The sequence below is a fragment of the Grus americana genome, chromosome 8 (genome assembly GCF_028858705.1).
Source record: "Grus americana isolate bGruAme1 chromosome 8, bGruAme1.mat, whole genome shotgun sequence".
Taxonomy (NCBI): Eukaryota; Metazoa; Chordata; class Aves; order Gruiformes; family Gruidae; genus Grus; species Grus americana.
Window position 1 is genome coordinate 17,416,509 of NC_072859.1, and position 131,576 is coordinate 17,548,084.

A 131,576-nucleotide genomic window follows, 5' to 3' on the forward strand; every position below is an offset into this window, starting at 1 on the left:
AAAAACATTTTTAAACAGAAACAGCAAATTTAGTATGAATTAATCACTGGTTAAATATGTAATTTTCTTCTGTTTAGAATCCACTTTGAATTGTACACGATGGCTGGGAAGAGGGATGGAAAAAAAAGAGATGGAAAAGTTGTGTAGCTTCCTCTTTGTTCTGATTTTAAATTAAAACAAATTGTAACCATCAATTTCTGACATGTGGGAAACAATAGTTGTGGTTAGAGTTTGACTTAAAGTAAAACTGGACATAAACGTATATCCTCAGTTGTGTAAATGAGCCCAGGTTCAAACAATACTGTGCAGAAAGATTTTTATGTGGACAGTTGGCAGGATGTGAACAGGAAGCCGGGGTAAAACATAGGTAAAAGGAGGTCAGCCTGAATGTCAGCACACAGTAAGTCTGTTTGTTTGTGTATATAGAGGCAGTCACAAAATGATTGAAAACTCTGCAAATCTCACATCAAAGTTGACCTAAACTATACCAAGTTATTTAGTACATATCTAGACAAAATAGAAAATAAATATTTGCAGTCATCTGAAATATTTTCAAAGACATGGCGCTACCTGTTAACCCTTATTAGAGGTGTAAAAGTCTAACAAAGACTATGTCTTCAGAGGACTATTCAGTCTACCTCACTCACTACTAATATTTTTGCAGGTATACTCCCAAATCCCAAACCCAAATTGGTTTTGTGGGATGGAAATGCAAGTCTGTGGATTGAATCTCCTATTGCGTGGCTACTTTGTAATACAAAAGATCTAGAAAGGGTCTGATTGCCTGCTCAGTCAAAAGAAAATGCTTTATATGCTCCAACTTCTGTCCGGGTGTGATGGTGTTGTCATTTGAATGCTCTGTTTGGAAAGATGCCTCTGAGCCTACATACAATGAGAACTCAGGGCCTGCACAACAGTCACACTGTTCACCATAATAGCACTGAATATATTCAGTTTATCACAAAAGATATATTTTCAATGTGTTTCTTCTGAGCTAATAAATGCTTTAATTAACTGCATTAGTTTATTTGTTATACATTTAGACAAATTATAGCTATTTTTAATAGACTTAATTGTATATAAAATGCAGCCTTGGTTTCTTTTAAATGAAAGACAAGGAATCAAATAGCATGATTTCTGATGTAGATTCATACAGAGCAATCTTAAAATACATCTTTGCGGCCTATGTTCTTACAGATACCATATCGTCAAATAACAAAATTACTTTAGTTGCAGTTCCACGGTACATTTTCTTTAGCAGTCGGGCTGGTTTAAGAAGTTCCCACCACAAGCTCCTTCTCAGGCGCTCACCACGTACCCTTAGTGCAGGCAAAAACTGTTTGTTCAGCTGTGCTGTGAATTTCATCACAGAAATGATCTAGGTTAAAAATAACATCTAATTAAAAATAATTGAATAGCATTGATGTTCTATGTTATAAAACTGTCTCAAAAGAGTTTTATCCAGATTGGAAGGTGGGAGCAGGGATGACAGTGACGCAGAAATAAAATGAGCTGGGAGGGGGCAGGGGAGAACTAACTTCTGTTGTGAACTTCAATGTTGCTGAAAAAGCACGTGGCAGAACCGGGCAGCGGGAGCTGCAGCGCTGCACAGAGCCAGGCTCGCAGAGCCTCACAGGAACTGGGCACAAACCTGATTTGACAAGATACTTTTACAGTATATTGATATGATGGAGTCAATCTATGACTGCAGTGATACTTATCTCCCCAAAGTTAAATGAAGCATATAGATAAATATGATACTGTATACTATACTAGCATAAGCTTGATTGTTTACTTAAAGAGTTTTAAACTGTTACTGCTCCAAATTGCCTTTTGTCATTCAGTTAGGGAAAAAAACCCCACCTTTAGAAATGCTGTAACCTAGTAGTTATTGTGTTGTCCTTCATTTGTTATTTTGTATAGATGGATCAAAAAAATCTGTTGTTCAGAAATGTGTACTGTTACATAGAGAAGAACTCAAAGAATATATTTGAGACTACTGAATTTATTCTGCTTGGGTATTTTTAATTATATAAGAAAATTTGTATGTGAATGCAGTTCCATACTTTGCTTAAACCAGCATTTTTACTTCTAAAAAAATATTTCTAAGTTGAAAATAGTTTTGCTTTGTTCTAGTAATTAAGTTTATAGTGGGAATTGCTGCTACGTACTGTAGAAATTTAGATGTTGACAAATTTAAAATAATTCCATTAATACCTTATGCCTACTGGGATACAATCCTACAGTACTTTCTATAAAGTAGGTTACAGAAATTAATTAATATACAATCAATAGACTGCCTACTCTAGGGATCGAAAAAGGCATCTGCTCTTTGCCAGGAATATACTTGACTGTCTGGTTGATTGTTTTGTTATTTATTTAAAGGGAAGTTAAAACTTTTATCTAGAAAAAGCAATGGTGAATACTTAAGTAGATCAACTGTACATATAGTTAGTTAACAGCTTGGAATTTAAGCAGTACATTGCTGCTTCCTTCATAAGGAGTGATAAGCTTTTTAATAAAGTTCATGTATTACAAATGACCTCAGAATTACCAACTTTAATACAATAATATAAAAAATTAATTAGACCTAACAAATTTAGAGGTTTCCTAAAAGGAAATATTTGTCCTAAAGATTTCTGCTAATTTTTACTGTTTTTCCAGGGTGCTGTCAGAATCATCTAACAATTCAGTAGAAAATTTCTGCATTTCACATAGAGCGATTTTGAATGTAGCAAAACAAGACAAAGTGTTATGTTTTGGAGTAATTTTTGCCAATATCATGAAGACTGATAAGGCATGCTGGTACATCATACTAATTCTTGCATACAAGGCCAGACTCTCAGCTTCATTGAAGTCTGCAAACTGAAGCAGATTTACTTACATATGATTTAAGGCCTGAAGGAATGACTAGTTGCATTCAAATTCCAACATAACACAATGATTCATTCACTCTGCCCAACAAATCACTGGGCTGGAGTATATATTTTAAGGAGACATCAGTTTTAGGGCAGATTTGAAGAGCTTTTCTTCTTAGCCCATTTTAAGCAGTTCCTTTCTGCTGCTTCTTCCAAATGCCAAGCTATTCCTGCATTTCTGAATATGACAGTCTTTTGAGTGGCATGCGGAATCAAACCTGAGAACTGATGTGGCTTTTTTCTTTATCTGGGTTGTTTTTAATTTGGGTTCAGCAAACGGTTCATTACTGAGTTACACAAACAGTTGCATAGCAGAAGAGAGAGAACAGCATGGGAGTAGGTGTAAGTAGTAGAGGATGAGAGGAAAGGGCTTCATATAGCAGTTCTGTTATCTGTAGTTGCTCTTCTACCCATTTTTCTCCTCCGTACCATAGCTGGCAGAAGACACGGTATATCTGTACCTCACTAGCTGAGGTTCACAGTCTAGCATTTTAGTGTGAACTGATGTTCACAGGCAATTAAAGCAAATATGCTAGACTGTGAACTGAAACAGTTCTGTTGTGGAAATGTCCTCCAGCAGAGGGGATGGCAGGACAGCTGGGGGTAGCAACGCATTAAACCATTGCAGCTGTTTTCCTCATTGCACTTAAGTCAGAGGTCTTAATTAAGTACACCACATGTTGAAAAATGTACTACCCTGCTAGGTAATTTGTTCCAATACTAAACTTCCTTAGGAGTTAAAAATTAACATCTTCTTTCTGAATTGAATTCTGCTGACATCCCCTTCTCATCATTGACCTTCTTATGTCAGCATCTACTAGCTTCAGTACTGGGATTCAGTATTTAGAACCTAAGTAGGATTTTTGAAAGAGAGTGGGCCAGAACTTGGATGTTTCCCAGCTCTCTGAGCTACCTTATAAAGTAAGGAGGAAGATGGAAGTGCGCATTCAGGGTAAGAAGTTTTGTGAAATGGCAGTAGGGCATTAAGAAAATGCCAGCTAGACTGTTTATCTTTATGGGAAAGTCCATAAATAGGAATTAAGACTCTGATTATAAAACATTCTGATTATAAAAATATTTGGGTTTTTTAACAGATGGCTACCATGAGCATAAGATAAACAGAACAAAAAGTATTTTACTTCAAGTAGTGTGGACAAAAGTTCACAGTAGATTATAACTTTATTTTGCCACTAATTCAAAGAAGGAAACAGCCTAGATAATTAAGGAAAATAACCATGTTGAAAGCTGGGTACATTTTAAAAATCATTAGGCAAAAATAAATTGCCCGAAAATGATAAAATTTTTTCCAAACCAGAAATAGATTAATGCTAGCAAGTGTACTCTGACCATGCATTTTAACACATAACCTCAATTAATCTGGAGTAAAATTCTTGAACCTCATAACTCCACCAATTAATAGAGGAAATAGACTTGAAAGGAAGAGTATGTACAAAGGAAACTTATTTTTATTGGTTGATTGAATCTGAACTGTGTTGTCATGGTAGACTTCGAAACAATGAGAACACAAATGAGAACTGTTGGTTAGCATTTGCTTACAATTGACCATTAATGAGGTAATGACTACTTTCAAGTATTTTCTTCTGAGCAGAGTATTTCTGGAGTTTCCTCAGTCCTCTAACATATAAAGGACTGTAATAGATAAAGCTTTCTATTCTGAATTTATTAAGATCTCTAAACATGTTATGTTATTAAGACTTATTATCTGTAATATTTTCTAGTACATTTTGAGTTTTAAACAATATACCAGAAAAAAACAGTAGACATTGTATCTCTCAAAGAAAAGACTTGTATCCCAAATTAATCATCATCTCTGAATGTTTAATAATAGTTGGATCTAATCTCAGTCAAGAGCTAGAAATGAGTCCCACACATTTATGTCATTTATCTGACTGTATCGAAACATTATTTTTGATATAGATATGTTTAAATAAGATAAAAGTTTCAGTGGTTACAAACAGCCACTTTACTCTGGCGTAAATCCCAGCTACTGATGAAAGGAATTGGACTGCTTGTAACCTAACTCAGAGGAAAAAACAATTAAGATTAGTTTTTAGTTCAAATCATTGATCTAGTTCTTTATACAACAACAGAAATAGTTGTGCCAGCCCAAGGGAGAAGGTAGGCACCAACCACAGGAGCAGGAGAAGAAGGTGGCACCATCTGCTTCTGCAGCAGGGTGGATTTATACAAGATTAAAGTGACCATATAAATACAGCCTTAGAAATGAAACCTGCTGGCTAGAAGAGTCTGTTTCCTCAAAAAGATTAATGATTTGTTTATAACAAGTTAAGCCACAAGGGAATCCTTAGCAGGCTTTGGCTGCTTTCTGGGTAAGAGATGGCTCCACCTATTTATGCTCTAGAAGCATTAGCATTTTTAAGAATTTGAATGTGACAGGAAATAATCTATTAGAATAAAATTAAAGCTAACACACTGATTAAATCAGAGTTCACAGAAATTTGCAGGAGGGGAAGGAAATAGAATCTCACTCTCAAGGGGACCCGAGGGAAGGTTTAGGTCTAAAGGTTGGATGTGTCCTCAGATCTTCATTCTCTTCCACAAAGACAAACCTAAGGAAGTAGGGTCTGTATAAAAACAGACTCCCAAACAGAACTCTCACCAAGCACCTGGATAGCTGGGTACTATGAAGAGAGAGAAAACTCTAAATTTTTGTAGACTTTCTTTTAGGAAATGCAGGTGGTTTTATTTTAAGTCATCGCCATGTTGTATATTGTGTAAATACATTTATTAAAAGTAATCGCAAACCAAGGTAACTGGCAAATACTAAGGCATTCCATTCCTACTGGTGCTGTAATACTTTAGAAGTGTAGTACTGCCCTGGATTACAGAATATTTCTTAGGCATATCCAAAGAATAAGAGCACTAATCCAGGAAGCCATGCTAGGCAGACTGAAAATCGGTAAAGCTGCTGTGAAAAAGAGAAGTCTTGTGATTATTAACATTAGAAGTCTTGTGATTATTAACATTAGCCAGAGGCTCCCTGCATATAATATGATGGTAGGGAAAGTGTGTGAACCCTGAGGATTTCCTATGGATTCTCTTATGATAGCATTCAAGTTAAATCGCTATGCGGGTGCAGCTGCTTCAAATAACTGTGTAAGAAGCAAGTCCAGCACCACTGCAATAAGTTAATGTTTAAGTTAATGTTTAGCTTTTGTTTAATGTTAAAACCTGTATTACTTGCTTAAGTAACACAGACTTTCCTTCAAAAGAAATCGGATCAAATTCTTTGTTATATTTATAAAGGTGCACATTATACTGAGTATCTTGAAGAATTCAGATTTTTCTCTGTAGTTTTCCATTCTCCTTATTAGTCTCCTATTTTCATTCATTGTATGTCCAGAATTCCTGGACGCTTCAGCCCACGTAACCACTTTTATGTTTTTCTGAGTTATTCTTAGTATGTAATAAGCTCCAAGTTGTCATAGAACTGAAGGTGAAGGTAAGAAGGTATTGTAAAACCACATTTACCTTTTGACACCACGAGTGACAAACACTGTATTTGTATAATCAGCAGTTGATTTCTATCTTACACACAAACCCTGCATCACTAGCACAACAGCACTCAGTGTTGATATGGCTGGATAGGAAACTTAAATATTTAACAGGTAGCAATAAATCAGCAAAACTTTTACTGCTTGGGCATTAAGATATACCCAAGTTTTGGCATTGACATACAAAAATGGATAATGTGTGAACCGCAGAGTGGAAAGGCATGTGTGAATGGAAAGGTTGTACTGTAAATAACACATCAGTATCATTTACATTCTCTCTCAGTTGCTTTTCTGCATCTACCCCCACCCCCAGTCTTTAGAATATTCCTTTGGTTTTGCCCATCCACTGAATGCCAAGTCAGTGCATGTTACACCTTTTCTGTTACTGTTCCAGCTTATGTGGCCTAACTTTTCATGGGAATTGCCTCTACTGAGGCTTCACTGGGAATTCTGTGTTTAACAGGTAGCTGAAACAGGCTGAAATGGCCATACTTTTTAGCATTTAGCAAAGCCTGGGCAGAAAGAGTACTTGAAGAACTAAACACTTCAGTGCTGGAATAAAGCACCTGCTCTCACAGATGACTAAGATCTCATGTACTGAGTGAAAAATATATCCCCTAATGAACATATGCCAGGAACTGTTTGGATCCAGATGTAACAGGAATGAAACATTTAGATCCTTGCCTGCCATATGGGAGACTGACATTTCATGATTACTCCCAGCCTGTCATTCCAAGAGTTGGCATAGAGCACTGGATGAAGTAATGGCTTGAGATTATTCAGCAAAACATTTAAATGTTTGCTCTGCAGTCTCCTCTTGTGTTGCCTTTCCGTTGCATGCCCATAATCTAGCTAAACTTGTGCAAACCACTGAACTGTAGAGGGAGGTGATGCAGAAAGCACGACCATCTGGGCCTGCCTGAATGGGAAGAGAAGAAAACACCCTTACTGTGAGAGTCGCTGGCTGTTATTGAAGCCAGGACTGCTTTTACAGGAGTGCCAAATCTTACTAATTAATTTTCAGATTTATACTTCAGACTGACTCTGGCAGTGATTATATTATTCAAAAAGCAGTTGCAGACAGTTCTTGAATCTTAAAGCACAAGTCTCTTTAAATTCTGCAGAGTTTTAATACATTGTGAGCTCCTAACATTTGGTTTCCAGATACACATCTCTGCGTAAGAGTAAGCCCTGCCAAAAAAATGTAACTTATTCCTACAGTAGTATTTTTGTGACCCATCTTTTCATCAAAGCAGCTTTCTTTGGTAAGTGTACTGAACACCAAAAGCCCTAACATATTACATTCATCTCCTCATTATTTTTATCCTTACACCATGGCATGATCTTTTTGCCCGAAGTCTCACAGCCAAAAAGCATCTGAACGGGAAACTCCCACCTTCTGACTGTCATTCTGCTAAACACATTGTGTTAAAAGAAGTCACAATCAAGTTATAAACGCAAGAAGGCAGAACAAAAATAACATTTTATGCAAGAAAGGCCAATCTTACTTGACGTTAACAGTGTTCCCACTAATTTCAACTGGGCTGGGCCTTCTCACAGTGCATGAAGTGCTCCGAGATCCTCTGGTGAAGGAGCCGCCGATAATTTTTTCCCTTCTTTATGAGACGGATGTCTCTGATCTGTGTTAATAAGGGCCAAGGCAAATGCTCCCTCCTCATTTTGGAGGAAATACTCTTTTTTTTTAGACTGTAACAGGCCCACAGCTGCTTTTAATACCATATCCAGTAAATGACAGGAGCCTGTTCGCAATCAATGGGACACGTTATTTATTAACTGACCTCTTCATAATTGTCCCCAGACAGGGCCTGAGCACTTTCTGCCAGACACGAGCGCTGAGGGGAACTCGGTGGGTGACTCTCAGCCCGACGAGCCCCGAACCTGCCCCTCACGGCCCGGGAGCGGGAAAAGGGACAGGGACACTCCCACCCGCGCGAAGCCGCTGAGGGGGGCGGGGAGAGGAGAGGGTCCGGCGGGGCGGGGCCTTTCCTCTCCCCGCCCCCCTCTCAGCCCCGCCTCGCTCCCTCACAGCCGCTGCGATCCCCTCCTTTAAACAGAGGGTGGCGGTACGGGCGGGTTTTTGCGTCGGCGGAGGCGGCAGCTGCCCGCCCTTTTTGCCCGCTGACAGCTGCTGTCGTTCGGCCGCCGCCGGTGCCTGAGGGAGGGCGGCCGCCGCGCTCGCTCCCTCTTCCCTCACCGCCGCCGTGCGTGTGCCGTGCCGAGCTGGTGGCGCGGCTGCAGCGGCAGGCGGGGAAGCGCTCCTCACCGCTCCGCCTCTGATCGCCGCCCGCTGCGGGGATGTGTGATTGCCATGGCGAGGCGGCTGTTCCCGGGGGCCTGGCTCAGGAAACCCCACTACGGGCAGGTAGGCCGGCAGCGGGCCGTCCCCCGCGGCGAGCGGGTCGGGCTGGGCAGGCCGGTGCCAGCACCCCTCCCTCGTCGCTCTCCCTCCCCCCGCAAAGTTACCTCAGGAGCGGGCGCCCCCCGCAGGGCTCACCGCTTCTCCTGGTTCGGGTGCGGCCGTCGTTCCCTCCCGTCGGCGCCTGGCGGCGAATGGGGCTCGGCTGCGCTGCGCTGCTGCTCGGTGGCTTGGCTGGTGGGAGGTCGTGGTGCCGGGGCTAAGGCGCTAGCCGCGGCCGACGGGCCCCTGGGCGGCGGGTCTTGGGGCACGGGAGCAGGTGCCGGGCGGCCTCGGGTGCCGTGGTGCCTGTTGCCGCCCCTCCCGCCAGTCGGATCGGGCCTCTCTTGCCGCCTCTAGGGTGCAGAGAGCCTCACGGAGCGCCCTCCCCGAGCGGCCCGCGCTGCCCGCCGGCAGGACCTGTTACGCGGCAGCCTGCCCGCTGGCTCCCTCGGGCTCACGAGAGACTTTGAGTTGACTCGGCTATACCCGCGGCATTGCCAGGGCCCTCATGCTTTTATCCACGTCCCTCCTTTAAATCTATAGCTGGTGCTGTGGACATCCATCCCGCCAGAGGATGGACAACAGCTTGCATGAGCAGATTTATTTTTTTCATGTGTCCTAAAAGAAATAATGTCGGGCACTTTTCTTTTGCTGTCCAATAGTTAGTTGCTCCATGGATTTATTTATGTGTTCATAGACACACTGTTGCACTTACATACAAAGGCACATGTATGTATTATTTAAGCTATCTGTGTGAGGTTGTTCTGGTTGGAAGTGCTGTGGCTGTCATGTAGCAGGGAGTTCTACTGTGAAATGTTAGTTATGACCTTGGGGTACGTTGAGAGTTATTCTCTGGGGTTCTTTTCTATCTGTTGTGTTATATTTTAATTAAATTGTAACTGAAATGAACATTTGTTGAGTTGGAGGGGTTAAATATATTTCCTTATATGTGCTACGTATACGTTCATCATCTGTTGATACCTTATTAAATGCTTTGTGCTCATTGGATTCAAAAATGTAAACTTCATCCTGATGCATTTTAAAGTCTCGGATGTTTTAATTCCTCCTTGTCTGGAACTTTTCTGACCTTACTCTCTTTTCAGAAGTACCTGAAATGGGATTTAATTTTTAAGGAGAAGCGTACAGATATGGGTATAATCTTACCCTCTTTAGTATTTGTTTTATGGTATGTATCTGCAAATCTGGGTCAGTTATCACTTGAGTCTTAGACCAGAAGAGACTGCTCTCAGTCTATTTACTGAAGTAGACACTTGTACAGCATTTGGATTCCCATAGAAGAAAGGCTCTGATACAAATAAAAATGAATTCATCATCTATATGCTACCTTTCAAATTAGCATTCTCCAAATTGTTTGCCTCCTTTGCCTTGATGGTAAGCCTCTCTCTGATCATTATACAGTGATGTCTGATAACATTTTTCTCCATTCTTCTTCTCAACATTTACTTTAAGGCCTTTCAAGCAAAATACGTTATTTTAAAATCTACTGAGAAGCAGGAAGGTGGCAAGATCATTTATTAGAAAAGCCAAAGAAATTAAATATCTGTTTCTAGAGCAGATTAAAAAAATATTTCTGACTGTGATTTCTTATACTAGAAGCTGCATTTGAATATTCTACAGATGTGTTTTAGGAGATCTAATAGTGGCATTGTTAACATTAACATATTTTTCTGTTAGACAGTGAATGTATGTGATGCATCCAGAGAATGGCAGAAAGCTATCAATATATTGGCTTTTCTTGTCATTGCATGTTACTGTTGGTACGTGACAAATGTAGTCATGGTTTAACTATACTAATTGCTGAGTGCTTTATTGAGATTTGTCTCTGAAGAAGCCAATGCTGTCTTAGTAAATGCTAGACTTTAACTCACTGAGATGTAGCTACGAGCAAGGTGGAAAGATTTGTGTAGTATTGCTATGCAATATTTCAGGTAGCACACCAGGGAAGATGGTTGTACAATGGAAGGTATTGCTGAGTGACTTTCAAATTCTGTTGGCTGGTGTTCCAGACTTTTTGAAAACTGTGTTGTGAAGAGTTGATAGAACATCAGGTTCTGCAAGACAGAACTTGTTACCTGCTCTAGCTTTCCTGCTGTAATAGGATGAGGGTGCTACGAGTTGGTTTGTAACTGATACTCTGTAGTGAATGTTCTATTATTATTATTATTTTATGTATTCTTTAGCTCTTATGCAGAATGCTAGATCCATAGGTAATCAGTTGATGATCTTTCTGGCTAAGAAGGATGTGTTGCTGAGTATCAGCTCATGCATAAGGAGCAGGGCGAACTCTTGGATGTCTTAACTTCAGCCCAAAACCTTGTGGCTAGGGACCCACAGAGACAATGTTAAAGTTTCATCACAACACAGTAACTCTGAAATACAAAATTTTCCCATTGCTTAGACTGCGAATCATGTAACAATCGTAAAACAAATAAAACAAAAAAAGCCCTCAAACCTGACAAACTTTTAAGCGCTACTAAATACCACTAAAAAAAATTCTACCTGTATTTATAGGATTTTACAGTTGGGTGATTAACACTGTTGGGATTTGATTTATGTTTTACAAGGAGATGTTAGTTTCCCAGATTTGGGAGGTACTGTCCTGAGGTTCTGTCCAATAGCTGTAGTTGGCAATTGTATCTCGAGGCTGAGGGTAAGTCAGCAGGATTACACATGACAATAATCACATAAAGAACACATACATGCTTGGAAGCTTTCTGGCCTCTACAGATTCTGGACCAAGTTTACAGACTCTTTAGAGATGTCCCATGGACTTCAGTAATGTATAAGAGACTGTCTTTGAAGGGTGAAAGAATAAACCAGTTTTAAAGCCCTACATAACAGAAATTTCCTGTATCATCTTTCCTCTAAGATTTTAATCTTTTTTGTTGTTTTTTTTTTGTTTTCTTAATCTTATAAGGGGAAACATCCTGTTTTCCATCTTGATCACTATCTTATTTTATTTCAAAAGATACCTCCAACTCTGTTTGCTCAGTTTGATTACTCAGGATACAATTAATTCAAGACACTAGCATCATCTTAAGCATGTACTGTCTGCTCTTAAAGATATGAATGTGTCCAGTACATGGCATCCAAGACAGCATGGTCTAATATTCTCAGGCATCATGTCAGCCTACTTGAAATTCATCCTATGATTCATAAACCAACCTGAACAGAGAATAAAACAGGATTTTTAACACTATCAGCATAAATTTTTTTATCTGGTCTTTCCTATTGTTAATATGTAAAACAAATGGAGTGAGCAACTCAGATTTGGAGAAGATTAGTCTGCTATGGTGATGTGGAATACTTTGCAGAATTAAGCGCTCTGTACTATTAAACAAAGAAACACTTTCATAATATTTAACCATAAAAATGTTTTAAATAAAAAGTACACTCTACCAAAAAACTGGCAAGTTGTGTTGCATTTTGATCTGCTACTCTCCATATACTTTGGAGTGCATCCAGGGCTTGAGTTTTGCCAGAAGTAGTTTTCCAGTTCTCTTCCAGGGGATGAATGTCTAATTATTATTCAATGCACATGACTTAATAGAATATACAAGTGATGGAAGAAGTCAACTCTGTAATATCCTTTTAAGCATTACGAGTGTTTTCCTTCATTCTTGTGTTCCCTAGCTCATATTTAAAAGTCTTGATGGAAGAGTGGAGCAGAAAAGAGAAATTGTGTTTCCTGGTTTTGAATACCTTCCTTTTTTTTTTATAATTTCTGAACTCTCAGTCCTTGTCACCTTGAATATGTTGTTATTAAAAATGTTTTCTAGCAGTTTGTCACAATTCCAAATGAAGTCTGTCTATATGTATTGCTCCCTAATCTCTGTCTGGGACTTCTTGCTCAGAAATGCATTGAAATGATCTGCATAGCATATGTGCAGTAAGTCCACTGTATTCAGGGTGCATTAATGCACATGACCTAACCATCAGTAAATCCGTGTCCCTGCTGCATTAGTACAGCATGTGCACATCAGTTCTGACACTTCTGAGATACGGACTAAGTGTGTCTACACTCACAGTCTGATTCTGGGGAGGAAATGGATATTTGATAGGGGGGGTGTATGGGAAGAAACCAAGTAACGATTGGACTTTTTGCTGAACGTGATAAAGAAGTCCTTATTAGAAAAGTAATTCCCTTTGAATCAAAGAAAGTGGAACCTTGTGGTCTTCTGTAAGCAAATGTATGCTGTTGTCCATGCTCTGAACTGGCAGGATCTAAGTCTCTTGCAAGTCAAAAGCTACGTGACTGCATTGGCACAGTGCTGAGCCCAAAATAAATCTAGCTTCTCTACAGCTTCCTGCCAAGTATATGATGTAGTCAGATGGCATTTGGGGAAGATTTTCTGTCCCAAACACATTCTCTTTCTGCCTGAGAAGGAGGACAAATTTGGATGAATCTGTATATACGGTATTCTCTCCTGTATTATGAATATGGTCAATACTCTGTAGTGGTCCTGAGGCCTGCAGACCACGGTATGCATTTAATACAAAATTGCATTAAATAGCACTTTGGTTTAAACTTTGGTATTATAAAGGTTCATGGAAGGAGTCAGTAAGAAGCTTTGAGGAACATAGTGGGTTTGTTGGCCCAGAAGCTTTGTTTCCCAAGCCATTTTTTATACATGAAACAGCTTTGCCTAAAACTGACATTTATTTCTATTGATCTTTCTCAGATTTTACCAGTATTTTTGTGTGCTATAGTATTTATGTTCTACAACATTAGGGTTATTAGAAATGGGGGGGGGGGGCCAGAGGGAGAACAAATAAAAACCCACATCTCTAAAGGAAATCACTGTATCTTATCCTTCAAATAGATGAAGAATAATCATTAGTGCTTATTTGCTGTAATTCCTGATTCATAGGAGCTTCCTCTTATGTATGCTTGGGGAAATACTGAAGAAAGTTAACTTTTTAGAATTTCCATTAATCCTATTAATAGAAGACAATTTTGTAGAGAAGAGTTTTGTGACAGGCTTTAGGAAGACCATTGTCACAATTGTCTGTAGGAATGAGAACGTGATAAAATAATTTTTGGTTTTCCCTGTAGGTGTTCTGCAATATTTTATTAAGGACTGGGTAATGAAATAGTTATGAAGGGTTTACTTCTAAAAACAAAAATCAAATTGAAAAAAAGCAAATACTTTTTCTATCTTTCCTATTCAAACTCTGCACCAAGCATCCTGTTCTCTGCAGTTTTCCAGGCTGACTGCAGCTGTGAAATAATAATCCTTCAAATATTTTCATTTAGTATCTGTAAATGACAGTTGTGTTTTTCTTGCAGTTGCTTATTCATAATAATCTGCAACCCATGTTGGGTTTTTTAAGTTTTATGAGCTTCTGGCTCACACAGATGTTGCTTGAATCACTGAAAACTGCCTGCCATTATGTTTGGTATCCTTTCGTGTTTGTGGGTAGAATTTCACATAATAAAAGAAGTTCTCATGTTACTTTGAATCTCTGAGAGTGTGTGTGATGGAGTTAGAGATACAGATTTGGCTTCTGTGAGCTAGAAAGCCCTGGAAGATGTGCTGGTATCTTGAAGTAAACATACCCAGAAACTCTGTACTGATGCAATTTTTATCATGGCTTGTTTTTATGTGTGGTATTGGGTATCAAAATGTGGAATGTATTGTGATTATTTCTCCAAAGAGAAGTATGATTTTCCAGAAACTAAACTAAAATTGCATTTAAGAGAAAGCACGTAAAGTTATCAGAAGAAAGGAGGTGTCTTGCTATAGCTTCTGCCTTGATTTGATTACATTGTTTTGGGGCAATATCCATTTTAGAGAAAAAAAATTTATTTCCTCTTATGTTCATTGACTCCCAACTTGGTTAACAGAACCTAAAGGAAATACTTAGAATGCTTTGTAGAATGCAATATGGGGTGAACTGGGACTTGGACCATATGAATAGATCCCCTATATCCTGCCCCAAAGAAGTTGACTAAATCTAATGTTGAACCTTTATGTAAGTATTGCTGTTCATGCATCTGTTTCTTTGGCACACAATTTTAGCATTGTTGAGATGTAAGTTAGGTTCTCTTCTATTGCAAGGCTAGATGTTCTGGATGCACTTTGTTTATAGATAGTCTTGAAAAGGAAAAAAGTAGGTAATGCTGTAATTGAATACACTTTGTGGTAACTTGATTCCCTCTCTCCCAAGATTTGTGTTGCAGCCTGCCCATTTGTGGCTAAAAGGAAAGACATAAACTTAAATGTTTTAAATTAATCAAATTATGCTGCTTGGATTGGAAACATTTTTAGCTTATTTTTAACTGGTGCTTTTATTTACTTTCTGAAATAAATAGTACCTAGACTTATCTGAAGATAAGACTTATAGGGAAAGTGTTTCCTTCAAGAATGTGCAGAGGGTATGTCAAGATATGAGATGACCTCTGCTAGAATTCAGAAAAGTTAATTTGAAGGCATATAATTAAACTTCATAAATGAAAGACACTTGACAATTAAACTACATGAGATGATAGAGAAAGCACCCAGCTTTGCTACTGAATTCTTAAATTATGATGACTGTACTATAGTGCGTTTAGTTAAAAAACAAAACACCAAAGAAACTAAAAAAACGCCCACATTTCTGGAGAAAGCTTTTATATGTAGGAATGTCATCTGTCAGCTTTTCCAGCTGCTGTAGGCCAAGTGCTGGATGGAGAATAGAAGAGTACCATTTTTTCTTGCTTTATACAGTGTAACTCAACAGCTCTAGGCTGAGTAAAGAGCATGGGAGGTTGGGTAGGAAGAGGACTTACCTGAAACACCAAACAAGGTCTTTTTTTTTTTTTTTTTTTTTTTTTTTTTCCCCCCTGGCAGCAAGTTTCTGTGGAAAATCAGATTGAATGCTCAAGAGTTTTGTTGCTGGAGTTTGCTCTGTGTGTGATGGTTGTGTTTGGGATTTATTTATGAAATACATGATGAAACTTTGTCTGAGTTTAGGTGCACAACACTACACTGGTGGTATATATTTAGATGGAAAATAAAATTTCTTATGTTAGCTCTGTGACAGTGAGCAATGCAAGAAGTTAAGGATGGTTTGTCAGCCTTTGCCAATGCAGCCATTCTCATTTCGGCCTGGCACGCTTTAATTGTACCTGGTCAGTAAGGGGGCTAACAGCTGAGCTCTGTAGAGTGTTGCTGGAGTAGTCCAAAATGCTCCTCTGACCCCATGCTCCATTAGGTAATATACAGATAAAGCGGCAGAGTGAGCATGCTCCCATACCGTAACTACTCCAGCTCATTATTTGACTACTGGAAACTTCCAGACAAAATGTTTTTTTCATGAAGAGGATGATTCTCAGAGTATGAGACCTAAGTGTATTAGCTTTTACAGGCTCTGCTATGTGGTGGTAACCTTTGACACAGGATTTGGGCAAGGGAGTGGAAGTGAGAATAATGGGCAGCTGTTTGCTCAGTTGACTAGAAGTCTATCCCAACAAAAAGATGAGTACAAAAAACTAATGAACATGCCTTTATTGCATAGTTATCAATTGAATATGATCTGATTTTATAAAAAATATCATGCTTTAATTACAAATAGGTTTTGTACCTCTCTTTAGATGCTGCTGTATCTCATTGTGTTTGCAAAGGCAAAGAAGGTCATTCTTTCTGTTTGATGCTGTATCTAGTTACAGAAATGTTAGGCCGAAGTAAAAATAGATGAATGACTCACCTAGTTAGATAATTTCAGGAACTGTACTACAGAGCACTCATTGGTGTTTTTACTATGTAGAAACCAGCAAAAAATTAAACTCTAAGATAGGAAACCATGAGGTTTTAGGTGGTATAAGAACAAATAAAACCAAGTAAATTATTACAGAAGACGTTGAACCTGCATGACTATACTATAGTAGTTTTTATTTGTAAGTGCTAAAACTATTATGTGTCATCTGTCCTTCAACCAGCAGAAGTATGAAAGTAGCAAAGCAAAAACACATTGTGTTCTCTAGATGGACTGAGAAAAATCAGTTTGCATGCTCACAACTGATTCAGATCAGGCGATCCCTCAATCCTGGACCTTAAATGTATTTGATCTACTGGTTTGGTTCACCTCTCAGTTCAAAACTGTGTTTCAAGAGACCTCTGCTGGAGGGCTGCCTCAAGGCTGGTAACCTGTGCTTCCTGGGACAGATCTGCTGGGGATTTTGTTTTGGTTTATTTTGTGTAGTGTGAGTGTAAGAACTAAACTATGCCAAGAATCCATCTGCCCTGCTTACAGCTTTCCTTTGGTTCTAGAAGTGAGAACATTCTTAGTGCTTTGCCATACCACTTCTGTTGGCTTCAGAGAGCTGTGAAAGAAGGATGCTTGTGGACAAGTGCATTTTGTACATGGACAAAGATTCTGAAGTAGGAAATTTGTGCTGGAGAAACTGAAGAAGTGGATGAGGCACTGAGTGGTGCTGGAAACTTAGTTGAGAATGGAAGACAGTGGAGGAAGATTGGAACTGAGGCCAGTGTTGTAGAATCAAATGGAAATAGACTGGAAATAACTGGAAGAAAAAAAATAGCAGATAACACGTGGTTCAAGAGGGGGATGCTAAGACTGGCTAAGAAACAGCTTGAGATGGGTACTAGAAAGAAAAAACTATTAAGTGAAAACTGTAAATGACTAAATACAGAAAATGGTCTGAAAGAAAGAACAGATGAAGCTGAGTCCATCTGAGCTTGAACTAAAATTGCAGTTCTCTTCTGCAGGGAGTAGTGGTGGGAGAAGCATTTGTGAACCCATTGGTAAAGTATCAGTTCTTACTTATTGCTGGTACACATGTAGGATGACTTCTACTGCATTTCATCAGTCTGTTCAAGTAGTACAGTTTGTAAGAAAGTTTGTGATTCTTCATGTTGTAAGCATGTAGGTGTGGTATTTTGTCGTCTTTTTTTTTTTAAACCTAGGAAATTGCACTAAAAGTCTTTTAATTCTGTCATTTCAGTAGTGTTCTTTCAATGGGAAAGGCTTATGTATGGTATTTCTTTTTTTGATACTCCTCAGCCCCTTGCTGTCAGTTCTGGTTTTTTGGCTGTTCCGTCCTCCCTACCCCCAGCTTCCTCATACATTTTCTAAGCTGTTTCTAAACGTGCTATAAACTACACAGCATTATTGTTGGTCTGCTTTTGTACTCCATCCAGTTTGTATTCATATTGTGGACACCGTGCTTTAGAGGAAATTACATGTTACTCCAACTAAGGTCTTTGTGGCTCTGAGGAAAATAGCAGAAATTATTCCTGTCTTACAACACTCCCCAAAAAAAAGTCATTAAGTGGTTGACGGAACTATCTGGTCAAGATTTATCACCAGAATAAAATCAGTTTGTTGTGTCTGTCTCTTCTTTTAACTAGGTAGTTTTAAGATTAAGTCAAGTGAGTGTGTGTGAAGGAGTAAAGGAAAAGGCATGTACAGCTGAGGCATATAGCAGGACAGCAGCTGCGTGGATTGGAATCACCTCTGGGTGTTTTGGAACTGACTTTTCTTGGATTATCTCCTTTAAGAAGAAAGGGTGTAACACATGCTGGTTGTTTGTCATATTTTTATAAGTACTTGTAAATATTGTAGTCTTTCTAGTTAAATGAGTCAGCTTTTTTTTTTTTACATCTGCTGCAGTTCTGTGTTTTCCCTCCATTTTAAAGCTAGGTAATAGTGTTCATTCTGTTGCCATCTTCTGGAACCAACTTCCTCCTGCCCCTCCCAGGTCTCCCTCCCTAAGTCTTCCAAGCTTTCAGCTTGTGGCTGAGAGTTCACTCTGAAGCAGTATTAGGTTTTCCATTTTATTTTTCTCAGCTTAACTCTATATTTTTCACAATAAAACATTGGTTAGTCTCATAGAAGTTGAAAAACAATTTAATTTTAAAAAAAAATTAAAATTACATTCTTGCAGATATTGTGGATACATATTTATTAGCATCTTGGAACTACAAAGACGATGTTAATAGTATGACGTGTTTTGAAGGGACATAAAGCATCATGAGAAATATTTATGCTAGAACTGTTTAAAGGCCACACTGACATGCTCCTGCTTTTCTGTGTAACTTGTTGGGTTAACTTCTTGCATTATCCAGTTTGGGCTTTTTGGTGGGTTTTTTTTTGGGGGGTGGGGGAATTAAGATTTCCTTGGACTGAGGCCTTTGACTTTGACAGCATTGTATCTTAGGGTCATTTGAGCATAAGGAGTGTCTACCCACTTCTCAAAACATAGCCAAAAGGCTCTCAGTCTTTCTCATAGAATGAGTCACATGGAATTTGGCACTGCTCTTCTACATTTAAAAGTGTTAAAACACCTTTTGTGCACCTTCCCCTTGATTCACAATTATCCATTTTTTTTAAATTGTTATGCTATAAAATGGAATGGTGATGGGATATAAAAATCAAGGGCTGAGCCATATAGCATCATCTTTCCTAGCAGTTTTTCTGTGTTATTTCTTGCATTCCTGCCTCTTTGAGACTTGTTGTTCCTTACAGAACTATATGGGTTCAAGATACACCTCCTCTTTAGTCTTCGGATGGAGTGAGTGCCTGTGTGAACGTATACCTGGAATCACAAGATAAGTTATGGTGGAAGAATTGGAACCATTCTAGGTTGAGAGTAGGACTCCTGTACCTAGGGATTATACTACTTTTGTTAAGGTTTGAAAAAGTCAGTTCTTGTGATAGGTGTTAAACCAAGCTATCATTCAACTGATTAGAACTGCTTCTTTGATCTTACTTGCCTTAAAAATAAATTAATAACATATTTAGAAAGGGAAATGGATCTTTGAAGATCTTCCTATATTTGTGAAAGATTATTTTCTTTTGTAACATTTTTTCCTAAAATATAAAATACTTAAAAGCTGAAGACATGTATTCAATTTACTGTGATTTAAGATAATTACTATCAAATTGTAGTAATTTGGAATTATTTCAGTGCATTCTTGTCCCATGCAGATGGAAACATCTGAAATTAGTATGTGTGAGACGGGTTAACTTGTTATGTATGTATGCGATGGCAAAACTGCTCATCATTACTACCTTTCTTGGTACCTTTTCCAAACATATGGAATCATTTCTCTATGAGGAATAGCGAAGTTAGGACCTGTCAATCTGGGAAAGAGATGATGTGGCAGGGAGGCATGTAATGGAGGCTCACAAAATGATGACAGATGTGGAGAGAGTGGACAGAAATTGATAACTCATCTCTTCCAATACATGAACCAGGACATCTCAAACAAAGCTAATATGAACCAGGTTTAAGCAAAATGAAGTCCAGTCCCTGACCCCAGTCCAGTGGATAGTAGACTGGTGGAATTAATTGCAAAGGGTGTTGTGGAAGCTAAAAGCTTATGTGGATTTTTAGGAGTCTGGGTAAGTTCATGAAAGATAAATGGTTTGAGATTTACTAAATATAGAAAATCACAACTGGCTTAGCAAGTTCTTTTAGAGGAAAATGGGAGCCCACTTGGGATATATATTATATGTTCTCACTCTTTGATGGCATGGCATCTATTTATAGCTATTGCTGAAGATCAAGATACTAGTAGAAATGGATCCAATACAGCTGCTGTCATGCACTCTCCTTATATCCTGTTGCTAAAGCTGATCCTCACTTTCTAATTCTTTTCTAATCCTGATGTATGAAAATCAAACTGTTAGCATACCAGACTTGGAGGAGGAAAAAACCCAAAAAAGATCAAAACATGCTTCCTCCCTTACAAGGCACATAGCTCTCCTTCACTTTCTAATTTATAAATATTTCCTCCTCTATCCCTAGTGAAAAATGTAAATGTGAGGCCACAGAAACAACAGGAAAGTCTTGCATACATTTATGGGAAAGACCACTGAAGGTAAAGCTAGTATAGAGGAATTTTACTGGCATAATTAAATGGTGTCATTTCAAGGAAGGAGTGGGATACTTCAGCACATGGAACCTGTCCCTGATACCCACCCTGTTCATTGTATGTCTATTGTGCATATTTATACATCAACATAGATTATTTTTTGACCAGATTCCTGGTCTGTTGGATGTAGTTTACCAGGAGTGGAACATAATTAACTGGTCTTAGAGAAAAATGCAAGTAGTTGAGCTCTGACAGTTTATGATTTTGACCAAATTGGTTCTTTCAGCCTGGCTTGCCCTGTGAGGGTCTGTCACATTTTATTTGTTTATATCTTAATTTTCCTTGCACCTAGGTAGGTCAAACTGACCGCCCCTGTCAGTTTTGCTCATTGAGGGAAGCAAACTTTCCATGTAATGCAGTCTGCTTATTTTGTCACTGTTGAAGTCAAATTCTTAAAGGTGAAATAGTAAATAGTGGGGTTTTTATCATTCTGACTACTGCTAAATGAATTACAAAGAATATTTTCTCTTTGTGTCCTCTAGGTACGTTTCTCATATATGCGGATGAAGTATCTCTTCATCTCTTGGTTAGTAGTATTTATTGGCAGCTGGGTTATGTACGTTCAGTACTCCACCTACACAGAACTATGCAGAGGACATGACTGTAGGAAAATAATAGTAAGTATATTTAGCATAGTTTTCTTAAGTGTTTGTCCTGACTAATTCCACAGCCAATTCAGTCAGTGCCACATGTAAATTAATCAAAATCTGATATTCCATCATGTTGAAGATTACATCTTCAATTACAGATAAAACCAGTGATGCTTCTTAAAATTGTTTTGGTCTAGGGTTATTAAAATTGTTTTCTTAGATTTTTTTTTTCCAAGAGTAAGATGAGAGATACAGTCATTGGGCAATTTGTTAAACATTTTTCCTCCCTGTTTGTTTCAGTGTGATAAATACAAGACTGGAGTTATTGATGGGTCAGCATGTAGCAGTCTTTGTGCTAAAGAAACACTGTATTTTGGAAAATGTTTGTCAACAAAGCCCAATAACCAGGTAAGGCTTTACTCATCCAACCTAGTTTTATTATTTCCCACTGAAGTGTCATTCTGTAGAACATCATCTACAACATTAGTGTCAGCAAGCTGTATCTGTTTGATACAGATTATTTCAAACTCTTATTTGCTGTGACATGCAGAGCATGTTTATATCTATGTATATACCTAGAGAGAATGTATAGGTATACTATGTATTATTAATAATATATACAATATGCACCTATATAGAACACAGCTGTACATATAGGAATAATATATATTATGTAAAGGGATATATTATTATTTTGTAACACATATTTATAAACATATATATAATATACTGGATCCTTCCATATTTTGACAGAATACCTATACTTTTGTACAGTAAACTACTACTCTGCTATCCTGCTTCCTAAACAGAAGCAGCAGCCTCTTAACAACCTATGCAAAGATGGTAGTAACGTAAATATACTGTTTATCAAGCTGTCTGTATTTTGACAGTGAAGTGTCTCCTAAGTAAGTGCAGTAGTGTATTGTATTTGAAGTTGCCATTGTTTGAATGTCCTCTGTGCATTGTCTGTACGCGGGACTCAGTTTTCTAATCTGTGTTGCTACTTGATTCTTGAAGCAGTGGCTGGAGTACAGGTGGTCTTTAGATGCCAGGCTTCTACAGCGTTTTCTACCTTTTTCCCTCTTTTCCTGCATAGATGTATTTAGGAATCTGGGGAAATCTGCAAGGTGTTATAAAATGCCAGATGGAAGAAGCTGCCCAACTTGATTTTGGTACTAACCCAGAACCAAGGAAGGAAATAGTCCTGTTTGATAAACCAACAAGAGGAACCACTGTTGAGAAATTCAAAGAAATGGTATATGGTCTTTTTAAAGTAAGTATATGCTTATTTAGTCTATTTTGACAGAAAGGCTTATTTTCCTGCAGCTGGAGAGAATGCCCTATTGTATGAGCCTTGTTCAAGTGCATGTTAGAAAGATGTTCAGCACAAAAATAGTTTTTCCCAGAGATGCTTATCTTGAAGTTTGAAGTAACTAATTATCAGGTTTTTACTTAACTTTTTAACAGATGGAAGCTGGTATGCATCTTGCGTGTCTACAGCTTTCACTTGTATTTGTGTGGAAAATATGGTGAAACTATAACTATTTTTTGCTGCTTTTGGGGTTATTGTAACCAGGCACAAGGACTGAAACACAATTTGAAAACTATTCATGCTTGGGAAGAGTTACTATGTTAATTGAGCAGTAGGAATCTCCCCAACCAGAATGACCAGCCATACTTCTCCAAGTTCTTTCTGTGTTCTGTTAATGTGATACTGATTTCTATTGCTTTAATGCTACCCCAGAATTTTCATAAGAGTCAACACTTCAATGCTGTGTCAAGACTGATTTTTTTGGGTTTTCTTTCTTTAAATTCTCTTGCTATTGTCATAGCTCCTATGTCTCCAGTGATGGAAATAATGCTGTTCTGAGTGAGCATATGTGTACACATGCACACACATGACATAATTATGTAAAGCTGATGACAGTTGTCATGCATTACACTAGCTTTGTCTCTAAGAATGGGTGAGCAGCAGGTGTGTTAAAGTGGTTTTTAGGAGAATTTAGGTGTAGTTGAAAATGCAACATTTCTGATTCCAACAATGGCTTCTTTCTCTGTATTGATACAATGGAAGTGGTTATAGCAAATAAAAAAAAATTTCAGTACACTTATCATATGGGATTTGTACCCAGTGTGTCTGGGTACTTTTTATAGTTCACCAAAATGTAGTTGATCCTGTAATTTCTCTACACCTGTAAGGTTTAATCAGCTGAAAACTAAACCTGACCTAAACATTTAAATTCTAATTTCTAAGACAATATTTAACAAGCTACTGGATATGATTTTTCTAAAGACTGATCCGACAAAGAACAATGTTTGAATTTTAATGTTTGCATTTTGAAATGCAAAGAACACTAGTACTTTCAGAAGATCAAATACCTGGTGCCTTTGAAAACAGAACAAAAAGGAAGCTCTTCAGGCATCTGGTAGCAAGTCCTGTAACATCTATAACCAATGAAAACTAGAATATAACATACTGCCTTATCATAGAAGCCATAGAAGGAGAATAACAGGAGGTAGAATGACAGGTAGATTGGTAGTTAATGAAATCATACTTAAATCTTTTTCGTTTGTTGCTTTTAGGCAAAATTGGGTGAACAAGGAAATCTTTCAGAACTGGTTAATCTCATCCTATCTTTTGCTGATGGAAACAAAGATGGTAGAGTTTCTTTGCCAGAGGCAAAATCTGCATGGGCACTTCTGCAGCTAGATGAGTTTCTGTTAATGGTGATCTTGCAGGATAAAGAACATACTCCCAAGTTGATGGGTTTCTGTGGGGATCTCTATGTGACTGAAAGAGTTGAATATACCTCTCTCTATGGAATCAGCCTTCCATGGATTATAGAACTTTTCATTCCCTCTGGCTTCAGAAGAAGTATGGACCAATGGTTTACTCCATCGTGGCCAAGAAAGGCAAAAATAGCTATAGGGCTTTTAGAATTTGTGGAAGATATTTTCCATGGACCTTATGGAAACTTTCTTATGTGTGATACAAGTGCCAAAAACTTGGGATATAATGATAAATATGATTTGAAAATGATGGACATGAGAAAAATTGTGCCAGAAACAAATTTGAAGGAAATAATTAAAGATCGTCAGTGTGAATCAGATTTAGACTGTATTTATGGTACAGACTGTAGAACTCTATGTGACCAAAGCAAAATGAGATGTACCACAGAAGTAATTCAGCCAAACTTGGCAAAAGCGTGTCAGCTACTTAAAGACTATCTGCTTCGTGGTGCTCCTTCTGATATCCATGAAGAACTAGAAAAACAACTGTACTTGTGTATTGCCCTTAAAGTCACAGCAAATCAGATGGAAATGGAGCATTCTTTAATACTGAATAACTTAAAAACTTTACTGTGGAAGAAAATTTCCCATACAAATGATTCTTAGCTTCTCCACCAGCAGAAGACAATATTGATGCCTGCCACTAGAGGTGGCCTACCACATTTGATAAAAATGATCTGCAGCATTTTTTAAAGATGTTTCTTTACTCAGATTTCATGAATGGCTCTTTAACTCTTGCCCTTCAGTCAGTACTTTATGACAGGACTTCTCAAAGAATGAACATGCCACTGAGTAATTGGGCAGAGGCCAGAAGCACTTCTGGTGTTCCAGTGCTGTGTTACGGAAACAAAAAAACCTGCATGCTTGACTATTCTGTGCACTTTGTTAGATCTTGAACAGGATGAAAGTATTCACTGTGCCACCACATCAACTGATGGAACATCATTGAAAATCATTGCTCACTTGTGAAATACCTGCAAGAGTTTTATCCTAAGTAAGCTTCAGGACCTACTTATCCTAAGTAGTTTTATGAAGAACCACCACTACTGCAAATGATGTGTCTGAGTCCAAGCTGCTTTTGTGAATAAATTGAACTGTGAGACTGCAGTTTACTAATACCTTGGCATGGCAGAATTTGCACATTAATAATTTTTAAACTGTGGAAAATTAGAATTTTATTCTAGAACTGACAGGTTGTAATATGAGACTTAAATCAGATTGTGTTTACACCTTGTTACCTCATGCTTACATCTTGAATGTTTTAGTTCAACACTTTTTAAGTCCTTATACAGTGAATCATGTTGTGAGCCAAGAATTTTAGAATGTTATTTCTTAAAATCATGTATATAGTCTAGCAGCAATATCAACATCTGTTTCAAAAACTGTAGACTGTTGGAACCTTTAACCCAAATTAAGCTGTAGCAAATAGTCAAAAGTAAGGAGTTTGTGGACTAAGCTATGAGAATTGAAGTTAATTAATTTTTTAAAATACTGATAGCAGAAATGTCCTAACAGTTAAAAAAGGAAGCTTGCATAGTGTAGGAATCTGCTGTATGACACATGAAAAATTGTTGTGGATTGTCTTGACTCTTTACTGTCCCTCCAAAATTAGCTACAGACTTGTACTTAAATCCTCTTGAGCTAGGAAATGCTCTTCTGCAGGAAGTCAGAGTTAGATCTGAACTGTAGAACAGAGGCTGAATTGTTCAGGATCATGGAATATTGCTTAAATGGGAGCCTATGAGATAGTAACAGCTAGGAATGAGGTAGAACGTAAGTGACCTGTAGTGTTACTATTCTTTCTCATAGCATCTACAAGTCATTAAGTGGCATTCCATGTGCCAAGACCATTGTACCACTTCTAATTTCATTCCTGTTGTTTCTCAGATTTACATCTATGTTCACAATTATGCAGAGTTGGATGTCCATAGAACACCTTAATACTGTGCTCCATACTTATCTCTTAATGTTTAATTTATAAATGCTTTAGGTACAAAGTAGTTCAATCCTTAATGATTTCAATGGCAGTCATCCATATACTCCCAAATCCTGGCCCCTTAATTCATTTTCAGCATAGGTAAGAAGGACAAGCTTTATTAAAATATTTGAAAGGTTAATTGCTTTAGGTATCCTGTATTAAATTCATTCCTTGAATGACTAAACTGAAGTACAGGATCAACAAAGTCATTTGTCCATACCATATATAATAGTATGCAGCTTTGGTTAAGAGTGTACTGTTTTGTAAACATCAGCTTTTTAGTTTCAGAATTACTATGCTAATGCTAATTATTATCTCTAACTTGATGATGTCCTCCAACCATGAGCTAATAAGAATTTGTAGCCAGCAATGCACTCAAATGTAAAGTGGTCATGCTCTCAGTGGAAAAATCTGACTGTAATTGCTACTAGGTTTTGGGCAGAGATTATTGTTGGGTATTTTGAACTGGAAAACATGTTTAATAGTGCAGTTTGTTGTACAGAACCTTCATTTTTATTGCTGTTGCATCAAGTTTCAGCTTTCAATGGAAAAAAAAACCCCACATACTTTTGTTTATAATAAATCACAGGCCTATTTTTCTCTTTCAATAGCAGTACTTGCCATCTATCAGTATCTTAAAGTAAAACATTCCTCCATGTAGCCTACTTGACTCATGTGCAAGCAACTTCACTAAGTCTAATGGGAAACAAGTAAGAAGTGCCTATGAAACTGAGATGTAGGAGAAAATAAGGGATAGGGGCAAGTCAAGGCCTCTGTAACAAATGTATATATGCAACTTAAAATTAACTGTTGTCTAATCACTAAATAATGTGGAAGTATTTAGCTTAAGACAGTTCCTGTTTCAGTAACAGCCAGAGCTTGGAGCTGGGTGCATGGAAGTATTTACTTCCGTTAGACATGTATTGCTGTTATCACCTACAGTTAAGTCACAGTAGGGGAAGCGTTGCCATTTGTGTTCCTGAGAGCCTAAGGCTGCCTTCGGGCAGAGACTTTAGAACCTACTGTGACTACTCCTGCTTTCTGCTTAAGCTACATACAGATTCCTCCATAACATTAAGCATGCTGACAGAAAAATAGTAAAGGGCAGGTTCACCTCTCTTTTCCTCTGTGAAGGACTTCATACAGTACTTTAAAGGGGGAAAAAAATCCCTTAAGACTACAGAATATCTGGATCATAAAAAAATATTCTGCATCTTTATAAGATATTAATAAGCCAGTCTTACACAGTTGCTTACTCAATAAATTTATTGCCACTTTTTCCAAAGCTTCATAGAAAATTGTGGAAGTTGTCTTAACTATCAGCTGTGCGCTCCTGGGCCCTGAGAAAGCTAGCCTTCTTCTGAGCAACACGATCTTTCTTCTGGGCAAGGGACATCTTGGGACAGTTCCATCTGCAATGTAAGCACAGTATACAATATATCAGAGACAGAAATAAGCAAAAAGATGGTCAAGAAAGCTGCAGTGCACCAGAACTGTGATTAACACTGCTATGCTGGAACATATTCCCACTTCTGTAACATGCTTTACTTTGCTGTAATGATTCAAGGCCGTTGTTAGGGCACCACAGAAAGGCATGGTTAGACTGCAGCAGTTTAATTCCTCAAGAGATAAGCTCAGTACTTTTCTGTGACTAGAATATTGACACTATCAATCCCAAGGCAACAGCTGTGCCTTTATTTCTTTTCTCCTAGACCCCTGAAAAATCCAAATAATTTAGTACTGACAAATTAGTCAGCTTTCCCACTGAAAACGTTAAGAATTGAAGATACACACTTAAAGAGTTCCAGTTGTTCAGGCCCCAAGTATGCTCCACTTTTAAATTTAAGAGCCCTCAACTATATATATAAAAAAATTTAGATTTCTAGTGTTAACTCCTGACAAAGTTATACAGAAATGCTTGTATCTTAATCTGATTTTAACTACACGTGAGTTTTAACACAACTGCAATTTCAATCACATTACTTGTTTTACCATAACTAAAAAATCTTTAGCAGAGAAGTTACATTCATGTTCAAGAGGGTGACAGTTTTACCTCTTTTTCTTGACTTCTCTCTTCGGTTTCTTTTCATGGACTGGATTATCCCGTATAGCAGCATGGGCTTTTTTATACATTTCTTCCATCTTAAAAAAATATAAATTGTTAAATTCTCTATAGTGGTTTGTTGTAGGATCATAGAAAAAAAATCCAAGATACCCTTACCTGAGCATGCACTAGAAACACGTTTCATTGCAATACAGCCTGTGATTGTGTGGTTGCCTTTAAAACACTCTCTTCATACATAAGATCACTGCCATAGCATACTGAAATTCCTACTATCATTGTAATACAGTTTAAATATCCAAACTCACAACTTGGACACAAAACAGAGAAAGTAATTTCATCCATATTTTACAGTTAGAGATCCAAGGCCATAGCATGACTACAGATTACTTACAAGTCTCACAAATACAGGCTAGCATCTTGCAGTTGAAATACTTTTTCCTCTGAAGCCTACTTTCAGTGCTGTAGCTTCCCTACATTGAAATTAAAAGGCAGTCTAGAAAGTTATTCTACTTCTGCCTGGAATACTTCATGTTTACTTATTAAACCAAAATCACTCCACACAAACTTCATCATCAGACATGTAATCTTACCACTTTTGAGACCCTACTGTAGTACACATTACAAAGATGCTTAGTAAGAGGGAAAGAGTAGAAGTAGTTAATCTGTAGCTGCTTTCACAACAAGTCTTGCAAGAACCATGACAGTCCCTGCATGATCCTCAAGGATACAGTAACAGAAATACATTAGCACAGGCTACACTCAAACAGCAATTTCTGACAGCTCATATAGCAGGCTGTTGTACTTAAGCTACTATGAATCTTCTAACTTGTAAGACAAAAAAAAAAATGGAAGCGACCTGTCCAGTGATATAGATCAATAGCAGAAGGTACTAGAGGATCCCCACCTGTCTGCTGCTCTGTCCCAAAGACAACTATGGCTCCATAATGGCACCAATTTTACAAATGCCTTTGCTGGTGGTTAAAGACCACTAGACCTCAGCTATGAAAAGTTTTCTAGATGTACAAAGAATAGCTAGAATAAGCTTAGTTAAATTTACAAAACCAAACAAAATGAAACCCCATAGTAATAAAGGGATAAAGAATGAAGTTAAGTTTTCCATAGGCTAAAAAGGGGACATGAGAGAATGTTTGTTTCAAGCTTCAGGACCACTAATTGGGGAAACCAAGCAAGAACATTACAGGCAGCAAGACAAGCCATCTAAAAGGAGTTTAACACTTGAAAGCAGCACCTTGCACAAAATACTCAAAAGTACTACTAAACTAAGATGTAGTACACTCTGTAGTTTCATGAGATGCTAGCTTGGGCTATTCTATATTCACCTGGGACCTAGAATTACCTATAAGGTCACACAAATCCTAAACCAGATTTGACCTACAGCACATCCTCACAGTTGCAACCACCACAGCTGCAGAAATGACAGACTGTGGCACAGGATTAGGAATGAGTGGGTAGCTCGTATAGAAACTTCCAAGGTAATTTCTATATTGGGGGGGGGGGGGGGAGGGAAGCGGTCTAGCTTACTTAGAATGCAGTCCTATAAGCTTAGGTTTATAGGCAGAATGTTAAGCTTCACAGCAGGCAAACAGATCTCACTTTCCAAAGATCTACAATATACCACAGAGCCCTTAATGAAGGAAAAATGTTTTCTTTGCATGGATAACATACAACATGAATCACGTTATTTTACAGATCAAGCTTATTTGCATTACTAGAGAAGGCCTTATGCAAGACTTATCAGCATCTTCAGCATCTCTATTAATGCACAAGAGCCCACTAGATAAATCTTACCCCATCAGGTGTTACGTTGTTCTTTATGTATTGGGAGAACTGTTTTTTATAAGCATCTTCATCCTCCTCCATCAGGTAACGCATATAATCTGCAACATTTTGGCCCATGATGTGCTTGCGGTGAACCTCTGCATTGAATTCTTTGCTTTCCGAGTCATAACCAGGGAAACGTTTGGTGCTGTGAAAGAGCAGTCAGAGTCAGGTTAAGACATATTGCCAAATCCTCTAATTCAGAGGCTAAGTTCCACAAAGAAATGACTGATACATCAGATTCTCCTACATATAACTGAGGGATAGAACCCTCTAATTAAAAATGAAGAGATACAGAAAATTAAGAAATGTAAGTTTTAAGTTCATCTCAGCTGCCATCAGTCCCGTCTTGAAACAGTGCAGTACATCATATACACACACCATGGACCAACTACGGAGTGTTCAGTCACTGGGAGTATCATCATATAGCAGCCAAGTCAGAAAAACTGGACAGTTAGTCAAGAATGACTGGGACAGCATGGGAGAGGGTAGGAAAATACACATCTCAGATTTTTTTCCCCCACTGCTGCTAGGTGAAAGAAGCAGTCAACTGAGATATCAGTGTTAGATAACACTGCGAAAAATCTTAATTCGGTCATTCATACATTGCCTATAACAGGAATTGTCAAAACTTCCACATGGAAATTTTAAGTGCAGGTGGACTGTATTGACAACTGCAGCATCAATGGTTTTGTACCTGGTATGTACAGCATTTCACAGTGCAATTAATACATACAATTTGCTAAAGACTTAAAACAATAGAATAGTAAAGGATATTTACTTAAATGCATTCAATCGATGATTTTAAGTAAAAGCAACAAGATGGCTCTTTAGTTTCTAAAAATTTAACAGCATCTCTTGATAGTTGCAAGATTCCCAGCAGCACTATCAGAATTGCACTTGTGGATTAAAAAACAACCAGTGAACCAACCAAAAAAAACCCAACCTCAGAACCTAGGCTACATAATCATTAACAGGTCATAACAAAATTACTTCAACATAAAGTGACAGTATAAGTAGACTGTCACATACAGAAGCATCTCAGATTAATTCTAAAGGAATTCTTCCAAACAGGCTAGATTACCTATGAGGGATTGACAGACCACCATCCACTGCACCCTTCAGAGCACCAAAGACTTTGTTTCCAGTGGTAGTTCTGGCAAGACCTGCATCCAGGTAGCATGTGAAAGCACCAGGCTTTCCATCCACACTTTCCACATTGTATTCATCACCAGTCACTTCAACTTGGCCTTCATAGATCTTATCAAGACCAAATTTATTCAGAAGCTGTGAGGAAGGAAAAAAAAAAAGGCACTTCTGAAATTGTTTCCATTTATTGACAAAATACAGAATCACTGCCACCTTAACACACCAATTTGCCATAGAATCTTCATTTTTAACAAATTTCTTTACAAAAATATGCACCCCATACTAATAACAAAGCTTTTAACAACCACCACGGTAAGCATGCCTGTTAAGTTTCAACCTCTTGTTCCAACAGGTACACCAGTGAACTTAAGACTTATTCATGAGCTCATATGGAAAAATGGATGGATGCTGTTTACATGTATTCAAACTCTTAAAGGTACCTTTCTTACATTTTTATCCTGACTCCCTCCCTCTACCAAAATTAAGTGCCGAGACTTAAAAATGGGCTGCTAGAGTTGAAACTGCACACTGTCATACTTCTCACTGTGATTTGACAGTCCCAAGAGGCCATCAAATCTATATGGTAAAGAGCAAAAGTTAGTATTTAGAGACGCCCACAGAGTCAGGTATCTATACTAACAGGCCACTTAAGAAAGCAGGCTTTCCCTTTTGTAAGAAAACCAGAAAAACAGAGCAGCAACTTCCAGACAAACTGACAGATACCTACCCTGCGTGCCAACAGCAGACCTGTACAGTATGCTGCTGCGTAATTGGTCAGGCCAACCTTCACGCCGTATTTTGGCAGCTCGTGGGCATACGCAGCACAGACAATCATGTCACCTTCAATTCTGGCATAGGCAATCTGACAACAACACAACTGTTAGTGTTCTCACAATAATTCCAGGCTAGTTTTATTGTTTCTTTGACATCCGCTTAAGCCAACAGGAATTCTGTATGGAAATACCCAGCAAACTGCCAACCTCTGCACACAAGCTCAATGGGTTATGGTTTTCTTTTCTTTTTTTTTAAAGGCACAATTAACTCCACAAGTACAGATGCAAGGAATTCAAATCTGTACTAGGCCACAGAAAGTGTATGTCAGCAACTTTTATTTACCTCTCCACATTCATGAAGAGGCCAGGAAACTGCCTACAAAACCACCTTTCAAAGAATCACTATAGATGTGGATGGATTCTGTCCCACTTTCTGCATGCAGTTCTCATATAACATAGTATATAATGCACCTCAGAAAAATGCAAAAGCATCTGATACAGAGTTTGTGATAACATTGTTACTGACCTTCTGGAATGATTTTATTAATGGGTCTGAGATTTTCATAATCTCAGGGGTCTCCTGTGAGACAGCAGTACTATCAGATGTGTTTCTACTGTTCCTTTCACACATAGAACCTTCTCCTTTTGACTCCCACACCTCCTTTCTACATCCAAAAGTTGTCCCCTTTTTGCAGGATTCCTACATACTGGAAAGGCACTATCGGTCAGATGTAAGCACCTGCCATCACTGATTTTTGTTTTGAGTTTCAAAGATAAAATAATCTCAAAGTCATATAGTTTTGTCTGAATGACTGTAAAAACAGCATTCTCAACTGTTCTCAACAGATAATTACTCTATGAAGAAAGAAACAACAGTTAAACTTTTCTAGCTTTTTTTTTGAGCTTAACAACATCTATTTATGATGGAACAAACATGCCTAAGTTTTTAAATTCAAAATTAGTCAAAACATTCTGAAAATGAAACAAGAAAGTGAACCACAGTGCATCACACCACTGCATACTTAATAAGCATGGAAAAAATGCCCACTATTCTTATTTACCCATCTCCTTCAATCTCACAGGAAAGCCATCATAAGGCCTTGCTGCTTCATATGATCCTCCACATAACACCATAGGGGAAAAAAACTCTCAAAAGACAACTTTAGATACAGTGCAATAGTCAATGCAGGTTGACAGGTCACATAGCCAACTTTGTTGTCTTCAGTCAAGCAAAAAAGCCCTCTTTTCAAAGCACTTTAAAGACAGCAGGAAAAAAAAAGAGAAATCTTCCCTCTCCCTAAAATATTCTACTGATCCCAGCATCATTATAACAGTACAATCCTGTATTACAAGTAACCTTGCTGAAAAATGTTGACTAGTAAAACTTATTTTGTATCATGAATATGGTTTATTACTGAAGTTGTGTCAACGTTTAAGACTGTTCTCCTCTAAGAAATTTCGAGAATATAAAAACTGCTCAGATCAAGCCTCAAAAACCCAGCTGCTTCAAGCACCCCCCATTCTGTTCATTTTGCCCTTGGAAGGCTGGTGGGTAGTTCAGCAAGCACCGCAGGCCTTACCTGGCAAATGATGTCTCTGTTGGTAACACGCACAATCATCCTATACTTAGGAGTGTTGTACTTGTTTTTATCTTGAATTACCAAACGTTTGCGGGCATAGTAATCAGTTTTTCCCTCTGAAAAACAACAGTTACAGTGTGGAAAACATGAAAAAAGTAGCAATATCGATCAGTGACATTTAATTATATGTTACAGGAAATTTAACAATACCTCTCCTTCTCCTGAATTTCACTTGGTATCTCTTGAAGTATGCCTTATTCTTGACAACTTTCACAAACCCCTTGAACAAGAAGTATAACTAGATGTTATTAACAAATAACCATGTAAGCCAAGACCATTCTAACTAAATTAAATCTGCTATGAATAAACCTGCAGTGAAACCAGGAATAAAATAACATGTTTACTTATACATTAGATAAAAAAAGCATCAGAAAAACAAAATGGGAAAAAAAACCCCACCCAAACCCCAGAATTTCAATCTTTCCACTAGAACTAATGCACACTTCTCCCCATAACTTCATGTACTTTCAGGAGAAAACTAGAAATTGTATTTGTTAACTGGACGTCTGTCTGCACAGACCGAAGCAGTAACCGTGGTCATTTCCAGTCACTTCCCCGCAGCCAATGATTTCTCTGGCGAGTTCTGCCATGGAGCCGGCTTCTCCTGCAGTCCCCGCCGTTCAGCCAAGACAACGAGCTTTGCTGACACCGCGACGGGACAGACGCTGCCCGACACCTGCCAACGTTTCAGACGCGCAACCCCGCGGCAGGAAGGCGGGCGGTCCGTCAGACACCCGCACTCTCCGACCCTCCAGCCGGGCGCCAGCTGCCGCAGGGCACTGGGGCTCTGTCAAACCCGGCCCCGGCGCCCGCTCACGCGCCGGTCCGACCGCACGCCTCCCGCTCCTTCCTACGCCGTCCCGCCACCACGCGCCTGCGGCCCGGGCCCGACCCAGCCTGCCGCCGCACCGGGACGGTAGGCCGCGGCCCAAGGCGGCAGCGCGGACGGCAGCGGGGCCGGGCCGGGCCAGACCCTGACGGGCCCCGCCGGGGCCCCGCCGAGCCGCCCCAAGCCGCCCTGCGCCGCGGCCCCGGCACTAATGGCAGCCATTGCCACGCTGGAGCCGCCACAGCCGGGCCCGGGCCCGGGCCAATCGGGCTCCATCCGGGCGGGCAGAGCCGCGCGGCGGGCGCAGAGCGGCGGGCACAGCTCCCCCCCGCCGCGCGGGTCCCGCGGGTCCCGGTACTGACCATCGTGCCAGGTACTGTCCGGTCTAGGCCTAGGCCGGGGCCCGCTCCGCACAACGACTGCACTCCGCAGCAGGGGGGAAAAGGCCGTGCCCACTGCGCAGCCGCAGCTCCTAACCTGCCCGGCGAGGCGGGGCGCCGCCGGCCGGCCTGTCCCCGGCGCCCGCCGTGCTGCCCCCTGTCGGCCTGGAGGAGCGTCGGTCCGGCGCTGCCGCGGCCTCTCCACCCGGTGCGGGCCCCGCTCCCCCCCGCCGGGGCACGGGCCCGGCCGCTGCGGGGCGGGTGCTGGCACATCGGCGTGGGCTTCCTTCTGCCTGTGCCGCTGCAGGCAGCAGCTCGTCTCTCTGAACGATTCAGGGAAATACGGTTCTAGAGGAAAAAAAAAAAATATACTGCTGCCATCTAATGCCCACACATAACGTGTCATCGCTTCCAAGTCTTCCTTCATTAACCGCCTAGGCAGTTATTAGCAAGGGATCTATCACAGCAAAGGGATTCTTGCAACAGAAAAATCAATAGATTTGATCTTAAAAATCACCGATTATGGAAATGTTATAGGACTTTAATTCCCTTCATTTTCTAGGGAAAATTCTCACAGTTGAATGAACAGTAAATAATTAAAACATTAAGCCGACCAAAACCCAATTGAATGCTGTTGCTAAAATAAATTAGAGATGGTTAGGATAACTGATATTTGATGAAATAAAGCCAGAATATATGCTTACATGTACGTATACTGGGACAAACAGGTCAAGTGACATCAGATTTCTTGACATTGCCAGAGAAAAGTGCCCCATACCAGCATCTTTGTCCCTGATGCATTTGCCTGGTCATCCTCATTCACTTTCCTAAAAAAAATGCCAAAGCACTAATTGTTATACACAAACCAATGTTTTAAAAAGTCAATAATTTGATATAAATAACCATAAGAGAATGAAAGAAATTATAAATATTTCCTACATCAGGCAAGTACCAGCATGGTTCCTAACAGGCAGGTGTATCTGCTAGCTTCAGAAATTATTTAACTATCTATGTCTGAATGTTAGAAAGTTCAGAACTCTACATACTTTTCAATTTTTACGTAAAGTAACTCTAGGGGAGCATATTGTCTTAGCTACTCTCTAGCATATAAACACATGCTCTCCAATAAGGGTCTGCTGGCAACTGCTGGGCAATTACTTCAGTGAGAAATACCTCACAGTCAATGGTATCATAAGCAAGACTCCACTAGTCTTGCTGTTAAACAAGAAAAAAATAAAATCAATTTCTTGTTCATCTCTGTAAGAAGACTTTTTGCCCCTAAAATAGCTCACCATCACAAAAATTACCCCGTTACCCTGTCACAGCTCCACATGCTTTCTTGCCTGTTGTCACCCTGCAAAACAGGGAAGCTCCAGCTGAGCTGATTAGCCCCACCCCTGAATCCCTTACAAATTCAGGGCAAACCTCTCCTATTACTCTCAGTGACAATGTTTGTTGAAAGGATGACTGCTATTCATAGAGGCACTGAAATTGTTGAGGTAAAAGCTACGTGGGTTTTTTTTAAATGCTTTAATAAAATGTTTTCCACTGATAACATTTATTGGCAGGGAAAAAGTACCTTTGTGGGGTTTTTTGGTGCTATTTCTCAGTTTCTGTTATATTGCATGTGGTGTTTTTACTTGAGTATGTTCTGGAGAGCAAAGTATCATGCAAGTCTTTTAGAGTGGTATCTTGTATTTGGAAGGAGTCTCTTGGACTGATGAAACTGCTCCTGTAAGCACGGCCCCCCTCCCTGTTTGTCTGCAGAGGGCCCAAGGCTGTTGGCTGTCACTGGACTTGCCTGTGTGGTCATTTGTAGCAACTGTACTTTTTCTGTTGTCATTTGCAACAGTTCATAGCCTTTTAGCAGCAAAAAAAAGTTATGCTGGAGGCCTATATATAGCCTATTACTGTTCAGGGTGTTTTTCCTTAAGAATATATTCTTTGCTTATTTGGCTATGAAGCAGTACATAGAGTAGCGTGTGTGTCACCGTAGTGGTGTTTGTTTGTTTTTTAATTATGCTTTTATTAGAATCCTTACAAATGAAAACTTTTGTATGGTTTTGTCTAGGAGTCTCTATTCTTCATTGTAGAAGCACAATGGCAAATGGGCCATTATGGGGAGCTGCTCCGGGCAGATAGTCTCTCAACTGCTTTTGTGACCTAATCAGCATCTGGTCGAAACGTGTCTAACAAATGCTCGTACAGAAGGGCCCATCTCGCCCGAGGCCGCTTGGTGCTCCCGGAGAATGTCTTATTATATGCAACTTCCAACATATAGATGGCATTATGGAAATCCCTAGGTGGATGCTCTGTCTATGCCAAAAAAGCCTACTCTTAGTGGAGCAGATACAACGCATCTCTGCCTCATGTCGAGGCGATGCGGCAGCTTCATTGCTCGGCCGGTGCTGTGAACGGCCAGGGCAGGGCTGTGGGAGTCGAGTGGGGGGCACGCAGGGTTAGCTGAGATGCTGCGACTTGGGGCAAGGCGGGGGCTTGGCTTTTGGCTGTGGGGCGTTTTGCCGTTACAGTAGCGATGACATAACGGGGGCACCTGCAAGGGGGGAGCACCGTGTGACCTGGCACGCTCGTACGGGCAGCTTGCCACCCACCCGGCTATCCAACTACGGGTGACGGCACCGAGCCCGGAACCCTCCCGTGAACGGGGGAGCCGTGATTTTTCCCGGCTACCCGAAGCACGGCCGGGCCCGTTACCGGCGCCCACCCGCGGGGCGCGCGGCGAGGCAGCACTGCCCCCGGCCCTTGCGCCCTCCCGGGCTCGCGGGTCTCCTCGCGCCGGGCGGAGGCTGCGACAAGGCGCGGGACGGCGCTGCGGGGGCGCGGGGCTGCCCCTCGCGGCGGCTGCGCGTGGAGTGCGCCTGCGCGCGGCGCGGGCAGGGACGTGGCCCGGCTGCCGGGGCCGGCGGAGAGCGGCGAGCCCGCCGGGGGGAGGGGGGGGAGCTCCGGCGAGGCCGGCGGCGGCGGGGGACGCCGATGCTCGCACCTCCCTGCCGCGGGCAACGATTCCAAGGTGAGGCGCGGCCGGTCCCGCGCCCCCGCCGCTGAGGGGCCGGGGGCGGTACGTGGCCGGGCCTAGGTGGGGCGCGGCGACCCCGGCCGCGCCGTCCCGTCCCCTCCCGTAGGGCCGCCGCCGGGCAGTAGTGGGGCGTCGCCACCCTGCGGGCACCACCGGCCGCCCCCACCCAGCGCCCGCGGCCCTCCCGCCGCGGTGGGCGGTGGAGCGGCGAAGCGGGCGGCGTCGCGCCGCTGCCGGGAAGGGAGAGCCCGCTCCCCTCCGGCGACCCGCGGTGTGCGAGTGACGGGAGGCCGCGGTGCGCGGGCCTGCCGCCGGCTCGGGGGCTGCAGGGCCGGCGTGCCTCAGCCCCTCCGTGTCTCGGGCTGCGGCGGCGGCTCGGCTGCCGCGGGGACGCGAGTGGGTAGTTGGCAGCTCCGTGATGGAAGTGCCCTGTGGTGCCAGCCGTGGCTGGCGGCGGGGGGGGGCTCCCGGCCCGCGGGAGAGTTCAGCGGGTCTGTCTGCGTAGGGTGATTTCTGCCCTGGTTTTGTGGGAGCAACGTTAAACCGGGAACCTACGGGTCGTCTTGAGGGAGAGTTTTCAGATGCTGCTTCGGAGATCTCATTTACTAGCATCTCCTGCTGCATCTGCGTGAATGTGATTATATAATAAGGGTAAAAAGTCGATATTCATGTTCTGGCTACTCATTATGTATTTCAGCTTTAATTTCTAGTGTTGCTTTTTTTCTGTAGTTCTATATAACGTGCTAATTTTCAGCATTGCTAATCAGAGCAATTTTATAGCAAATGTGAAGTTGGCATACCATTTTGAATTTCCAGCATGAGCTAGCATTAACACTGTCTCAAAACATAGTGTTTCATGTTAGCCTGGGACAATTTTTTGTCTTTTTTCAAAGATCACATACAGAAGATGTAGAAAGGAGGCAGATTCACACAGAGGAGAACTGGCAATATTCAGTATGTTTTACTTATCTCCAAAAGTACTTGTTAAAACATTGAAAAAGTATTTGTCAAAACATTCAAAATTTTTCCCTTTTTTAAACTTGCTTTACTTCATGTGCCTAAAAGAAGGCAACTTGATCTTGTTTGTTTTTCTGGTAGGTAGTATTAAAAAGTGTTTTGCATAAATGTGCCTGTTTATTTCTCTTCACTTCTTTCAGTGTGCAGTTTCTGCTTTGATCATGATTGTACAGCTCTATATTTACACTTACAAAGATTTAAGGCTTATTTTGAAGTATATAAGTAAGAATTCTTTTCCAGGTAAGGATTAGGAGAGGAAATAGAGCCAGCCAGTGAAAAAGAGGGGCATGGTCAGGAAGAAAGCACTCAGTATTATGAATCAGAATTGCCTGAATTTGATAAACTGGGATGAGGGCAGCTGTAGTGATTGTCACTGAATGTCCACCAGCCCAACAGTACCTCTGAGGAGCAGATGTTTGGAGAAGAAAGCTTCAACAGAACAGCCCTACTTCTCCCCCCGTATCTCTTCCTAGCCTCCTGCAGGCTGAGACTTAGGAACTTCCTGAGCTACAGCTTGGTGGCTTGGATTTTTTGTGGTGGTTTGGTTGGGGTTTTTTTTATTGCTCTCCATATGTTTGTCTTCTGTGGATTTATTTGCTTTTGAACAAGTAAGCAGGTTGGAGAGTGGAATAGTTGAAAAAGGGTTCAGGGAAAGGAAGAGATGGGAGAAAGGCCTTTCGAAGTTTACAAGAAAAGGGGTGGGGAAAGTGACGTGCTGAAACGGTTACTGTCTGTTTGTTCTCTGGGTAGGTTTGACAATAAATGGAGAAGTAATAAAAATGGGAAGAAAAATGCTTTGTCAGTGAATTTTTGAAAACAAAATTGTTTACCTTCCTAATTCAGGGTTCTAATATAATTATTTAGAAGGGGGAAAACAGCTCAGTTGGAGTATGCATATTTAGTATTATGTTTACATTTTCTTACTCTTCTGGTAAGTTTTCTTAACTTATAGAAAGGATAAATAAATTTCTAATGCTTAAGGAAGATACATAGTAGAAATTAATATTTTAGGTATCATTTTAAGTGTCAAATGCATAGTTTTAAAAGAAAAAAAACCCTTTTCCGGTAGCCTGAGAAGAGGAAGAATAAAGAAAACAAATCCTGACTTCATGAATGTTGTTTACTCAACCTATATTTGCCTTGATTGCATACTGTTAATTCACTTTTTTCCCCAAGACCCAATTAAAATAGTTATCATTTAAAAAAAAAAGGCAAATAATGAGTATTATAGGAGTATGTAATTTTAGGTTGTTAGATATATTCTCTGAGGCTCTTGAATATGTCACTTAAATTTGTAGATAGCATGCTGATTTAAAGCCTCATAACACCAACATCATCTGTTGGTAAGTTTTTGATTCCTTTAAATTGGGAATACTGTCTTGCTTTCACTGTGGTCTTGTCTTCTTAGGTGTCTTAGTTGAGGTGCATCCTTTCCTTCTCCGGCAAGTGGTGATTGGAAGAAATGGGTAGTGGGTTTGCAATAGTGCAGGAGCTCTTGTCTTGCTTTGCTCATTTTGTATGCAATTGTGATGTGATTTTGGTTATGCATGTACACAGAAACTATATTCTTACAAGGTAGCAGCAGAAGTAATTTAGTGAATTGTAGCTTTTCCTTAATCATAGGAAGGTAAACAACATTAAGAGTGAACTCTGAAAACTATTCAGTTAGCTGTGAAGTGGTGTTTTGGGGAAGGCCTAGGAAGTGTTGAGCCTGCTATAGGATTCAGGCAATGAAGAAGGGGATCTCCTTTTGGTCATGCTGACAGGGATCATGCTGTGGTCTCCGTGTTATTTGAGGCTGCATAACTGTCAACTTTATTTGCTAACTGTCTGTAAAAGTAACCTCTCAGAGTCCCAGTGAGGCAGTTGTTGTATATGTGGGGTTGAAGTACAATGCTAGGGTTGGCCTTTATTCTGGATGAAAAGTAAGGTGTTGTGATAGCATGACTGTGGACACTTAACCTTTTTGTATTAGTCTCCAACTTGGGAAGCAGCCAAAAGCCACCACTGAATATCTTTATTTTCTTTTGTCTGAACAAATGTTACCTGTTTCTGATGGGGTTTGTTACCAAAACCTGTCATCTTGTCTGATCTGTGTTGTTTTGCAAGTAACCTCTGATTTATTTTTATTTCTACAGTTTGTTTGGGTTGTTTTATTAAAGGATTAATGTTTTGGTAATAGGTTGTTATAATATGTTCTGTTACATGGTAAGCTATTGAACTTCTCAAACTCCTGAGTTTTCTTATGCCCTATTGTCATGACTAAGTCTTAGTGATTCTTAGCATAGCATTAAATACCTGTTTGACATCATAACATGTTCTTAATCTTTTTTTAATTAAATTATAATTATACTGTGATGATACAGAACTCTGACTCACCATTATCTTATACTGCATTAACTATGTATTTTTTTACTTTGGTTTCATTAGACTGGCAGTTGGGGCTGGTGTTTTAGTAGTGAGTTCTTGGTGCCACAAATTGACCATGCACTTTTAACTAAGAGGATGTTAGACAAGCTTACTGTTATTTTTGTTATAGAAGGGTAAATTATTGAATGTCACTTAATGAGTGTCAAAAACTAGTAGCTAGCCCAAACATAAGATTGTGGACATGTACTGTCCACATCACTATACAGAGTGACATTGTATAGAAGTAGTTAGTTGTACATCTCTCATTTTTCAGGTATTCTTCCTGATTATGTATAGTTCAAACAGTGAACTACTTTCAGGCATAGAAAAAAGAAATTCCAACTTCTGTGTCCTCTAAAACAGCAGAGCTAAAAACCAATATTCATTAAGCAAAGTAACTTTTTTTTTCCCTTGGAATGCATTAGTGGTGGAACTTTATGAATTTGGCTGAAGCTTTAGTAAGCATTTCTTAGCCCTTTGGAAAAAGGATTGTGATCAGTCTTTCTAAAGACAAAATGACAAAGGCAAGTTACAATTCCATAATAAGACACTTACAGACCACGATAGAATGGGCTTGGGATTTTTACATTATTTTTTTTGTGTCAGACTGGCACTAAAAATCACCCATGTTTCATTGATCTTCCTTGCTTTTTTCCCCCCACTAGTAAGCTTTTTTGAAACAAGTAAATAGGCTGTTATTTCCCAAATGAAAGTGTAGAAGTCAGTGGTCAACTAATAAGAAAATAACTGATTTTATTTGATGGTGAGTAGATATGTCATTTCTCTGAAGAGCTACCTCCCTTTTCTTTAGTCAATAACTGAGGAAGACTAGATTTCTTGAAGTCCTATGCTCAGGAGAGGCTGCAGGAGCACTGTTACAGGTGTCAGTAGCATGGAGGAAGACCCTTCTGTAGCCACAAGCATGTGTGTGCTTCAGGTTACACTGTAAGTGCTTGTGAAGACAAGTCATGGATATACTAAGTAAATTGTTGGGTAAAATTAAATATTACTGTAAGACCACAGATGTTGGCATGGATTGTGTTAAAGGAATTGATTATTGATGTATGCATATGTGTTTAGATCTGCTATGTTTACTGAATAGCTTAGGCAACTTTCCTAAATGGAAGTTACTAAGTTGGTTACTGTTCACGCTTCTAAAGCTTTTACCTTTTATTTCTTGTTCTCCATCAGCAGCTGCAGGTTGCAATGAACTTGTAGCTCACAAGTAAAGCTGATTACCAGTCACTTAGAAACTGGTTTAGTCTTTTGGATTTGAGTGTAACTGATAGAAAGTTGACCTTTTAGCTGATCACTTAAAGGAAAGAAGAGTAATATCCAGAAGGTAGGGTCTTGCCAACCCCTGTCACCCGATTTGTTTAAAATTCTAGTAACTAACTAATAAATTTTTGAGTGTTACCATATTCCTTAAGGCCATGCTTATGTTCTTTGGTTTCTCCATCAAGTCTTGTTTCATACATCCCTTTGGAAAGTGAACCACGCACAACTTGGGAAACGGGAGAGCAGCATTTTAGTTCTAGCCTGTAGATTGTGGCAGCAGTTTATCTAATCTCTATAAACAATGAGAATTACACCTAGAAAATACTTGGGCTCCCAGCACATAAAAACAAATGTTGCATGGAATGGTGTATTTTCATGTTGTCAGATATTGGATCCTTTTAAACTTACTAATTTAACTACTTGCAAATTTTGTATACTTTATTAAAAAAGAATTGTGTTAAAAATATTGATTTTTAATTAAGACTCAGTGAACATTTAAAAACATGACTTAGTTGTTTCTTACTTCCAAAATACGGACCTAAGGCTTTTAGTAAATCTAACTGCATTTATATACTTGTGTTTGTTTATTTTTGCCCTAATGTAGTTTAGGTGCTAGTTCTGGCTCCTTTCCAGGAGGAAGTTGGCTAAAAGCACTATTAAGGAAGTTCGGCTTCAGGGAATGAGTAGGAAAGTAAAATTTGTAGAAAGGAACTTTAATGATAAACACATGTGTCCTTCAGTGTGTGTTATTTTTTGTAAATGCCTGGTGATACTTACTTGAACTCCAGTGAAATGATTGAGTTGCATTTTATTGAAAAGAAAAAAAAAATCTTCCTATTTAGTGTATAAACAAACTAACTTTGCAGGCGCTGTTCCTTATTTTAGCTGATTAATCTGACTCTTCCCTCTCTTTTGTTAGCCAAGGGGATGGTCCTTCAAGTATATGCGTGTGTAACTTGGCTGCTCAAATACAAAGATGTTTTCCAAACTGAGGTCTAAGAGAACAAAGAAACAAAGGAAGTTCACTGTTGAAGGTTTTTACTGTCATCCTTCACTATTTTCTCTTGCAGCTCTAAGGAGCTCTCAGCCATCTTTTGTACAAAAGCACTGTATCTATTTTTTTCTCCTTGAAAGAAGATCTCTAAGGTTTCCTGAAGATTGTTACGTTCCTATGTCAGATTTGAAACTGGTTTGAAAAAGGATCATCTTCTATGATCTTTAGATGGACAGGAGATAGTGTCTGCAAAAGCACTGTGGTTTGTCCTCTCGGCTAGCATACTGGGACAATGCTCGACAAATTGTGAAGCCCACTGGACTTCAGAGGTAATTAAAAACCTGGAATTGTTCTTGGAAATAAATAGAATTCAGTGCAATTTGGTGAGCGATTGAAATGTTATTCATATGACTTTGAGCAATGTTTTCAACCTTTAGTGGATCACTACAACATTTCTAATGAAGTACCTCCTTAAAACACCTTATGTATTAGATTGTTATGTTGTGTATGTGAACTTGTAGCTTCAAGTTCCTTCTTTCAGATGTTCTGGGACCACCAAAATCACAACATGTGAGAGTCTGAAGATGCCTTTTAAAGAATGTATATTTACTAAATGATACTACAGAAAGCTTTTTGATAGCTTAAGATTTACACAGTATAAAATATTGGACTGCTTTATTTTTTTGTATCAGAAAGACCTGGAGATCTAGTGAATATCAAGTGAAATGGAAGCTGGTGAATGCTAGCCATGATATTCCTAACTATTGTTAGGTGATATTACAAGAAAAATCAGGAATATGAGAGTAAATCAGGACTTTTTTTCCTCAGACTTCAGCAGAAATTTGTAGTGTAAAAGGTCTAGATGTACCTTGTAGTGAAACCATGTTTGAGCCCTAAATGAGGATTTTAGCTTGCCAGGAAGCATGATAACAGGCTGATTGACCAGCTACCTCTCCTGCATATGGCATGGACTGATTCAGTTTAATTTATTTTTCAGATATTAGAATGCTATTAATTTTTTTGAGGCAAGCATGAGACTGGGTCCCTAGAATGCTATGACTGGCTTGAAAACCACATATGTAATTTCAGCTCCAATTATGTGAGACTTCTTTTTGTATGTAGAATAGTATGAGGATTACTTCCTGTATTCTGGAAGTTCCCATTTCTCTCTTTTTCCGGAAGAGAGGAAAGAGTAGAAAGCATATAATAGATACAGTAGTGTTTGTGTAATGCTTGCAGTTATTTTTACTTTGTCATATGATAAGAAGAGTTGAGACAGTATTTTGAGTAATCAAGAACTTTGATACAGATTCTCCTCAGGGATTTACAGAATATAGGTATTAAGCTAATTCAATGTGTACAGTGAAATACCTTTTTTAAAGAAATCTAGATAGACTTTTTTAGAAACACAAATATTGTCTACTGGCAAATGCAAAAACATGGTGGTAAGAGTTTTGGGCTTACTGTAAGGTGCTGCACAATACCTTGAGATTCTCGGGGAAAGGGATTTATATAATTGTATGTAATATGGGATGCTGTGGTCTACCTTCAGCTAGCATCACTTAAAATATTTCATATGCTGCTCCACTGCAGTATTCCTCTTAGTAATAAAGCACTGTAGTGAGCAGCTAATTAAAGATACTAAATATAAAGTTTTTATACTGAATTTTATGTATTTTAATTGGCATGTGTAAACTGCACATCATATATATCTGTGTATAATACCAATATAAATATTTATTACCCTTGCAGTATGTAGCAGACAGGTCTGTGCCTTGCCAGATGACTGCCCAGTTGGATGAGAATTGCTGGTAGTTCTGTTTTCCTCACTGGAAACTGCAGCAGAGTAGAAAGTTTTTAGTAATTAAGTCTTGTCCCCCTTATCTTTTTCAAGATCAATATTTTCAAACTCAAAATTCACACATTTATTTACGAGGTATCTACGTGGTCTTAGGCAGACAAATGCAAACGAACTCTTCCTGAGCTCTTGGTCCATTGTAGCTGTTAACATGGCTTGGAGCCTGAATGAATGTACCAGGTTTGGAGCTGGATGATGCCTGCTAAGTTCCCTGTGTCCTCCCACAAAGGGTCAAGAAGGCATACCCCTGCCTGTTTGTCTGCACACCTGGAGTGCAAAGTGTTGGTGTGCCAGGGAGTGGGTCGGGAGCAGCATTTGTGTTCAAAGTCTGATGAATTGGCAGGGTCTTGAGGGGAGACCCCTCTGGGGGGAAAAACAGCACAGTTCTCAAAATGAGTTGACTCTGGCTTTGATCACAGATTAATAATAATTAATAATGGCTTGATCATCCTGATGGTGCTTCCGATGATTTGGCATGCTTTCTAGGCAATATAGGTTACCTTTTATACTCTTCAAATGTAACTTGACTTTCAGCATCTGAAAAATGCTGGGAATAAAAAGGAAAGCAATTCTCTTTGCATAGTTGAAAATCTGGCTGAGGTGAGCTGAGCAAAGCATGTTAAGTGGGGGCTTCCAGCCTGAGCTGGTGAGCTGAAGGGATGGAGAGCTTGCACGGGTCTGGTAAGTACTGGGACTTGTGGAGCAGTCTGGGCTCAAGCTGTCTGGGTGGCCACTGCCTGCCATACACTGTGTGGTACAGGAGGGCACCAGGTAGGGCAGCTCTACAAGTGTGAGTGTTCCAGCAGTAAGGTAAGGCGGAACAGAGTGGAAGTAGCATAGGTGTTATACACTTAGCAAGGGGATGATGGCAAAGGCAAAAGTCCTATTTCCTGTGTAGTTAGCTAGGTCACAGTGATAGATCAAAGATTTTGGGTCAGGCACTGTGGTGTATCTGGCTGTCGTTGTTACTGCTATGGACAGCTGAGCGCGTGACTCTGATCTCTGCCACAGTAATGCAGAGTAGCAAAGGGAAGGGCACTTCATAACTGCAGAGCATCATTGTTGTAGCCAAAAGGGAGACAGTGCTCCAGTCCTGCAGAAATATCACAGGATAAATAATAACTGGTTTTTAAAAGAAACATTTGTTTATGAAAGCCTTGAGGAGATTCTCCAAAAAACAAAGAAAATGTTAAAGCTTTAATAACTGGATTTCTTGAGTCTTTCCAGAATGCTGTGTTAAGCAAAATCACATCTCTAAAGCAGGGAGGTATTAAACCAAATGCTCATCCAGATTTTCCTGTGCTCCCTGGAGTTGGTGATAGCCAGTGAAAGTATCTGCCATCATTCATACTGAGTTTATTCTCATTGGTATAATTAAAGGCAGAAGGGACTAATTTCAACAACTTGATAGCTCTGTGGTTTTTAATTGGGAAGCCCCAGTTTCTCTGAAGGGGCTAGAGTGAAATCTTTAGCTCTTTCCTTCATGCTGTTCGAGGAAAGAGGTACATATTGCTTGGGAGTCAGTAGGATTCATTTCTGTACTATGTGTATGTAGCGTCTTAGCAGTGTGACAAAGATTTCTTACTGCAGGGGTTGTCAGTGGAAAAGTGGGAAGTAGCAGTAGTGTGTGGTTTAGTGACAGCTAAGTACAACTACCCTGTTAGATGTAATGGTGTATAGAGAGTTGAAAAGCTTACGACACATAGCAGGGATTTTCCCTCTTTATTAGGAGAATAGTAAAGAATTGGAAGGGCAGGTATAGGAGCACTGTGTACATGTTGATAGGAATGTTGGTATGTTGCTCCTAGAAAGGCTTTCTCATTTTCAAATTCCAGTGACCTGTTTCCTGGAAGGCCTTAAGTTGCTTGTCAAAGAATAACTGTATGAAATCCTCTGTCACTGAATATAAACTTTGAAATTAACATAGGTGAAATGATGAAATCTGAAAATCCTGTTACCCTATCCTATTTAGGGAAAGGGAAATGAACTCACACTAAATGCCTTCGTGTCTAGGTCCAGGAGTCTACATGATGCTGACAATTTAAGGAAGAACTGGCGTCAGATTTTTTGGAAAGCCTGGTAAAAGGGCTGTAGGCCTGACTAGTTAGCTATTAAATCAGATTTTTTTTTCTTCTTAATTTAGCTTGGTCCTGGGTGTCAGCCCTAGCTGTTTTTCCCTAAACAAATTCTTCATGTGTTTTTGATACAGACTTCACTGTGAGCCTTTTGATCTTCAAACGTTTGCTTTTTGCAACTGTGCATTTTGCTTGTTATATGTGCTAATGCTTTCAGACCACAATTTTTTTTTTGCTACTAATTCTCTGAATACATTCTAATGAAACTCTGAACTGCTTTTGTAAACAGGAGTATTGCTAGACCCCTTGTTCTGATTTAACTGCTGTCTTGCATGGTTTTCTTGACCATACTTTCTCTTAGTATTCTTCACATAATTGGTTTCCACAAACCTTCGCATTAATTTTTTTAATGCCTAGTGATGTGTTGGTAAACGAATGTTAGTAAGTTTCTTGATTTCTGTCATCCACCCTATGCTTCAGCTATCTTAATGTGGAGTATGAGTCTTGTAATATGTAAGCCAGACTCAGTTTGCATTTACTTTTTCACCTTAAGTCTTTCTAGTTACTTTACAATTTTTATCTCTTTACAAAGTAGACTTTCTCTTCCTCTGTCACATAGGGTATTACTCAAAATCACTGCTTTTCTAATACTTATATGTAAGATTCTTAGAATGGGTGACTCGTAAAACCTGCTGCCTCTGGCAGTCATGGTTGCTGTGTTCTTAAGATTGGCCCTGTTTCTGCCAACATTTATTTTTGGAATAGTTGCATTACTTGTCATATTTTAAGCAGTTTAAAGCCTTTAAGAAAAGAATCAATCTTAAGCAAGATATATGAGTTACCTTTATCATCATGCTATTTTATTCAAAGTGAAGCAGCAATAACTTATTCTTTCATAGCAACAGAGAATAAAGGATATTCACTGAGTGAAATATTAATGCATGTATTAAACTTAAGATTTTGAAACCTCTAGTAATTTTTGTTCCTTTCTTCTATAAAAGATGGTGTCAAATGCTAGTACTGGAAGTGATTTTTTTCAAAGATTATCTTTAAAAGATCATGGAGGCTTTTTGTTGGGTTTTTATTTGCCTTTTTTAAAAACCTATTGATATACCTGAGCTTTCCTGTCCAACAGTGACATAAGAACCAGCTGGAACCTTTCTGATGCTTAGATTAGGACCTTACTGTTCCCACTTGTGGTTTGTATCCCTGCATCTGAAGGTTTCTAGCGAAATCTGTTAGTTTCCAGAATGGATGTTAAGAATATGGAAATTGGAAACATCTCTGCAGTCCTGTAGGAGAGCTCTTAAGTGTCATGTTGCTGGTGGAGAGGAGGTGGGGAGATTTGAGTACCACTGTTCTGTGTTTCGCCTGTAGTGTTCCTCTTGTTTTCTGAAGACATACAGTGTGTCTTCCTTTTGATATGATGTGGAAATAAAATACTGGATTTGATTCACAAAAAAGTGCATTGTACCTAAATAAAACCACCTGCTTTAGCAACCAGTCAGTCTCTATACTGTGTTTCAGATAAATGCATGGTGTGCTGAGATGAAGTTACTTTTTTCCAGTTGAAATTCTGCTTTAATTAGATTCTATGAGAGGATCTTGAGAAGGGATTTCTTTTTCCTGTAGCTCAGTGTCTTTAGTATCTTAGCAATTATTGTGTAGGCTGTACTGCAGAATTGTTTGTGACAACCATTGAGCAATTCAGTGTTTTGAGGAGGTCAGCGAAGGTCAAAATAAATAGTTGCTAGCAGCACCACTTCAAAGGAAGTTCCTCTTCAACCTTGGTTTTGAAAAGTGTTAACCTTTTGCCAGGCAAATAGCTCCTCCTTTAAGGTGCATCTAGATTTTCTCTGAATTGATCTTGGTGAGGTCAAAGCCTCTTACATTTTCAGTTGCTGAAGGAAGCTCTAGTGAGGGGTTCATTAGAAAATAACTCCAGGGGCAGATTATGATCAGCCCCAGTTAGCTTCCTCATTCCTGGACCCACAGTTTTCCTGACTCTCTGCTCAGAGCTCCCTTTTGCTCTAGTAGCACCTCTGACTTTTCTTCCAGGACTCCTGTCAAACCCCAGGATTGTCCAGGCACTGGCAGTGGGATTGGGGGTCAAGGACACTTTGGGGTGGGGGGGGGGACCTGAAGAGAAAGAGAGGAAGGAGAAGAGCTGGCAGCATGAGGCCTTTAATGCAAGACATTCAGGACCTGTTGTAGATTCACAGGCATAAATCCTGCACACTGGCAGATGCTAGAGGATCTTGTGCTTTGGTGTAGATTAGAAATGTGGTGCTCCTGCTCCTCTGTCCTGCCACTGTAGAGATTAACAAAGGTAAGCAGCGGGTGGTCTGGAGTGTTTACATTAATATACTTGTACTGCTCCAGTGTCCATCAGTAAAGTAGTTAACTGTTTCTATATCTATTTTTCTACAGTTTCTGTGCCATTATTAGTTTGTCAAGATGTTTTAAAATAAGCTTTTATTTCTATTTATTTTTGTAATGGGAAGCCTGAGCTGATCCTGGATCCTGTGGTATTTCTGTACTGCAGAAATGAGCTCTGTGAGTATACATCAGGAATTCCTGAGTCTGTCTTTGTGGATTAGCAGCTTACTTGCATGTTACTTCTATAATGTTGCATTGCTGTTGATGCTTGTGTTGCTTCTGACAGCCTTGGGTGTTCTGGAGAAATAAATAATCTCAATGTCACTTCATACATATTGTATATATTTTTTCTGTCTTCAGTGACAGCAGGTTTACTGAAAAAAGTATTTAAAAAAGACAACTATTGCATCCTCTTTTTGTCATCACAGGTGGCGACAGACAAGGTTGCAGGAAAGCTGAGCTCTACTCTCTCATGGGTGAAGAACACTGTATCGCACACCGTCAGTCAAATGGCCAGTCAGGTGGCAAGTCCATCTGCCTCATTACACACTACATCCTCCTCTACCACTCTGTCTACACCTGCGTTATCACCATCCTCACCAACACAGCTGAGTCCAGATGACTTAGAATTACTCGCTAAACTTGAGGAACAGAACAGGTGAATGGGAAGCTTCTTGGTGTTCGAAGTATGGAAATGAGACTAAAATTGGTTTATTGCAATTTCAGCACAGAGGCTGTTAAAGGGGGTTTAGGTAAAATTGCCTTCATGGCACAACATTTCAGTTTCAAGGCCCCAAGGTTTAAGAGCTTCTGTTCTTGTGCTATGTTTTTAAAAATTCTTTTCCTGTGGAACTCTAAAAGATGTTTTTTCTCTCATGGTTTTACAGGAGTGTTTATAGCTGCCTCTAATCCTAGAATTTACACTGGAGCCATGTGATTTTCAGTATCCAATTTCATAGAATGATTTTGGTTGAAAAAGACCTTTAAGATTGAGTCCAGCTGTATTTAAAATGGAGTATCTCAGGCATGAAACTGTCATATAACCTTCTCACCTTCTTAGATCAAAACTGTAATTTCTGTTAGCTTTTTGAAATGCTAAAGATTCCTGAATTTCATTTTCTCTATTTTTTCCATTTTTACCCAATTCTTGCTTTCCATTGTATAACCTGTTCTGTTTAGAGATGGAACAGCATTCAGCCATCTTTATTTGCAAGAAACAGTAGATGCATCTTGCTGTTACGCTAATGGTGGCAGATGCATAATGTCTTACTTTCATGAAAAGTAAATTGCTAATCAGTCTTTTCTGTTCACCCTGGCTTTTTTGTGTAGTAAGTAATCATTTTCTTGGCAGCCTTTCCATGAGTGTATATTTATCTGCACCATCTACGGTTCAAGATGGGACTTTCAGTTGGATCAGTTGCTCTTGACGTACACAGTGATTGCAAGTTGGCAGTCTCACTAATAAGTAAAATTGGACCATGTGATTTCTTAATGCTGAATTTCCAGAACCCATACTTAGCTGCATTCTTGAGACAGGATGTCCAAGTCATCTGGCCTCTTGCAAAATTTGGTTAAATTTGACAAGTATGTTTCGGTAGTTCACGAGAGGTTGACTGTAAAGGAGAACTTGTCCTCCAAACAGGTTTTAGACTTAGCAGGTAGCTGCAGGGCTTTGATACCTACTGAAGACTGCTATCCCTTGTGCAGTAGTGAAGTGCAGAGTTTGATAGCTGAGCTCAAGTGAGCTTCTGTTCCTGCTTCTACTAGCATGCTGGACTTTGCCCTGAGGCAGTTGAGGTACTCAGGGGTTTTTAATTCTGCTGATTCAGTTATGAGGGTAGTAACTTTCAGTGGAGGAAAAGAGTAACTGGGAGGAGGAGGGGCTAATGCAATTGTGTTCCCTGGCATGTCTTCTCTCTTATTCATATTCTGCAGCCTAATCGCAATAAAACTTGACAGGGAATTTATTCTATCTGTCTAGATCTTTACTGAGAATGGACCTCTCTTCCTTGTGGTCTATGGGATTGTCTGTCCTTTGAAGTTGAGCTATATGTAATTTTTGCTGTGCTAGTAGCAAATGAAAATTTATCAAAAGAAGAAAAAAAGAGTTAGAGTGCTGTAAAGAAAGGTGATTTGCATTTAATCTGAGGCATTCAGCTCTGTTCATGACTAAGTGACTAATTCTTATTTGAAAAGCAGTAATAGCTGTTCTTTGGAACACTTATCTGTGTTAGTGTAATGTCTTTACATCTAGAGTCATTTCATTAAGCCCCGCAGTTAGACTAGTTTGCTTGTTGAAAGAAGAATGTGAGCTTGGGCTTGCCAGCCTTTCTTTTTCAAGTCAGCTTTCTTCATTTAGTAAATAAGCTAGTAAGTCTTGTCTGGTTTATTTAGCTTTAGCCAGACCTGTTGTTCAATTCCACAGTAGTCTTCTGTGTGAATTCTAATTAGAGACTATCCTATTAAGTGTACTGTTTCTTGTGAGATACTACACTTTAATACAGAAATTTGATGCTCTTATGCTGGGTGCAGTGTAGTTTCAGAACAGTTTGAATCTGCATTTTAGCACAGTGGCACTTTGTTGATAAGGAATTGTACTCTGAACACAGGGAACTATTCTTGTTTCTGCTTGCTAGAGGAATTGTTGGTGATAGATATTTTTAAAGGTTTCCTTTTCATGGTTGGCTTTTAATTCATATTCTCCTTACTGACATAAACAGCTAGAAATGGAAAGAACTCAAATTGTATCAAGCTATGTTTTGTAGTGTTCTGTAATCCAATTATACTGAAACTCCCCTCAGAATGAGGTCACTCGGTCCAGAGTCCTGGTGGGGAGCTGTTTGGCATTAGTAAATCATTTATAAAAGTTTTAGGAGAAAGAAAACAGTGACTAAATGCCACAGAACTTGCTACTTACTGTAAAAAGATCTTCCCATTTTCAAATCTAAGGACAATGAATTTATCCAGGTAAGGTCAAATTACAGAAACTTAGCTTAACTTCTCTAGAAAGCTGTGAAAAGTGACTAGTTAGAACCTTGTTTTTATAATCATATTGTTTATTCTGTGTTTTTTCCTCTGTGATTACTTTGAATTTGATCTTTAGGCACTGTCTCAGATTGACAGGAGGAGTTCCAAACTGTAAATTTTCATTATGGATCAGTATAGGCCATGTTTCTAATGTTAAAGACAGATTTATTTTTTCTTCAAGATTTTCTGCATTCCCTTAATATGGGCTAAATTAAAATTGGCCTTGAAAAAACTTCATTTTTCTTTTTCAAAGGCACTACTATTTAACCCTTTTCCAAACAAAATATTACTGCAGAGACAGTTCTTGTCTTCATGAATGAAATTACTTTTTTTCCGCTAACTTCCATAAACACCAGTAGGTGAAAGCTGGGGACAGGGAAAGCTAGTATAAATATCTATCATGGCAGAGAGCTTAAAAATTGTAGATATGCTGAGATTTGTGTACAAATCTCAGGTACAATATAACTCAGGTTATAGTTTAAATATCTAAAACCTAATGTGACCTTGCTGAAATGCTGGGGGATGGGGGGCGGTTTAGCTTTTGTGCAGGTGCATTGAGAAATTATTTAACTAGATCACTCTGATTTACATATGTTGGAATTCTTGGAAATTAAAGCACAAATGAAATTCTTGATATAGCAAAACAATTTTTAAGTTAGTCTGAATTCTTGCTCTTACCTAACGTGGTCTAAAAAACTTCCCCCTGTTTATGGGGCTCCATATTAGCTGAGGATAAGCAAAGCATGCCTTTTTGCCCAGAATGCCCAGCTCCTTGCAAAATTGATGGCTATAGCAACCAGCTAACAGGGAAGTTTCTTCAGCAGCTTGCCCAGCACTTGGTATGTCTTTATACCTTGCTCCGTGATAACCCCAGAAGTTCTCACATCTGACCTCCAGGCTTTAATTACATTTTCATTAGCTATACTAACCATTTTTGTTGCCTGGTCCTCATTCTTTAGGTCTGAGACTTTTTCCTGTGCCTTTATAACACCATGTTGATTTGTGAACAGTTGTCAGCAAATGTCAGGTGTTTTAAAATTGGTCCAGGTTTTAATTAGTCTGTATATATGCTGTGAATTAAAAAAGTGTAATCAGGCAGACTTCTAGGAGGCTAATTTTTTCTTTTGTTTAACATTACCATCTCCTTTGCAGTACTTGGACATTTGACACTATCACTGAGGATATTTAACTTCTTTAGGTTCTCTTTGTCAGTCTGATGCATGACAGCTGTGGGGTTTTTTGCTAGTAAAATCAAAGCCTTCTTGCTGGTACTTATGCCTCAAAACAAAGCATCTTCCCTGTAAGGCTGTTAATCACCAGTTGATGAATGTGTAAAAGAGCATTGTACTTACAGTGCTTCTGCACTTTCTCTAATTTGATATCTTTATGTATTAAGATCTACTTAATGAGACCACAAAATGCTTGTATCAATCTCAATTCTTAGTGTTGTTGATACATGATGTGACATTTTTATCCGTTTCTTGTAAGGCTGCAATGTGAGCTGTTCTTCTGTTTGCAGAATTACTTGAGATCTCCAGAAGAAACAGTAACATTGACCAGTTCTCTTCAAATTTAGTACAAATGGATGTTGGAAAAACTGTTCTGCTGAAACCTTTGGGTGCATTCTTTGTAAAGAGGTTGGAAGAGTTGACTTGTAAACAAACAATAGTGTGGTCCTGTGATTAGAAGAACTTGAATTTTTTTTTGTGTGCTTTCTTTGCAGACTCTTGGAAACAGATAGTAAATCCTTGCGGTCAGTAAATGGGTCAAGAAGAAATAGTGGGTCTTCTCTAGTATCTAGTTCATCAGCTTCTAGCAATCTCAGCCATCTTGAAGAAGACTCATGGATCCTGTGGGGGAGAATTGTGAATGAATGGGAAGATGTACGGAAAAAGAAAGAAAAGCAAGTAAAGGTAGTAGTTGGACACTATTTTTAGGATATATTTGTAATGTCATATAAGTGATACTGTTTTATCTTCCTGTCGGCCTTATGTATTTTCTAGATAAACATGTAATAGAAGCTTCCAGCTGAAGCTACTTCCATCCCTAAGCCTTAGTGCTCCCTATGTAACTGCTACCAGCCTTTGGTAACAGTTTTGCCCAGCAAATGTCTCTTACTGAAAACTAGGTACTTCTACTGTATCTTGAATACTAATGCTTGCAGTCTACCTCAGAGATTCCCATGAATACAGGGAACATTTGCTTCATGTTTTCAAAATAGAGTTACTGAACACCCACCTTCATCAAATCCAGCTATCAGATGCCCTATTATTTTCCCACTGAGCAGCTGTCTTTTTAAAGCATTCTTATTAGAAGAGCTGATAATTCAACTGTACGAGGCTCTGATGAGGTTAGGTTTCTGTGCATGCCAAGTGTGTTGACCCCAGGGATGACCTTAGGGGGAACACCACCTAGTTTCTAAATTCTGAGTGAATTGCAGAAGCTTTGACCAGTGTGTGTCCAGTCTGGGTTAGTCATGGGCATGTACAGAACATGGAATTTGATTACACTTTAAATTCAAACTAAAAAGTATCTAGGACACTTGAACATGTTGCTCTTTCAGAGGCAGCAAGCACAGCAGTGTGGGATTTTTTGTTTGTAGGCAAGTCTGTTCTGCTTTGGTTCTTTACTGACTCTAGTCTGTAGTTTTATGTGCAGAATACAAATTTCAGGGTCTTTTGAGCAGTTTGAAATGCATGTGTATGAATAGGTTGTGGGAAGGCAGAACAATGGGCTAAAGTAAAGCATCTTTTATGTGAAGCAGTTGTGAAGAGAGAACATGACTTGAGAGAGGAAACAAGGGAAGAAAATTAAATCAAGACTTCCTGCTTGCATAGGGAGAACAGGTTTTGGGAAGATGTTCCCAAAAGGCCACATGAACCTGGCAAGAGAAAGCACAAGTGAGATGGTACTAAGTAGCTATAAGTAGATAAGTTCACTTGACTTGCCTGCATTTGAACATTTTAAGTGTTGTGGATATAGCTTGTTTTTACAGCTAGCCAAGTATAACTTGGGGAGCAATTTCAGTAAATATTTAATTATATTGCTAGTGAGTTTTTTCCTTTGGTTAAATAATTGTCAATATTTTTTGTGGAAAGTCAGCCTAAACTGTGTCATTCTGCATTTTCGATGGAACACCAGAGCATCCATACCTATTTCCTGATTGTGCCCGTAGGTATGACTTTAGCAGCATAGGTATCTTTTTGTCTGGGAAGTTATTAGATATCTGATAAATTTGAGTTTTAGACATAAGTGTGTATACCTTCCTGCATAGGTGATGTGCTCTGTCCTTCTGTCTTTTGATCCACTTCAGAACACACTTCCTGTTTATGGAGAGATTCTGAAGGATGACTTAATTCCTGCTTTTCAGTGTGCATAATACTGTGTAGGATAGCACCTTTTTAGTGCTGCTTAGTAGATGTGTTTTCCTGCTGCTCCTTTAGGATTCTTGGAGGGATTAACCCTGTTATTTTGCCAAGCAGGTGCATGGTAACTTAAAGCAAAAAAACACTTGCTAATGCCTTGTTATTAGTAGCCCTCGAGGCTTTAGGATGGCTGATCTGCAATCTGATAGTGCATTGCTGACAATCAATAGCTAGAGTCAGATGTGGAAAGCTGATGTGTTAGGGTTGTTGTCTTGGAAATATTTTAGGAAATAACACAGGGCATCATGGCTTTGTTGTAGATGGGACAGATATTGGAGTGGCATTACTGGGATGATTCTGAAGAAAGCTGGACATCTTAGGGATGTTAGAAAATTGAGGTCAGTGATGCAAAACTGCAGCAGCAGAGTTCAAACTTAAAAACAAAACTTGAAAGCAGGAGTCTTTTTAAGTTACCACTGTTCATTAATCTTAGTTTGGAGAAGTAGGAGAAATAGTTGGAACAAAAAGGAAAAAGAGGAAGCTTTGCAGAATAGGAGATTACTGTGGCTTCAGAATAAATACCAGTGAAAGAAACTCTCCTTTAGGAGAAGAACATTTGATAACAGTTCTTAAGGTACAAAAAGGTATTAAAGGAACTGTCTTGTCTTGAAGAGACAATCTTCTAGGTCACACTGATCCTAGTTCAGAAAATACCACTAAGACAGTCTATAAACTTCCAGACTCATACTTTTTTTCTCAGTTTTCAGCTCAAGCAACAACACTACGTTCTGCTTGTGCTTTCTGAAAAGACAAGCACCAGATTCTTTAGATCTATTGACTTGGGAAGGTTTGAATTGTGTGATACCTAGCTGATTTTTTTTCAGGGAAGATAAATTTAGGTAATTCAGTAGATGTAAACTTAAATGTTTTCTTGGTCCAGTGTCTGAAACTACACTTAAATACTTAAAAGAACTTGGAAATAGTGGCATACCAGACAAATTAGACACAACTTGTCAAGTGACTTCTGATAGTACTGTGCGATATTTCTTGTTGCAGTTGGCTGTGCTGCACTTAGCTCCACTTTCTATCATTTACCTGTCTTGGAAATAATTTTTAATTGGTGATTTCTTATATCTCAATCACTAAAAATACAATTAAGGGTGTTATCTTCAGTAATCTTTTGTGAAATATAAAAATAACTGTATTAAATTCTGGCTCATGGGACTTCTTGTTTAGAATTACTTGAATATTCCATTTTTGAAGTAGCTTACTCTGAATAGGCGACTACTTTCATTAGCTAATTTAGCCACTGAAGATGATTCTGACTCTCCTTGCTTTTGTTAGCTGACAATATCAGGCTAAAACTGAGGTTTACACATAAACTGTATGATTGGTTTGTGACATGATATAAACATTCTCTGAAGTTATGATGAACTTCAACATGAAGTGTTTTGTTCTTTAGGCTTATGTTTATATTTTCAGGAAATATAAACGAATTTGTCTTATTGTTATGCTTTAGGAGCTTGTTCGAAAAGGGATACCTCATCATTTCAGAGCAATTGTTTGGCAACTGTTATGCAGTGCTCAAAGCATGCCGATTAAGGATCAGTATTCGGAGCTTTTGAAAATGACATCTCCTTGTGAGAAATTAATAAGAAGAGACATTGCTAGAACATACCCTGAACATGATTTTTTTAAAGAAAAAGACAGCCTGGGACAGGAGGTCTTGTTCAATGTAATGAAGGTAAGTCAGTATTTCGTCCCTGGAAAACAGTAGGAATGTGCACATTTGGAAAGTCTGGAAAATAATTTGCTTTGTCTATACTGAACTTGCATCAATTTTATGTGTTCAGGTTTTTTAAACTTACTCCACTTGACACGAATGGTTTAACAAATTACATTCCAGTTTCAAAGACAGATTTCAAATATGGTATTCCTATAGTTAATGGTTTTATGTTGAGAGATTTCAACTTACTAAATTTGTGTTAAAACAAAGTCACGTGCTAACTGCTGGTAACATAATGGATAAAGTCTGCCATGAAGTGAAGTAGCCACTGCTGACCAAGGCAAGAACACCATCAATCAGAACTAGCCTTTGGTTTTCAAGTGCTTCTGAACCTCCAAGTGGTAGCAGTAAATGGTAGACACAAGCTAAAGTGCAGTTGTTACAGTGCCCAAGCAGAAAATAAGAATGCTACTGTAAGATTAAGTTTGCCTTATTTTGTCTTCATTGTACTAAAGCTTAAATTTTGAGACAGACTGTTCCATTCCACGTAGTTTCAGCAGAAAAGTTGGCAGGTCTCCAAATCACAGTAACTCCTGTAACTCTAACATGAAGATGCTGTAGTTGAAAAGTGCATGTATTTTTTTCAAGTATGCCTTAGCTAAAACTAAGTAGGCTGTCAGAGAGCAGAGTTCATACCCCTCGTAGCAGCAGGTAGTAACTAGAATACCCGACTAAAACTTCTGAATAGAGTGTCTGTCCTCACTGGATTTGGGAGAGGAAGAGTAAACTATTAGCAAAATAATAGCATGAATGATGATTACTTTTTATTGATAATGAGATTTTAATTGTTGATAGTCTTAAAACTTTATTTCCCAGGCTTATTCTTTGGTGGATCGTGAGGTTGGATACTGTCAAGGAAGCGCTTTTATAGTTGGATTACTGCTTATGCAGGTAAACACAATATTAAAAACATGTGAACCTTAAAATCCCTGCTAGAATGCATAATGCATCATGGTGCTTTATTGGGAATTCCTGTAATAGTTTTCCTTTGTCGTTTTGTTACAATGGAATTGGCAAGGACAGCTGTTTACTGTGCAAATCAAATGAGATTTATTCTCTGTGGTTCTATTTGCCAAGAAGTTACTATCTCTGAGTGGGAGAATACATTTATTTCTCAGAGCTAAGGTAGGATTGCAGACTTGCAAGCTATTTTGGTGAATGTTGTTTCAACTATTAATGAACTTCTCATTTCAGTTCTATTACATGAACCTCCTCAGAGTTCAAATGGAACTTCACAGTTGATTTGATAATCTTAAAGCTGCCTTTTTTCTGACAAAGTAGGATTTATTATAAGAAACTTGCAGACCTCCATTTCAGTTTAGAAATCACTTGATAGAATTCAATACATACAAAAGTTCATTGCAGTAGTTGGTTATAAATCCGTTAAAAAAAACAACCAACCAAACCAACAACCAAAAAAACCCCTCAAAAAAAAACAAAACTGAAAAAACCCCACTGCACATGCACACACAAAACCCAACTAAACCTTCCCAGGCACTTACTCTGATATGTACTTACATCTGTCCAGAGTTTTTACTGTGCTTTTTTATTTTTAATATAGATGCCAGAAGAAGAGGCATTCTGTGTGTTTGTTAAATTAATGCAAGATTACAGACTACGAGAACTCTTTAAACCAAGCATGGCTGAACTGGGCCTTTGTATGTACCAGTTTGAATGCATGATACAGGTACGTACAAAACCTATCAAACTTTCTCTTCAGTAACTATTAATAAGGAACTTGAGAACCACAGTTCATGAGCAGGCTTGTCTGTTAGCTAACAGGCTGTCCTCTTGGCAGTAGCTAGTTTCCAGACTTCAGAAGTAAATTCATGTGGTCTGCTTTTTGAACCTTTTGGCAGATAGGGAGTGGCTCTAAACACTGAAGCATGAGGATTTGTATTGCTATGCTTTAAGCAATGAATGTCTAATTCTGTTTGAAGATTCTGAAAGTCAATGTCTTCATAGTCAATTTCTAGCTATCTTTAAAAAAAAAAAAAAAGAAACTGGGAGATACCCTCATATGTAGAATTAAAATTGTGTTCAGATTTGGGGCACAGAACACTTTCTTCCTGGTCAGGCTGATAGACACAAATAGGTTTGCATTTTGTGATCTAGTTCCTAACATGATGATGGGATGTTACGTAGCAAATAAGACGTAGGTCTCTGGCTATACCCTAGATCTTTCCAGCTCTTTTTTGTAGCCCACTCTAGATGTGACATAAGGATTTACAAACTTGAGACTTCCTGTTGGGATCAGGAAGTGTTTCTGTAAGCTGTGCTTTGCAAGGTAGAAGTGCTGTAGGGCGTTCTATACTGGGACTTCTGTTGCATGGTTCTTGAGTAGTATCTTTCCTAGTCTGTGTTACAAAGCTGCTGTCTGTGCTAAATATCAATTATTTCCTTAATTTATTCAAAATTTGTCAAAAACACAGACACACTAAAACTACCAGCAGAAGCTTAAAGTTTTTTTCTTTTCCAGGAGCATCTTCCAGAGCTTTATGTGCACTTTCAGTCTCAGAGTTTCCACACTTCTATGTATGCATCGTCATGGTTTTTAACTATATTCCTTACAACTTTTCCACTACCAATTGCAACAAGAATATTTGATATCTTTATGTCTGAGGTAACTACTCAATACTCATATGTTCTATTGCAAGAGTGGCTGTTAAAAGCAGTTATTTAGGTAGTGGTATAATTCCCATTATGATGGGCAAATCTCAGATAGTCTTGCTTTTTAGTCCTTATGCTTACCAGATTATTTTGTAGAGGACAATGTCTGCGTGTGTAGCTTGTCAAGGAAGAGCAACTAAATCTTTGAATGTAGCTACTGTATGCAACCAGATCGGTCAGTTCTGGATGCAGTGCAATAGCATTGCATACAACAAGGACATCAGTTTCTTAGTATTATAGGAAGTTTGGGGTGGAAAGTAATGCTGCTTTCAGGCCAAGAAGAGGGAGTGTTGGCATCTTCTATTGTCCAGATGATGAACAGTAGCCAAAGAAATATATGGAACTCTTCAGTGTCACTATCACGAAGGCACCCAAGTTGTGTTTAGGATTAGAGCTTTGTGTGACTGTTAACTGGTAACAAACCAAAGTTTATGGTCCATTTATGCTCTTTCTCTGCAATCATCTTTTAGAAAATAGGAAGTCAAAGGTGGATCCTTCCAGCTTACACTCAAGAATGTCCAAAATAGATAGTAGATATGAGTGAGACATTCCCTTGTATCTAAGTAGTTTCACTGCATTGTACCATGTCTGAAATTAGAATGGCTTTTTTAAGTAGTACCTGGAGGTTTTTGTACTAATAAATTTAAAGTGTTTGACAAAGCTGACATAAAGAACGCCTGTCACTCAAGAGTTTTTACTGCAGCTGGAGCCTCTCTGGGGGCATGTCTGGCATCAGGGCAGATAGCTGGACTACTTGTCCTTGGGGCAAAATAAGAAACCCAGAACCAGTTTGTTGAGAGACTTTTTCAGTAGCCCTTTTGCTTGTTTGAGAAACTAGGTGAGATTTCCAACATGAGTAAAAAGAATTATTCTGTAATGTTGACAATGCCATGAGTAATTGTTGGATATTTCTTAACCTCTGTTTTCAGGGTTTAGAGATAGTATTTCGAGTAGGTCTAGCAGTACTTCAGATGAACCAAGCAGAATTACTGCAACTTGACATGGAAGGAATGTTACAGGTAAATTAAACTTACAATAACTGTAAGATGTCTGAAATGTGCAGTGTGTGTGTGTGTGTATTTCCTTGCAGCTATTAATTACATGTAATCTTGTGCTCTGATTGCTTTTAGCACTTTCAAAAGGTCATTCCACATCAGTTTGACAGTGGTCCAGACAAATTAATCCAAGCATCTTACCAAGTCAAATACAATGCAAAAAAGATGAAAAAGTAGGTATAACATTTTGAGAAAATAGATTATACTGTTGCTAAGAGCTACTGTTTGTTCATCTTTAAAACTAGTTATTCAGTATTTCATTTTGAATTTGCCATCTTAAATTTTGGGGGTTTTTCACTATAGACAGTTAAAATGGAAGTTCCGTCTGCAAGAAAAATTTTCTAAAGCAGTATTTGCTAATTTTATTAAATATAATAAAGCTATATCTCATTTATAAAAATAACCTTAAAAGCTTTTGAAGAAAGGCAAGTAATGGGGAATTATAGCACTTCTGTAAACAGGATCCAAATAGGAAAAGCTGTGGAGGGGGTGAAGGGGTGAGGTTTTTTGGGGGAGGTATTGTTTTTTTTTCTCGAGGGTCAAATAGGGAAAGGAGGTTAAACTTTATGATCTGCCCGAATTCTAAAACTTTAGTTCTCAGTAACTGGAAGAGTATTCACAGTGCTACAGAGTGCATGTATAGTCAAGATTAGTGCTGTTTAAAATGTAAATTAATGAAACTTTGTAATACCATTGGTAATTGTAAAATAACTTTCACTTGAGGTTTGAAATCCTGAGCATAGTATTACTTTTTTTTAAGGTTAGTTGCATGTCATCTTTTCTGCCTTTGACAAATTATGTTTTGATGAGTCAAGTTGCACATATCGTGCTTTTCCAGGGTTAAGTTTGGTGATTCTCCAGCTGGTTGTAATGTATTGTACATTCACTGTTCTTGCACTGCTGACTGGGCTAGGGTCTTTCAAGCTGAAGTTGCCAATCCTTCTGTCAGTGGCCTATGACCAGTGCCATAGAGTGAGCAGTCCTTTCTAAAACAGAACTAGTAACAACACTTTCAGGAAGAACACTTTCTCTGAAACCTACTATAAGTGTATGTAGTTTAAAATCCTACCATTCTGAGTCTAAGCTTCCTTGGTTGCCTTCTGTAGAGGCATTGTTTATCTTGGCTTGTTTTTTTCTTGTTGCCACCTTTTTCAATTGGGACAGTTCTATAGTTTGCTGGAGAGGGGCCAAAATTGTTTTATATGTTTAAGAAATTTGTCTCAAATATCTTTGCATCTTTCTGTCTTCCAGGCTTTCCAAGCTGTTTTCTTTTGGCTGAATCTATTGAATTGACTATTGTATAATTACATTGAATGGTTATTACAGAGTAGCTCCAAATCATTGCCACTGTAAATGTATACAAGCAAGCACCTGCACTCCAGAGTGCTAGTTCAGAATCTGTTTGTATCTACAGAAGTCTTTGTTTAAACTTAATGTCTAGTCTAAATATTTACAGGAGTGTATTTCAAGTGGCCACTTAAACAGAGGGAATATCAATAATCTGTATCTCTGTTCTACTGTTGTTAGGTATTACACCAAGTTATCCACAAGTTTTCTAACCCTAAGTTACTATTTCTGATTTTTAGGTTAGAAAAGGAATACACTACAATAAAGACAAAAGAAATGGAAGAACAAGTTGAAATTAAAGTAAGAGAGCCTCAACAAACTTATCTATGGATCAGTTTAATTCCTAGATGTGGGGTTACATCTTTGATTGGTATATGTAGCAGGCCATGTAACTGAGGTCCCCCAAATTTTTTTTAGCATTTGTATTTGGGATGCCTGCTCGTAAAGTGAAATTATTGAGACTCATAATGGACACTCAAAGAAAAATCTCTGGAGACCTGCTGTACTTAGTTTCCATTACTTTCTACTTACTAAAACTCGATTACAGATGGCCTCATTCATCAGAGGTTCCAAATATGCTGGTTTAGATTAGGTGTCCCACACAGGAGCTTTGTAAGAAATGTATTAAGATAGACTTTATCAGAATGCACTTAAGTGGTTTATGATTGATTTTGAGACCTTGATTTTGCTTATGCATTGGACCCAAGACTGAGTGTCTTCTGTCTGTAGTCACTTTTTCTTTTGACGCTTCTGCAATTGATATATAATGTGGAAAAAAACCCCACCCTTTGAGTGCGATTTATGTTTCCCTTTTACTAACTGACCTACTTCCTGTACGTACTTAATAACTGCATCTTTTTGCTTTTGTGACATAAATAGGCTTTTGCTGCTTTTTTCCTTTTTTACATTTTTTTTTCACAGCATGGTCTTTGATCTGGATTTGCTTCCTTGTGACATATTTTTAGCCAGTTCCATGAGAAAAAGCAGTGGGAGAAATGATGGGCAAGTGTAGTATATAAAGCTTAGTAGAGGGAGTGAGGTAGAGCCTTACTTGTTCCCATCCACTGCTAGTCATTTTGCCTTTCAATATCCATTTCTAAGGCATTCATTCTTCAGAAAAATTCAGTGACATGCACCTGGGAGCACAAAGGTGTTCCAGGCTTTTTCACGCAGTGTGTTACCATTGTAACAGGCAGCAAGGCAGCAGCATTAGGACCTGCTGTAATGGCATCTCAAATCAGAAGATTTGCAGGACTCAAATGACAGCTCTCATAGAACAGGACAAAATAAAATTGACAACTGGAACTTTAGGATTTGAACTTACTTCAAATCCTTCCCTGCTCTCCCCCTTCCCCCCCAAAAAAAAACCCCACCCCAACATAAAGAAACAAAAACAATGGAAAAACTTCCCATGCACCCACCCAAACCCAGCAACCCCAAGCTGTCTGTGTCTAGGCCCTGCTTTGGGACCTTATATAAACCATTTCTGACTTACTCTCTCCTGCTGAGAAGCTCTGCTATTTCAGGGAGATGGAAAACCAAGCACATTGAGTCTGCTTCTTAGCCTGGCAGAGTAAAGCATTACTGAACTGATGTCCATGGCTCTGTTCTTAGGGATACAGATATCTATCTGAATGCTGACTGCTAAAATTTATAGGAAATGCACTGGTAAATTAAGCAATTCATTACAACTCTTTGTCACTTCTGGGGCATCTGAGGTAAATAGCTTTATAACCTTACAGATTAAATATTATTATATAACTTAGCATAAATTACTGGGAGCAAAAGGAAGGGAGGAAGCCTTGTAGCAATCTCATTAGCCTGTCCTAGTGCAGGGAGTGCACTTTTGTGTTTCTTAACTGCAAAGGCTGTGTCCAGCTCTGTTTCTGAAGAGGAGGCTGGCAGGTCTAATGTGTGGTGATGCCCTGTGGTTCACCTGCAGATATACTGCTTTCATCTAGTGCAATACAAATAAAACACAAGACTACTTCTTGTCTTTGCTGTATCAAACTGTTTAAACTCATGTTTTGAGTTAGTACATCATAAAAAAGGATGTTAAAAAGGTCACTAATTATTTTTGTATTTGTATTGATTTTCATAGATGTGATGAGATAAAAATGTTGTTAGCTTGCTTGGCTTTTATCAGACTTCCAGTCCATAACTTGAGAAATAAAATTCTGAACTGTTATCTTCCAGAGGTTACGAACTGAAAATAGACTCCTAAAACAGCGCATTGAAACATTAGAAAAAGTAAGTATGTTGGTGGTTAGATTTAATCTGTGTTCATTTATACTTAAATTGATGGTAGTTTTATTATATGAAATAGGAATCTCAGAATTAGTTTACTGGTTCTCCTGCTAATCTATGGTGTTTACTAACAGTGCTTAGCCAAATAGCCTGGCAATAACAAAGCGATTAGGATCAGTGCTTGTAAATGTTTAAGGTTGTTTTGTCTGGCTCTTAGTGAATATGAAATCAGACATTCTGACATACCCAACTCTTGTTGTACTGTTTTCTTTCTGAATTAGAAGCATCTGTTCAAAGTCCAGAAGACTACATGAAATAGTGGACTGCTTGGGTGGAAAAGAGGTTATTGTGAGAGAATCCTCAGTTTTGAAAATCTGAAGTTGCTGGGTGTTTTTACATAGGAGCAAAATGACAGACCTACCAATGACCAGAGAGATGGAGAGGAAAGCAGATTATTCCATCACTAGTGAATATGGCAGTAGAGGGGTGGTGTTGCAGCATTCACATTCAGTACAGGAAGTCTGCTGTCATTAAGTTGTTTTACATAGTTTTGAATTTTTGTAGCAATTTTGGGTACGTGGTGGGGAGAATATCTTTTAAGATTTATTTCTCACAGATTTAGTCTGGAATAGAGTTTTGTTAGGCTGCTTTGTAACTGGATATAATGCTAAAAGTATGCATGATAACTGTTGTCAATACACTGCCAACATGCAGGCATTCTTCTCCAACGGCATCGTCCTGTATTCTGGTATCATGCCTCCTGTGACAGATTGCATCTGAGCTGGTCTGCTCTAGAATGAGAATGTTCTTGTTCATCTTAACCACCAATAGCAACTGTCTTTCAAGAAATGACATTGAATGCTCTTGTGAGTTGCAAAGAGTTGCTCATGTTTCATGGGGAAGAAGATGGTAGAGAGTCAATTTAGAGTGACATAATTGAAAGATGTCACACTTCAGATAGTAAATCCATTACAGTTTCTTGGAAAAAGAGTCAATCTATGTCAAATTCTAATTAATTGATTTCTGAAGATCGATGTTTGGAAAAGTGCACATAATGAGGACATATTATGAAAGTTTTGACCAAAAATACAATTTTATAAACATATTTGTTTCTATTATTGATAGTCCTGATAAAATTAACTGAAAAGAGCAGAGTCTTTTCAAGAAGTTTGAAGCTGTAGTGAATCACTTCAATGCTCTTGGCAAATTTGTAATAGTAAATATCCCTGTTTTATACTTAACTTGCAGAGGTGTTGGAAAGCAGATTTTTTTTTTTTGTATTAGCAACTCCGTGATGAACTGCCAGATGCTAGTGCCTTTGCAAATCCCATACTTAAAATTTCAGAATTCACTTTCAAAGTATTCCATTCTGACTGGAATTAGAACATTTCAAAATGAGAAAATGCTATTTATTAATAAGAACTTCTGAATATCATTATCATCACAGCATCTGAAAAACAGATCATAAAGTGTGAACAAACACATTCTGTTGGAAACTTCATTTTAAAATATTTTTTCCTTATCCTAATCTACATCATTTAGTTGTGACTTCCTTAGTGTACCTTAATGACAAACATCTTACCTTAACTTCTAAGTAACAGCTCTCATCAATGAGTTTGAACTTTAATTTTAATAAAAGTTCCAAGGACAAAGATAGTCTGTGGATGGATGTGTTCTCTGTTGTCAAATCTGCAAAAGTTGACTGTTTTCAAGGGTGATAGAGTAGAAATTAATTAAATGTGCAACTTTGGGAGGGGAAATGTAGTGCTTGTCAGCATGCATAAATAAAAATTTCTTTCCTGCAAAACTTTGGCAGGGAAAGAGAATCCATGAACTGCTCAATTGAGTTACTGCAAGAGTTCAGTAAAAAAAAATATTAGCAGTCATAGTTGAAATTTTCTACTTGTGTCTATCAGTTTGCACCACTTTCCTCCTTCATCTTTCTGGAAGCTTTAGTTCTGCATGAATGACTCAGTGCTTAGTGGAGTCTCCTTTGTGCTCAGATTATGCCTTCGTTTCGTGTTGGAGCTGGACCATAGACCACGTCTTCCATCTGTCTACTAATTATATCAGATAATGTATTAGTAACTTTTGTTAATTAGGGAAGCAACCTATTGAAATAAAACTACCCACTCTCCTGTAGGTAAATTGTAAGTGTTACAGAAATCTGACTTTGAGACCTTCTTGTATCAAAGATGGGCTGTGTTAAATCTATTGCAGAAAAGGCTGCTTCCTGGGACTTTCAGGCTGAGTTGCCTTAATTTATAGGGAAAGTTGTTAATTTTGCAAAAAGTGTTTGTACAGAAAATGGGTAGAATTTGGGCAGTTTCTCTCAGCTCTTTTTTTGTCACTATTATCACCCCTTTGGTTTTGGTTCTTCTTTTCCTTATTCCTTTCCAAATTTTTCCTTTGTAGGAAAGTGCTTCCTTGGCAGATAGATTGATACAGGTATAGTCTTTTAGTCTTTTTCTGTATGACTCTCTTCCTACTCTCAAAGAAAACCCAAACTGCTTTAATGCATGCATATTTGCATGCTGTACTCTATCCCTGCCTTGCTGATTTGGAATAAACATAGCGCTAATTTCTTGCTAGAACCTTGTTTAATTTTATTTACTAAAAATAGATAAACCCAATACCTGCACGTTATAATATTTTGCCTAACCTAATGTAATTTTTTGGTACAAATTCCTATGACAAATGGATTCTATGACACTGTATTAACACTAAAATTGAATATTGGGAACTTAAATCTGTGCATGTACAACTGAGTAATATTGCATGAAAGGAATTTTACTGCATGCAAGTACGCAATTGTTCTTGCTAAACGGATGCTGAACTCTAATAAAGTACTAAAGCAGCTGTTTAGTATTACTTGTCCTAAAACTTCTACCAATTGTACTCTATGCTGTTTGCAAAACCAATCTGATGAAATAAGCAGCTAAGCATCACAAAGGCAGTCTTTCTTGGATTTGTCTTCAATTGCTTAAAAAAAAATAAAATTATGTCCTAAGGGACAAGTGACAAGGGCCCAGGAGGCTGAGGAAAACTACCTCATAAAACGGGAGCTGGCCACCATCAAACAGCAGAGTGATGAGGCCACTACTAAACTGGAGCAAGCTGAGAATACCATCAGGGAGCTCCAGCAGCAGCAGCAATGGGTAAGGAGCCTGGCAGCACATCATCTCATCTTTTTCACTCACTTGTGTTTATTTTTCCTCATCATGACATGGTCTCTGTGCTGTCTTTGTAAATGCTTGTTCATTGTGATTTGCATTCTTAAAATTACACAAATTGGTCTAAGTGGTATTTTGTTCTGTTCTTACTGATAGATGAGATTCATAACCCTGGAAAGATCTAAGTTATTAGTTTAAAAAAACCACAACAAAACACACCAAGCTAAATACCCAACAACAAAAATCCCAAGCCAAAACCCCACCACCACCAAAGAAATACTAACAAAACACCACACAAAACCTTTGATAGCTCCTAGTGATAAAAATCAAGCCATTGCAATCTGTGGCACTCCGAATACTCAAATTTGAGAGTTGATTCATAATACCTTTAGCTTCTCATTTAAGTCACTCTTCTATGTTAACATTTCTTCTGTGTACCTGTATTTTTTTCCTAGCATGCTTAAATTTGCTGCTTGCAAAAATAGAAGGGTATTGTCCGAGTTAGGAACTACAAGACTTTATTAAAAGGTGTGGGCTTATGTGCAGATAAAGCAGGAAAATAGCTTTTAGCAACTGTATGTAGTACTATGTATGTGCTATGTGGTTTCAATAATATAATGTGCAAGGCTTCAGACCACTTAGGAAGTGCTCAGTATTTTCTCTTGAAAGAGGGAGTGAAGCAGTTTCAGCAATCTTCACTTGCTAAGTAAACTGCACTACCAGTGTTGACGTGAATATGCTCATACTGTTTTAAGTGATATCCAAGTACTTATCTGAAGCCCTGGGCATTTCAGGTGTTTGAAATAGTACTTTTCTAGAACTAGAGCATACTGCAGCTGCTTACCATATCCCTTACAAGCAATATAGCAGTTTGTTTTACACATCTTCCACCAAAGCTCTGGAAATACTTGTATCTCTTGTTGGAAGGTGGAGATGAGATTTACTGTTAGACTGAAATCATAACTTAAATGCAACATTATAGAAATGTTATGTCTGTTTAATGCATTTCAGTGTAAAAAAGGTACATCTTTTAGAATAGTTGCAAGGAGTTATTACTCTGTAATGTTGCTTTCTATTTAACTTTAGCGATTTCTTTAGGAGGAAAAAAACATGAAGAAATTATGATCAGGAAGCTTTTGAAAACTTTAGGTATGTTGTAATCTTTCAAGTGAAATAAAATGAGAAGTGTTTATAGACTTGGGTAGCCAGCTGTTTGCTCTCTGATTACAATAGTACACATGCTTTTGGAATGTGTTTTTGGAGGCATCCATGTTACCTGCACTCAATTAAAAGCTATTAAGATACTAAAATGCTATATTTATCTATTGGTTAATTGATGGGTAATATGACTTTTAAAGCTAATGCTTTTAATTATGCTGGGGACCTTATTAAGTATCAATGATGGGGAAGCCTGGCAGGTTGGCTAGGCTTGGGGAACTGGTCCTGAGCAAAACTGTAAATAACTGTGGATTGAGGGCAGAAGATTAGACAGGTACTACATGACCAGAGAGTAAGTAAAACACAAGAATGGGCAGTTAACTTAAGAGCCGCATTTCCTACTCTGCATGCTTGCAGCCTTGTTTTCCTATCATCATTTAATTGGAGGAAATAGTCTCACTATGAGGCTGTAAATCCAGGTGGTTAGAGGGTTTTGTGCCTAGCAGCTGGCTAATTCTGAAGTGTGAGGAATAGCACTGTGGTTTTGAGGACCATGTGAATTAACTTAGACAATGTGGTAAAAGTGTTAAGATGGTTTCAATTAGTAGTTCCCTAGATTCTGCTGTATTAGTAAAATTTGTAATTGAACAGGCTTTTAACTTTTGTTTCCAAGCTTGGAAATAGGAGCAACAAATGTGAACAGCTGTGTACACTTAGGGCACCTCCTTGTGGAAATCCATGGATTTCTTCTGAATTTTGGCATTTCACTTAAAGTAGAGCATACCAATAAATCTTCCTGCCACTTCCTAGTGCCAGTAGCTTTGCTCTGGCAATACTCCTCTTCAGTATTGTCTTGCAAATACTTGCTTTCCTTTTTTTCTCCCAATTATTTTAGCCTTGTTTATGATTAGCAAAAATGATTGCAGTAACCTTATGGCAACATAGTTTATCTGTACTTATGTAGGATAGATGCTGTACCTTTATATATTATAGTCTGTATCTTTTCCAAACTTGAGCTGTTTCAGCATGATAGAAACTGTAAAGTTTGGGTAAGAATTTCTGAACAGGAATGTATGAAAAGAACTGCATGTGGATACTTGTAGTTGCCTCTTCTGAACAACACTATGGGATTTCAAAAAAAAAAAAAAGAAAATAAAACACAACCTGCTTTTGCTTGTAAATCATGAGGCAGGAGAAACAAGAGTAGGGCTTTTTGTTTTGTTGGTAGCAAAAATATCTAAACCATGGTATTTCTAAGAAGGCTAAAATATCCTTTGTAAAAAGGTTATGCATTTGTATTTAAATATAATGTAGGGTTTATTCTATCTGTTCTATGAGATTTGATAGCACAAGTTGGATGGCTTAAAGGTAAGTATTGAGTGTCATTAAATGTATTCTACATATTTCTGAATATATTTAAGGTCATTTGGAAGGGGAAGAGGAAGTGAAAAATAATAAAGTTTGAGATGGAGACTTTATACTTAACCTTACTTTGGATGCAAACTTTTAGATCTTAGTAGAGAGCAACTGTGTCAGTGTAAAGGTTTTAAAAACGGTACATAACGTGCACTTTTTTATATTGATAAATAATTATAAAGCTAACAATATTCTGAAGTGCTCTTGGAGTTCAGTGCTTCAGCTACCTAAACACTTGCCTGAATGGTTTTGAAGAGAACGGTACTAATCTGTCTTTGGCTCGTCTAATCTTTAAATAAAGAAACTTGCCAACGGCTTCTAGATGTGAGGGGTAACCAAAAGATTAAGAGGAAGGCAGCTTCTTCCTCATACTGCTAGTAAAGCAAGAACCGCATAGATGAAGTTGTGCCTGACTTCAAGAGAATACAGAAGGTTTTCTTCTGAGGCATGCTGAGAGTGATGGTATTTGAGGAATTAAGGGTGAGGGTAATCAGCCTGTTTAACCTACTCCTGATAATTGTGCTGAATGCTTTTCTGTTCTTTCTCCTGTTTTTTCTAAATGAAAAAGGTAGCTTCTGCTGGATGTATAAAAATGAATAATTTAATTATTTCTGCCAGTTAAATATACTGTCAGAACACAAACCTTAGTCTTTCCCAGTGATACTGTAATTTTCAGTGATTACACAGTTTACAGTCTGAATGCCTGAAAACAGAATCTAAGAAATGAGAGGCAGTTCAAGCTAAAATAATTTCACATCTTATTTTGAAGAAAGCTCTTCAAGTATATTATATGAAGATAGAATTAATTGACTAAACATTCAGATGGCAGCATATGCATTTTTAAAGGTAATTTATAGCCATGTATGTGGTTACTGTTACAGCAATTCCATAATGCATAGTTTCTTTTCAGAAACTCATGCTAAAATGACTAATAATAATAAAGAGCATAATAACTGATATAGGAAATATATGCTTGTAAATGAGTGTTGCAACCTTATGGAAGGCTTCACTTTATTTTACAGTATACTTTTTTTAATACTATGTTCTGATTTGCAACCAAAAACCAGAAAATAAAAATACTGTATGTAGTAAAATACTACAGTTAGTGCTTAACTGTGTAAACGAAGTTAGCTGGGCAGCTGCTGAACAATCTGTCCTTCAGTATAGAGTACTAGAAAAGCACTCTGTAATTACATGTACTAATCTGTCATCGGTCAATATAGTATTAGAAATGGTTGTGTCAGTCTGAGATCTTACTGTTTCTGTGATTTTTAAGAAAAGTTGGGGGGAAAATAAATCCATTTGTGTGAAGCCAAGCAAGAACTTGTTTCTTTCAGAAGTAAATGACTGTAGAACTGCATTTTTAGTGCTTTATATTACAGACATCTTTTCAACACAGCTAAGAAAAACAGTGTTACTGTGGTTAAAATGTTTGGCTGGTGCCTGGAAATCTGGATTCACGTTGTGATTGTCACAAATTCTAGGGCTTAAGGCAAGTATATAAAAGCAGGTTTTTTGCAAAAATAGTCTTAAAGTAGTTTTCAAACATTGTTTTGACTATAAACTCATATTATCTTTATATACTGAATTATTAAAATTGTGTGGTTTTTTAAGGAGCAAAAATCATACCTTTGAACTTGTGAATACTGTTTTTTAAATCTGTTTTGATCTCGGCTGTGGTTTTTTTGCCAGTCTATCAAGACTTGATTTAAAGTTTGTGGCTAAATAGATAAGTACTCCTAACATATTTCTTAGGTGAAATCTAAAGACAGATTTAAAGAAGGCATGATTTGTGCCTGAAACTGGATAAGTAACTTTTCTTACAGTCTCCATTACTTATTATTTGACAAACATCAGTTAGATTTTTGTACTCCAAAACACTTTAGAGTAAACTTACATTTTGTTGCAAAATCAGGATGTATTCAGCTCTTCAAATCTGCTGTTTTCACTCAAGAGGACTTCTTAACTGAGGAAAGCACACTGTACTCATTCTTGTTCCGTATGTATCATAAGCAGAATCTGGAACAAGAAACATAAAGTCCATTTAAGGTGCTGTTGTGTATCATCTGATGAACTTGTACAAACAGCCTGGGAATAAGAAAGAGCTGTTGCCTATTCTCTGCATGTTACATATGCTACTTATGCTCCTATATTACACTTACTGTGTAAAGCAGTTGTAGAAATGCATCAGCATTGTCCACCCATCCTCTCCTTACAGTCAAATCAGGGTTACCTCCACTGCTTGCTGAGGCAAAGACACTATGTGGGTTGAAAAAAAAAATGAATTAATTTAGTATTGTATAAGGGAAAACTAATATTAAATATACTATGATCTTTGTATGTATGTGTGAATCTTAAGCATTCTGTGCTCAACTGCAGTTAAGTAGGATGAGCACTTAAATGGATAGTCTCAGTGACACTAAAGACTACCTGCATGAGTTATATTTGCCTTTTAATGCTTTGTAAATATCCCCTCCATTACAGATCCACGTAGACATGTATGTAAGAAATACAATTTATTGTAACACTAAGGTTCATTAGTGTAGATGATGAATTTGGATTGTACTGTAAGTCATGACGAAAGGCTTAGCTGGCATGCAGAAGTATAAAAATAAATTAAAAACATTTCCTTAAGCATGTAGTTACATGTTGTAAATACTTGTTTTGTCTTGTTTGCCTTCAGTTTGTGCATTAAAGGTCAGGGGATGTCATACCCAAACAGAAGCATATGGAACTGAAGACTTTTCTGTTCATTTTGTAAACTGATTTTAGATACAGAAAACTAAATCGTTTGATGCAAACATAAAATAAAGTAAGAAATAGTTGTATCTTGAGTATAACGAATACTCTATGGATTTTAAAGTTGCATTATTAATTGAATAAAACTTCATCTATGAATCCAAGTATAGTATTTATTCTTCACAATGTAGTTAATGGCCCCAAAGACGTATTAAATGATTTCCCTTTAAGCTTAATTTTTAGAGTAGCTATGCATACACAGTAACAAGGCAACTGCATTTGGGGGATTTCAAGACTTTTTTTCCTAAAACAGAAATTTAAATGCTGCTGATTTAGGATGGCACAGCCTGTCAAGCAAGTCTGACAATCTGTGGTGAATCTCAAGTCATTTTAAAGTTACCCAAGAAAGAAATAAAATGTATTTTGTAACTATTGACTGGAGGAAAAAGTTAAGTGGGGCTTTTGAATACAAACACTTAGTGTGACTTCAGTTGTATCTGTTGAAAGATGCAGTTTCATGAAATTGTGCTTCAGCAAGCAAAAGGATAGATTTCACTTTTAATTCCGCTTAATCAACAGTCATGAAATAAGTTAATGGTGAATTAACTTCTTTGAGCAGAACTGTGGGTTTTTTCCCCTTCCCCCAAAATATGGAAAGGTTGACTGTAAGTTCTGAACTGCTGCTTTATTACTGAGGGAATGCGTTTGGGTCTGTAAAACTGTCTGGGGATAGTCTTGGAGTAAGATCTGTATGGAAAGAACCAAATTTCTTTGTAGATTGGGCCTGCACTGTCTGTTTAGAAGGGGATATACTGCTACTTGTGCCTGGATTCTTGTAAATTCACAGGGCTTACCCTGGAGGAGAGTCTCAAAAGGAGTTTGTATAGTGTGAGCAAGCGAGAACCAAGGGTTGGAGTGGAAGAAAGGGGCAAACCAAAGTGATTGTGCGTTGAAGCATACGTGGCTTTATTTGAAATCCAAGATTATGGAAGGCTTCTGTTGAATCAAAGTTTGAGTGGGGATCAAGAAAGATACTTGTATTCACCTTGTAATTAGCTAGTCTTTCCTAAGCATCTTTGTGTATTACAAAATAATCACAGATCCTTTGAGAATTTTGGGTAACAATGACAAGTGTGAGTTGTTGCTCATCAGTACTAATAGGAGACTCAGTTTGGTCTTACACATTTGACTATGTGGAGGTGCAGTTGTTTGAGGGGCATAGCATTAGGGTTCTTATTGTTGGCAGTCTGGATGGACATGTTAGTAGACTTGTATAAGGTAAGCACTTCTGTTGATCTTAAGCTAGTATTCCTCATGTTAAATATTTGAATGTATGTTTCACTCCAAATCCGGCAAACCATCTGTGCTTCATACTAAATATATTTCTGCAAACTTTGTAGCATAAATGCAGTTCACGATACAGTGAAGACTTTGTGCTACAGCTGGAAAAAGAGCTGGTCCAAGCCAGGCTGAGTGAAGCAGAATCCCATTGTGCCCTGAAGGAGATGCAAGATAAAGTTCTAGAGATGGAAAAGGTAAACCAAACTAGGACCCTCTGTACAAAATAGCACTAGAAACAGAATGCAAGTCCCTGTAATTCTTCTCATAATTGTGCTCTAGAATCTTCTCCTCTGTTTTCACCATTGCAAGATGCTTTTCAATCCTGAAGTTAATATAGCAAAAAAACTAAGGTCTTTTTGCACTGAGAAAGGTTTATGAAGAATGGATCCCTTTTCTCCTGTTCCTGAAGCCCACTGCAGTGGAAAACTTGGATTCTGGTGGAGGTTTTAGAGTAAACATCAATTGTTTCAAAATTACATCCTGCAACAAGAGCAGTAGGTTTCTGGTAAGCATTGAGGTGATGTGAAACCAAACAATTTGGGAGGGGAGAGGAGAGTTCAACATCACCATTCCTAGGTCTTGTTCTGGAGTATCTCCCGCTTTGTCCCATTGTGGGCAGGGAAAGAATACTGCCACTGAGTATCAAAATCTCTACTGCTTTTTGGGTGCCATCCCAGCTTGTAACTTACTGATGCCAGAGTTCAAGCTGTACTCAGACCAACTGTCAAACATTTACCTTTCTTTGAAGAAAAACTTCACTGCAAAATAAAAGAGAAAAAAGGAAAGAAAAACCTCATTTACAGACCTAACATAAAGCACGCTTTTTAGATCCTGTCGTATTGGCTTTGGAAATTATTTCCTCTTGGGAATTTTAAAGAGCTGTATACTTAGGAATGTGGTCAGAACTTACCTAATTAGATTAACCCACTGGAGTCAAGATTTTATTTTTTAATTATCTGAGGGGCTTGATGGTAGTCTGACAGATTAGTAGTGTAATAGTTATTACTGTACTGAACATTGGTAAGAATTCAGGATCCAAGATATTTTTCAAAGTTCAGAAAGACTACTACTTTCATCAGCATGAAGATAGCATACACTGAAAACTTAAATGTGAAGAAAAACTGGAGCAGTGCATGAAATTCCAGTGTACCAGACAAACTCCAATGTCTAGTAGTACTTCAATCTGTCATAATGAACTTAGGCATGTGAGAAAGTGACTGAAGTTAACTCCCTCAAACTCCTACACACACAGCTCTTTACTGCTATTGGTAATATTTCATGTAATGTGGGAGAATTCTGCTCAGTAACCCAAGACTTCCATGGCTATACTGACAGTGATGTGAACATTCAGAAACACGCCCTAAGCCAATGCTTGGATCCCACGATTTTGAAACAGAGATGCTAATGGCTGTTGTTTTGTGTTCTGTTAATGTTAATAATGTATTTTACTCTCAAGAAAGTCTGGCAACTGTCACAGTATTACATAGCTACAAAACCACTTGATTTTGCTGAAAATTACTACTGAGAAATACCGTAGAAAGTGACAAGGCACAGTTCAACTTTGAGTGTTTGGTAACCAATGATTCTGTGTAGGGATATTGTAGTTAGGCAGACTGCGTCCTCTTTCTTCCCCTCTGTTCTCCAGCCACTCAATTTCTATTATTATGCTTTCACCAGTTTTACATTCACCGAGTCCCTTGTGCTGTCTGTCTTCCTGTTTTCTGTTTTGCTTTCTCTAGTCTTTCTACTTTTTTCTCTCATGTTTTTTATAAACATCCATGCACTTTCATCTGTAAGACCTTTTCTTGACTGGTTGTTGTTTATAAATATTAATGGATGGTTCTGTTGTCAACATATCTCCTTTTCAAAGGTGGATGACCTACTTCTCAAAATGTTTTAATTTATTAGCTTTCCTGTAAGTCTAAATAAAAGTTATAACTCTAAAAGTGTGATTTCAGTTCCTCATTTGCTTTACTTTTATCAACTAGCTCAAAATCTTTCAGACTTCTCTCCATATATTTGATGATGTGTGCAAATAGTGTAAATGCTTTGTTAGGGATACTATCCAGGGAAGTCTGGAAGTCAGAATACCTTGTCAATTTTTTCTGTAGTTGGCACTTGGAAGATATTCATACTTGCTATATCTAGGAACTTAGATTTTTGAGGGATTTTATTTTGCAAGGTATGCATAATTAAGAAAGTTTGGTTAGTAATAAGAGTTATCATTCCATGTCTATGTTCTTGGAGTGGGTCTTGCTAAGCACAATTTTATTCAAATACATATTTAAGAGGATGGTCCTTGTTGCAGAGGAACAGCTCTCTCCCTGATGAGGAAAATCTTGCTAGACTACAAGAAGAACTGATTGCAGTAAAATTAAGAGAAGCAGAAGCTCTGACAGGTCTCAAAGAACTACGGCAGCAAGTCAAAGATTTGGAGGAACACTGGCAGGTATGGGTAGTGATGCACTTTTAACAATTTTTATTTTCAATGAAAGCAAAAGACTACGTCATTTTGAGATGTAGAGATCAAGTAGAAACTAGTGATTGTGGATCAAGCCGCTGAGGTGAGAAAATCTCTAAACACAGCTGCCACAAGAAATTTTGCTTCAAAAGTGTGTTAGAAATTGATCCCTAGTTGTTACAGATGGTAGAGAGCCTGTGCTACCGGCTAACCATTCTGGTAGAAAGGAAGTACCTGATCAGTACTCCTACTTCACTAAATGTTAATAAGGGCTAGAAACAGGCAAAAGCCTCAGGATATACTTGCAATTCACTGACTTACTGTAGCTGGGAATTACTGTCTTCAGCCTTTTAATTGTCTCTTCCTAAAACTAGTAAGTTTGCATGGGTTTCTAGTTTTTAGGACAAACAGGAGCACTATAGCAGCTTGTCCCCATATAACTCTGAGACCTTAAATGAAATAAGAAAACACCAGGAAAGAGCAGGCATTATCAGCAATGGCATGCTATTTTTTTAGCGTCATCTAGCTCGTACCACTGGGAGATGGAAAGATCCTCCCAGAAAAAACACAGTGAATGAGCTACAGGATGAGCTGATGACAGTCCGACTGAGAGAAGCAGAAACTCAGGCTGAACTGAAAGAGACCAAACAAAGAATGATGGAGATGGAAACACAGGTATGTATGTTATTGAATGCTAGCATGTGTGAATTGAGCTGAATGCTTGCAAATTGGTGTCAAATGGTAGATATCCAATGATGATCTTTACCATCTACAGGCATGACTTAATTCCAAAATGCACTTTTTTTAGTGCTGTTAGAGTAAGAGGGAGAATCTAGTGCTTTAATGCCTAAAGACTTACTTTAATGTCTCTTCCTTGTCTTTTCCAGGACTATGCTTTCTGAATTTCTAATTTGGACTAATTGGTAGACTCTGTGAATGTGTGTGAATCTTAATTCATTAAAATGTAACTGGTCTAACAACAAAAGTACATTTAAGGTGTTTAAAAATTTACAAGCCTAATTGATGATTCTGATAATAGTAATTCTAATTCTTTAAATGACAGTGGTTTTGTTCTTGTGAAGTTGCCTATACTGGATTATCCACTGAGGTCATGAATCTAGTTACTCAAGTGTGGACTCTGAGCAAAACAGCTTCATGTTGTTGGGTTTTTCATCAGAAGCTTTACCTTTCATGTTGCAGGAAATAAGTGTGATTCACCATTGCTGAGATTTGTGCAGAAAAGACAAAAATAACTTGTCTGCCAAGATTTTTTTTTGTGCAACTATGGAATAAGTTGTTTTTAAGCAAACAAATCTGAAATCAAAGTGCAGTAAAGTTGGTGAGTTCATATTATATTAGTGAACTCTCAACTGAATCAATAGGTACAGTGTGCTGGTGATTGAGAAGTATTTGTAACAGGCTTTTGAGAAATCTTCCCATGAAATAGCTGCTAAATGTAACTGTTACTTGGAGACCTGTGCATCCAAAAGGCTAAACAGACAAAAAAACTTGACAAACCAGTCCCAGAAACCAGGAGGGCATGTAAGGATGTGCTGCTGAAGAGATGAGCTACCTGCAAGGCACGTGGTGGCTTATTTCTGATGGAGGCACCACTTTTTCTATACCAAGTGAATAAGTTTCCTCTTGCCTTAACTTTTAAAACTTTCATTGAAGTGTTAACACTGTTTCACTAGTTAACAAGTGCTTTTGTTTTGTTGCTTTTTCCTATCTGTGTTTTTATTTCAGTCAGTAGAGGGCATAGGTATCCTGCTGTGTGAATTATACGTATTAAAGTCACAAGACCTCTAGGTTGGATCTTAATTAGGGTGCCATGTTACTCTCAGGAATTCACTGGACAGAAATGTGCACGTAGTATTTCTGACATACCTGAAGTTTCTTGGATGCATCAACTTGTTGCTGTAGTTAGGGTACAAATTCACAAAATCTTTGCCTTACCTAATCAAGAGATTGGAAAAAAAAAACCCAAAAACATATGTACAGGAGCTCTACAATAATGTTCTTACAATAAGTCATCTGTTTAAAAGGAATTTGAATATCCTAGTCATAAACCAAATGTCATCCAAATTTTTCTGATTATATTTGGAAAATTCTGAATGCTTGCTTCATCAGAATTTTTAATTGTGAATGTCTGTTTTCTTGTCAGACTTCAGAGTTAAATTAATATCAAAGATCTTTCCTTAACATTTTCTTTCCTTTTTTGTCATAAATTTCAGAATCAGATCAATAGTAACCATTTACGAAGGGCAGAGCAAGAGGTTACCAACCTACAGGGGAAGGTACAGTATCTTTCTGCACAGAACAAAGGACTTCTTGCTCAGTTGAATGAAGCAAAACGTAGACAAGCAGAGATTGAATGCAAGGTAAACAACATTGAATAGACTATTTGTGTGCTAACGTATACGCACTTTTTAGTCTTGTCTGCTATTATTGGATAGAATTGTGTCTTAATTGAGAAGTAGAAATCCCAAAACCAAAACTTTCTTTTGCGGATTTGACAATATCATCTTGAATTTACCATCTCACAAAAATCACTTGAGGTTTTGACAGAGCTGCTTCTTTGTGGTCCCACAAAGATAGACTTTTACTTTAAAGTGTGGTTCTACTCTGAAAAGCGTTTGTGTATAATACATAAAAAGACAGTCTTACACAACAGATTCTGATTACTGTGTATTCTGTCTTTAGTGACAGAAGAGGTTCATTACTTCAACACTGACTATTACTGCAGGATTAGTTTAGGTTCAAAAAAAGGGAGTGAAAGTAGTATTTGACGGGAGAGGTCTACAGAAGGGAGTGTTACAGTAGTCATTGCCTAATAGCAACTGGACTTTAAGGGGAAAACCCAAAAACACTGGGCAAAAGAGTCATTTTTAGTACTGTTAATGCACAAAAGAGAGCCCAATCTGATGCTTGTATCTGAGGCTTAATTAGTTAATCTTGTAACTAAATCCCTAACCATTTACTAATAACTTGTCTTTAACTTGTGCACACATAATATGGACAAGAAATAAAGGATAAGTCTTACAAGCTTTTTTCTCTTAACTTAGATGAAAATTTTCCTGAAATTGCTACAGATACTTATTTCAGAAAAGGGCAGTATTAGTTGACAAATCACTATAATTTATTATTTTCTAGAAACATGAAAACAACTTTTTACTTAAATCTTATTTCCAAAAGATGTCTGAATAGTCTTTTGTTGAATAATCACTGGTTTCCTAAGTGCTACTTTTTAATGTTGAGATTATTCTTACTGATCTTTTTCAATAGTCACAATCATGGTGATGTGTCTTTTCATATAACCCATAATTTCTTTGATTGGTTTTTAATCCTGAAGGTCCTCATTAATGCTTAAGAGATTGAGAGGGTGCATTTAATATTCTGAAGTCTTTATCTTGACTATAAAACCAGTAACATGTCTAACTTGACTAATGAGTTGATACACATGACTACTCTGACTGGGATAATTTGCTTGCAAAGTTGTGTTCTAACATGGGTTAGAGAAAAGTGTGATAGTAATAGACAGAGCACCAGTCAGATTTTTTTTTTAGAGATTCTCTGAAAGTAGCAGTGGTCAATAGCCAGTGAAATAGTGGTACTGACATACACTAACATTACATCCTGAAACTTGTTTTGCAGTCACTGATAGGAAGAATATTACTGTTTCCATTGCAACATGTTTTCCAAGTTGATGTATATGATGTAAAATGAAATATTACCAATTTGATCTGTATGTTACCTGCAGTTCTACTGTTTAACTGTGAGCTAGACTGTGACTTCTTTGTAATGATGCTTACCATATAGACTCCTGTACTGTTTAAATACACAAGGGTTTTTGCTAACTGTATCTAAAGATGCTCAAATTTAACTTGTTGGAAACTATCTTTCTGCAATGTAGTTTCCCCTCATACTCTCTTTTCCCCTCTACTTCTGATACTTGTTGTGAACTTTCATTCTCTAATAATTTATACAAACAATTCAGCAATGTTTTACAGATTTAATAAGAATGCTGTGTTGTCAAAAATTAAGCCATGTTAAACAATATATGTAAGTGTTCTCCCGCTCTTTAAATGGGACATAATGTGGTATTGAGCTTCCTGTTGCTGTTTCAAACTTATGAAAAACTTTTCAATTTCAAAATCTAACTATACGATAAGATATAGTTAAGTGGAAAATGAGAGGATATAAAAAGCCATTGTCCTCTGACAGTTTAATCGCAAGGATTGTCATTCTGTTTCCCGTCCCTTGTTCTCCACATTCAAACTACTAGAAGCGTGATTTTTGCTTAATCTAAGATTCATGCCAAATGCTTTCCCTTTTTCTTGTTATAGAAGAGACTATTTTAAGTTCCTGTCTCCCCACCTCTGTATCACAATAAATGAAGGAAATTCCTGTGTGGGATTGTTTAAGGTTATTTCACTGTGTGAGGAAAGTGAGATTTTAAATTTTAAAGTGAATTGAAAGGAGAAAAAAAAGCTGAAATTTAAAGTAGAAAGAGAAACACTGTTATACTTGTCAATCCAAAGCCTTGCAATGTTACTGGCTTTTTTTTTATACTAACTACATGTACAAGAAACTGTGTCCTATGATTACTATGTAAGGTATTTGTTACAAGTGTGAAGGACTAGCCTCCAGCAGTAACAGCAGACTTGTCATATTTATAGTCCTTGTAGAAATAGGTTCAGCATCTATAACTTTAAATAGTATTGCTACCAACTTAGATTTGGCTTCAAATGCAGATAATAGCAGGTAGGTTGAATTGAAAAGACAGTAATGCTGTGTAAATACCTGAAATAAAGCTATTTAATATGTTACTGATACAACAGCTTTGTATTCAAAACTGGTGAAGAAGGCTTCAGTAGTCTTTCAGGTAATGTCATAGAGCAATACAGACAAATGCTAAGTTTTTGTAGCACTAAATATTTTAAAAAGTTCCATCTTGCATCTCCTTAAATCTAGCAAGTTTATTATTTCCAATTCCATTAGAAACCGATGCTTGATTTTTCTCCCTATTGTTTCAAGTCATCCAAAATCATGCTCTAGTTTTATTTGTCACTACATCTTGGCTAAGTAGCAATATTTCTGCTTGAAGAGGTGTGTCAAAAAAAGATATGTTTGGATTTTTCAACTCCCCAGTTGTGTTTTCTATGCAAAAGAACTGGTACGTTATTTCTGGAGCTTTTATTTTTCTTTAAAGGATAGCTTAAAGTATGTAAATAGACATTAAACTTTTTGTAGCAAGTTGCATCTCATACCACCTATATGGCAACTGTTTTCTGTCACTGGTGTGTAGTTATGTTTCTTCCTCTTTATCTGACTACTGCTTCTACAGCAAAGACTTAATTAAAAATTGTTTCTTGACACACAGAACTGATCTTTCTAATCAGCTTTGCTAAAGAATTTACAACATAAGATTTGTCCCCCACCCCAGTCTTGTCTGTCTTACCATATCAAGTTTTGTGGTCATTATTGAGAACATGCTCTGTTTCAGAGATAAAGCATCAGTGCAATCTAGAGCAACACTATTGACTCATCTCGGATACCAAAGTCAAACCAAGCTAGTCTGTCCCTTAGCTTTCGGTTAAATACATGCAATCCTGTGGACTTGTGGGTTTTGGCTTCATTCGAGCAATCATGCAGCAGAATTTAGCAATAATGTCTAAACTCTGGCTAGCACATGATGGATTCCTCTGAAATGGACTCCACTGATTACAAATGCTGTAGATGATGTACCTTCATTACAGGAATCTTTTTTTTTTTAAAGAAATCAAACAGCATGTTTTCAAGTTGCTACTATAGATAAGCTTTGGCATGTTCAATTCAGTCTGAACCAAACTGTCTAATGAAGGGTGGCTAAGTACTGTCAGTTTGAAGCATACATTCAAATAACTGAAATACTGCAAACTGTAGTTACTGTAAATCAGTTCCAGAGTTACAGCAGTGTCACAAAAGGTGTACCTGAGCCTAGTCTGTCTCTTCCTTAGAATTATTTGCACACCAGCTGAAAGTATTGCTCACTCAGTATCTATCACTGTTCTCTCTCTGTGGTTGTACCAAGCTGCTGACAATGTTAATTGCTTTGTGCTCTGAAGTCTTGAGGACTTGCCTCATAAAACAGAAATAAGGCAATTTCCTTCTCTCTTGTCCAAACTCAAATCACCTATCACTTGTAGGCATTTTTAGGTTAAACTTATACCAGGAGTCTGATTGTAGGTTACAGGCATTAGAATTTTATTCTAAACTGTCTTGCAAATCTTCGTTGTATGCTATGGCTAAGATACCTGGACTTAAATGATGTTGAGAATTATCTGTGCTTTTGTGTCTGTTTTTAATTCTTTTTTTTAGACAGAGAATGATGAAATATGTAACTCTTGTGTAGCTTTGCTGTTTCTTATATAGAAGCTAGAAGTTGAAGCATGAGCTGGGTTTATGTTGATACTTTTTCTTAATTTACAATATAATATTTCTGGACCACAAGACAGCTGTCTTCTGGACATTGATAACAGCATGTTTTCAAAACCACACAGATGGTTTTTTTAGAATTGATATTAGGTGACAACACAATTCTATGGGTTAAAATTAAATTTGGGTTCTTTAAAATATGTCTTATCAATAGGTATGATATTTCACACAGCAGTGTATTAAATTTTCTTTACTTACATGACTCTGGGTAAAAACAGTGCACAGGCTTTAATCAGTTGAAACTGATATTATTTGTTAGCTTCAATCTATTACTGCTTTCAGAGTAAAGAAGAAGTGATGGCAGTACGGCTCCGTGAGGCAGACCGCATTGCAGCTGTGGCCGAACTCCAACAGCACATTGCTGAATTAGAAATCCAGGTAACAAGTGATGGCATTAAATGTGTGATTTGATACTGATTACTTTTTGTACTCTGTGGTTTTTCTTCTTCCTCCACTTTCTTTCCTTACTAACCTACTGTGAATACAAAGCACTGTTTTTCAAAGTGGGATAATGCTATATTGTTGAACATGCCTCCTTTATAAGCAAAGGCCTTAAATCTGTCTTATGGGCATACTTGTGAGCTGTTGTTAATTACTTCTGTACAAGCACCGTGCTACAGGCAACACTCTCTTAAAATCTGACTTCTATATTTGTTTTTTGTCTTGTAATTGGTAATTTTTACCAAATAATAGATTGAAAACATCCTCTGTAAAAAAAAAAAAAAAAAAAACCAAACAAAAAAAACACCACACATTTTGATTCCAGCAACCATTCTTTTCTGTGCTTGCTCTTCTGCTATGACCAATATTGGAGGATTTGTTGTAAACCTCTTACTCCCCTTATGTAAATCTTGAAACCAGAAATGTTACTTACTGGTACCATGTCACTGTAGGATCTGAAGATGCAGCCTTTGGCCTCTGTGTTGTTCCTTATGCTTTCAGTTCCTTGTGGAGCTTTCACTGTTCAATGAACTCACTGCTCCCTTGAGAGAACCACAAATCACTGTTCTTTATATTTTCTTGGCTTTGAGAAATCATGATGCCTTACTGTAGTCTGTCCTTCCTATACTTACATGCTGTTGTCCTGTCCAAATTCTGCTGTGCCAATCTGCAAAGGTTTTCTTGGTTATTATTCCTAAGTTACAAGCTAGTTACTCTCTAGTTTACCTCTTTTTAAAACTGGTATTGGTAGTGTGTGTCTTCTGAAATCTTTCCTTCAAGGTTGTGATTTTACTGTATTGTGTCAAAGCTGCCTTTTCCCTATGATTTCTCAACTACTTGCATCTTTTTCATCTCCTCATATATGGAATGTACAAATAAATTTAAAGGAGCTTGCATAAAGAATTTTCACTTCGAATATTTTTTCCTGTAGTGCAGCAGGCACTAAATTTATTAGAAGATAAAGCAATCATTTCTTTTAATCACATAATGCTTAGATAATGCTGTGATAAGTACATTAGACATACTTAGATAAGTACAGCAAGCATTGCATATGAATCATTTATCATCCAGTAAGATAACAAGAGAATAGCTGAGTTTAGGTCAATCTTCTACTCAAAAAAAAAAAAAGTTTAAAGGTTACTTCAAGCAATATGACTTTTGAAGATGAGGAGCCAGTATTCATTTTGCATTATTTTTACTTTAGCACAGACTTTAAATGCCATCCTGCTTCCATTGTTAGACTGATGTAGGTCTCCCAAAAAGTACTCTGGTCTTGATTTCATAAAATGAAGAAATGGTGAATCCCATAATGATCAGTTGTTTTTTTGATAGTTGTCACCCAATTAGAATTGTGTTCATTTTGAAATGTAAATACATCTAACTTGGTTTTCTGTTTGATCAAATCATCAGCGCTTAATCATTTTATAGCTCCTATTCCCTTTCCATATTTTTGCTTAAGCTATGTGTACCAGAATTGCATGCAGATTTTCATAATATCTTGTAATGAGACAGGTAAAGCAGTTAAGTGCAGGAACATACTCTATTTCATGACTCTGGCTAATACATCTAAAGATTACACTGTCCCTGTTTTGTCATGATACTGCACTGTCTCATGTTCAGTTGTTTATCCACATAATCTCTCCTTCCTTTTCACAATTACTACCATGCATGATGCAATCTTTAGTTATGCTTTTCCGTTTTTCTCATGTTCTAGGTGGCTTTTTTTTTTTGTTTCTAGCTAAAGTGCATTTCAAGTTCCAATCTTTGTGGTGTTCCTAGATGATTACCTGTTAATGATTTTTTGATCTGGAGTCTTTTAGTAAGATTCTTGATTTTCTGTACAAATGAGAATGGCTGTGTCTTCTTTGTATACAGTCTGAATGTATGAGGTCATTCTGCAGCTGTAGTTCATGTTTCGAATTTAATGAGTTTGCCTGTTAGGCTTTTGGTGAACTATTGATCTCAAACTAATAGTAGCCTGAAATACAACTCCTTCAGCTGTGAAATACAGGTTTTGATTGTTAACTGTATGAAGACATATAAAACAAAAGTGATTTAGTAGAAATAAGTTCCTCTAATGTCAATGTACTTCGTTTTGACACTACATGTGACTTGAAATGCTTTTATTGGGCTGTGACAGATATTTTTTTTTGCTAAGATTCTGTAAGCAAACAGATATTTTTGACCAATGTGTTTTGCCAGCAAATATGAAACTTATGATCAAAACTTCTGTTTTGGGCACTCATGCTCAAAGGCCTCTGAAACACCTGCACCAAAAAAAATTAATTATGGAGTTGGAAAGCCTTAGTTACCAAAGCTTGTAAACTATAAAACATGCAACTTGTAATAGAGCTTAAACAAAAGCCACTTTTTAAGGAAATAGAAAATCTGGATAACTTCTTCCTCATTGGAGAAAGAGCTGCCTTCCTGTTCTCTTCCATTGAGCTTGTCACTGGAATTGCTGTGACCTGGTGTGGGGAGCAGAGGGCCTTCTAATCTGGACTTGCCTTAATGACTTGAAATACAATATTTAATACCATAAATACGTTTAGCCGGTCTTGGAGCGTGGTTGTCAGTCTCAAAGTAATTGTGCTTTTAACATGGAGCATTGCAAATAGGGAGGAAGTTAACTTACAACATAACCTTCCTTTTTTTTGAGGGGGGTGGTGCTTTTCTAAGAAGCTCTTGGGATTCAGTGCCAGGTCCACATAGTCCATAGCAATGCTTCATCAAAATTGTGCAGTTTTCTTTTAAATGTTCATGTAGGTGTAGGTGCAAGACACTGGTGTTAAATTTGGAACGCAGAGTATCACTACTCCCACATAAGAACTGATCTGACGTTACACACACAAATGCTAGATTTAAATCACAGTTTCTGGGTCACTCTTAGTTTTGGTTAGTAATAATGACAGAGAGGGAGATAGAACTCTAACATTTAATAGTAGATGTAATTCTGCAGTAAGGTGTCATTTTGTTATGTTAGGAAGTTATTTTTTTATATATTCTGAATGTCATCTTGGTCAGGCATTCAGTTCCCAATGCTAAGCTTTTAAACTTTTGTGTAAGCATATTGAAGTATAAAGAATAGTCCAATACATGATGGATATTCTTCAACAAAAGAAATGTATGAGTTGTTACACTTGTGTAATTTTGTGTAATTTTGCTGAAGTAACTGAAGCTCAGCTTATGTTGCATATACCTAAGCCCCAGAAATGACAAAGAAAATCCCTGAAGTTATGTATAAGCAAAGGTTTACTTTGTCAGCCTTTGTTTTGTCCTCTATCCTCTTTCTTTTTCTCTCACTTGCCAGTTCAGCTTATAAAACCCTTGGGAAGCAAATATGGCTCAAGTATTTAGCAGGCTTCTGGGCTTTGAGCAGGACATTTGAGCAAATTATTAACAAATGAAGGATGGATTTTGGGTGACTGGGCTGCTATTTTTTTGTATCTCCACACCAGGGAGAAGCTGTTGTCTTCAATATGATATGTTCTTTCTCGAAAAGTTTAGAGGTTCACATCTTATAACTGACTTGTTTTGGCTAAGCTACATGCACTCTCTGACCCTTCTTGTCCCATCCTTTTGTAACATACAGAGAGCCAGGGCTAAAGAATGGGTATTGTCTCATTTTGTCTATAGTCAATTAGCAAAACCTCAGGTTTGTTTCCTTAGGGAATTAGTCTTGTTTTCAGCTGAACTGGTCTGATAGCTTCAAACTGCAACAAGCAAATGATTTTAACTTCTTAATATAAGCCTTTAAAACCCTATTGCTTTTAGCTTGCATGTGCTTTCCTAAAGCTAGCAAGAAAAGTCTACCAGGTTTCACTACACTTCTGGCCTAATAGCAAGTGATCCTTCTGATTGCATGTGGGCAATTGCGTTGGTCCCTTGGTGTTGTTTTGGGTTGGGGGGGGGGTGTTGGGTTTGTTTTGGTATTTAAAAAAAAAAGTTTTCCCTGCAGTAGTGAAGGAAGGACAGATTAAATGAGAGAAAAAGAGGTTTTAGAGAAATTAGGCAAGGTCAAATCAGTTACAAGCTAGAGTCAATCAGCTGGCTAGTGTGAGGAGCACTAGGCCAATGAAAGTATAGACAGATTGAGGAAGCAGAGCTGGGTCAGCTGTAGTCTCTGCTCAGCAGCTTAATCCCTCTCCCTCTGTTTCTGTGCAGGCTGGTGACTTGTAGCATCCTCTTAAAATTATCCACAGCTGGTTTGGATTGGGGAGGTACAGAGCACACTTACAATGTAGAAAAGTTTTTAGGTCTGAGTAATCTTAAAAACTATCTTATAAGAATTCATTCTTCTCTTCGTTACATTGATCTGGACAGGGTAATATCACTTCCTCCTGATGTGTTTCCTGGCAGATTCAGAGAATTTTGTCACATTTACCCTATCTCTAACCATGTCAAAGCTGCTTTGAGAACAAGTGTAAAGGAAATCCATGATTGTGCTAGTTCTCTCCCCCACACTTTAAACTTATAGCACTATTTCGTTAGAATGAAGCCTTTCTATGACCTCTGTTTAATAACTCTTCCAAGTAGTGACTGTTGAGTAAAGAAATTGTTTCCATCTTTTCAAATTACAGGAAACTTTTTTACTCTTATCAATAGTGGTGTGTGTGATGTTAGCGATGTGTTTTTTGAAAGTCTAGAATGAGTCACTGTAAAGTCACTGAAAGGACACTAGTTACCACATGTACATTTCTGAATAAACTTCATTTACATTTTCAATGCAGTGTCTTTTGCCACAGAGTAAGAATTTAAAAGCCTCCCCTGAAAAAAGCTGAGAGAGATTGTTACCAAGTAAATATTTCTAAGTCGGAAGAGATCAGGCTAAGGGTGTTAAGGAAATGTCCTATGCTTTAGACATTTTAGTAAAGATGATACACTGTTATCTGCGGAATAGCAACAGTCTGATGTGCCTGGATTTTGTGTGCCTATAAAACCATCAGGTTTGTTTTTCTGTGTGTTTAAGTTCGCAGTTATTAAAGTGAAGACAACCCTAGATGCTTTCTTATTATTTAAAATGGCCTATTCTCTTGTTGACATGTATGTCTTTTCCTACTCTCTGATCATCAAGAGTGTTTGTGAAAACTTTGCTTGTGCTCCTCTTGGGATGAAATACCTGCAACTGAAATTTGATTACATGGATCTGCTGTATCTTATACTTTCTTGGTCGAGCAGCAAATGCAAGGCTTAAGGCCTCCAGTGTGTTCCAGGTGGTTTCCAGTAATTGATTTATTATTTAAACTTTATCATGACTACTCTAGTTCATTTTGGGGGGGTACTACACAGTAATGGTTTCAGGTATTTAAGATTAGTGTTCTGTGAAGCAGTCTGTCCCTGCACTCTTGTGTTGCCAGCTGTGCACCCTGATCCTGTGCTGATTGAATTTGGAAGGTCTCCATATGCTCAGTAGTTCTCAGTTGGCATCAGGTGTGTTTCTTGAGACTAGCTGCTGCTTCTTTTGAAGGTATAGAAAAGCTGGTTTTCTCTTAGCCAGACAAAGGAGGATTTAAGTACGATACTACAGCCATGAATCTCAACTGATACTTTTTGGTGGGCAGAATTTTTCCTCATTTTAAGAAGCAAATTTTTAGGGAACAGATTTTTCTTCTCAGGAGCTCTCAGTGTAGCTCTTGATATGCGTGCAAGTACAGTAACTCTAGTACTTCAGAGCAGGATGAGAGGTGAGAGCTTCCAAAACTGAAGGGGCTTAAGTGAGTTCTGTTCTAGCATCTGCTTTTTTGATCTGCAGAAGCAGTACCCCAGGGAAATTGATGCAGAGATTAGTTCACATATGACTGCAAGTTTATGTTATCTGGCTTTTTCACTGCATATTCATTTTAAACTTAAAGTAGCTAGTATTTGCCTGGAGACCAGCTATTCTTCCTTGTCGTGACCTCCCCAAATACCACAGATTTTCTGTAATAGTGCTCCCCCTCAAAAAAACCCAAACCAACAACCCACATCCTATGTGTATAATCTTAGATTAAAAAAAAAAGAGAGATTACTAATTGCTTTTTAGCAAACTAATTGCTATTACCTTTTAAAAGGTTCATACCTTAAAGACTTTTAAATTATAAGTGGAGTCAGCATTCACTTTTGAAGTTGATCTGAGTTTTCTTCAGAAGTACAAAACTACTCAAGCACAGTAGTACAAAACTACTCAAGCACAGTAGTACAAAACTATTCAAGCACAGTATAAAACTAATGCAGACTGAAGTGCCCAGTTCCTACTGAAGTAAATGCTACAACAGGAAGAATTCAATAAATTAACTCAAGCAACATGAAAGCAATTTAATTTTTCTTATGTCAGTGGGGCTGTCTAGTAACTTATGTGGAAGCTGGACCAGAGCATATGAAAACGTAATTTAATAGAAACAGAAACCCTGAGGTTTTAAGTGTATAAAAATGTTTGAAAGTTAAAGCCAAATTCAGAATATAGAAGGACCCTGAGCAGGGTAGTCAGCAGTCAGCTCCCTTTTCCCTTGGTGGTTTTACAGAAGACAGTTTGTAAGTCCTTTGCCCTGATAGCATGTGTTTTCCAGCACATCTGCATGGCTCAAAACTTGAAGCAAGAAGCTAGTAATAATAATAGGATTATCAAGAATGTGTCAATGTGAGTTCTCACCTACCTGGCTGTTGGGGTTGGACCATGGAGAGTGCAGGCTTCTGTCCTTTGGGCAAGTAGCCCTCTTTTCCCCAACTCAAGTTATCCTTTGATCTTAGTAGTTGATCTTCCATCTGCCGTAGCTGCTTCTTCGTATGAGGTGGCTGAGGCCAGACAAGACTTAATCCATACAAGACTGATTTCTTCCTGCCTAAGCCTAGAAACCATTTCAATATATGCTGTTGGATCCTCAGGAGGAGAAATTAATTAATTAATCTGTTCTTTAGAGGTTTATAATAGGAAGGATGGCTGCAGTACAGCAGGAAGAATGGAAAACATGCATCTCCAGAGAAGCAAATGAATGGTAGAGGGCTAGTAGTTATTCCTGGAAGATAATAATCTTCAGTTGCCCTGCAGTACATCAACTAACTAAATGCAACAGCCATATCCTGCAGATAGTGGGCTGAAGATGAAATCTGCAAGAATCACTGGTGTTGTCTGAGGTCCTTACCTTTTTGTTTCAGTTCCATTCAGTACCTGTTGTATCTTCACTCTTCAATTCCTGTCCCATTTTTATGTCACTTACAACCTAGCTAATTCCCTGTCCTTCTATTTCTTGGCCAAGTTTGATTCAGATTCTGAACTAAGAACAAATGGTTACTCTAACAATCTCAGCTGCCTCATGACTCAGTCTCAAGAGTTAAAAATTAAATTTATATAATATGGTATTATATTTGAAACCAAAAAATCCAAGCTGAAGCTGCTTAAGCTTTCTTTAATTAAGCTACTAAATGAAACATGAAATCTTTTCTGGAGTCTCCATGTATGTTGATAAATGTTTGGAGTATGAGTGTGCTTGCTGTCTCTGGGACTTTCACCAATCACAGTAGCATATAGCTGTGCTTTGGCACTAATCTAGTGTTATCTATAATTAGGATGTACAAGTAGGACTCTGACCTGCCTGAACATAGGGTTTGTTTTGCAGTGGTGGTTTTCACTATCTCAGGATACACACACTGACAATATTCCTTAAAAGAGACTTGAGGATGATATTAATATCACCTGAAAAAAGAGTAAGAAATAGGGGGTTTTTTATGATAATCAGGAAGTAGTAGATAACATGTCCTATATTCTAGGGTAGGTTGAGAAGCAAATCCAGAACTACAGAATTTTTGGGAAAAGCCTTTGACAGATACCAACAGATAGTAGGGAAAGCTGTTAATATTGCTTTCTGTCATGTTAAAAGGAACTGCCATGTTGAAGCTTTTCCTGCCAACAATTTTTCTTTTTGACTTCTGTCAAGCTGCCCTAATGACAAACTAGTGTTAAAGAATATTACTACCAAATTTAAGTTGCTCACATTAGAATTTGCATTAGACTTAACAAATGCTCATCAGAAGCTGGAAATTACTAGAAAGTAATCTGAACTTAATGCAAATATGAAATGTGACTGGAAAGTGAAAATTTTGCAGATCATAGTAATATTTTGTACATGTATGAAAATATATGTATTGATGAAAAATATCAATCTCTTCTCACAGTTTTAAAGAATGTTGGGTAACTTAAAGATCATAATCTGACAGATAAAACTACTTTTTATAAAATAAATGTTTTGGTTCCTTAGAAATACGTAAACTTTCAGCTGTCTACTTATTTATTCTCTAAATTAGATGATTTTGGTGAGAATTAAAAAATATTTTAATGCTATAGTGCCTGACCCCTGCATGTTTTCCAGTGGTTTGCTACTGCACCTGCATGAGTGTCTTTTAAATAACTAAATTAATGATATGATCAACTTAGCTTATTAAAAACAAAAGTAGAATATATCTTTGCTCTTACTTAGAGATGAACAGCAGCTGTGAAGAAGACTGATACCTCCACCTAAAATTTCTCCTATGTCATCCTTCCAATTTACCCACTGTAGACAGACTTTGTAGCTTATAGAACATGGGTTTTTTTAGTTAGCTGGAAATACCTGACTTCTGTTGCAGCCAGTTAAAAGGATCAGCTTCTGACCCCTAGTGTTTTGAATGTTGCAAGAGGAAGTTACAGCATGACTCTTTCTACAAACATACTTGTCAAAGAAATGACATTGCAGGGCTCCTTTTGTGTGCTAAATGCATTTTTGTGAATTGCCAGCTCTACAAAATCTGTAGTTCTGAAAGGAAAACTGAAACTTATTTGCCCTTCACTAATAACAAGGATCTTGCAAGCCAGGCTTATGCCCTGCATTTAGCTCCAACCGATTTGAGCTAAAGTCAGTTCTTCCATGAGCAAATACATATGTCAAATTATTCTGTGATAATCTGCATTAACTTTACAATATTATTTATGGAATAAAAAGTAACAATAAAACCACTTAAATATAATGAAAACTTTTAACTCCCAATATGGTATACTCTATATGGCATACACTAACAGCTTTCAGCTATTTGTGCAGTGCCAAACTTAAGCTAGTAAATATTATTGCCTCTGCTGTTAGTTTATACTGACTTAATTTGGGAATGCCTGTTTCATGTCCTCTTGTGCACCCAGCTTGAATGTAAGCTCAGCCATTTATTACACTTTCATTTTAAAAGGGCTATGGCATCTATCTTCTATCTATGGTAAAACCTTGCTTTACTCTTGCTTTTTGATACTATAGTGTATGGTTACATAGTAATTTGGAGTCCATAGAACAAGAGGCTTAAGTGGAAAAGTCAGGGTTTCAAACAGTGGGAAAGGACTGGGACAAGCATTTCTCCCATATATTCCTGCTACCACAAGAGATCAAGTCATTCTCATTGTCTGGAATCTTAGTTTATGACAGCAACAAAGCTTTTTCTATATACTGATGTAAACAGCACTATTTTTAGTCTGCAGGTTATGTTGCTTCTGTTCTGGTTTCTCCAGTACCAATAGTCATCCTAATGAAGAGATGGGTGTTTGGGGATATTTTTAACCTATTTAGGACAGGAACAATTAGTAACGTTTTTAATGTTAATAATTTTTTTGTGAATTTGAGCCGTAAGTTGCCTTGGAAACTAGGTTCAGTATGGAATTATGCATTAAAGGATCTTATGCCTCCATGTCGCAGATTCTGTGAATTAATAGTGAATATTATAAAGTTTTATTTTTTTTAGTAATATTGTAATGCATACCTTGCTGCAAGAAATACAAAGACTGAAATTAGAGAAATTGCTTGCCAATGCTGACATTGCTTGAGGTTGTTTTCTTCATGCAGCACAAAAGTTTGGAAGGGGATATGTTGTCCCTCTTCCTCATGTCCTGGTGTTGATATTTCAGAGGGATGTTTTAAGCCTTTCCGTTAAAGCTTTTTGTCTTGTATTTTGAGGAACAGTTAATACCTTTCATTCTAAAAGTTATATAAGATTTATATAAAATCAAAGTTCTTCTGCCCTCTAAAGGTGTCTGCTTCAGAAATTACTCATCTGGGAAAAACACAGCCAATGCTGCTCTTGACTTATAGCAAACTGAAGATATGGGCTGCCTTCTCCATCAAGGGTGGTTATTTATCTCAGATATGCCAAGTTTGGTTCAGTCATATTAGGATTCCCTTTAGACATTAGCTGAAAGTTAGTGTTGCAGGCGTTCAAGTGCAGATGACACCTTCTTGAGCATCTTGAAACTGAGGACCTGCATTTGGTTGACAAATGAGGGGAATCTTGCATTCTTCATCTCCTGGCTTTTTTTAATTGCCAATTTTTCTGTACCTCTCACGGCACTGGTGCTAGGGGATATATTTTTCTTCACTTATGCTCTCTGGAACTCCCATATGATAAATACCACAATATTTTATATGTTACAACTTTTTTAGGGAAGAAGAAAGCTTGTCTTGTAGTGTTTCCCAGTGCATGTCCTACAATGCAAGGGAAGAACATGTTTTGTTTACTTGTCACTTGGAAACAAAGGGATATTCCTTGTTACTAAAGGAAAACTTTACGTTAGTGAAAATAATGTGCACTAAGATATGTTCCATAGATTGATAATATTCTGTAGAGATGCTTTACTAAATTGCATGTGCAACCTCATGTACATTGGATGTGCATTCTACCCGTGAAATTTTGTTAATTCTTCACGCTCCTCCATAGAATCCTGCCTATAGTATGGTTAGCGTTGAAAGGATCCACTTGGTCTGAGCTACTGACACCCCTAGATACCTGCTGTAACTTCAACCAGATGAAAAGTGCTGGATGGTGTCTGAATAGCTTCTGCTAATGACAAAAATATGCAGTTAAAATAAGATTCTTTTAATATAGTATATCTGTGAATAATTTGAATAAGATTCTTTTTTTAACCAAAACAGAAAGAAGAAGGAAAAATTCAAGGGCAGCTTAATAAATCTGATTCTAACCAGTACATCAGAGAACTGAAAGATCAGATAGCTGAGCTGCATCATGAGGTAAGTGATAAAATACTACTGTCTCTGATCACATGCACCTTTTGTCCTGTCTTTCATTTGTAGCAGGTTTTGCTTATCTAATAGTTATTACAGCTTCAGTACTTGATTTTGCCAACATACATTATTTTAAATGAATGCAATAAAACTCTTATACATGAATCTTGCCCTCATCCTGGGAGGTAAGAGAACAAAAAATTGCTTGTTATGTGATTTGACATTAAAGGAGATCAGCATTTATTGTTCCATCTTGTTTTTGTCCTTAATTTCATGAGTTGATCATATTTCACTGTGTTGCATTTACTGCATTTGGAGCTGTGTGCATGAAAATAAGCCCCTCTATGTCTTTGTGCTACAACATTTAAGGCTAATTTAGTTGGAAACTAAACTGCGTTTGTGCAAGTAGAAGAGTCCATGTGCAGATTTTTTTTGTTCTTGCTGTATACTGAGATTGCTTAAAAAGAAAAAGGATGCTTGCTTAATATCAGTTAACAGATTTTTAAGTTTTAAACTGCCAAAACCTTCAACCTATGAAATTTCTGTTTTCAAACTTCCTTGCTCTAATAGTTGTAGTAACTTTCTCTTAGTTAAAAAGATCAGAAGGTCCTGAAACCAAAATGGCTTATGTAACTATTGTGCTCACTGGCTCATTTCAGTTCATCTTGGCATTGTGAAGAAATGTATTTACCTAATACTACTCTGTATGCAAAATGCCTAGTCATCTTTCTATTGTAGTCTGCTTCTGTTTCTATATACCTTCTAATATACAGCTTTGATATTGTTGCTTAAAACCATAGTATCATAGAGCAATATAACCTAATTATTTGTTGCCTTTTTGCTTTTGTTAAACACATACATCATTTCTTTATTTAAGTGTAGGTAGTGTTCAGTGGATTCAACCTTTTAGGACCAATCCCTTGAGAGTTATAACATAGTGGCGGATCTTGGAATGCTGTCTATGCTATAGGTTGAGGATAGTGTCTAGAGCTATCAGACAGCACCTTTACCAATCATTAAGCTCACTTAGAAACAAATTTAAAAATCAATAACCTGGCTTTTTCCGTTAAAGGACTGTAACTAGCTTGCTTTGTTCCCTATGAGAAAGTAAGTTGCTTGTAGAATTCCCAGAAAGCCAGAAATTTTGCATTATGAATAAATAAAGTACTGTACTGACTCTTCCTTCTGCTCAGTGTAGGTTTAAAAGGTAAGAAACTGCTGTGGAGGAAAAGTAGAATTACTGCTGGAAAGCTGTGGCATAATTTTCTCTAGACAAGCATCTGTCATATGCCTGGCTGAGCAACTCAGTTGTCATCAAGGCGTACAACTGTGTATGTGTTTAATGTGTCTGAGTTAGTGTGAACAGGTTGGAAAGATGATGTGGTTCGTTAGCTCACAATTACGCACAATGATAATTCTGAGTAATACCAGTGATTCCTAAACAGTTAAGTCTAGACAAATCTTTATTAGTATTTCAATTTGATTGAAAGAAAATATCAGCTAGGGAGAATATGAATTTCAACAAAGCAGAGTTTGAGTAGTTCCATGTAGAAGAGCACTCTTCTTCCAGATGTGTGCTTTGTGGCTTTACTTTTGATTTCCAAGCTAGGTAAACGCTATAGGAACAAAGTACCTCGTTCTAGGATAGATAGAAACTGTAGGAGGAAACTCTGTGCATAGTAGACAAGTTCTATCTTGGCAGCATTTCTGAATGCTTCCTTAGACAGAGTTTCTTAAAGCCTGGAAGTCCTTGTTTACTAATGACTTTTTTCCCTTACTGTTACATGTCTATTTGTCTACTTTTTAAATAACTTGGGAAGGAAAGTAATACTTCATGCACAATCCTTTATTTTGAGCATAACCCACTGGGCTAATTTTGAGCTAATGTAAGGTTAAGTCTGAAAAGTATGTAGTATTTATAGGTAAGTTGGTGCTAATAAATAATAATAAAGTATTGGATTAACTTAGCTGCTAAGTAAAGAACTTTACTTGCAGTATTTCCTGAAACAGCAAAATCTGGAAAAAAAAATGGCAAGAGGAAGAGGCAAAAATGTTTGCCACTAACTGCTAAATGTTAGGATTAGTATACTTTAGTCAATACCAATTAAATAAAGCAACTTTTTTTTACATCTGCACTGAAGTGTTTTCATGTATAGATTCATTAATGACCATGCTCTTTGCTTTTTGGCTAGCTGCTTTTCAATTCTACTTCTGCAAAAGCTAAAACAAACGTTACAAATTTGCAAATTCATCTTCCTGAAGATAGGGTGATGGTGTATGTGACATGCTGACCACAACCTCCAACTGGTTAACATGTAAAAGGCACTGGTAAAAGGAACAGAGTTCTTGATGACTGCGTGGTTACCATCTAATAGACTGTAATTGTGGAACTTTAAACTGGACGTAAATTAATGCAGAAGTTATAGTTTAAGGTAGGGGTGGGATGAGTATGTGTGAAACAAGATTAAATATCTTGGCATGGCCATCAATCTTGATTCCACTTACTGAACTCTTTTTCTTTCCAGTACTGCATTTTTACAGAAGTATACATCAGAAGAATTGCAGGTTCTCCATCTGAAGGATGGAACAAAATAATGAACAGATCCTATATTGAATATAAGTAACTGCAAACTAAGTCCATACTCTGTCCTTCTGATAAACACTCTTTCGTGTTTTGGCCAGCACCCTGAATGCATGTGTTACTGTATGAGTGGAACCTGGAGGGGCTAGATACTTTAATTCTACCCTGTGATAGGATCTGTCTGTCAGATGGTGATGGTACCATGATCAAGCAATAGCAGAATCCATCCTAATTGCAGAGTTCCAGTGAAAGATCTACTGTTCCATCAGTGTTTGCAAGCTAGACTAGTAGCCAGGGTCAGGACAAGCCTAGAACACCAGTGAGGAATACCAATAAGGAACACCAGAGAACGGCAAAAAGAGGTTGCTATTGCTGCCCAGGGTCTAAAGCTGAGTCTTGTCCACTAAAAGGTGGTGTGTGCGCAGTTACTACAGTACAGATGCAAGAGGCTGCTGCTGTGACACCTCTTGACTTTGTAGTGGAGGAAAGCTTGACACTCAGTTTTCAGATACTTCTCTCACACCATCCAGTGTGGTAACCTGAATCAGTTATGTATTGGAACTCTGCATATAATTTAAGATGATTAATTTTATTTTTAAAAAGTTTTATTTATACTTTTACAAACTTCCAACCAATTGCCCTTTGTAATCTGAGTCCACCGATTAATTTTGGTCTTCCTTTTCTGAGCTCAAAATTTTGCATGTATCTTAAATATAGTGCAGCTTGCAGCCTAAAGGATAATTTTCAGATGCTTTTATTACTCATTTGGGAATAATGCTACAGTCAATCCTCAAATCATTTTATAAGAAGACTTATTCATAGTAAATTCAAGTTGTGTTCCTGTTACTGAGTAAAACTGCACATACTGGAAACTGGTAGTATGGCATCCAAAACTGAACCGATTAGGCACATTGCTATTAAATGTACAAGGTAAATAACATAGAAAAAGATGGTGCCTTTTTTCTTACCTTTCAAATAAGAAAATAGCTATAAATGGAATTACTACATTGTATTTTTGGTTTGTTCTAACAAGATACCTGCCTGATTCCTCTTATATGTAACCAGTGGATTTCTGTAGTATGGTAAGCTGAATTGTATATTGACTACTTCACAGTAGGTCTTAAACTCATATTTGATGAACACTTCAGGAGAGCAAACAGACAAAAGCTGGAGTTCCGAGAGTGTTGTAACAAGGCTTGTGATGTAGCCTTCTGCTCTATGCACACCATCTCAGGATCTACTCACATGCAGCTCTTTCTCTGCACTAACTTGAGTAACCAAATATGGGTTAGAATCAAAATATTTAATATAATTTACATACTATGTAAAATGATGAATTCATTCTTAAATTTCTTAGTGCAGCCATAACTTCACTCAGAGTTCACATGCATGTAAATCAATTATTAACTTGCAATTTTTAACTTTAGTAAATGTCAGTCATTTTTATGTTAATTCCCTAGGAAGCTACTGACAACTATCCTTTAATCTGTTACACAACCTATCAACATTTGAAAAACAGCTGGTGCATAATGAAAGGACACTCAGACTGCATTATTTCTAGTTAGCCAATGGCTAATCCTGTGAAAAGCTGTGTATATTCAGTGTCAGATTAGTGCTGCACTTCCTTTCCTCCTTATTGACTGCAGTTGCTTTATTGGGCACAAAGTTATTAGATGCTTATGCCTTATGGCTTTATTGTTGAAGATGGAAACTAGCTTGAAAACCTGAAATTTTGAGCATTGTCACAGATTCAAACAGGAAGTCATGACGTAAACTTTTCAGAGATTTTAATATGCACTAGACTTAGACACTGCCTTTTCAGAAATGTGTCTCATTGCCACTTGTTCTTTTCATTACTTGAAATCTTTCTATGTAGCATTTTCTTTCTTCCTCCATATCCCTTCCATTCTTAAAGCTATCTCTACAGCATTCTTGACTTCTAGCTTAGTGGGATTTTAACCTAAAATATTTTTCCATTGTGCAGCCCTCACAGGCTGCAACTTCTGTGAAGCAATTTTGTTACTCTTGTCAGTAAGCACACGGGCTTGGTTGTCCTGTCTTTGGCACAAGAGAAATAAGGTCTGGTGAGCACTGTACTCTGTGACTTGACCTTACAGTTAATGTGTTTTAACTGATGTAATATAAATGACACAAGTATATAGGCACTGCAAGATTTGTACTGTGGGTTAAATACTCTCAGGTGGCACAGTAAGTGCTAGTACTTTATAGAGGTTCCCTTTGATTAGACACTGAAATGTTAAGTGAAAGCAAATTTTGTGAAACATTTTTACTATTCAAGAGAGTATCTCACTTCAGTAGGCAGTACTGAAGCAAAGCAGTTACTGTATGTGGAAAAGAATACGTAGAAAGCTTAGACTGTTATGAGTTTCCATTAAGTAAAGTTGAAAGTTTAAGAAGAACTGGCTAAGATAAATCTTGAAGTAGTTGTTACTTATTTCAACATAAATCACGTACTGGGGAAAAAAGGAGGAGGTTCTTCATAGTTTGCCACTCTGCTTTTAATTCAAATTGAATGGAATTAAATGATTTATAAACTGCTGAAGTTCTGCATTTCATGTACTACCCCACTGTACATGCAGTCACTTTATATATATTACACAGCAGCTGTCTCTGCTTCCTGTTGGATGTTGCAAGGCTTGTATGTGTTACCTAGATTACAGGAGTGGTACAAAAGATTAGAATTGACATGCTTACCCACAAACTACACTGGCAGACCACAAGACACCTTTGGAGACAAAAGCAAGTGGTTTCCAGTCTTACAGACTTTGTGATTTAGGACCGAAGTGCTTAAGTTTAAATTGTATTTCAAGTGAAACTTTGTAAAGTTTCTCTTTGTCATACTGCTAGCTGATTTTTGTGTCTCTTGGAATGCTTTGAGTTTGTTTTGCTGTTAAATTTCAATTTCTTATATTACTACAGTATTTCAAATGTAGGTTTGTTTTAATGTTATGACAGTTTTCATGTTAAAAGCTAAATTCTGCCTAATATGTATTCAAGTCCACAAAAGCAAGTAGCATCTACAATTTGGGATTGTGTAGCATTATTACAGAAGGCTATAATTCTACTGTGTATTGGCCATCTGCACTAGCGGACAGCTTTGAGGGAGCAGCAATGCATGGAAACTTAGTGCTTCCTTCACTTAGAATGCATTTTTTTCCTTAGAAAGCAGGAATATGGGTATTGAAGATAGCTCTTTAAAATCCATTTTTAACAATGCTTTCCTATATTCGAGGATCCAGTAGTTGTTTTGAGTTGGAAGCTGAAGAATACTCAGAGCTTAGTGATGCTTTTTTCTTTTTTGACATACAAAATATTCTTTATAATCCTGGCACCTTTTGCTCTTGATCTGTATTCTTAGGTAAAAATGACTTCCAGATAACAGGTTTCAGACCTCTTTACAGTCAATGTGACTTGTGGAGGAAAGAAGGTGGGTTTTGGGAATTTATCTGCAATTTTTGTCTTAGATTTGCGTAGAGCTTTCAAAAGACACTGGGATGTTTCTTTCCTGTATCTCTTGCCATACCCAGGAGATACAAAAAAAACTGACTGAATTAGGACTTGACTGAACTAATGCTAAAGGCATAATAAACACAAAGTTACCAGGGAAGACAGAAGCAAAAACTGACTTGTTTCTTTGTGCCCTTGCTTTTGCTTCTCATATAGTTCTAGCTGTTGCCTAGTCACCTTCAGCAGCCTGTGCAATTTGTGACCCAAAGGAGGAGGATGATAGCTAATTCCTACTCACCCACTTTTGGTGTCTAGACACCAATAGTAAATTGAAATGGTTGGGTTTTTTTTTTTTCATCCAAGGAATTTTGAATGGGGAGGTATAAAATATTCAAACTGTAGGTGGGATGGAGAGGAGTAGGGAGCATTTGTTCACTTTTCTTCCAGTGCAAGAATTAGGATCTTCAAATGAAACTGGAGGTGTATTGAAAAAAATATTAGCAGATTAAAATTTGCAAAAAATTCATAAGATTAAATTCCTTTAGATCCAAAACTATTCCACATACTAAAATCCATGTTAATACAGATTGGAAAAAATAACTGCCTAAGTTGATGGGGGGTGGGGTGGAGAATAATCCTTGGAGATGCACAGATGTCACATGTATAACTGAAAAATGGGCTACTTGCTGGAGTTTGGGAAGAACATTCTGGGAAAGTACCACTACATATTTGCCTGTTACATTTGTTTCCCAGGCATCTGCTATTGACCAATGTCAGAGACAGAGTACCAACCGGGTTTTCTCCTAGCTGTTCCTCTGTATGAGAGATACTTTTAACAAATAATTACTTGAAATATTTTGAGGGGAAGCAAGGATGAGATTGTTTTCTAATGTGCAAATCCTATGTATGTGTGTTTGGTATTTGCATGAAAAACAAAATCCTGCTGTTAGTGTGGCACACTGATCCAACAGTTAGAAAACCCTCCACAAACTGCCCATGTTAACAATATTTCAGCATGGCTGGTGGAAAAGAACAAGATAACAGATGACTGGAGCATTATTATTCCACTGAAATATTTTTTGAGGCTTTTTAAAAGCCTATAATAGTAACTTTAGGTGAAATTATGGTGACTAAATTCTTGCATATTGACAGTGGAGAAAAGGGAGTATTTTTTAAGTATTTCCCATTTTAGTATCTGAAAACTTGATGGCTATTCAAAGTAGTAGTGACCACTAGTTTACTACTCTTCCCACATATATATTGTTTATCTAGGAATGGATCTGATATTATGTTTTAAGAACCTAATGCATTCAGTAAGATTCTGATAATAGGTGTTATCTCATGGTCTGATCTTGCTCCTGGTGAGCTAACATTTTAAGATGGGCTTAATGAAAAGAGATATAAAAGTTGAAAATTAAATACTATGCTTTTAAAAGATTTTGCTTGTGTAAATAAAATTCAAGACACTTGATGCATTATTTATCCTCAGAGTAATTACTTAAGTTATGACCAAAGGAGTAACTGGTAATATGGCTGAATTAAGGATATATTTTGCAACTTGGGTTAGTTTTCTAGGCTTTCACTGCTGAAACTAAAATGGAGAGGGGAAAGTAAACTGTAGCCATCAGTGTGAAGGATTAGAAAAACCACCTGTATAGGCCACATTATAACACGTAAATAAAATTCAATGCACTATAGCACACAGGAGGAAAGTTTAAACCATATTAACAGTTTCTTTGGTCTTACCTACCATACAAGTTTATGGTATTTGAGCTGTGTTTAAAAGCTGCCAAATTATTTCCTCCTTGTTTTTTTATTTTATTATTAGCTAATAATCTTAAATCAGTATGGTACCAGAACCACTCACTGTACCCAGCACAGTTTAGTCCAGGTTGTCTCCTGAGGAGATGATGGAATAGCTTTACAAGCAGCTAAATGATGACTCCTGTATCTGCCGTAGATGAGCACAAAATGATGATGCTGCTTGTGGCCCACTGGAGTAGCACAAGATGGGGTTGGCTGCTTCTAGCAGCATTCCTAGCTCCTGTTTCTCTCACAGTAATAGCATCTGGGCTTGATGGAGGGATACCAGCAGGAAGCATTATTCCTTTCCTCTGTTAATTTTACTAGACTTCTTTGAGCCAAATTCAATGCTTACAAAATCAAATGTTCTCTTATCTGAAGCACCATTAGACTACATTCAGAAGCAGGGTAAATAACTTTGAGCTTCATCCTGCTGTATTTGGACTGCTGGTGTCCAGCTACTTGGTTTGGATGTGCCTATGTTGTGTTGCAGTCATGACTGCAGTCTGAGCACATCTTTAAGTAACTTCTAAAGCTATGAGTGAGTTATACATAGCTTTGCATGATGGAGATAAGAGGATTAACTGGGGAAAGTGAATTCTAATTAAAGTTCAACCTATTAGATTTTTTTAAAGTTCTCCTCTGAAGACATATGGTGATGGCTGGCAGTGGATCAGATCATATGGGCAAATGAGAATGAGAGAATATCAGACTTATCAGCATTTAGATATCTTAGAAACAGAAATAAGTAACACTGCTTTCATCAGAACAAAGGGGAGAACAGCAAGTCCAAAAAGGCCTAGTACTCTTCCTGTAAAATTTGTAATTGGATATAATGCTCTTCCACTCACTTTTTTTTCCCCTCTCTTTCTTCTGGAAGGGGTGTACTATTTGCTTTCCATGTAGTGCAGGCAGGTGTATATTTGTCTCTCCGTAATTGTAATTTTACTTGCTTGCTTTCATAAAACCAGCTAATCTTTGTGGGATTTATTTCAGTCAATTTTTACATTGTTCTCACTTCATAGTTCTCACTTCATAGTTCTCACTAAAACTGTAATGTTTGTTAAAAGTACTGTATTAACTCTTGCAAAACACTTGTTTCTCAATGCTGACTAGAATCACATGAACACCTTCTAATAGTTTGTTTTACTAGACAAATGCTTTCAAAATATGTGGCAGTCTATAAATGTTTTCTTACTTGATAAGAAATGTTGTCCCTGAAAGGAAATATGTTAGCCCTCAGATTTACAAAGTAAGCATTTCAACTTGTGGAAGTTTATAGCACAATAAATCATGTGCTTTTCTTCTACCGTATCTTGCAAGCACAGTTGGACAAGAGACCATCAGATTTCTCCCTCCCCACAAGTAAAGTTCTTGCAAAGCTACTGGACAGCTAAAAATGTAGTTGCTTTACTAGTACGTGTCAAAGTTACAGAGCTTCTGTGCTGGCAGAGTCTGATTTAAGTGGTTGTGGTCAGTCTGAGGAACCTGTGATATGATAAGATAGCGTTTGTGAGGTCATGTGGTTTGCAAACACCCAATCTAATGTAGCAGCTTTGTCTACACAGGATAGTTAAATATATACTGTATGCTTTAGAAAAGTGAATTGCTTTATTCCTTTAATTCAGCTTGTCCTTGTGAGTCAGAGATACTGACTTGATAATACCAAAATTGGTACAGGAGTGTGAGACTGAACAGATTGGGAGTTTTAATTCTCAATTAACTTTCCCCAATTTAGTTACCCTGCCCTTAATAAAACAACTAGCTTTAGAAACTGTCTGGTTTAACTAAGCAATCAACAGGCAGAAGCATTATTACACAATGGAATCCCTATATATTTTATGAACATCAACGGTTTAATTAAATTAATTTTGAGTGAGTATAATTAACACAGAAAAGTTACACTTGTCCAAAAAGGTAGAATTGATTCCATAATGATGGTACTCCATTCTACAAATCTTTGGCCACAAACTCCATCTTCATCTTTGCATCAGATAAGGTTGATTCTTCTCCCTTCCCCCCCAGTAACAACCCCATCCACAAAATATCTTTCATATCTCATGAGAGTGAAGGAAGCCTCTAAATGTGAGCAGTGTAAGCAGGACAGCGATGTAGTCTGTCCTCAAACAGAGTAGGTATGACTTTGTTCACTTTGAGGGCAACGGTTCTAGGTATGAATCTTAACTGTTTCACTGCCACTACTGACAGATTAGATTCAATGATAAAATAAATGAAGGTTGGTGATTCTTCTCTTTACAAACATTTCCCTCCCTTTTTATTTTCTCTGACTGTATCCTACTGCATCAAAGCTCCCAATCTGTCTTGCTGAACAGTATACTAGTTCTTGGTGGCAGCAATAGAGACGAATATAGCTAGCTAGACTTTACTATGTCCTTATTTAGAGTTTGTCTGGATTCCCAAAGCAAGTAAACTGATTACAGATAAAGTTATTTCATTATCATGGCAAAAAGGCTCTTCTCTTGAGTGGTGAGGCTGTGTGACCTGTCTGATGTACTAATTAGACCTATGTTAGGATCTACCCTATGTTTCTGCCTATAAATCAAGTTTTGGGAATTGAAAGGTAGAGAGATTGAGGTTTGAATTTATCTGAGTAGTTGTTCCTTGCAAAAAATGTTGTGTTAGCAACCATACACAGGTGCCATCTATGTGAGAAAAGCTCAGGAGAGGAGTGCTATGTATTAGCTTGTAATATGTCTCTCTAAATTTATCTGAACGTAAGTGGGGCAAACAGTGGAAATGTGGTGGAAACTCCTCCTAAAATTCTTTTATCACTCTCAGAATGGCAGCCAGCACAGATGGAAGCAAATTCTGCAATCAGAAGCAAAAATAAGTGTTACTTAGTCCGTGTAAAAATGCTGAGTTTAACTCCTGCTTTAAAAGAACAGAGTAAAAGTGCGAAATGATAATTTCCTGTAACTGTTGCCCATAATGGGTACATTCTTAGTCTCTGTATCAGCCAGTACATTCTAGTTAATGCTTGAGGTTTCAGTAACGTTTGTATTTATAGATGTGTACTCTAGGGAGAAGGAGCATTGAGATTTAGGTTCTTCCATGGATATAACAACTGCAGTACATTCAGTGTGATCATGCTGCTATGTTAAAATACTTTTATGGCCATGTCCTCACTCCAAATAAACACTTCCATAAGAACTACTTGTAGGAAGAGTTTCTGGGAACTTTACTTCCACCTACCAACTAGCTATTTATAGAAACTTCCCAGGGCTAAGTCAGCTTAGAATTTTCTTTGGAATTGCATACAATCTCACTACAACAGACTTGTCAGATCTTAGAAAAATTCCCTCGAGATAAAATCTTAGTTACCAAAGACTGATTTCTTTTGAAAATAGGCTAAAAGTTGGGTACTTCCTTAGCACTGTTGCTATTTCAATTGCATATTTGATACAGAACTTCAAAGTTTAATTTGATTACACAGCACTAGATCAAAACCAGATTCTTTAACCATATAGTGCAGTGATCAAAAAGTCATGACCTCCCATTGATCGCTTTATTGGTTTCCTGTTCTGATTCACTGGAAACCTTCTGGTCTGAACACTTGTTGTGAGTTTTAATCTTTGTCACGTTTACAATACAGCAGACTTGTCTATGGTAAAACTGATATACAGCATAAATTTAACATCATATTTCCTTTTGGCTCAAGTGCTCTTTAACTGATAATGTTGAAAAAAACACTTTTTATAAAAACTTCAGTCAGGAAATCTAAGAGTACATTCAGAGCAATATGAAATAAATAACAGGACAATTGGAGATGAGCTTTCTTTTAATGCATCAAAACTATTTCATAGATTGTACGTAAACTTCCTGACATCTATAGGGATTTTGTAAAGCATTTTGTATTACTGTGAGACTGAATATGATTTACAGAAGCAGCAATTTTAAACAAAGGCCAAATATTTAAGTGCTATTTAAAAAAAAAACCCAGAAGCCTGAAATGACTCAGACTTGGAAATTTCTTGCTGTTCTTTTGCTTTTTCACTTATGACACACTGTCTAGTGATATGGTCAGCAAAGTTCATTTGAGATAAATATTTCAGGTTGTATACTAGTGTGTTACTCTGGGTTATCCTTTTAAAGTATGAGTTTCAAAACCAAAGGTAATTCTTTTGTGAAACAGGAGCATTTAGTAGTTAATTACATACATGAGCTTAGACTCCAAAGAGTGAATGATGAGTGGGGCAGATTGATCTAATGTTGTAGTACCTCATGACTGTTGCTTTTAATCTCACTATAGAAGATGGGGGGGGGGGGGGGATAACAATCCAGAGACTCTGGGTTTTTGTCTGTTAAGAACAGCAGCCATACTGATAGAACAAAAGAAAAAAAAGGCAGCCTAGGTCTGTTCAGGTACATAATATTGTCATTCACTGCTGTTCAGGTTTGGGCCCACAATAGGCTTGTCAAGCCTGGAGTTTAATACTTGCTCTGACCTCTGATCAGCTTCTGTTGTTGCCAGTTTCAAGGTGTTTTGCTGCAATTGCTGTAACAACTGGATAGATCATACTGCAGTTATATTAGATTGAATTCAGTTTATGAACTCCAGAAACAGTTGTACTGTTCTGAGATAGTACAGATCAAGAAGTTCAGACACATATGAGACCCTGAGACAATTGGATACGTACAGATGCAGTCTTCCTACCATTAAGTTATGCTGCAAATCAGCCTTCTTTGAACCCTTCTGCCATACTGAAAGTAATATAAAATTAATTTTCTCTATTTGCTTCTTTTTGCTTGTCCTAAAAACCCTAACAAATCAAATGAGCTTTTCTCCAAGATTCATTTTATTACACTTTAAAATAAGGAGCCAAATACTCCACCAAGTCCTCTAAGAACTTATGTCAACTGATTTTTTTTTTATCTTGCTACAAGCATTATAAAATTGTTTGGGGGGCAGATGAGATAATGCTAGCAGAAAGCAAATACAGCTCTGAACTCATCCATACAAAACAGAGTTAACTTTCTTTAGGAAATTATTTTATTGTTTATATTCTTTAGAAATACTGTTTTATAGAAACCACTAAACTTGCACTATTCTAGAATCATTAACTCATATCAGGGTTTGTTGTTGATTGTCTAGGTTTCCCCTTTTAGTCATGCTAAACTCAGTTGCAAGTAAATGGCCAAATGTGCTAAGGTGGATTCCAGACAGTCTTGAGTATGCTGGAGTGCAGCTTGGTTTTTCCTACAGGGACTGGCAAACAACTTAATTTCAAAGGTCACCGCCAGACTCCCTAAAAATCAGCATTTTGTTTATCTGACTGAAACGTCTGCTGAGTGAAAATTTTTAGATGAGGAAATGAATTTCCACATTTAAAGGATATCAAAGACAAAACTATGTCTTAAAAAAAAAGCTTCCATGATAAATGAAATGTTTAATTGTCTTTTATTAACTACTAAGCAAAGGAAACAACTTTGCAAACAGATTTTTAAATTCTTTCACTGCATATTATTTGTAAGTATGATCAAGACATTTCCTGCTTGCTTAATTCACAGTGCCTAATGCACTGGATTTCTTTTTTAAACAGCAATTTCAGTTTGCTTGATTTTGCTTAACCAGTCTAATTCATTAAATTAGAATCTGATTAGAATCTTGAGTACTGCCTTACAAACATGGCTTTTGGGGGTAAGGGAAAAGCAAAACCAAAGACAAATCATAAAGCTATGTCATGGTGATTCCAATCTGCTAAACCCCAAATCTGTCAAACCTCCACCCCAAACACTTCAGGCTAACTTTAATATTTGCAGTTTAAGTGAACTACAAGGGGTGAAAAGTATTTTTGTCCACATTAGTGTTGTAGTAAAACTTCCCTGAAATAGTTTTCCAGAGGTTTTTTTAGGTATTTTTAAATGTATTCACTTCCCCCTTATGCCCATGACTCTTCAACAACCCATTAGAACATGTTGAACAACTTGATTTCAACAAAATCTAGTTAATTTACTGGGATTTTTTTAATTTGGACATGAAATTAAATCTCGGAAAGGAGCAGTAAGAGAACAGCATAGTAACACTTCCTATTTAAGAATATAATTGTCTACTGTATCAATTTCAAAATTAGTTCAATCTTAAGCTGAAGCAGAATCTGTTTAGGAAATCTGAGAAGACTCAAAGTTGTTCAGGAAGAGTTTTAATCTTAATATTTGAAATTAAAAATAAAACTATGTGAAAGCAATAAATGAAGATGTAGCCTATTTCCTGAATTTCTCTACTAAGGATATTTCTGTTGCAGATATCTCTTTTCCATGTCTGCCTCACAGTGAAAGGAAAAGAGTTCATTGTGATTCCCCTCTGCCTTTTTTCTTTTTACATATTCCTTGCATATCTTTTGAGGTCTACAAAATGCATTTTAATTCAGTTTTTAAATCTCTAGAGGTAGATATGGCATTGGAGAAACCAAAATGGCTTCAATAAGAGATGTAGCGGTGGCCATCTCTGCAGCTTTTCATATGGATTGCACAGAAGAGAAGGCCATACAGTTCCTGTCTGCTGTTATCTTTCATACAGTGATCCATGGTATTAGGGCCTCTTCATCAGGAGAGAAGACAGTGATTGGGTAACAGGAGCAAGCAGACTAAATGAGAGTTCCTGGATTCAGCGTCTGGTTGGTTTGGGCTTCTTAAATCATCAGTAATTCCCAAGAATGACCCTTGTCTGGCATTGCTCATTGCTGTTATTTACAAGTTAATAATCCTAATTATGGCTACATTTATAGCTATGGCTTTAGAAAAAACCTTAATGTTAACTGAAGTGAAACAGGAAATTCACTGACACTGAAATAAAAGCCACAACTTCGAGCTTTGTCTTAATACAGTTACAATGATAACACATTTCTAATTTAACATACCTTTTTCGATTTTATTTTTAAATTTGTTAGAGAATGTGTCACACTTTCTAAACAAAGAGTGTTGTCATGTTATATGCAATATGTGTTGTTGACTTACTTTACACATAATCTTATTTTACATGTAATCTTGAGAGCTATACAAGTTGCCAGAAAGGTCTCAAAAGACTATCCTCTGTCTCTTGCATATGATCTACATGTTTGGATAAAAACTGTCTCATGCTTGAGGAAAATGAAGAATGTGTTTAACGTTGGTTTGGTTTGTGTTAAACTCTCTTTATTGCAGGATATATTAAACCATACTTAAGCTTTTTTTTAAGCCTCAGACTTTTCAAAGATCAGCAATGGCTTTCATTAAAATGCGCCAATACAGTTCTATCGTAATGCATGCCTAGCAGTCCCTTTCATATAAGGAAGCTAATTCTGTTGGGGAACTTTAGAAACCCCATTTGCATTGTAGCTGTATAGCCATTAAGCTTGCTAAGAATTGTTCTAGATGATGGATTGCTAATATTAGTTTCTGCAACTATTTGTTTAGCTCATGTCTCCATTTGTGCAGTGTTCATGTTGTGATGGTTTCAGTATGAATGTGGCTCACTGTGGAAGTACAACCATATATTTAAAAATGGTCTACAGAGACCTTAAGGTATCTAAAGAGTTGCTAGTGTTCATGGAAGTGAAAAAGTAGCATGAAAAGGCCTGCAACCTTAATGTTGTTTATTCTTTTTGTGTGTATGTGCAGAAATACTGCTGCATTGTAGTACCTACTGGACATAATATTTGTCCAAACTGATATTTGTCTCCCAAATGACAATGTATTTTCCATTAATTCAGTCTGAGATGCTGTGACTACTGACATAAGCATTTTTCCAAAAGAAGTTACTGGGAGCTTTTTTAAAGAAGTGATAGTGTACTAGTGTATGCCTTAAACTGGCGTGATCCCATCAACAATGGGAGAGGTCAGCAGTAAGTAGCAGTCAACTGTTAAGTATGATAAAGGATCCCATTAGATGCTGTGGACTGTTACTCTCAGGAATTTTTAGGAACTCAAATTTAATTGCTTTTATTCATGTTAAGTATGATTATAATTTAATAGATTATAAACTGATATTTTTAATCGTCTTGTAATTAGATTTTGATTTCTAAATCTCTCTTTTCACGTTGCCAAGTTGACAATGTTTTTCTGAATTATAGGACATGTATTTGAAAATGCTTATGACTTGTTTCTCTTCAGTTAAATGTGGTTAGATCATACTTTCAGCAACATTCTAGTTTTCTTTTTAATCATGTTTGGTTTTGAAGCAGGAAATCTTATTAAGACTTCCTACTGTTACTAAGGTGGAGACAAATAAAGAGCAAACTCTGATTTTTAGATTCCTCTTGCTGTAAGTAAAAGCACTGAGAATTCAGTATCTTTATTCTTTAAATAAAAATTTAACATACTGCTTTCTCCCACAACCAGTTTCATTCACCCAAGGCAGTGGTCATATTTTTACCGTATTTGATCTCACTTGTGTATTGCTTGCTTATCCCACTGTGAGTAGATTGAATATTTATTGGCAAGCTTTGTTAAAACTCTTTACTACTTCAGAATTGAGTAAATTTCAATAATTAGTTACTGAAGCCTTTTAAAGGGAGCAGAAAGTAACATTTATTTTGACTTCTTTCCACCACTGCATTCCTAACTTTAAAAAAAACTCCCAGGTTACAAAAAATGTCTCCCAGAGCTTAAGCAGAACTCTCACAAAGTCCGACTTGAGAATTTGACTTCTCTTTTTAAAAAACAAAGGGGCTTAGAAATATAAATTGCTTGAAACTGACTAGCACCCTTCACAGTATTTTATGATTCTATGATTTAACATGGAAGAACTTCTGAATTGTACTACGACTTCTAAATTTCTCTTTACTGTCTCTCCTTCATGCCTGGCTTGATGAGGCAGTCAGCATCAGGTAAGAAAGTTTATTCTGAGGTTCAAGGATCTGATTGTTAACTTTTTTCAGCTCTTTTGAATTTGTGAAAGTACACTTACCTGTTAAGAATCTGTACAAATAAAGTATTTTCATATGTTGACCAGTAGGATATACAGTTTGTCTTTAAAATGCTGAATTCTTTAGGCACAAGAAGGTATATAAATGCAAATATTAAGATTCTGTTCTTGATTCAGTTGGCTTCTGAAGAGATAATGATGACATACATTTTGGTCACAGTGTTATTAACCCTTTGAAATGTCCTAAAGACCACATGAATGTTCTGTAGTGAAAACTGGGTTGAAGCTGCAGTCATCTAAACAATACGACCTGGATTTGAGAATTAAAAGCAAAACATGTGGGTTTACCAGGCTTGGTTGTTTTTTTCAGATGTGATCAGATTTGAGATTCTTGCAAAACTGAAGCAGTAAGAAACAGCCAAGGCTCATTTGAATGTCACTTGTTGGGGTGACTGACAGAGGTCTAGTTCCCTTTACGTGGAGGGCCAGACCTGAAGCTGAAAGATTTTTACCAATATTGGCTATTTGTACAAAAGAGAACAGAACTGACAGACCTTGGGGTATAAGTCCATACTCTGCTCAACATGGCTGCAAGAAAAAGGGCTGTTCTTTTTCCTTCATGTGGAATGATAAGGATAGAGTAGAACTAGGGTTTGAGAGTGGCAGTGTTAGGGTTGGGTCCGTGCACTGCTCCCCTTCCAAGTACTTAGTCTGATTTCCCATTATCTTGATATGCTTGGCTACACGAATGACAAGATCTTGGCATAATGCTTTACTTCCTACTTTAAGGTCTGTTTCTATGTTCAAATAAAACACTGACAGCAAGAATCTGAAGAAGTCTCTCTTAAAAAGATGACAGATGAGCTTCAATGTGAATAATGTAATTCATCAACTGCAAAAATATAAGCCATACCTACATGATGGCAAACACAGAATTGGTAGTTAAAAATCAGAAAAATATATTTTTGAGTTGTTACTGAGAATCCTCTGACATTGGCTTAGTGTGCAACAGCAGCCAAAAGACAAGACAATGTTGGGCATCAATAGGAGGTATATTAAAAACAAAATAATGGGGTTTATATTGCCACTACAGAATCTTGGTGTGGGGCTGGTCTCTACACCTCAAGATGGGTGTAGAGAGTTTAAAGAAGGCCTGTAGGGAAGTTAAAGAGCAACTAAAATGATCAGTGGTCTTGAGTGCTGCCTGCTCATGAGAGGCTAAAAAGACTTGGGACTCATCTGTTTCAGAGAGAAGGCTCAGGGAGGTGTTATGATGTAAGCTTCAGAATCATGACTGCAGAATTGCTTTTCATCACTTGTTCCTGCATTACTAGAATTTGAGGGCAATTCCTGAAACAAGCAGGAGATTAGTTTAAAACAAAAAAAAAAAAAAGGAATTTCTGAAACTTACTGCTACAGGAAGCTGTGGAGGTAGACAGCAAATAAAAAAATCAGTCATGGACAACTGGTCTATAAATGGATGCTGAAACAGCTATGAAGAGATTCACTCTCATATCTACTACAACAGTTTCTGGACAAGTGAGTGGGTGCTTGGGAATATGAAGGGAATGGATTGCAAAAATCAGTTATATTCACATGTTTTCCCTTAAAAACAAAACAACATGAAAGTCATTGTCACTGTTGGAGACAGAATATTAGGCTGATAGACCATTGCCGTGAGCCAGTAGGACACTTATGTTCCCATTTGAAAAAGATACTGCTTTTCTATTAGAAGTGCAGAGGCTCACTTGCTAGACTATGAAGTTATGTGAGAGTACAAAACTTTTCATTTTAAGAAACTTCTATTTTAGAGCCCTAACATGGCATTAGCCACTGGTACCTAATCGCATTGGAGTGCATGCTGTCTGCAAGTTGTTTCAAATGCTTTAAGAAGCTTTACAAAGCCTTGCTGCTGCAACAGAAATTGCAGATAATCAGGCTTCTTCAGAAATGCTCCTGGAAAAAAGTTAGAGGTGCCCTTGAAGTCTTCAGCTCTGAAACTACACAAAACTGAAAATAGTGCACAGCTGTTCCAAACCTTTTCTGTTGGATACTTTTAATTTCTTGAAGATTAGTTGCTTTCATCAATGTTCATGTTTACAAAAAAAAAAAAGATGCAAATAAGATTCTACCTTCAATTGAAAAACAACTTAGTTTATTTTCAAGATTAAAGTGATATTTTTATTTTACAATTAGAAATCTAACATGCTGTTGAAGACTAGGCTTTGTGATAAATTAATATACTGACATTTAATGTAAAGGCATTTGGATTCAAATGACAGCATTTACTTTTTTTAGCAAGTGCAGTAACTTTGGCAGATACAAACTATTTCAATTTCTCAAACTTGAAATGGCTGCCATAAGAACAGTAACACATATCCCACTGCTCTGCTCTCCACAGATCACTGAATTGTGATCTATCTTTCAGGTTGGAAGGGACTCTGGGAGGCCTCTAGTCCAACTGTCTGCTCAAAACAGGATCAACACTGAATTCAAAGCAGGTCGCTTAGGGCTTTGTCAGTTGGGTGTTGAAACCCACTGAAGATGGAGAGTCCGCAGTCTCTGAACAACCTGTTCTAATTCTTAACTAGCCTTGTAGCAATTATTTTCCCTTCATATTCAAACACAACCTTGCGGTTTGTGTTATGATCAATGTCTTTTCTCCCACCTTGTACTATAGTACAAGAAACAGGTTTCTGTTACCTTAATGTATAAGCTCCTGCCCCTTAACTGTCTTGGTGACTCTCCACTGAATCTACTCGTTAACACCTTGTACTGAGGAAGGAGTGAGATAGCAAGTGTAGAATAAAACAAATGCAGTCTAACAAGTGCCAGATAAGAATCGGTTCCCGTGATGTACTGGCTATGCCTTTGTCAATACAGCCCAGAATGCTGTTAGCCTTTGTCACTGCTAAAGGACACTGCAGATTCACGTGTAGCCTCCTGTGTGTCAGGAGCCCCGTGTCCTCTTCAGCAGTTTTGCTATTCAGCCTGTCCCTCCCCACAATGCAAATTCTATGCTACAGTGTTTGTGCTTCTGGCTGAGACAGCTGTTTTTCAAGCAGAGAAGTTACAGAACTGTATGACCATTGATAAACTTGTCACATGTATTCTCTACAGTACGTTCATGTTTCTTCCTAGCAGTCTGGTTCCCCTTGGATGTGAGGAGTACTTGAGAAAAAGGGCAGGTAAGTGTAAAGCTGCAGGTCAAAAGTGTTTCTGAAGGTTCACAGATTGTGCATCCTTTCATTAGAGTAACAACACGCTGTTTTCCCAGACTCACTTTAGGAATTGGCAAAGGCTGTGTCTATTCATGATTTTTTCCACCAACAGCGTTTTCCACAAACTCTTAATTGGTGTTTGGAAAGGCTACTGCATAAAAACGTGAAGCCATGATTTTATCATGTTACCTAAATACATTCATCTAAAGGTATCATGTATTGAAGTCTTCAGAAAAAACAGTCGAGGTCACTGGGTTGCTTTTCTCAATGTTCAAAATATAAAGCTGATACTCAATGTTAGTTAATTTCAGGTGAACCAATGGCTTAACTGTGCAGATGTAAAAGCATATAATTTCTTACTCTAATATGGAATTTGTAGTCACTTGTACAGTGAAGTTTTTTTCTGTGGTGAGGATGGAAAGAAATTGTTGGGTTTCATTTTGTTTTTTGGTGTGTTTATTTTCTTGGTGACTAAAATCGATAGCTGTTTTGGAAACTTCATGTGGCAGCTAATCTGATCATATTGTAGGATATTTTTTATTATTATTTTATTTCTAAATAACACAGGAATCTCTGTATCAGGCTTTCTGTATCTAGGTATGTAAGCTAGAAAAAAATATTCCAGATACACGTTACTGTCCAGTATCTAATATTTGGCATAAGCTGATTTCACTTGCTTCATGAATTATGCTGTGCAGTTGTGGAACTCTGTTTTGCTTGTCTTTACACAAGCAAGTTCCTCATGCAATGACTGCAGCCTACATGTATGTGATAAAAATGCAAAAAACTAACATTAGTATGTAGTTACAACCAAGGTCTAGACTTATAGTGTGTACCCGTATTCCAAACAGGGATATTTTGATATACATTAAAAGCTGGAGCTTTTACATGCTGTTAACATCCGATTTGATGGCTTCTAGCATGATTATAACTCTTGTGATCTTTTTTCAACCCCTCTTTTATTCTTATGTTTTGCATAAGCCCATGGTAAATACAGAGATTTCTTCTTCCCCAAATGGACAGGTAAAATCTGTCGGTGTCAATAACAAGGACCTACGTGCACTTTTTATTTATCAAAGTAAATATTGCTTCAGATTTCTGTAATGTCAAATAGATTTGTGTAAAGAAGCTCTTCAGGCTTTTTCTTTCTATCTTCCAGGGCTCTGTTACTGTGAAAAGTCACAAAATAGCACTTGGTGCATCTTCCTTTTGAAGCTTCCAAAGTGACATTAGGAAGTTTCTGCAATGCATTTTTAATGTTTTCCTGCATCCTTAGGATTTTTTATCTTAATACTCTTAGACTGTCAAAGTGACCCTGAGGTAGTTGCTACTAAAAGCTAGCAAAAGTGAAATTCTAAAACAAACAAACAAAACAACAAAAAAACCACAACCACTCATGAATGTCTTCCATGAGTTGCAGTTATTTTCACTAAATTAACAGGGGACTTGCCAGACTTCAGAGCTTTAGGTTTTACTTTTTGAATAGCTTGAGTGTATGGTTGTAATAGTTTATCACTCCACAGTGCATTTTGAATTAAAATGCTATCGTATCTCTCTGTGGTCTGATAATCATTTTTGTTCTGTTCTCTTAAAATTGAAACTGTAATCTACTTATGCTGTACAAAGAAGTTTCTTTCATACTTCTTGATCTGACATCTCATTAGGTCTGAACTAGATAATGAAAAGACACTCAATCTTGCAGTGTAGACAGAGCTAAGCATATTTTGGGGTTGTGGGGTTTTTTTTCTGTGTGTAACTGGCAATATTCACTTGGGACCCTGCTCTTTGGGATTGAGGGAGGACTTTTCTCAAGTGAGAAATTAGGTGATAAGGGAAAGAATGGAACTGTGAAAGTAAGATGTGAAGGCTAAAAGTGCTGTCAAAACAAATAGGCCACTCTAGAAAGCTAACTATAAATCATACACATGAGGATATTAAAGATGCAGTAAATAGCCTGGAGGAATTTGTCATTAGTGATTCTAGATATGCCTTGATTATTAAGCCCTAAAACTGAAATGGGTGGAAGGAGAATTTTGGAAAATTCCAAATACTATTTAAGACATTCTTTCAAGGTCTCTGCTTGGGCAGCCAGAAGTGAGAAGTCACTTTGTTCTGATTCCAGCTGAGTTTCAAAGTGATGGTCAAATGTGCTACTTCTAGATCTAGCATTTAATTTAATCCAGGAAGGGTTCAATAAGACATTTCTTGGAAATGTGGGTTGTGTTGCTGCTGGACTCTTCAGCTCTAACTGTTAACTTCTGCTTTTTCTAACAGATCAAATGTCTAAAAGGCCAGAGAGACTTCTCAGACCAACCCACTTTTGATGGGATTCACATTGTCAACCATTTCACAGGAGATGATGAATCATTTCATTCTTCTGATGAAGATTTTATAACTAACTCCATACAGGAGAGTGGGGTGAACTTTCATCTACATGGGAGGACTGGTCAGATGGCTTTGGATCACGCAGTTGTAGACAGCAGTGACAGTGATACTGAGGAAAGTGCCCTTCAGACTGGGAATTCAGACAAGATGGTTTCCAGGCAGAGAAGAATGGAATCATACTCTACTACTGTGTGATTATCACTGTGACTAACATTGAACTCTTTCATATTTCTTTAAGGGTGAGATTTTCAGATAATTGAAACTATCCAGCAGTTGGTTTAGGTAACTATTGGAGCTGGTCTGGCCTGTGATAAATATATATATGTATTGTCTATCTGCCTTCTTTGCCAAATCTTGCTAGTGACATACTATTGCCATAAAACAGGCTGGGAAGAAGTTGATAGATGACAGTTCTGACAGTATTACTGAATGTTCCTTGGTTTAGAAACTGCAAATATATCATTTCTTTAATGCATAAGAACCATTTTTGCTGTTCACACAGGAATTTTTTTCCTCAAAAGAAGTTGCTCTTGTGCAATATTTTATGCTCTGAACAAATGTGTATGTTTTACATTGTTACCCATTTGTGATCAAGATGGATCCTAGTAAACCATCTGATCATGACACAAATATATATATAAAATTATCTTATGCTTCTCAATTACTTTTATTTTTACTAAAGGTATTGGATGCCCACAGAAGGCTTGAAAGAGGAGCCTTTATCTGTACTACTTCGTATATGCAAATAATGGTCACTAATGTCATAAAGGTGTTTTTCACCATTTTCACTTAAATCTATGTGCATCTGCTTTTGATGTTGCTAAATAATACCTGGTCTGAATATATTAATTACAATAATGTTTATTTTGTACATATTTATATATCTATACCAAGCTGAAAATGTACATTACACCATTTTATATGAGGAATGTAAATGTTGCAATATTACTGTCTCTGGTATTCTAACAGGAAAATTTACTTCTGTATATACACACTAGAAATGAATTAATAAAGGCAAAACACTAACTTTAAGTTTCAGCCTAACTACACTAACAGGTTCATGTTGGAAATGCTTGTTCAAAACACTATTGACTGAAATCTTTTACCCTCATATATATGTAATGAAAATAAATTTTTCATGATTTAACAAGGTTGCAGCATTCACTGTTTAGTCACTTCTGAGCTACAGCCCTTGGTTACCATGTAATTACTCACTGGCTCTAGATTAGAGTGGTAGTTCAAATAAGGTGAAAAATTATTCATGTCTTACAGTTAGTTCTAATGAAGGCATGGTCAGTGCAGTAAAAAGTTAAATCCAGTCATCTTACAGTTTTAAGAGCTATCTAGGAAATAAGCTATTGGTCCTTTCACCAAAGAGCTGTGATTTACCAAAGCAGTAAGAGTTGAGCTGAGCATTCCGTTTTCATGCTCTCCTGAAAACTGAGATCCAGTAAAATGGCCCTAGCTTCTTGAACAGAACAAGGTTATCTGCTGTTGTCATATGAACACTCACTTGCCCTCTCAAATGACAGCAAGTCAAGAATATTCTTAATGGCAGCTATTATTACTTTCTTACATAATTAAACAATCTTTAAGACTTCTTTTCTAGCAATGTTTGCAACTGTTCTATTAATAAAGCCATGCATAAGTTGGTACTGATGTACGTTATCTGTCTTGCTACCCATGAGAAGCAGCATAGTTGTTTAAAATTGCAAAAGTGTGGAAGTGCTGAAGACATCTGCTAGTCCTGTTAGGCATTTCCTTTATTTTGAATGAGCCTTCAGAAAGGAACAATACAACTGAGGACATAACAAATGTTTGAAGAATGATAGGGAAAGCTGCAAGGAAGAACCACATTCTGGGCCTCTCAACAGTATTATCTGTGCAGGTGCAATCTAATTTAAATCTTAAAGCAGGTAGGTGACAAATTCCAAGTTACTGACTTCTGCAGCTCCCAGCTTGCTTCAGTATTTCTGTAAAATTTTCCCACATCATGTCAGTGAATGCATAGTTCCCAGTATAGCCTGTTGAAATTGCCATCTCTGAGGCAGGTTAGCTGAATTTGATTCTGATATCTGTTGAAAGTTTCATCTATGCAAAACCAAATCAGGAGCACTTTTGTTCACTAACAAGTAACAGTTGCCTTCCACTGAGCATCTGGTAACTTATGTTTGCACCTGGATAATTGTTGCCCAAGAGGATAGGTGACAAATGTCTTGTTGCCTGTCATCAATACCAGCTGCAAGTCTCTCTTAAAGGTAATGTTCTACAATAAGTGGCAGGAGCAAAATTCAGTTGGAGAGCCATAAAATCCTGTCTGTTTGAACAGTGAAGTGTTATGATTTTGCAATAACTGCCTTACTGTTCAAGTGATAGCAAATGAGATTAGATGGCAAGGGTTATTTCCTGAACTTTTGTGGTTTAAAAATATATTAATAGCATAAAGACTGATACTGAATAACAGCATAAATAAAAATATCAAGGGAAAAGCAAAAGTCCTTATCCAACTAACTGCATCTCTTCTAGTGATGAAGGTGAATCAATGGACGTTGTGCACTTTCAGAAGACTTAGTTACACACAAAATATCCTAGGAAGACAACTCAAGAGGCTGTTCAGAATCATACTGCTTTTTCTGCAACTATTCTGCCAAAAAATAACACTAATCTCTTTGCCTATGTGTATTGTAATTTGAATATGCACCAGAATAATGTCAAATAATCAACAGCATAGACAATATTTACTAATGTGTCAATAAAGCATATTAATTGTGCACCATGACTGCTTGCATGACCACCTAACAACTATTGCCATTCTCTTAGATTTGCTCTTACATGCAGGCTGTAAGATCTCAATGTGAATGCTAAAAGCAGAAGGTTAAAAAGCACATAAACATGAAAACAAGATTCTTGAATATGCAAGTGCTGCAGCTGAGAAGGCAGGTGAAATAGGGAAGGGGGATGCCCTGCTATATACAGAATTCCCATGTAAATTACATTTGTGTTTGGTAGTGAGAATTGTTCTGCTTTCCCAATCTGATAATCAATGTTTTCACTAGCTACAGAAGCCTCAATATTTACATTTTCTTATTTCTCCAGGCTAAGGGAGTGAATATTTTAGGTCCTAATAGCATAGATCTCCTAACTTTTAATACTTCATGTATTAGAAGTTTGTAACATTTGTGAAAAATTGGGAATGTGACTAGTTGGGAGAAAGTGCATCTGTGAAGAAGCATATATTACATTCATGTCTCAACAACTATCTGTTCATTTTTGAATAAAAATTATTCCAATTTTTGCAGGCCTCATCTACATACACATTCACAAAGTAGTATTTTCCACCAAATTCAATTTTCAACCATATGTGTCATTTCCAATATTATTTTAACTAAATTGTTAAGAAAGTGGTTAAAAGAACTATCCACGTAGGGGGTTGCATGAATTTAACAAAACCACGTTGTAAATCTTGTACTATTGAACTTAGTCAGTACTCAGTTCTTTCATGGAACTGCAACACAGAAGGAATTGCATGTTTCTCTGGGGTTTTTAATGTAATCACTGTTCTGTATCAGAGACTATGCTAGTGACTTAGTGAAATTTGATGCTCATACAACATTTATATTTTAAACTAGAATGACCTAAAGATACCTTAGCATAAAAATATCCACATTTTAGACTGGATGTGCTGCTAATTCCCTTACCTGTAGAGGCTCCAAAAAACATAACTCATTTTGGGAGAAGGTAGAGGATAATGCAAATCCCCTAGGAAAGCCATTAGGCTAGTCCTGGAGACTAAAATAAAAAATCAACCTATAAAATAGATGTTAGTGCAATCTAAGTGGAAAGTACTGTGTTATGTTTAATTATGCACCAGCTACTGAGACTCTGCCTATTGAGAGGGAAGAAGGAAGCTCTGTATCAACTAACGGATATCTGGATTTAAAGAAGTTAATTTTTGCTCTATGAAATACTTTTACCAGTATGATTGCACCAATATAGTTTTTGTAATTCTCTGAGGGTTTTGGTTGGGTTGGTTTGTTTGTTGGGTGTTTGTTTTGTGGGGTTTTTTTACAAACTAGCTCAAGACATAAGAAAAATCAGTGAAATACATTTATGCAGTAGCCCTGAGAACTAGAGATTCTCAATGATGGAATGAAAAACATACAGTAAATTGATTTTCAACATAACCTCTATATAGCATGAAGTATCAACTTCAGAGTGGAGAAAACATACTAACATGTGCATACCTATGCATACACAGACACTGATTGACTAAGATACAACTGCTGGATCCAAGATACAACAGCTTAACACTCCCCCTTTCCAGGAATTAATACCTCATTTCACAATTATGAAAAATAAAAACAATGTGGCATACTCTTAGAATTGTATAATGTTGCATAAGTGACTGAAATTTCTAGCATCCCATTATGAGAACTAAACTTCCTGAGACCATTTTGCATAGTCTACATTCTGTAACCCTTTGATTCAACTTTCTTCTGTTCATTATGGAGGTAAATTCTGGGTCCATTCCCTCCCAAAGCTGGAATCCCTCTTTTCATCCCAGCCTTCAGCACCACAGCTGTCCCTTTTCCTCTCCAGTTCATGCTCACAGTGATCATTACTTTTCTAATCTGCTCTGAGAGCAGCAGAAGTTAGTTTGATTTCCTTGGTGATCAAAAAAATCGCTATCAAAATCACTGATTAATGCCTCACATATTTGCAGCATGTGGTTATGCCACAAGGAGAAGCATAAAGAAGGTAGCAACAAGATGCTGGGGAAAAAATAAACAATAAGCTGGATACGTTAAAAAATAATTAAATATTTACAAAAAAGTTATTTAAAAAATAAAGACACACTTCCAAATAGAATGCACAGTGCTGCAAGTTCTAGCAGCTTCTCATAGTGAAAGTGTTCCGGATAACTGTGAACTCAGATTTTATCACTTTAAAGTGCATATGTTACTCATGAGTTCCCTATGTGAAACTGCTTCTCCTCCCCTATGTACCAAGCAGCTAACCTGTCAAATCCTGTTCTTCAAATCCTTCCTCGTGTTACAAAGTGTCTCATCACTTCTGAACATGAAGCTTTCATCCGCATCTGGTCACCTTTGGTGCCTTATCTGATGTCTTCTTAGCTCTAATGGTGACATCAGGCAGCTGCTGTAAACAGTGCAGTAAATTACATTGAGTAAGGTCTTAAGCACAACTATAACCTAATCCCACACTAGTTAAAACCCTTCCTTTTATTTATTTCTTCCCCTTTTTTGTCACTATCAGGTGATGATAATTTACTTACCATTGCACTCAATTGTGTCTTACCAAGTTTTTATGTTTAACTTTGAATATCACACTCCCTTTGGGGGAAGCATTAGAGCAGCTCTGTTAAAACGCATCCCCAGCCCCCAACACCTACACTTCACATGAATTACATCCCTCCGCCAACTCAGGACCGTTGGCTTTTGGCTTTTCACGCTGGGATACAGAACACTTGGTATTGTCACACAGCTCTTGCAGTGTCACATGATGACCACTGCGTACACAAAACCATCTTAAATGTTACTCAGCTGCAGCATCGAGGTCACATCGTGCACCAAGAATAAGAGTTTAGTCCCTTCATCTCTGTTGAGCGTGCTGTTACTACAGATAGCAAGCTCCTCTCGGGGGTGGAAAGAGCCCTGGGACAATGGCTGTCGGAGGCTAACGAGTGGAAATTGCCTTCAAGCCCTACCTACGGATTGCAGCAGCTGTAGCACTTTTCTTTCAGTCCTTTGTTTCGTAGAGATAGCAACCCAGCTTCTGGGTTGCTAGATAAAACGCGTGAGGGGTGAGTTCCAGATAAAAAGAACTGGAAGCCCACAAGATGAAGAAAGCTCATGCGTTACAACATGAGCCGGGGCCGGCAAAGCCCCGGGAGCGGAGGCAGCGCCGCCCGCCCTCTCCCCGCGCCGAGGCTCTCGCGTGTGCAGAGCAGCAGGCAAAGGGCCGCAGCGGAAGGTCGCGGGGCAGCTCTGGTACGCTCCGCTCCCCGGCGAGGTGCGCAGTAGGGAGTCCCGCACGGCTCGCCTCAGGGGAGTGAGGAGAAGGGGGCGCTTCCCGCCTCGCCTGGCCTCGCGCCGCCGCCAACAGGCACGTGGCGCAGCAGCGCCCGCGCGCACGATGCGGCCCCACGCCCGGCGCAGGCGGAGCGGTGTGGCGGGGTGCTCCCGGGCCCCAGTAAGGCCAGCCCGTGCCGAGTCCCGCAGCCTGCCACGTCCCGGCGCCTTCCGCGGACAGAGCTAAGCCGGCGTAAGGCTCCCGTGGGAGCCTCGGTTCGTCCTCAGCACGGCTCGCCGGGCAGCGCGCGCGTTCTGCTTTCCCCGACCTCACCGGCGGCGTAAAGCAAATCGTGCATCCTGACGAGAACCTGGGAAGGCAGGGTGCATTTCAGGCACGAATTGGTGTTGCAAATCACGAAACAAAGCTGTTTTCGTACCCTTTCTCCTCTAGTCGTTTGAGAAAGCTGACGCTCCGTGCAGCATCCACCCTTGCCTGAGAGATTTATGCTGAATCAAGCATTCATTCGATTCACTAGTTTGATTTCCTTATTTTTGCTGAAGGTTTTTAAGCAGGTTAGGCAGCAGTAGGTGCGAAAGTGCCGTCTGCAGGTGCGCTAAGCGTAAGGGTTTGACGCGGGCTCCCCGGCGCCCGGCAGCGCATCCAGTTCCTCGGCAGGCAGCGAGCATCCGCACGGAAATCAGCGTGCTTTAAAATGCGCAAAATCATCTATATAAATTTTGATCGTAGATGTATAAAGACGAATATGTATTTTATTGTAACCAGGTCAGAATTGTTTACGAGCGCTAATAGTCACAGTAATGTTTTCTGTTGCTTTCATTATCGGCAGTCGAAGCGCTGTTTGGCAGATAACCGAAAGGCTATTAGTTTGTTATCCCATTTCAGAGGCAAACGAGAAAGACTGTTTTGCAAAAAGTCGCGAACAGTGAGTCAGTGAAGACGCATACATGAAATTACACTGAGTTGTTCTAATCTGGTTATTTCTACTGTTCCAGTATTTATTTTTAAAGCTGACTGCGTGAATGATTTTCAGAGTAATCAACAAAAAGCGCAGCAACGAGACCGCGGTACACAGATGCCGTTAAGTAAAACTGCTGTGCCCAGCACCAGGAACTTTCCGGCAATAATGAAGGTGTTAAGGACGATGTGTCAGTCGTATTCTTCAACTTCCTTTTGTGTCACCACTAAAGCATCACGCAAAAGGTTGGACAGTTTTTCACGTGGTCGTGTTTGCTTGCTTAGGTAGATTTTGGGAAGTCAGGTTAATCCTATGTTCCACGCGGGTTCACAGGCACAAACTGACCAATTTTTCTGTGAATACTTCGGGGGTGGGGTGGTGGTGAAGAAAAGCACCTGTTCCGCAAAGCCAGCGTACTCCTGGGCGTGAGGATGGCTGAAGTTTGCTCTTGCCTTGTCCGAGTTCAGCCTCTCTCAGTCGCGGTCGTTTCTGAACGGGAAATGGTGTCCAACCTCAATTCGCCCACTGAAGAGCCGTACTTCGGGCGGCCCTACAGCCATCGAAACGAAGTTGCTGGTGGCCTGAGATGTCTGAGCGCAAAGCCCAGAACCACCTCAGAAAGATGCCAAAGACCCGACCCGGATTTCCTGGCTGCATCAGGAATCCGAGGCTAGACCTGGAAAACCGTGTTTTGGGGTCAGGGTGTGTGTGTGTGTGTAAAAGAAGACGAGCCTTTTTCTCTTTGCAGAACGGAGCAGGCTTCCTGGCTGCACAGCGCGGGGGTCTCCGCAGGTGCGGGCGGTGCGAGGCGCTGCCTGCCGCGGACCCCCGCTACCGTACTTGCCGCCGGTGCCTGCCGTCCGGATCCTCCCCGAGTTAGCAGACTGAGCACCGGCAGGCAGGCAAGAAAGGCAGCCGCTTCCCTCTCGCCTGGCTCCGCTCCTCTTTCGCCTTCGTGTTTGAATCGCTCCAAGCTACAGTAGCCACCGTGCGCCGGGGAGGGGGGGGGGGTGGGGGATCTCGCCTACCCCTTCCATATTTAACCATTACCTAAATCCGAAGGGAAATGAGCAAACCTCTAGGCTTGGGTCTTAAGGTATTTTCAGCGCCGTTGGGCGTATTTATCCCAAAAGAGTTTTCCACAACAAGTTATTTCTAGTCTAGGGGAGGTCTCCGTCGCCCGGGGCCCTGCCTTAGCCCCGATCACAACGCCATGCACGGCTCGATGGCGGCGGGAGGCGCGTCCCAGCGTTCCCGGGGCCGGGGGCAGCGATGCCGCGCTCCTCCGTCCCCTGCCCTCTGCCTCTGCCCGCCTTGAGTCAATCTGTGTTTTGAATCTGTGACTTGTTCTCGTTGCGGAAGTTGAAGGGGATCCAAGAATAGTTCAGATAGATGTGTGTAATTTCTAGAGCAGAACCCCGAGAGAAATGAAACACCCGATTCCAGAATGACACTTTGATGTCACTTCAGCGGGCCCTCTGAGGTGGAATACGGTAAGCCATTTTCATTTAAGGAAAAATGAGAGAGAGAGAGAGGAGCGGGAACAGTGCTGATTTGTGAGGCTTTGGCCTTTTTTTTGTTTTGTTTAAAGCTTTTTTTGTTGTTGTTGCAGAAGCTCCTAACGCTCAGGAAGTGGAATTTGTGGTTTAGGGGGCCGAGCTCTGAAGGAGTTGAGAGAGACAGAAAAAAAAAAAAAAGCCAACTCAAGCACCATTGCTCCTTAAAGGGAGGCTAAATTTAAAGTCACCCAAACTAGCAGGCTGCGGCGCAAACCCCGTCAGCAGCCCAGCTTCCTTCACCCCTCCAAATGGGTAAGCGCTCTTGCTTTTCTCGCCTCGCGTGGGCAGCTGCCGGCGGGCGGGCCGGGGTGGCAGCGCCCCCTCTCCTCTCCTTACCTCGTCTCTCCTCTCCTCACCTCCCCTCCTCTCCTCACCTCTGCTCTTCTCTCCTCACCTCTGCTCTCCCCCGGCCTCTGCACAGCTCCAGCCCTGCCTCAGCCGCGGCGGCTCGGGGAGGCGCCGGCCTCGCGCCCCCACAGCGGCGGCCGTTGGCGGGCGCGGGCCCCGCGCGCCGCTAGGCGCCGGGAGCGGCCGCGCGCGCGGCCCTCTGGCCAACGGCCGGCGCGGGGGAGAGAGAGGGCAGGTGCCCACGGCGGAGCGGCGGCCAGGTGGGCTGCGGGACTCGCCTTCCCACGGGCCCGGGCCCGGCCTGGCAGGCTCCGGCCTTGGGCGGCGGGGAGGGGGAGGCCGGCGGCGCCTCCGTGGCGTGGCTTTTGGAGGGAAAAGCGTCGCGCCGGAATGAAAACACGCGGCAGAAGCGGCGCCGGAGCCCCTCAACGGCTGCGGCTGCCGTTGCCGTCAGGGAGGGCGACACGTTATCGGGCCGCTTTGATTTCTCGCCCCCCGCTCGCTGCCAGCCCCCGCTCAAGGATGAACCGAGGCACAGGTGGGCCTGGGCAGCGACGCTCCCACCCGCCTTCCCGGCGCTGTGCCCGGGGGCGGTGCCTCCCCGGCGGCGCGGAGCGTCTCTGCCCCCGGCAGGCGCGGACGGGCCGGTCCTTCGCGGCGCAGCCAGGGTCGCCACCTGCGGGACAGCTCCCGCGCCCCCGCAGACCGGCTTCGCTCCGGCCGGGGCAGGCGGGGCCGGCCCCCTTCCCTCCTTTCCCCGTTCGCAAACCTGAGGCCGCTGACAGAAGAGGGAGGAAAAAAGAAGAAAAAAAAAAAGCAACCCCCAAATCCCCCCAAAAGAACCAAGCAAACGTGGTTTAAACTCGCTTATTGTAAAGTGTCAAGTGTAGGGACAGAGGCGGCCCGGCGCTGCACGAGTTCGAGTGAACCTCTCCCGCCTTCCCCCAAGGAGCAGGCTCGGGGCAGCTCTGGGTAACCCGGCGCCTGTCCCCCTCGGCTCCCCGCGTTCCCCCCCCGCCCGAGGTTTCCCACCTCGTCTCCCCGCCCCGGCTTTCTGTGCCCGCAGCTGCAAGGTGCCGCGGCGCCAACAGCTGCGGGCTGCAGGAGAGATTCCGTTTTGTTCGTTTTCACGTTATCGTGGTTCGCGCTGGATGGGTGAATCAGTCCCTCCGACAGCAACAGCCTCTCAGGACAGGTTTAGGCTGTCGGGTTTGTAACGACTCTCCCGCCCGTCCCGACACAGCCCCGCGCCGTCCAGCCTGTTCGGAGTGGCGGAAATTGATAAGCCGTTTCGGGGGTGCGTTTTGTTGGCGCCGCTTACTGCCGCGGCTGCCGGTGCGGGCACAAACATGGAGGTGCGGTGCGCCCACTTCGCCGAGAGCGGCCGCGCTGCCGCGGAGGGACGGGGGTGCACATGACCGCCCCCCCCAGCTCCCTCAGCCTCCGCTCGTCCGACGAGCGGTGCCCGGCCGCTACTGTTGCCTTTCCTCTGCGATCCGGCAGCCGCCGTCGAGCCGGCATCCCTCCTCCGACGGGCCGGGCACCGCTCCCCGTCAGGCCGCCGGAGCGTGGCCGGGGCGGCCCCAGCGGCACCGCGAGGGGTAGCGTTGGCCGGGGGCGGCGGGAGACTGAATAGCTGCGCTCCGGAAAGGGGGGGCGAGGCGAGCGGGGCCGGGGGCGGTGGCCGGAGCCACCTGTGCGCCGCCACCTGGTGCGCCGCCCCCGGCGAGCGGCCCCTCCCGGCCGGCGGCCCCGGCCCTCACCGGCGGGCTCGGCGCCTCCCCGCAGGTCGCCTCTCCGCCACCGCCCCACGGGAGACTCGGGGGTGACGCTCGCCGCCGCCGTGCCCGGCGCTTGGAGAAGGAGAGCGGTTGCGCCGGCCGTGGCAGCACCCCACCATGCCGAGGTCCTTCCTAGTGAAGAGCAAGAAAGCGCACAGCTACCACCAGCCCCGCTCCGCCGACGAGGACTACAGCCTGCGGCTAGAGACGGTGCTAGCCCAGATCTGTGCAGGTAGGAGTCCCTCGGTCTCAGCCTCGCTTGCGGCGGACACAGCCCACCCGCCTCGCATCACCCCGGTGTCAGCGGCACCAGCAACGGCCCGTAGCTGTGCAGCCCCCCGGCACCGCAGCCCCCGCGGCGCGCCGGAGGGGCTGATGCGGAGTTGGAGAGAGTCCGGCAGCAAACCTTTGTGGGAGCGGGGCCGCCGCGGGAGGTGGCTGGTTACCACCGCGGACCCGCACTGAGGAGCCCCTCGCCTCCTTTTCCCTGCAGACACCAAGATCCCCGAGGACACGGGGCTGTGCCGCACCGTCCTCCCCGATCCGGAGCCTTCCCAGGGGCGCTTCTCCCCGGAATCCCACCTTACCGAGGCTGCCGATGGCACCTCCGAGTCAGCGCCCAGCTGCGAGGGCAGTGTCTGTGACAGGGTGTCCGAGTTTGAGGATTTCTGGAGACCTCCCTCGCCCTCCGTCTCGCCAGGTAGGACCAGAACGAGCAGCGCTCGGCGAGGGTCCGGCTGCGTGTCTGTGTCGGTGCCGTGGGGCAATGTCTTATGGCGGGGAGCCGCCGTCGAAAACGAGTGGAAGGGACAGATTTGCCTTTTCCCGCTTTGTGAGGCAAATCTGTCCCTTCCACTCGTTTTCGGGTTACCTCTCTCGGGTTGATTTTTCCAGCCCATCTCCCACCGCTAAGAGAGCAGCAGGTGACAGGCTGTAGGAAAGTTGTGATGCCATAGGGTGTTGATTTTTTGGTTTCTGATTAATTGCTAGAGGCAAGCTGGTTACATTTTAAAGGTCCCGTCATTTTCCTACAGGGTCCTGCTACTCGGAGTTTAAATGTTTTTTAAAATATAAAATTTCTAATATATATATGTTCTATATACCTGTAGTAAACAGAGTTGACTTTGTGTTTTGTACTAGGCGTTTTCCCTAACTCCCTTTCAGGTTATTTCTTGCCTCTTGCCTATAAAAAAGATCTCTCCCTCCCCCCTTTCTCTGTCTTTCTGGTTTTGTTTTGGGTTTGTGTTGTTGGCTTTTTTCCTTTTCTAAAAACGCATTCGTAAAAACCAGATGAAAATAATGACAGTCAGATTTAAACACCCCAAATCCAGGAAACTCACACTTATGGCTGCAGCGCCTGTCTCTAGCTCCCTCGTCCTGTCTTTGATGTGGTTGGAGCAGTGGGAAATGCTGTCCCCAGCCTGGCGCGAATACTTATCTCACTTAAAAATACAATGGTGTCATTTTATAACAAAAATACGTATATATAAAACCCGCTTTTTATTGCCTTGGTTAAAAAGTGACAGCTGGAAAAAAGAACAATTTCTGGCTTAGCAAAGGAAAAATTGTCTCAGCTTTACCGACAGCAGACATCAGCAAATGAATACTTAGTCCCGTTTCCCAACTGATTTTCCCACTTCGTCTTTATAGTTTCCTTGCATATCAGCGGCTGATGGTAATGATGTGGGTTTACATTTTTAAAGCCTCCCCCTCTTTTAAGAGTCCTAAAGCCCTTTGAGAGGACATTAAAAATGCTGCCCAGTATCATCACAGCCAGCTGCGGGACAGTTTCAGTCTGTGCAAATGACAGACCAGACCAAATGCAGGAATGCAGCAGTCTCTCTTTTCTTAGTATTTCTGCACAAAGTGTAGCAATGTGCATAATTTTTGTTCTAACGAATTTGTCCTGCTCCTCCTTCTCCAAATAATTACCATTTCTGCACAGGAAACAGACCATTTTCACGAGTTGTCTAAAAGACAGATGTAAAATGGAGCAGGTATTTACCAGGGCTGCTCTGCCTTTTCCTCCTCCCCACTCATTTCTTCCCCCACTGTGGGATTCATTAGTTCCCCACCAACCATCCAGCTACCTATGGAAGGTGTCTTTGCAAAATGAGGGTGACATGCCTAGATCAAGATTTTTTGGGGGTGGGGGAAGGTGGTCCTGGGACTGTCTGATCCCATTCACAGGAGGAATGGGAAGGTAAGGGATTCCAAGTACTGTAAGGAAAGAACTTTATTAAATGAACCTCATGCATTGAGAGAGATGCTATTACATTAATGATGAAAGCAGTGGCATCAGGATTAGATAGCTGGGCTTCCTCCCACAGTTCCCCTGCAATCCCTCTGCCTTCCAGCTGCCTTGTCAGATTCAGTGCAAAGCTGGAATTTGTGCCTAGGTCACTTCTGCAAGATGCACTGATGAGAGACTGGATTTCTATTATTGTGTTTGTCTGGGTGGGGCACAGTTTCTGTGCTTTGATAAGCAGGGCAGATGAGAAATGATGTTTCTAAATCATGCTCAGGGCAGATGCGGTGAGTAGTATTATCACCCCCTTATTCCATAGAAGTGAACATAGGCACAGGCTGCACTTCGATATGCAGTGAAAGCTAGGTTTGTCTTTGAGTGCTGTGCTGCTGATGGAGGCGGGCATGCACAGGCACAATGCCTTTATAGTGCTGTTAACACTCCAATACATTGTTGACTCCATCAGTGCAAATAACTTCATTATTTAACCTCACTTTCTACATGTGTTTGTACTCACATGCGTTTGCATATACAGAAGGTGCCTGATAGCTCAGTGCAGCAGTATATTAGTATGTCCTGATGAACCTGTTGATGCTACAGTCTTGGAGGGAGCCTTTTACTGGGTGTACTGGAGTTGTGCAGAGACCGTGGTGTTTTGTGGTCTGTGGAGGAAGACACTTGAATCTTTCTTTGCTGTGCATTATCAATCAGTTCCCAACCATTTCAGGTTGAGTTTCCCTTGCCT

General features: G+C 38.8%; 4 protein-coding genes and 1 non-coding gene across 19 annotated transcripts in view; 3 read left to right on the top strand and 2 right to left on the bottom strand.

The window, feature by feature from the left end:
• The first annotated feature begins 8,508 nt into the window (after positions 1 to 8,508).
• Positions 8,509 to 33,584, top strand: DIPK1A (divergent protein kinase domain 1A). 7 transcript variants are annotated; one of them, XR_008578126.1, is made up of 7 exons: positions 8,510 to 8,837; positions 21,259 to 21,393; positions 21,667 to 21,774; positions 22,463 to 22,639; positions 23,950 to 25,150; positions 31,540 to 31,623; positions 32,219 to 32,539. XR_008578126.1 is itself a non-coding variant. In XM_054834340.1 (6 exons), the coding sequence occupies exons 3-6, from the start codon at positions 21,274 to 21,276 to the stop codon at positions 24,760 to 24,762; spliced, it is 1,218 nt and encodes a 405-aa protein (XP_054690315.1). In that variant the 5' UTR covers positions 8,509 to 8,837; positions 19,365 to 19,529; positions 21,259 to 21,273; the 3' UTR covers positions 24,763 to 25,591. The 7 variants fall into 7 exon arrangements, 5 of the variants coding, with proteins under 5 accessions (XP_054690315.1, XP_054690316.1, XP_054690318.1 ...); XR_008578127.1 differs by lacking the exon at positions 23,950 to 25,150 and having other exon boundaries at positions 8,509 to 8,837; positions 32,219 to 33,584; XM_054834340.1 differs by lacking the exons at positions 31,540 to 31,623; positions 32,219 to 32,539 and adding an exon at positions 19,365 to 19,529 and having other exon boundaries at positions 8,509 to 8,837; positions 23,950 to 25,591.
• On the bottom strand, positions 27,383 to 35,097 carry RPL5 (ribosomal protein L5). Its single transcript, XM_054834346.1, has 8 exons — positions 34,792 to 35,097; positions 33,751 to 33,820; positions 33,541 to 33,656; positions 31,915 to 32,049; positions 31,123 to 31,325; positions 30,009 to 30,186; positions 28,188 to 28,276; positions 27,383 to 27,546 (listed from the first exon to the last, which is right to left on the bottom strand). Exons 1-8 carry the CDS (start codon positions 35,080 to 35,082, stop codon positions 27,447 to 27,449), a joined length of 1,182 nt encoding a protein of 393 aa, XP_054690321.1. The 5' UTR covers positions 35,083 to 35,097; the 3' UTR covers positions 27,383 to 27,446.
• LOC129209740 (small nucleolar RNA SNORD21) lies at positions 30,370 to 30,468 on the bottom strand. The gene has a single exon (XR_008578184.1). It is a non-coding gene; the product is annotated as a small nucleolar RNA SNORD21 (small nucleolar RNA).
• Positions 35,098 to 37,580: 2,483 nt separating the features above from the next.
• Positions 37,581 to 119,034, top strand: EVI5 (ecotropic viral integration site 5). Of its 8 annotated transcripts, none has more exons than XM_054834335.1 (22): positions 37,820 to 37,840; positions 49,982 to 50,033; positions 50,285 to 50,514; positions 54,607 to 54,796; positions 57,768 to 57,992; positions 58,851 to 58,925; positions 59,596 to 59,721; positions 60,514 to 60,657; positions 61,634 to 61,723; positions 61,835 to 61,932; positions 63,346 to 63,406; positions 65,303 to 65,356; positions 67,769 to 67,801; positions 68,365 to 68,511; positions 75,240 to 75,374; positions 77,489 to 77,629; positions 78,158 to 78,316; positions 79,876 to 80,022; positions 84,401 to 84,496; positions 95,473 to 95,568; positions 115,422 to 115,465; positions 117,773 to 117,890. In XM_054834335.1, exons 2-21 carry the CDS (start codon positions 50,025 to 50,027, stop codon positions 115,440 to 115,442), a joined length of 2,277 nt encoding a protein of 758 aa, XP_054690310.1. In that variant the 5' UTR covers positions 37,820 to 37,840; positions 49,982 to 50,024; the 3' UTR covers positions 115,443 to 115,465; positions 117,773 to 117,890. The 8 variants fall into 8 exon arrangements, with proteins under 8 accessions (XP_054690309.1, XP_054690306.1, XP_054690310.1 ...); XM_054834336.1 differs by having other exon boundaries at positions 115,398 to 115,465; positions 117,773 to 117,816; XM_054834330.1 differs by lacking the exon at positions 115,422 to 115,465 and having other exon boundaries at positions 37,822 to 37,840; positions 117,773 to 119,034.
• A 6,764-nt stretch (positions 119,035 to 125,798) lies between these two features.
• GFI1 (growth factor independent 1 transcriptional repressor) overlaps positions 125,799 to 131,576 on the top strand; it is a 13,968-nt gene continuing 8,190 nt past the window's right edge. The window contains exons 1-3 of one of the 2 annotated variants that reach the window (XM_054834344.1): positions 125,799 to 126,706; positions 128,591 to 128,815; positions 129,077 to 129,283. In XM_054834344.1, the coding sequence (XP_054690319.1) occupies positions 128,701 to 128,815; positions 129,077 to 129,283 (322 nt within the window). In that variant the 5' untranslated portion in view covers positions 125,799 to 126,706; positions 128,591 to 128,700. Of the gene's footprint in view, positions 126,707 to 128,504; positions 128,816 to 129,076; positions 129,284 to 131,576 lie in introns of those variants that run through there. The other variant, XM_054834345.1, reaches the window with a different exon arrangement.

Excerpts from the sequence above, each read along its gene's own strand:
- DIPK1A (XM_054834338.1), top strand. The coding sequence starts at position 8,784 with ATGGCGAGGCGGCTGTTCCCGGGGGCCTGGCTCAGGAAACCCCACTAC. Across the intron at positions 8,838-21,258 it reads GGAAACCCCACTACGGGCAG|GTACGTTTCTCATATATGCG; the intron begins GTAGGCCGGCAG and ends TGTGTCCTCTAG. Across the intron at positions 21,775-22,462 it reads CAACAAAGCCCAATAACCAG|ATGTATTTAGGAATCTGGGG; the intron begins GTAAGGCTTTAC and ends TTTCCTGCATAG.
- RPL5 (XM_054834346.1), bottom strand. The coding sequence starts at position 35,082 with ATGTGCCAGCACCCGCCCCGCAGCGGCCGGGCCCGTGCCCCGGCGGGG. Across the intron at positions 33,821-34,791 it reads GGACAGTACCTGGCACGATG|GGGTTTGTGAAAGTTGTCAA; the intron begins GTCAGTACCGGG and ends TTCTTGTTCAAG. Across the intron at positions 27,547-28,187 it reads AGAGAAGTCAAGAAAAAGAG|ATGGAACTGTCCCAAGATGT; the intron begins GTAAAACTGTCA and ends CTTACATTGCAG.
- EVI5 (XM_054834330.1), top strand. Across the intron at positions 67,802-68,364 it reads TGGCAGATAGATTGATACAG|GGACAAGTGACAAGGGCCCA; the intron begins GTATAGTCTTTT and ends TTATGTCCTAAG. Across the intron at positions 68,512-75,239 it reads TCCAGCAGCAGCAGCAATGG|CATAAATGCAGTTCACGATA; the intron begins GTAAGGAGCCTG and ends CAAACTTTGTAG.